Here is a 144,179-nt window from a genome sequence, read left to right as displayed (position 1 = left end):
TGTCTACGTTTTCAGGATCTTCAAGAAACCTTAAAAAAATTAAATAATCAACCTCAGATCCTTGCTGAAAAGTTTTCGGTGATCTCTAAAGTGGGAGTGGAGAATATGAGGTGCCTGAAACATGTTCTTCCCATGTTAATCCCCATAGGAAATGTTAGGAAGTGATATAGAAAAAGCAGCTAAACAAAATTACACCAAATTTAGCAGAAACTTAGATCTGTTCTCAGAAAGCGTGCTTTTCATTATTTGGTGTAAATAGACTCAGACATTTTTGACAAATTATAGTGATATCTGGACAGCTAGTCCAACAATAATGCAGTACTGCAAACATAAAAAAATAAAGGACTCTGATTGTCCAAGAGGGTTTTTTTCCCGTCTGCCTCTTTTGCCTCTTCAGTCCAGTACTGGTCCAATGGGACCATGCCATCTTATTAGCTGGCCGCAACATGAAGAGAAATGTTGCACCTGCCATTACAGGATCCGGGTCTCGGACCCTATATAAGTAGGCAGAGTAGGGGGACATCTGAGGTACACCAAGAGGGGCACCCTGTAAGGGCCAAAATAAAAATCAGTGGTGCAGCAGACTCCTGTAGGAGCCCCTATATCACAATACCGCACATGCTACACAAACTGTAGCTTGCATTGTCTCACAATACTATGGGTTGATGCTTGTTGGGGGTCCCGCAGCAATACCACAATAACAGAAAAAAAAACTTTGTGGGAGGTTGGCTTACCTGTGGCCGGTTGTGCGCAGGCACCAACTACTTTCTTCTTGCAAAGATTTTCAGGGGCAGTTAATGAACTGTCCCAGCCTTTCATACTCTGCTCGTCTGCAGATACAAACTTATCTCAGCCCATACAATATACCATAGTGCGCTAGTACAGGGGCTTGTAGTCATGACTCAAGGCAGTAGCAGCATCAAGAGGAGCAGTGTCACCATCCTGGACCCTGGGTAAGAGAGCTGGGGGTGTTAAAGCTCCTTCTCCTTCATCACTTCATCATGCGTTCGCTCTGTAGCGATTAGTAGCTGCTTGCTGTTTTAAGACTACATACCAGAGGTTCCAAAAGAGTACTTCTTTGAAGTTCCTCTGGAGAATTCTTGATGACTCATTGCAATCAGCAATCAGCATACAGTCGTGGTCATCTGGCTGGAATCTCCCTCTAACGTACATGGGTCAAAGTCGTGTTTTTATTATAAAACATCTGACGTTCCAAGAAAGGATCCCCACGTAAGAGTGTGTATGTTTCTGTGAATATTGGAGACAAAGCGTACCACTTTTGCCGGCAACCTATCTTACTGCAGCCTTGAGAAAAGCACAGAGGGAGAGAAATGTCTTGTTTAAGAACGCAGTGCTGACCTAGGCGAAGAACAGCTAGATATAAAAAATAAAACAAGACCACAAATGTGGCTAATGTTAAAATAATAACACGAAGCTGAATAAAATATATCTAGGTGAAAGTGCACAGCGGCAGGCCTAGTTTGCTAAAATAACGTGTATAAAACTATAGCTAAAACGGCTACACAACATATCCATGATTAGCCAATCCTAAAACTACACAATCCACTCAGGCCAAATGTGTGTTTAAATCATCAATTGTGAGATAAATATTATCAACATAAGGCACCGTTTCTGCGTCAAGTTCTTATAAAATTGATGCTTCACAGACGCAAACAGACCAGGACTGTTCTTTTACCCCTGAGCTAGCCTACAGAATCAACCTGGACTGTTCTTATACCCCTGAGTTAGGCTACAGAATCCTCAGAGAAACATTGTGAGTCAGTTTTCTGTTTGACATACTCTTCCTGTCTGCAGTCACCTTGTCCCTCTCTCTGTGACTTTCTGTCTGAAGAGTTCAGAAAGGAGCGAAAACATATATCAAAATACTGATACCTATTAGGCTGTTTAATTGTATTGTTTAAGCTGCTTAATTGTCATGTTTTTCAGTGGACTCCTGTTGCGGACATCCACACCATGTTTTATCGTTATTTTTATTGCAGTGCCCTTTGGAAGACTCGAGTGGCTGCTTGGTGGTATCTGTGTCAGATTTTGTTTTAAGCTGAGGCTTACCAGGCCTGGGTCCCAAATTATCACAAACTATAAATGTATAGGTCTCAGAAATAATTTTAGGTTGCTTTCATTCCTGATCTGCAGCAGGAACCAATGCAAGCTACTGGAGTATTGCCAAAGATGCTGCCTCCACTCTAATATTATTCAAAATCATTGAGGACACTGTGGTAAAACTGACAATTAATTTCATCCCCAAATCCAGGGCAGGAGCCGCTTCATGGTCATCATGAATTTGCTTAAGCACTTAAAGCAAAACAGCAATTGATGTGGTACCAGGTGTAATGGTATATAAGACAGTACCCCATATAGCGCAATTTTCAAGTGGGGGAACCATGCAAAGTAGAAGACACATACTGAGAATTCAAAATGTATCTTGGGGTCCCATTTAGGGAATCTTTGCTTCAAGCTGGTTTGTTTTTGTGCAATCCAAAACAGAATTTCCTCCTGTTTTGTAGGTACTTTACCGATAGTGGCATTAGCAGTAACCGGACAGACAGCAGACACCGCTAACTGTGGATGCCCAGTTTGAAGAGCCCTTGCTGGGGCAGTAGTTATTGTACACAGAACAAACTGCAAAAGACATCTATATAGTCTAACTAAGTGGCTTAGAAGAGTAAGCGTGTCAACTTGTTTTAATGCTGCTGCATTTGCATATGGTGCATAGCCTGCCAATGCTGGCTAGGTTGCTCCGTCATTGCTGAGAGGAACCAGTCTTGCAAGGTGAACTGTATGTGGGAGGGCACCTTGGAACCAATTTTGATGTTCCTGATATGTTAATGCTATCTCTAAGTATTCATAAGGTCTCTAAGCAGCTGGAGCTGGAACTGCAGCTGCAATGTATGTGTGAAATGGCAGTGTATTGGCATGGACTGCAGGAAAATTAACCCAGGAATAAAAAAAATTACATTTATAAGCTTTATGTGCCTTAGCCACAAAGGTAACATTTCCGCCATCATTGGCAAGTCCATCTGCAGATAAATGGGCAGTTACTGCCTGTCTACAATTACCAGGAATATTCACTGGTTGTGCCGTATTTAATTAATGGAATTCAAAGAAAGGAAACACTATAGTGAGTTGATTCTTTTAAAACGTTCAGGGTTAAACAATTTACAGATATAAATCAGTGCTTCCTATTAAGCAGAGGAGGATGAATCCTTTTCACTACGAATGTCTCCGTGAAGAGGTGAAAAAGGAGCCTTGATCACACAGAAGAAAAACTACTCAGAAGACCCATGAAATGAGTACCTGACCTAAAACATTGGTGGTGCCATGTTATACGGTTTCCACGAATGTAGTAGGATTGTGTACATGACAACAAAAACTTCAAATATATAGAGACTTAGGGCCTGGTTTAGATCCTGACAGTAATACCTCCATCCCACCCCAGCGGAGGACCCAAGTACTTTGTCAGGTCGATAGAGTTTTGACTGCCGTATTTAGATGTATTGTGGCTGAGCCACTGACCACCCCAATGGAGTACTCTTCCTAGCCGTCATGCCAACGGGCTCCTGCAGCCCATATTTAAATGTTGCAGCTCTGCAGGTGGTGTCGTGGTGGCAGATTGCTAATGGAGGGAGCCCATTGCGGGAGCCAATGCGCAGTGTACAATGGCCATGGAATAGAGGTAAGTTACACACACACACTGTACCTTAGTCATATGTGTCCACCTACACAACACACTACACAGCACACTACATACACACTATTATCCCTTGCCATTGCACCACAAGACAACATGTACATGCATCAAACACACATTGCCATACATCTATGAGACAACATACACACACTATTGATACTAAACACACATACAACACAGCCACAACAACCAACACAACTACACACTCATTTACACACTCACCCATAAGCCTAGGGTTGTGTTTCCTCCATGGTCCAGTGGCAGCAGTGACAGCAGGACTTCTCCATTTGTGTCCAGTTGAAAACAGCAGTGTAATTGGGAAAAAGGTAGGTTTTTACTTCATTTCTGCTCCAACTTGCCAACTCAGGTATGGAGGTAACACCACTACAGTTGGCTTGGCGGAAGGCCCATTGTAATCTCCTGTGCAGAAAAGGTGTCTAGAGTCCCTCCACCAGCCACTGTATCTGGTGGTGCCATCGACTGGGTTGGAGATTTCTGGTATAGTCAGCAGGACGGGCGGTCTTTCACCTATGGGACCACCAACATCTAAATCAGGTGGGCGGACACCAAGGCAGCAAATGAGTTTTCAAATGGAAAACCAACACCAGACTGTTACGACCAAGATCTAAATCAGGTCCAAGTCTACAGGTATCATCAGTAAATGTTGGTCTGTTTTGGCCATCTCACAATACCACATCTAAACCTCTAACCTGACCAGGATAATTGATGCTCTTGGTAACCTCAAACATGAACACTCTGATTTCATGGAATTCGTAGAAACAGATCTAAAGAACGATACTAAAATGCATTTTTAAAACATTTATTGAAATGATCACAATCTTGCAAGCTGTGATTATTAGAAAGATGAGACACGTTACTGGCATCAGCATTATTAGAATGGTGAACAATATAAACAATTCAAACATGTCAATTGTTACTGATGTTACCTCACTCCTATCTGTTTCTTATATTATACTAAAGAGAGCATAGTGGGAGTACCGTCTGCCAGATCAGTTGAGATAGTCTAACCCCCCCATACCTTGGTCTTAGGAGTCAGGAAGCAGGTCTAGTGTACAGGCTATCTTCCTTTGCAGGGTGAAGGTCGGAGTCAGCGGAGCTGCATCTCAGTCGCAGCTCACAGACGTTTGAGAATAATCCGGCCTGAAGTGCTCTTCTCAACAAGTGTGGCCATTAGAAAAAAATGTGAAGCTAAAAATGAAATGTAAAATGGAGACTAAAGTCCTCATTTGGGTATTGGGGGAGGGGTTACTCTGTCACAAAGATGACAGATATCCCGTCTACCAGGATCTAAATCTCATTATATCCTATTGGATTTATATTTCTAAATCAGGCCCTAGCGCGGGCCCCACAGCAGTGTGTAACAGAAGTATGTGTCATTGAACCCAGGTAGTGTTTAAGTGTCATTGCGTAAAAATACAGTACCATCATAAATACAAATTTTAACAGATCATTGACCATAAATAGATATAAATAGAAAAGATGATTGCAACTCAGATTATGTTGTAATAGGCAAATACTCTCTGCTCCGAACTGAATAACTCTACAATGCCTGAGGTGGACTCCAACTAAATAAAAAAAATATGGAGTCCAAAAATAACAAGCAGTGCTCATATTTGTGCCTTCAAGTAAAAAGGGCAACGCTTATACAGAGTGTTCTGATGCTAACCATTGCATGACAGAGGGTTGTGAACAAATGAAAAACAAATATTAAAGAACAGGAATAATGTATGTATACTAATTGGTAATTTTACCTATATGTTCATTTTAACAAAGCTATTCAGAATAAGGACATCTGATAGTCAAATAAAAACACTGCCTGCAGGAAATTTTAAATTTCCAAAATAGTGCATGAAACAAAACATCAAGTAGCGAAAGAGTTTATTTGCAGTGGTGCGAGAAACTCAAAACTCCATGCAAAATATTCCAATTTGAAGGGAGGGTCCGAACATTTGATTATACTTTGTTTTGAAGAATCTGAATAAATAACAATGTATTAGGCAGGTGAGAGCCATTGGCAATTCTGAGCATATGAATATCTGTGACAATCAAAATAGAAAGATATTTGGTACATGGCAACCGTCAAATCCAGTACAATGAGTTAATGTTGCATTTTCACACTGTAGTATACATTTTTGCTTTGTTAAAATCATCCCTAAAATGTCATTGTAACAAAACTAAAAACCTTTCATCCATTCATACCTGAGTGATGCTCTCACACACTCAAAATGCAAATGAGACTTTTCAGCAGTAGATTTGCATAAAGAATAAAACGTGCATCCTATTGATGTTATAAAAGGGCTTACACCGAATAACCATGGTTGAAGTTATGCAAGTGCAAAAGTGCACTAATTATAATCAAAACATGAAAACGTTGCAATCATTTTCTTGCAGTTCCTGAGCAGCAGTTTAAACAAAGTGAGCAAGTTTCAGTGTGTTTGTGTGTTGGAAACTTACACTGCCTCAGCCTATCAAAATTGAGAAAACCCTAGACAGATTTGCATCCCATATCACTCCAGTGCTCACAGATTACCACTCTTCAAATGAGTTAGACTTGGCATCCTAGGTGTGGTCTCCCATAACTTTTTGCTTCTGTTTCCCAGGTTGGTGATGTGTGCTGGACTCTGTCTTTGCTGTTTGTGATATATTGGGCACTTTATCACTGCTATCCAGTGCCAAAGTGCAAGTGCTCTTATGTAAAATGTATGGGTAACTGGCTTTCCATGATTGGCATATTTAATTTACTAGTAAGTCCCTCGAACAGTGCATTAGAGGTGCCCAGGGCCTGTAAATCAAATGCTACAAGTGGGCCTGCAGCACTGGTTGTGCCACCCACATGAGTAGCCCTCTAAACATGGCTCAGACCTGCCACTGCAGTGTCTGTGTGTGCAATTTTAAACTGCCAATTCGACTTGGCAAGTGTACCCACTTGCCAGGCCTAAACCTTCCCTTTTCTTACATTTAAGGCACCCCTAAGGTAGGCCCGAGGTAGCCCATGGGCAGAGTGCAGTGTATGTTTAGGGTAGGACATATACTAATGTGTTTTATATGTCCTGGCAGTGAAATACTGCCACATTTGATTTTCACTGTGCAAGGCTTATCTATCGCATAGGTTAACATGGGCGCTTCCCTTAAATATTATTAAAGTTCACATTCCCTTTGGGAGCAGATAGAAATGTGGAGTTTGGGGTCTCTGAACTCACAATTTTAAAATACATCTTTTAGTAACGTTTGTTTTTAGATTGCATGTTTGAAAATGCCACTTTTAGAAAGTAGGCATTTTCTTGCTTAAACCGTTCTGTGAATTTGCCTGTTTGTGGATTCCCTGTCTGGGTCAGTTTGACAGTTGGACTGTTTGCACCTCTCCTCTAGACAGTGACACAAAGGGAGCTGGGATATAGACTGCATATCCTGATGAGCAATCTGTGTTGGGAGGGAGGCAAGGAGTGGTCAATCACACCTGAAAGGACTGTGCCTGCCCTCACACAATGCAGTCTCGAACCCCCTGGTGCGTATCTGGGGCCTGGCCTGGGCAAGACAGGATCTTACAAACAAGAGAGACTTTCCTTTAAAGTTTGCCTACTTCAAAGGCAGAAAGGAGTATAAGTAGTGGACCCAAAACCACTGAAGATTAGATCCCTTCTGCATTTAAGAGGAACCTCTGCCAAGGGGAAGAGCTGAAGAGCTGAGGAAAAATGTTGCTCCTGCCTATGACTGTGCTTTGGTGGGCTATGCAGTTGCTGCTTCTGCCTGTGAAGGGGGGTCGAAGACTGGAAATTGTAGTGCATTCCTGCTTGAGAAGAAATCTCCAAGGGTTTTAATTGAGCTTGCCTCCTGTGGTTGAAGTCTCAGGGCCATAAAGGACTTCCCCTGCAAGCACCTGGACTCTCTGCTGAGACTCCTGCCCTGCCAAGTGGTGCCCTATCCAGTCTCTGGGCCCTTGAAAGGTGAAGCTGGCAGACAAGAACTGAAAATCCATGCACAGACGATGTGCCGGAAAATTTCTGCGCACCTCCCACAACGCGGCTGATAAACGCCGTGCCGCCGGCTTCGCGGCTGAAATTCATGCTCCACCTGCATTGCGGCTGGGAGATTGATGCAACGCAGCTGGAGAAACGACACGCAACACCCACTTAAGGAGGCTGATGACAACGCAAACGCCATGCAGTGCGGTTTTCTTATACCGTGCGACCGGATTTTCCACACATCATCCCTGGGCGTCGAAGTCAACCCGATCTTGAGCGGATCCGAGAGGCCCTGTCTGGAAATCGACGGACCGCTCTCTTGCAAGGGAGAAAAATGACGCATAGCCGACCCGACCAGAAAAAGAAACTAAGCACGGCCTCACTTGCGAGTAAGGAATTGATGCATCGCTGACTTTTCCAACGCAGGCTCACTCGTGCACCTCTATTTTTGACATTAACCAGGTACTTTGTGTAACAACAGCATTCTCACTGTTTTCTAAAGATTAAGACTCTTATTCTTTTGAAAATTAATATCTTGACTTGTGTATGTTGGATTTTGTTGTTTTGGTCTTCTTTTCTTTAGATAAATAGTACCTATTTTTCTAAACCTGTGTTGTGTCATTTTGTAGTGTTTTCACTGTATTACTGTGTGTGTTGGTACACATACTTTACACATTGCTTCTGAAGTTAAGCCTGCCTGCTTATGCCAAGCTACCAAGGGGGTGAGCGGGGATTAACTGAGGGTGATTCTCCTTTACCCTGACTAGAGTGCTGGTCCTTGTTTGGACAGGGGGTAACCTGACTGCCAACCAAAGACCCAATTTCTAACAAGATGTAGCACCTTTAAGTTTCATAAAAAATAAAAGGTGGACACCATTAATTGTCCAAAATGATTTGCACTAATTAACCAAGGTTGAAACTACAAAAGTGCAAAGGTACATTAGTTGTGATGAAAAAAATCTATACATTCTGTGACTTTCCTTGTAGTCTTTTCCAGGCACCAAGCTTAACAGAGTTAGTAAATGTATTTGTGGGGAACTTGGAATGCCCATAAAACTTGTGAAAACCTTTAGAGAGGCATCTCAGTTAGACTATTGATCCCATTCCACGCCTGACCCCTGGCTGAAAGGGAGTCGCACAGAGATAAAAAATCCTACAAAACCAAGTAGACAACTCATTTTTTAAAGCGAAAAAACGACCATATTGGAATTACCTGTGACTGCTAGGAAGCATCAGAGGAAATATGGAATGTAGATCCTACTTCAGCCTTTACAAAGGGAACTTATTGCACCAAAATAAATACAAAAAATAAATTTTAAAGCAGAGAATGACAATAAAAGTTTAGAAGAAAGTTCATTAAAAGAGCATCAATGGAAACAAGCATTTCCAGTGTCAAAGGAAGGTAGGAAAATACCACTGCTCGGTCTCTACAACTTTAAAAGAGCCCATTGATCCGAAAACGATGGCACAAACCAAGGCTTAAAATAACACTCCCCATTACAACGCCTGGATGCCCTCACAGGTGACAAGCAGCGCTTTACAAATCCACCTTACATTATATTACATTAGATGTTGGATTGATGTGATCTCGCCTAGACCTTTGCTAATAAGATCATAGAATCAACATTCTAGAGGCAGGTAGAGAAATATAAAATACAAGAGGGGGCCCCAGAAAGTTAAAAAAGTGTAATTTCATTCATGGAGATGAAAGTGGCTTAGTGATTTCAAACCTCTTAGTCCTGCTAGTATCTTTTAGCTAGAGGCCTTCCTGGCTCACCCTACCTTGCCCCCGCATTATCTCAAAACTTGAACAGATACATAGCTGGTATTTTTCTCTGAGAAAGGCCCCAACCAGTGGTGGCCCCTCAACATTGCAAACAGTTTCAGCATCATGACTGGGTCAGACTCTGGTGCATGCACATTCGAAACCTTTTCAAACTGGTTGGCCCTGTGTGCCTCTCTACAGGACAGTCCTGCTAGGGCACTAGGTCAGAACTGCTCTTCAGTACTTGGAAACACAAAGAATCAGCACCAAGTGACTGCTGCAGGACCACCAGGATGCTGAAGTGGAGCATCATCTAAGTGAGAATGGTGTCAGATGTTGCATATCGGATAACTCATTCAACTACACATTCCTCTCTTTGAGTTAAGCACCCACTCCAGAGACCTCTCTGTGACCTACATGCCACTCATACTCCTTTACATTCCTCTCAGTTCATTAGCCACCTGCTCAGGAGATCTCTATGTGACCTACATACCTCATGGCTTAACTGTACCTGTTCCGAGAGTGATGAAGGTTGGTACTAGTCTGCCCGCTGGATCTGTGGGAACGGAAGATTGCTCGCTGCGGTCTGCATGGGAGGGAAGCTTGCTTGGCGACCGTGCTGAACCAGTTCTCTACCAGGGTCAATAGCTGCTGTACCTGTCCTCTGAAGGAGGGAAACTTGCACTGTCTCTACCCAAGGGTAGCTTTCCTATGAAGATTGGGGGGTTTCCACTGCTGTTGCTCCCATCTTAGGACAAGCAAGTGATATACTGAATGCACTTACATAACACACCCTGCAAATCATTTGCTGCTTCACCATATTTGATCTGAGATACCTGTTTTCCTGCGGAAGGGGCTTGATCTCATTGGGACAATATGCACGTGCCTAAACACCACGATGGAAAGAGAACCAGGGTCAGTTGCTCCCCCGTCCTATTTTTTTCATCTTGTGGTAGGGACACACCTTGAAGACATTTTTAGTCCACCCACACAGAATTTTAATAATGGTCTGACAGTTTAACAAAGAAGAACATAAATGTCCACATAATGACCTAACCTCACCCAACCCTGGGCAAGCCATACCTACTAGGCTGTCCAACCCGTGAACAGCGGTACTCTTGGAAGCCTCCCAGTGCGTAACATGGAACCCACTGACAAAGCATAGCGCGCTACACAGGTGAGGGTTCAGCATCTTACGTGAGTACATTAATTTATTGTAATTCCAGGAGAGGTTTGGCAGTGTCTCCCGGGAGTGATGTACTTCATGTGTGTGTGTGTTTGTTTACAGAGTGCAGTAGGCTTTTAGCTCCTCTCACACCCTCTGTAGTGAGCACCTGTATTGTACCTGTTCTGGGGGTGTGAAAGGACTGTGTGATGTTCCCCCTTCTCCGTGACCTTTCTTTTACTTATTTTCACCTTTATTGCGTTGCGAAGCTTTCATGTATGATGCAAGTGGGTGGACCCTTGCAACAAGTCAGCAAAATTACTTTTGGTTTTATGGGTGATAAAGGCAATTTTTGAAATGGAGTAAATTTTAAAACATCACTTGCAAGTGATTGCAAGTCAGGTTTAACTTCGGGCAAGTCTGTCATTCTAGCCAATAGTACTTTGCATACTGAGGTGTTGAGCTTGCAATGAAAGTGTTAAAAGCCAGGAACGGGTGACGATTGAAGATTTATGCAAAATAAAATTTAGTTCCTGACCTTCTGCCTTTTTTCAAGCAGGCAATCAGGTATTATCTGTTCATGCGAATTCAGATTTTGCCTGTCAAACGCAAGATTTCACTGCTAATGGGCTGACTACAGGAGCAGCTTTCAGGGATGGAGGGCGGATGCATGACTTCTCCGACAGGGGGAGGTGGCAGGTAAACCTCAGACCAACATCCGAAAATAACATTCAAGAAAATATAAGTCATTCTGTGGGAAGCTTATATGACATTATGAAGGGGACATATGATCTCCCTGGCCTCGGCCAGTCATGGCCGTAGATGGTCTGTGATGCAGGGTGTTGAGGCACAATTAACAGACCTTGAAAGACAACAAACTGGCCAACCATCTGATGAGTTGTTAGATACTTTGGACCTGAAACAACAGGAATATCACACACAGGCCACAGTAGCTACTCAGAGATGACTATGTGAGGATGGACTGCGATGCGGCCCCAAATAATTACCAGTGGCTGAGATGAATTCAAGCATTCCATCCATCACTTTTTTGTATAGTTTTTTTTATATGAGGTGGACAACAAGATGCACAAATTGTTGATATGGTTGGAGAGAAAGGAGCAACAAATGTCAGCCTTCGTACACCTACATGTGAAATGGTTACAGGAAATGAAAACCTGGCAAGGGGCTTTGGTGAACAACTTATAGTTCTCTATGCCTCCTTTTAGCAAAAAGAATCTGCCACATGTGGGTGAACAGGAAAGGGCAGCACTCGGTGCTGATTTCTCGATTACTGAAATAGAAAAGCTATACAGACTTTGGAGTCAGGGAAAACTCTGGGACCCAATGGTCCACAGATTGAGATGTACAATAGCCTATCTGGAAGGCTCTCAGACTACCTCCTAAACATGTAATCGGGCATACTGAACAGGTTCACTGTGGGATGCTCTACGACATGGCACAATTATTGCCTTTCAGAAGGCCAATAAGCCCCCTGAGGACTGCTCTTCATAAAGGCCTATCTCCTTATTGAGTGAACAAACAAAGATACTTGCCGATGAGCTGATGCTTTGGCTCTCGTGGGTGATTGGCTCACTTGGACCAGTCTGTTTTCACGCCTAGGTTGAAACTGAGGGGACCATTCACATGGCACACACTGAGGCACTGGAGGAGCAGATGGCTATAGTGTCACTGAGCACTTCTAATGCATTCGAGTCACTAGCGTGGAGCAATGTGTTCCAGGTTTTGGAGGAGATTAATTTCAGGTCCAAATACTTAGGATGGATGATGCTACTGTATCAAGAGCCCACTTCCTGCATAGGAGTTACACTGGCCTACTTTAAATCGTTTCCCATGGGATGGTGAACAAGAAACAGTTGTCCTCAGCCCCCAAAGATTTTAGCTCTGGTGATGGAACTATTTGCCTGCTGGGTGAGGGAGGATGCTGTGGTGATAGGTCTGCGATAGGACTTGGGGAGGGAGGAAAGAATCTTGATGGCCTTTTCTAAATTGCAGATTTAGAACTCTCACTTGACAAGCTTGTTCAGATGGTCAAGATTTCTGAGACGTATAGTGGGTTTTGTATTAATTGAGTCAAATCAGTGATCTACCCACTCTGAATATGGACCCATAGCGGGCTGATAGTGGAGAATATACCGATTGAAACCTGGGAATTTTGATACCTGGGCATATCCATTAGGGACCGCAAAATGTTTCTCCTGCCAAACACCCCAGGCTTTAAACATTAGATGCAAGGTTTAGTGAAAGGTACCTGTGAAAACAGTGCTGTCACCATGCGTATGGGATGTTGGTGAAAACATGACACAAGACTTTCCACATACCAACAAAATTTATAGCTGCAAGGTGTCACATTGATATGTACCTTGAGCTACTCCTGGCTTCTTACCCAACTACACTTTACTGCTGGGCTTTTTGAGGCCATATTTAAAATTTTAACAGATGCGTGAACAAAAGTCAGGATTTTTTAAAGTGACACATTTGCCATCAGACAATTGGCAGCTATGAATGTCCACAGAACAGCAGCATCACCTTCGCATATCCAAGCAAATAGCAAAGACTTTTCATGCTTAAAACTGTCTAATGTATGTGCATTGGAGATAATGCCAATGTCAAAACACTACATACCTTGCATTACTTCTTCTTTAAGTTAAATATGTGCTTTGTTGTGTTGTCATGTTGTTATGTTATGCGATGTATTTTATGTTATGTTCTGCTGGCATGAGGAATGCACTAGAACACAGGAGGGTATCCTGACACTGAAAAGGTCTGAGTCTAGGCACACCTAGGTCTAGTGGAGATCCTTGAAAAGCCAGGTATTCAGGTTCTTGCGGAATGCAAGGCGTGAAAAGGCTCTTATATGTGGCAGCAGGTTGTTCCCTGTTCTAGGAGCAATGTAGGAGATGTTTGAACCATCAATCTGTTTTTCTGGATATGTGGGATTTGCACAAGTAGGAGTCCCAAAGAGCAGAGGTGTCTGGAAGATTTGTGAAAGTAGATGCAATTTTTGAGGTATGTTAGGCCACTGTTATGTAGTGCCTTGAAAGTGTGGGTGAGGACTCTAGTTTGTGCTCATTTGTGAATGGGGAGCCAGTGGAACTCTTTCAGGTGTGGTGTGATGTGATGTGTGGTGTGATGTGTTGTGAGTACACCGTAGGAGGTTGTGAGTGATTCTGGCCACCTAGTTCGGAATAGTTGTAAGCCTTCTGGTGAGTTTATTGTTGATTCCAGCATATAGGGTGTTTTCATAGTCCAGCTTGCTTGTAACAGTTTTCCAGATGCTGACAGGAAGCCATTTGGAAAATGTTCTTCAGCATCTTCAGCATATGGAAGCATGAGGCGGTGATGGCATTGGTTTGGTTGGTCATGTTCAGTTTGCTGTTGATGATGATCCTGAGGCTCTTGGTGTGGGTGTCGTTCCTAGCTCTGTTGGTCACGAGATGAAACCCCATGGTGATGTGCTCTTTCCAAAGATCACAATTTTGGTCTTGTCCGTGTTCAACTTTAGACAGTTGGTATTAATCTAATAGGTGATTTTAGTCATGCAGGCATTGAACTTCATCCGGGTACTGGGCGTGTTGTCTGTGAGGGAGAGAATGAGTTGCATGGCAGTAGCATAGCAGAGGATGGTGATGTGTGGAAGGGATAATGCTGGCTAGAGGGATCATGTAGGCATTGAAGGGGGTCAGTCTCAGGTAGGATCCTTGTGGAACTGTGCAGATGAGGTTGTGAGCAACTGAGATGTACGGTGCAAGGCTGACTGACTAGGTGTTGGATGAGGATGGGGTGGGAAACTATGCCAAATTGTCTATTTTGGGGGTTAGGCAGCCGCATATACACTGATAATCAGTGATTTCAAACGGTTTGAAAAACATTGAGAAAACACCACCAAAATCCACAAAAAAATAAACACTGAAAACAGGACAGCCTAAACTTGGCCAACAGTATTATTGACATTTGGCAGGTTCTGATCATTTCTACACTTCTTATGTGGCTTCCTAAAACTAATTATAGGTTAATTGCAGGAACTATTTAGTATCTCTTTTAAGATGTCCTGCTCCAGCATGGCTCAATTATGGGTGTAAAACCTCTTGGGAGACATTGTAACGGGGCATCGAGGGATACTCTGTATTTTACTTGATTTCTGTTCTTACAGTTTCTCCATCTTTGATCACGCCAATATCTTTGCCTGAAAAATCTCAGACTTCCTACTTCACAGAGTCCTGCAAATTGGGTACTATGTTCTCCCTTGTCAAACTGGGAAAAGTGTGATATAGCTGAGATCTTAATGGTGTCCTTCATGTCACAAAAGTCATCAATATGTGACAGTTTATGCCTTATGTTAATCAACATACTAATGGTTTGAATGTAGAAATTGCACTGACACGTTTTATTAATGTGCATTCATTATAATGCAGAGTTGAACATAGGTGGTATTTGAATTAAATCAAATGTTAAAAAGCTTAAACTGATATTAAAATGTAATCTAGACTTTAGACTAATAGAATAAATTGAAACTATATTGAATTTCTAATGATTAATGATTTAAATACATGCTCAAAAATAGAAGAAATGTAGTTCTCCATTACACCTATTGGAATGTGTTAACAGAATCCTTTGCCTGCTTAAAATGAATGTAACATGCATATTATGGAAGCATTAGTAATGATGAACTTATAAGGTTGCATATTAAATGTGTTTTATTGAAATGTATTAATTAAATATATTGCTGTAATTCTCTTGCGTTTGCCTAAGTGGGGTCTTCTAAGCTTGTATTTTGTGACTGTGTAGGAAATGCTGATTCATTTGTTCATAACGTGAGCTTTGTTTCAAATTTCAATCCCATGAGAAGACTAGCTTTTGGTAATAGGTCCTATTTACACATAGAGAGAAAGTGTATATGTGTCCTTGATATTGGAACATCCTGTGTAAATTGGGTAACAAAATATACAGTTGTTTCAAACCTGTTTGGAGTCACATAGTTGGAAGATGTTCCCATGACAGAGCTAGAGAGATTCCTTAGAGTAACTTCCTGTAGTTGTGTGATCGATTCTTACTAGATGATGCCCCTTCAATGTAATATGGACTGCTTTCCAGAGTGAATCAAATTGCTTTTGGAACATTGATCTTCTGACATGCTAATGCTTTCCCTTTTTACCTATCTTCTGCCCACTTTAGTTTGAAATTTTCTGCCTGAGTTTTCTTTTTCCACATTTTTTTAATCCTTTTTTCCTTTTTGTCTTTTGCATGCATGTGTTCCGCCCCACACGTTAATCCTTAATTCGGCCATGCTAGGGTTTCCCTTTTCCTCAGCTGAAACTATATTTGAATGACTTTGAAACTGATTGATGCTTGCAAAGCCTGAGCAACACTTACTTTCTATATCTCAATTGATTCTGTTAATGTTATGTGTATTTGTTACTAAATGCTTAGTCTTATTAATGTTAGTCTGACTAAACTTATTCCGTCACCTTGGGCAACCTTTGGTGATACTGTACCTTTATAAGTTCGTCCTGAGAATAATTTACATGACCTTGAGCTTGAGTTGGTAATAAATCTCCTTAACTTTATTCCTGAATAGAGTTTTCCTTGCATGGCCAAATGGGTCATACTGTATAAATGTATTGATCTGTATTAAAAATTTGTTGTATGATTCTACCACACCCGATAGCTGGGTCCAAAGGTCTGTCGGCAGCAATCAGCATTGATTCCTGCGAGGGATGAAAATGCTCCAGCAAGTCACAAGGCTGAATCTGTGTGCTCACCTCAAAGTATACATCCTCAGTGTGTGTGAAGCACAACACCATCTGATGTGCAGTAGATCATGCAATTAAGTTTGCAGAGTTGAACGCTGCCCAATAGATTGAGGAGACTCGAATCATATATCACAAACGGATGGTCCTCTTCAGAAGGACCTCTCTTCACAGAGGCTGTAGCTCAAGGGAGTAGCCAGAAGAATGCATCATCCCCCACTCTGAACTGCAGGGCTGCTACTGAGTGAGTGAAATGTGTGTTCTCCATCGTTTGAACAAAGTGACCGAGGAACTCTTCCTCCAAGGAAAGTTCCTTTTCTTTCCTTCTTCCTTTCTCTTTCCTTCTTATCATTTTCCTTCCTTCCTTTCCATATTGCTTTTACTCCTCACAACCTACTTTCCCTCCTGCTTTCTTTTTATTCTTCTTTTTTATCTTTCCTGCTTTGAATTATTTTTTATCCCTCCTTTCGTATGCACACTCCATTTGCCCATCATTTACATTTTCTATGAGCTTTCATCATTCCTCCTTCTCGCTGTCAGCATGTTTTGTTCAATTTGCACCATTGTGCCCCCACCTACAACTGTGTCATGTTGTACTCTTTATTTGCTTCAGATTCTGCCTTGTGACCTTAGGAGTCACAGTTCAAATTTAGGAAGAATCATAAAATCCAAATTAATCTGTCAATCTGACACTCCACTCACGACGGCATAACTGGTGCTTGACTGCACCCTTGCTTCAGCCGAAACTTGATTTACAATCTATTTATTGGTAATACCTGCAACTTGGACTTGCTTTTCTGAAGGGGCGAGGTTTTGGACCGCTACACTTCCTACAGTAGAGCGGGTAGCTTCAGTGTTCACCAGAAACAACACGGGGCATCCATTTATCTCTCCATCCACATATGGGCCACTCTGATCTACCTCAAGGACTGTGCCAAGCACTCAAAATGTCTCCCTTCTTAAGCACAGTCATCGTGAGTGATCAGAAAGAGGATCTCTAAAACTGTTGAAGACTAGGAACTGTTGCAAACTGTTAGAGATCGTCAAAGTGTGTTGCTGGACTCTGGGGTTTGGATTTCCATTAAGCCTTGGGCCATTCATATTTTGCTGCATTAGAGAGGCTTGTGGAAGTATTAGCAATTTGAGGTATTTGCATTTTCACATTTTGCATCAGCATCACATTCATATTTGACATCTGACCGTCAATTTGCATCCGATTAGACTTCAACCTACTTTTACGCCTCTTGTGGCCCACCTTATTACAATAACAACATGGAAAGGTCTTCTTCAACACAACTATGTCCATCTCTGAATTTGGGGCAACTGGCATTCCTCATTCCTTGCGGGAAACCACTCTTATCCTGCATCACTGACCACCAGCTTGATATTCAACTACCTGCAGTCCAACACTATAGACTGAATAAAATTGTCATATAAGGGACATTCTAAAATTCTTTATGTGCTAACTTTGTTTGAGCCAAGGCTAATTTTTCTTTGATCTTCATCTGTCTATCGGTGCATTACTTTGCATGCTGCAGGATTACATCTAGAGGCTGCGACTGCAACAAATTACATTCTGCTGAATACCCAAGCTAATTTCTGGGAGCAATCCAAGAACAAACTGTGACACAAGATTAATGAGGTTTCCTCTTTCGGATTTTAGAAGCCACAATACTGCTGGAAAACCTGCATTAACTGATCATGATATGTGTGCACAGACTCTTTAGGCTGTCAGGAGGTTCTTGATATTTTCAAACATTAAACCTCTTTCTGCAGATTTGCTTTCAAAATTGCAATCGCCTGGTTATATTTTTCCACAACAATGGAATAAGGGGCATTTATTTGAGCAACACTTGGCAGTTCATCAGTCTGCCACTGCACTGATACCTTGCACTCAGCCCATAACTCACTGGGGAAAATAGTATTGAAGAAAATGTTCAAATCCTCCTAAAGCAACCCACCAACGATTAGGATTTTCTCTCACTTTTGGAAATTGATTTGGAAATGTGAAAAGATCAGGACCCCAATGCACATCTTCATGTCCATCCACACGGACCTCTCTCTATGGGTAAGCTTTGACATCTGTGTTACTTTGGACAACTTCCCCATCTAGTCCTCCTGCATTTTCTTTATTTTTCTTTGTCTTCTACTGATAGAGCGTTCCGTACTACTAATTTACCTGTATTTTGGACGCTCTTTAGGCCGATGAATCTTTTGGCTAAGTGAGACTCTCTTCACCCGAGATCAATCAATTTAATCTAATCAATAATCAATAACGAACATAAGCAATACCCTGATCAACATAACACTTAACAATTAATCCAGAATACATTTCGGCGAACCCTGACCTTTCAGTCAGGAATAACCACACCAGTTTATTCAAAGTTAATGAATTTATTTCCCTATATTAACAAAGCTAGCACAATATAGATGTGTCTTAACATCAAATGATAAACGTAAATGAACATTAATAGCTGTCCATAACGGCGGAAAAGATGCAATCTATGCAGCATTTGAATAACAAGGCATTCGATAATAGCAATGCAAATCACTAAAACTATAATCTGCAATGAGCTAATTGCATACATTTAGTCAGCATAACAAGGTCTCAAATTGCATCGTGCAACAAAAGGAATCCTCATCTAACCTCAAATCAACATCGGCATGTGGGACTTCATGCAAAAACAATTTAGCAACATTAATTTAGAAAAACTCATAGCTAGGGATCTTATCAAAAATCAGCAGTTGGTTACCTAAAAGAACACAATGCAATTGTACAATTTCCTTTCATATTTACCAATTTCAATCAGCATTCAAGGAAGTCTTCGTCTCACAGGTACCGTTTCTCGATCAGCAAGGGACGGGGCAAAGGGGCAGGGGTGGACGGGGCAATTGCCTCACGGCGGCAAAATAAAACTACTACTTCATGCAAAGGGATCAAAGTTAAAGTCTCTAGGGCAAGAATCATTTAAAGTCTCTTTCTCTCGATTAGAGAAAGCATCAAAGTCTCCTTCAAAATGGCGTCGCAGCAAGGTGGGCCATAATAGCTGCAAAGTCTACAAAATGGCGGGTATCGGGCTGGTAATGGCTACTTTCTTCTCGTGCACCTGGTTTAAATAGACAACAGTTCAAATCCAGTAGGGTCTTCCATTGGAGGGTTCATAGGTTGGCTTCAAATTGTCCAATCAAAAACAACAGTTCTCAAGCTTTTACTTAAGCATACATTATCCTTGGAGACGGGTACGCAAGTTGCAACATTTTATACCAATTAACTCACTTTCAGAGCTTCCATTGTCCGCACCTGCAGATTGACCTTGGAGCAAATAGAAAAATGCCAGGCTGGCATGAAACCTTAAGATAAGCATGTGAACGATCTCAGTGGAAAAGTACAGCTTCAAGCAAAAATACACGTTTATTAGCACATTGGAAAAATACGAGCATCTAAACCGTGAGACCAGGCAACTAGGCCGAAGCCTGCACTAAAGTTATGCTAAGCTAAAACATTTCAAACAAGCAAATCATAGCACACGTTTACGATTATGTCGGATTAGTGCACTTCTAATACATCACGTTATATAAAGCACACTTATAAATGTTGGCAAACTACTCTGAGGGCACATTTTGTCCCCGTACAATCTTTATTAGTTCGGTTAAAGTCACACATGATTATTTCACACTACGTTTATGCGCTAATAAATGTAAAACCTTCATTTCTGCGTCATCAATCCCTCCTCTGATGACTACTTGTCATCACACAAACTATTGCCACAAATTTTATTCCATTAAAATTCTGTCAGTTCTCTTTTCCTTTTAGTTCCCCTAGTTTTCGCTTTATATTCTTCTGCCATTCTTTTCATCATTTTCTCTTCCTTCCTTCTTTTAATTCTTTCCATTATCATTATTATTCCCCTTTTTACTCCCCAAATTCCAAAAATACAAATCAGTACTATTAATATTCCCTGTATTATTTTTAGTAATATTCCATTCCAAATTCCCCCAATCCAATTTCCCATTGAAGCAAGTCCTTTTCCAACCTTCTCCCACACTCCTGGTTCTTTCAATTCCTTCAAATCTGCACTCTCTTTTGTTAGATTAGCAAGCATAGTTTTAATTTTCACACTGTTGTCGGGAATATACGTGCAACAGTGGCGCGCACCAAGCATTTTGCAAACGCCGCCATCCTTTGCTAAAAGAATGTCTAAGGCAAGCCTGTTTTGAAGAGTCATAGCTCTTTCCGCTGCAAGTTCAGCATCTATCAGGATTATAGCACCTGAAAACTTTGTCAACATGTTATCCACTATAGTAGACAACTTTCTTATTTTGATGGAATTCAACACAACTCCCCATGAAGGAATCATGGCTCCAAATATATCTCCCACCACAGCAGCTGCGGTCTCTCTTTTCTGGATACGATGGGATCCAGATGTCTTTTGAATCATCGATAGGTCATCCAGTTGATAAACTTTTGGGAACACTATACCCAAATAACATCTCCCCCACCATCCCTTTGGAAGACGATAATAGGCATTATACCCACAAATGTAATATACACCTAGAATGACAGGGTCAAGTCCGTTCATCATGAATGTCCATTTGGCCTTAAAGATAAACGTATGTTTACACTCACTCGCTCCTACAAAAATGTTATCATAATAAGATTCACCTCGATATATACAAAATTTCCCTACATGCCAAGCATCTAAAGCTATTCTCCCTTGTGTTTTTATTGCGGCAAAATCATAATGATCTACTGAAGTCCTCTTACTTAGCTCTTTTTCTAATTTCGCATTCATTTGTGCCCTTCTATCATCTGTGCGATCTAAAAAGCTTATTTCTACTGCAGAGAGCGAGCAGGTAAGATTTTCCCTATGAGCGTGAGCCGTTTCAAAAGGTTGCATTGGCTCGAAAAATTCCCTCATTATTTTAGCATCCCAATCTTTAGCAATCTGGCTTAGCTGCGCTATTATAGGAACATATGCAAAGGTAACATCATAATTTGAGTAAAAATACTGTATGTTGGTTTGACCATAAAATCTAGAAGTTACTATACTACATGTAATCCCGTATGTAAGAGGCATGTGGTGATAAGTCACCCCTTCCTTTACTGATGTCGGTATCTGGGTACACACATAACAATCTTTCGCATCCATAGTCTCAACATATTCTGTTAGCAAGCGATAGAAAACATTATACGAAAGCTCCTTCTTATCATGCAAGTGTCTCTCATCTAATTCTAGTCTTTTCAATGCGGTTAGTTCAGTGACAGTAACAGGAGCAAAAGTGGAAGCATCAATTTTCTCATTCTCACCCTTACCATGCATTGCAAGCACTATTGCCATTATTATTAGTACACATGCAATTATCCAGCCTATACACGCATATTTACAATATTTCACTCTACTGTTTTGTGTAGCCATGATCTGTATAGAATCAGAGAGCTAGAAGCACCTATAAAAGAAACTATTTAGCAATTCAGTTACAAAGCTGTACGAGCGCAATGTTCACACAGTTTTCTTCAAGAGGCCAGTCACTTATCGGTTAGCAGCATTTGCCTCAATTCGGCAATAACTCAGTCTTTTATCAGTTCAGCAAGTGTCTCATCCGGTTTAGCAATGTCTCAGCTGGCTGTATCACGTTAGATTTGTAGCAAGCAATGTCATTTATCACCCTTTCAATCAACAGTGTCCATAAAACTTTTCTTTTCTATTGGTATCTCTTCTTCTTCGTTCTCGAGGCTTAGAGATACAAATTCGTCAGTCCAATCGTCATTGACTACATATGCCCATTCTGGACCGGAATATCTCCTGTTTGGTATCCTTTTCCTTTTCAATTTTGCTTCTCTTTTCGATTCTGCCTCACTGGTACTTTCCTCTTTGGCCAAGTCTTTTCCTCCACTTGAGGATGGTACCACGACAGACACTTCCTTTCTTTTCTCTTTCACTTTTGGCCTTTCTCCGTCGTTCAAATTTTCTCTAGTTCTTAGTTTTATTGGTGATATACTTAGTCTCCTCTTTGCACCGTGTCCATTTGATGGACCTGCGATCTTTTCTGTGGAAGTTGGAACAGTTTCGTTCTGTTCTGCCTTATCCCCTCCTTCTGGGGAATCAATCACTTTCTCTTTTTCTTTTTCTGTATCGTCTGCTTCTGGGAAAGCCCTCCTCTGATCAGGCTCTCCTGCCTTTTCACCTCTTTCGAGCCCTTCGTCACCGTTACTTTCGTCAGGCTCTTTATCACTTTCAGCTGCTTCAGGTTCTTTGTCACCTTCAGCTGCTTCAGGCTCTTTGCTACCCTCAGCTGCTTCAGGTTCTTTGTCACCTTCAGCTGCTTCGTCGCTGTCTGAGGTTTCTCCTTGGTCTTCCCCAAGTGAGTCGGTTGCTTCGTCCTCAGAGAATATTTCTCTCTCTTCTGTTCCTGCCTGTTCGCTTTCAGTTCGGTTTTGCTCTGTCTCAGCGCTCAGCACTGTTTTATCAGGCACTGGCAGTTTCAGCACTTCAACTTCCTCATCTGTGGGACACAACACTTTCTTTGTGTGACTGGCGTGAATCCAGTTGGGAACTCCTGCACACTTCACAGCGGTAGTTGTCGTCAGGATCACTTGGAAAGGGCCTTTCCAACGGGGTTCCAGACACGACTTCCTCACGTGCTTCTTTATCACGACCCAGTCACCTGCTTTCAGTGTGTGTCCTGGACCTTGGATCGGTGGCAAGGTGGTTGCTTCCACCTGGTGAGAGAAAGAGCGAACCACGTCAGCCAGACCTTTGCAGTAGTCTAACACCATATCATCTGTAATATTCAAAAGCGCGTTTGCGGGAACTGCAGGAAGTCTCATGGCCCTGCCCATGAGAATTTCGTGCGGGGACAATCCAGTCTTTCTGTCAGGGGTGTTTCTCATTGACATTAACACCAAAGGCAATGCGTCAGGCCATTTCAAATTTGTCGATGCACATATTTTCGCCATTCTTGATTTCAGTGTACCATTCATCTGCTCCACCAGTCCTGATGCTTCTGGGCGATAGCTACAATGCAGTTTTTGCTCAATGTTCAGCGCTGCGCAAAGTAACTTTATCACCTCGTTATTGAAGTGACTTCCTCTATCTGATTCTAAAGAGATCGGGAATCCGAAACGTGGTATTAACTCCCTCAGCAATAGCTTTGCAACTGTAAGGCTGTCATTTCTACGTGTGGGGTATGCTTCAATCCAGTGACTAAAAATGCACACAATCACCAACACATACTTCAGACCTCCATGCACAGGCATCTCAATGAAGTCCATCTGCATCCTACTAAACGGGCCACTCGCCCTACCAATGTGGCTCGCGTTCACAACCGTTCCCTTCCCTGGGTTCATCTGCTGGCAAGTGACACATCGATGGCAAACTGCTTCTGCAGCTTGACGGAATCTGGGGTTAAACCAATCAGTTTTGAACAATCTTATCATGGCATCTCTCCCTAGGTGAGCCTGCCCATGATAGAACCGCGCAAGCTGTGATAAGAGACCATTTGGCAAAAAAAAATTCCCTCATTTGAAACCCATAACTCATCTGGTCTCTTTATACATTGTGATTTAATCCAGGAATCTCTTTCATCCTCGCTGACGTTATTCTGTAATGCTTTTAGTTCATCTATTGTATCTACGACCTTCAAGGCAAATGCTTCAGCTGGTTCGAGTTCTGGTTCACTTATCGAATTCCATTCATCTCTGAGTAATATACAGTTCAAGGCACAAAATCTTGCGACTTGATCCGCATATGCATTTCCCAGAGAAACATAGTCCTGTCCTTTTGTATGAGCACTACACTTTACCACTGCAACTTCAGCTGGCATCTGAATGGCGTGTAACAATTCCCTTATTCTCTCCCCGTTTTTCACTGGGGATCCTGAAGAAGTCAGGAAACCTCTCTGTGACCATAGTTGGCCAAAGTCGTGCACAATTCCAAACCCGTACTGACTATCAGTGTAAATGGTGACTTTCATCAATGTAGACAATTGGCATGCTCTTGTAAGGGCTACAAGTTCTGCTACTTGTGCGGAATAGACTCCTTGGAGCCAGGATGCTTCCAAGACACCTGTCACAGTACATACAGCATATCCTGCTTTCAAAATTCCCATCCCATCTCTTAGACATGAACCATCAACAAAAACAATTTGGTCATTTTCATCAAGCTTAGTATCCTTAATGTCAGGTCGAGGTTTTGTGCAGAATTCAGTCACCTGAAGGCAGTCATGCTCGACGTCTTCAGCGTTCTCAATTTCAGCATTTTCACCAGGAAGCAAGGTTGCTGGATTCAACTTAGTGCACCTTTTCAGCTGCACGTTCGGTGAGCCCAGAATTACCGTTTCATACCTTGTGAGTCTTGCTCCAGTCATGTGTTGCGTTCGGGAGCGGGTCAAAAGTATCTCAACTGAGTGAGGGACCATGACTGTTACTGGGTGTCCCATCACTATTCCTTCACTCTGAGTGAGGCTGATACCAACTGCTGCTACGGCGCGCAAACACCCTGGAAGTGCTGCTGCGACCGGATCCAAAGTAGCCGAAAAATACGCTACTGGTCTGTTTATGCCACCATGGGCTTGAGTCAAGACAGACAAAGAACATGCATCACGTTCATGACAAAACAATGTGAAAGGCTTTGTGTAATCAGGCATACCTAAAGCTGGAGCCCTGCACATGCATTCTTTCAATTCAATGAAAGCATCCATCTCATCTCCTTTCAGCTCAATTTGATCCAAGGCATCCTTCTGGGTCAGTTTCAGTAAAGGCTTTGCTAGAGTTGAGAAGTTGGGAATCCACTGGCGACAGTAGCTCACCATTCCCAAAAACTTCCTCACCTCCCTCCTCGTCTTCGGTGGACTCATTTGAAGTACACTTGTTATTCTTTCCTTCATTATTCTTCGTGACCCTTTCTCTATCTGGTGACCCAAGTATTTCACTTTCTTCTGACAGAACTGCAATTTTGAAGGAGACACCTTGTGTCCATTCCTTCCCAAATGGTTCAACAGAGCAATGGTGTCGGCTGTGCAGCCACTTTCTGTCTTTGATGCAATCAGTAAGTCATCGATGTACTGTACTAGAGTTGACTCGAATGGCAATTCTAACGCTTCCAAGTCTTTCTTTAGAATCTGATTGAATATTGACGGTGACTCAGAAAACCCTTGAGGAATTCGACACCAACTGTAAACTCTGTCTAAGAATTTGAAACAAAAGAGAAATTGGCTGTCCTCATGAAGAGGCACCGAAAAGAATGCTTGTGACAAGTCGATGACTGAGAACCACTCAGCATCGCAAGGGACTTGAAACATTATCACAGCTGGATTTGGTACGACTGGGCAACATTTAATTATGATGTCGTTTATTTTCCTCAAGTCCTGTACAATTCGGACCTTTCCACTCGGCTTTATTAGTCCCATGATTGGTGAATTACATGGACTGCTTAACACTTCTTTCAGTACTCCCTGCTTTACAAATTCGTCAATGAGTTGGGCAACTTTCATGAGGGTGTCTTGTGCCATGTGGTATTGTGGGGTCTGGGGAAAGCTTGCATTGGCCTTTACGGTCACTTTCACTGGTTCCACTCCTTTCATCAATCCCACCTCTTTCCCTGTCATATCCCACACTTCCTTTCCGACTGTTTCTCGTAATTCAGCTGGAATATCTTCTACAGTTATCATCGGGAAAAGGCAAATCAGAGGATACTCTTCATCGACAGTTTCCATCTCATCCCCCTCTACACTGTCCTCTTCTTCCCCATCACTGCTCGTCTGAATTTTAATTCCCTCGTTCGAACACATAATTGAACATCCCAATTTGCACAATAGGTCTCTCCCTAACAGTGCTATCGGGCTTGAGTCACATACCACAAATTTATGTAACCCTTGATAGTTACCAATGCTGACTGGTACTGGATCTGTGATTGGGTTTGTCAGGTGCCTGTTTGCTACTCCCACCACTTGAACTGTTCTCCCTGAGAGTGGCAAATTCGGTACTTCAATGCTCTTAACAGTTGAACGTGTGGCTCCTGTGTCAACCAAGAATGAGACACGGTGACCCATTACTCTTCCCTCCACGTACGGACCCTTTTGATCAACTTCCAAGGATGCTGCAAGCACACAATCTCCCTCCTCTCCTGAACTTTCACTCTCCCATACATTGTTTATTCCACTCTCACGGTGCCATTTGTATTCATTACCTGACCCGAGACCTGTGGAGGAACCATCACTTGCTGCTGACTCATTGGTGCCAAAGGTATTTGCATTTGCTGATTAGGTACCATGGGAAACTGCTGTTGCATTGGCTGCATTTGCGTCATCTGCATACGGGGCATCTGCATCTGCTGCGGTTGCATAGGTTGTAATCCCTGCAACTGATTTATAGTCTGAAAATTTGGGTTTGGACCTCTCATTTTCGGTCCCCTCATTGTCTGAAATGCATTGACATCATTGTTTTGCTGACCAACACCTGCACCTTCCTGCACCACCATCGGGCACTCGCGTTTCCAATGTCCGACAATTCCGCACACGTGACACGGCATCACCTTTTTCAATGCCTGCACACCATTCGGAGTCACAACAGTGTTCAAGTCCGGACCATTATTCCCAAAACCTCCTCTGCCTCTGCCTCTCGCCTGTGGCTGAAACATCATATTTCCCTGCAACTGCGGCTGCGGTTGCGGTACCTGCTGTTGGAACCCTTGCAACCCTTGCAAACCTTGCAGACCTATCTGAGCTGCTTTAAGTTGCATCATCATCACTTTCTCCTTCAACCTTTTCTGTTTCACTTCAATTTTGTCGCTACAGTATTTCGTATAATTCAACACCTCATCAATCGGTTTCGATTGCCAACAAATCAAATGCGACTTTATCATCTGACTTATCTCTGGTCTCAGCCCTTCCACAAATCTAAACACAAAATGAAGCATGTCCTTCGCCTCTATTGTTTCCGTGCCACTGTAGTTCTTGAACGCCTTCAACAACCTCTCATAGTAACTATGAATCGACTCTTTAGCCTCTTGGGCAGTTCGATCAATCTTCTGCCAATCCACATTTTTCGCGGCAACCTTCGTCTTCAAATGCTCAATCACCTTATAATACAAGCTCATCACCATAGGTGATGGTGCACCCGTATCCCTGTCTCTCTCCGGTTCACTTGTCGGCCAACCTACAGCTCTTTTGCAATCCTCCCACAAATCTGCAGGAACCACAATCTCAAAGAGAGTGTTCAGGTCTTCCCAAAGGCATTTCGCAAGTTTCACAAACCTATCAGTCTGTTGATACCATTCAATCGGTTTCTCTCTCAGTTTGGGAAAATCATCCGTAAAAGACTGAATGTCGCTTCTGTGCCACGGTACATGTATTAATTTTCCCCCTGCTGTCTCCCTCATTGGTAACATGGTTACTGCATCACTACTCTGTGGTCTTTTCTCGTTGAGCTCTGGGGCACTGTCCCTCCTCTTTTCCTTTCTCTTTACCCATCTGCTCTCCCATTTGTCTAAGCACCTCCACACTTGTGCACTCTGCAGCAATTCTCTAAGGTGCGCCTTCATGCCTGCTGACCTCATGTGTTCAAAGTCTGTGGTCCCGAAATCCAATCTATAGCTCCTGCTCAAGTGTTTTGTCTTGTCTATATCAACCCCATTTTTGTCAGCTATTTCTTGCAAGCTTCTATGTACCTTGTTCACTTCTCTCGTAATCCTGGGACATAGATACCTCAGCTCTTCTTCCGAGTAGGACTCTAACCTATTCACACCCATAGTCCCTTCCACCAATTCTTGTGCTTCCATGTTCAACCTGACCCTATTCAGATAGTCTTCTCCCTTCCCACTGGCTGAGCTTTGTGTGGAATTCAGACTGTTGAACCACTGTGTCAGCTGTTGCGCCTTCAACCCCATCAGTGTAGCATTCACATCTACTGCCATTGATGGTTGCGGCAACTTTTCAGTGTTCGATGATAGCGGTATCATCAGTGGGGGACTCGACCTCACCAGTGTTGACTGAGCACATATGGGACTAAACTCCATCAAGGACCCAGATCCAGTTGGCAGAGCCGCTATCGGAGTTATCTCTGGAGTGTTTTGTATGCACCTCCTTTCCATCCCACTCTGCACCATTGGTCCTTGACTGCTCATACCTGAGTTAGGCTGAATGTACAAAGGTACCGGTGGACCTACAGTAATGGGTAGGGATATCGCATCTGCGTTCTGTCCATTCCCCATGTTCTGAGACTTGTTCATTCCCACACTATGGGTCATCATTGCCGGCATGCCCGTCTGACTCCCCGTCATCTGAGCATGTGCGTTTCCCCCCTGCATCTGCTTTTGAGGCATCAAAAATTGGGTTGATTCAGCTTGTGCCAATGTTGAGTTGCGACCATTCTGTCCTCCCATTACGGTTGGATCTAGAATCATTCCCGTACTGTTGTCACTGCTGTAGTACCTTGGGACCTGCGGCTGATAATTTTCTGCTTGTTTCAATGTGGGCACATCTGGATATATTCTCCTAACCTGCGGTATCTGCGGGGTGAACAGTAAACTCGGGTCCTTAGATCCCGATGATGCTCCTGAACTCTGAGTTTCATTATTCTGCATCGGTGCCGGAGGGGCAGAACTGGTACTTGGACCTTGTCCACTCTCTGCATAAGGTGGTGGACGGTCGTTCAGCAATTGCATGATTAACTCCTCATCCTCTAACTCCTCTTCTCTCCTCAACTTTTCCTCGTCCTCTCTATCTTTGGAACACCTCCTGTTTGTCTTGCAGGTAGCTTTCTTACCTGTCTCCTCCTCTTCCTTAGTAATTGCGGGAAACAATTTTATCCCCTGCAACGCATCTGACCTCCACACCTTCTGTGCATTGTCCCACCTAGCGTCCGCTAGTGTCTTCTCTACCTTCCTTATCCTGGTCTCGAACTTATTTTGCTGTTGCTGTCTAGCCATCAGTTCCCAAATTGCTAGAGCCTCAAACTGTGCTGGCCTTGGAGGTACCTTCATGTCGTACATCGCGAATCTCAAATTCTCTAGGATCCTTATATTGAATGTCCCATGGATCGGGAACGCTACGCTCCCATGTTTCTCTGTCAGCTTGTGCCATTGCTTTAGCCAAAGGCACGGAGCTACCCCTTTTTCCTCCATTACAATGTAAGCTGGTGTACCTTCGGGTGGCGTCTCCTCTCCTACGCTCGCTTTAATGTAAGACTCCCCCTTCATCGCACTCTTTAATGCTTTAAAAAATTTCATTTTCTCGTCTTTTATTTCACAAAGTTTGTAATCAATAGGTGACTTTAATTCCCGGAATACTCTTCGCTTGCCTTTCCCCTTCCAATCGAGCCCCACGGACTGCGTCCAATCCGTGCGCGACCCTTCTTTGCAACCACCCTATCCCAGCGCGGCTCCTAGTGACGTCACACTCACACACACTGCGGCTGACAAAGCCTCGCGGTTTGTCCTCCTTCACTCAGCTCCTCTCGTAACAACTTCTGGCATGTATCGCGAGCTACCAAAAAAAAAATAATAATAATAAAACAGATCTGTCGGTTTACTACAGGAAGGGTACCACAATCGCTTCAGGACCTTAGGGATTTTTCACTAGCCTCGGCAGTTATTCCATCTTTCTCGGTCCCCACGTTCGCAAGCAAATCTGACCCGCAGACTGCTCTCAACTTGTCAGTGATCTATTCTAGTGCACTTAGAATTTTGTCAAAGCCCGAAGTCGAAGTTTTCTTTCACTCCCTTAACACACGTACCGACTCGTTGACCACGCCCGATCAACCTACTAAACCGACCAGACCACAACATAAAATAAGTGTCTCATACACTTTTCAACATACTCCGGAGTCTCTTGACCTCGCAGGGCCCGTCTCAACAACAACAACCACGTGGACCTTTTTATGCACGAAGCGCCACACGCACATGAAGTTCGACGACTTCCCTACTCTCACACTTGGACTCGCACCTCCGCTATCTCTATGAAGTTCGACGACTTCCCTACTTCTACACTCGGAGTCGCACCTCCGCTATGCTCTAAAATCCTCGCAACCTCTTCACACAATCTGCGGCAATAAGCTGTGCAAGCGCAAAACCCTAACTTCACTCATACCATCACTAGTACCGCCAACGCTGATCTCACACCTCCATTCTCTTCATTCGCAAGCTCCGAGATCCCGGGAAAGTCGCGGTGGACCTAGCCCATCATCATTTTCTCAATCTGTTTTGCCCAAGAAAAGTCTAATTCAACTTCTCGAGTGGGATCTCAAAAGTCGAAACCGTTAATTCAACACCATGTATGTCTCGAGTAGGGTCCCAAAAGTCTAAACCGTTAATTCAACACCAATGTATGTCTCGAGTGGGGTCCCATAAGTCTAAACCGTCCTCTGCTACCATCTACTGATAGAGCGTTCCGTACTACTAATTTACCTGTATTTTGGACGCTCTTTAGGCCGATGAATCTTTTGGCTAAGTGAGACTCTCTTCACCCGAGATCAATCAATTTAATCTAATCAATAATCAATAACGAACATAAGCAATACCCTGATCAACATAACACTTAACAATTAATCCAGAATACATTTCGGCGAACCCTGACCTTTCAGTCAGGAATAACCACACCAGTTTATTCAAAGTTAATGAATTTATTTCCCTATATTAACAAAGCTAGCACAATATAGATGTGTCTTAACATCAAATGATAAACGTAAATGAACATTAATAGCTGTCCATAACGGCGGAAAAGATGCAATCTATGCAGCATTTGAATAACAAGGCATTCGATAATAGCAATGCAAATCACTAAAACTATAATCTGCAATGAGCTAATTGCATACATTTAGTCAGCATAACAAGGTCTCAAATTGCATCGTGCAACAAAAGGAATCCTCATCTAACCTCAAATCAACATCGGCATGTGGGACTTCATGCAAAAACAATTTAGCAACATTAATTTAGAAAAACTCATAGCTAGGGATCTTATCAAAAATCAGCAGTTGGTTACCTAAAAGAACACAAAGCAATTGTACAATTTCCTTTCATATTTACCAATTTCAATCAGCATTCAAGGAAGTCTTCGTCTCACAGGTACCGTTTCTCGATCAGCATGGGACGGGGCAAAGGGGCAAGGTGGACGGGGCAATTGCCTCACGGCGGCAAAATAAAACTACTACTTCATGCAAAGGGATCAAAGTTAAAGTCTCTAGGGCAAGAATCATTTAAAGTCTCTTTCTCTCGATTAGAGAAAGCATCAAAGTCTCCTTCAAAATGGCGTCGCAGCAAGGTGGGCCATAATAGCTGCAAAGTCTACAAAATGGCGGGTATCGGGCTGGTAATGGCTACTTTCTTCTCGTGCACCTGGTTTAAATAGACAACAGTTCAAATCCAGTAGGGTCTTCCATTGGAGGGTTCATAGGTTGGCTTCAAATTGTCCAATCAAAAACAACAGTTCTCAAGCTTTTACTTAAGCATACATTATCCTTGGAGACGGGTACGCAAGTTGCAACATTTTATACCAATTAACTCACTTTCAGAGCTTCCATTGTCCGCACCTGCAGATTGACCTTGGAGCAAATAGAAAAATGCCAGGCTGGCACGAAACCTTAAGATAAGCATGTGAACGATCTCAGTGGAAAAGTACAGCTTCAAGCAAAAATACACGTTTATTAGCACATTGGAAAAATACGAGCATCTAAACCGTGAGACCAGGCAACTAGGCCGAAGCCTGCACTAAAGTTATGCTAAGCTAAAACATTTCAAACAAGCAAATCATAGCACACGTTTACGATTATGTCGGATTAGTGCACTTCTAATACATCACGTTATATAAAGCACGCTTATAAATGTTGGCAAACTACTCTGAGGGCACATTTTGTCCCCGTACAATCTTTATTAGTTCGGTTAAAGTCACACATGATTATTTCACACTACGTTTATGCGCTAATAAATGTAAAACCTTCATTTCTGCGTCATCACTACTTCTGAGCCCATCAATTTTTAACAGATTGAGTATCACTCCACTTCTGAATACTACCCGCTAACTCCTTGAGCTGTATTGTTTAGGGGTTTAAATGTTCTGACAAGTTTACTCACTTATGAACACCCTAAAATTGTTCTTCAAATTCTGACTTTTCGACAAATCAACCTCAAACTCAGTGGTACATACCATTTAGATTCGGTATTAGGAAGGGATGCCCTGAATACGCACCTTCCTAATACCGAATCGCGAAACCAAAATTGCGATTCGGTAACAAGTTACCGAATCACAGTTTGGGCCTTGTACATCCCAAAATAATTTTCTAGTTGCAAACGGGCAGATTCTGCAAATCACCCCGTTTGCAACTATAAAAAAGCTTTGTACATGTGGCCCTTAGTACTTGTGTGAGTTATACAGGGGTCAGATAGTGTCATATGAAACTTAGCACCTGTGTGCAGCTTTGCAGGGCTCAAAGGGTGCCATATGAAACTTAGCACCTGTGTGCAGCTGTGCAGGGATCAGTGGGTGTCATTGAAGATTAGCAGCTGCATGCAGCTGTCCAAGGGCCAGAAGGTGCCATGTGAAGCTTAGCGCCAGTGTGCAGCCATACAGGGCCAGTGGGTGCCATGTGAAGCTCAGCACCAGTGAGCAGCTGAGCTGTGCAGGGGTCAGAGGGGGGCAAGTGAAGATCAGCACCTGTGTGCAACTGTGCAGGAGTCAGAGGGAGCTATGTGAGGCTTAGCACCTGTGTGCAGCCTTGCAGGGGTCAGACGGAGCTATGTGAGACTTAGCACCTGTGTGCAGCTGTGCAAAAGTCAGAGGGAGCTATGTGAGCCTTAGCACCTGTGTACAGCTTTGCAGGGGTCAGAGGGAGCTATATGAGGCTTAGCACCTGTGTGTAGCTGTGCAAAAGTCAGAGGGAGCTATGTGAGGCTTAGCACCTGTGTACAGCTTTGCAGGGGTCAGAGGGAACTATGTGAAGCCTAACACCTGTGTGCAGCTGTGCAGGACCAGAGGGTTCCATGTGAAGCTTAGCACCTGTGTGCAGCTGTGCAGAGGCCAGGGGGTGCCATGTGAAGCTTAGCTCCCATGTGCAGCTGTGCAGGGGTCAGGGGGTGCCATGTGCAGCTTAGGGCCTGTATGAAGCTGTTCAGGGCCAGTGGTTTCATGCGAAGCTTAGCCACCGTAAAAAGCTGTGCAGGGGGGCAGAGGGTGCTATGTGAAGCCTGGCACCTGGGTGCAGCTGTGCAGGACCAGAGGGTGGCATGTGAAGCTTAGCACCTTTGTACTGCTATGCAGGTGTCAGAGGGTGCCATGTGAAGCTTAGCACCTGTGTGCAGCTGTGCAGGGGTCAGAGGGTGCTAAGTGAAGCTTAGCACCTGTGTGCAGCTCTGCAGGACCAGAGGGTGACATGTGAAGCTTAGCACCTGTGTGCAGCTGTGCAGGGGTCAGAGGGTGCCTGTGAAGCTTAGCATCTGTGTGCAGCTGTGCAGGGGTCAGAGGGTGCCATGTGAAGCCTGGCACCTGGGTGCAGCTGTGCAGGGGTCAGAGGGTGCCATGTGAAGCCTGGCACCTGGGTGCAGCTGTGCATGGGTCAGTGGGTGCCATTTGCAGCTTAGGGGCTGTATGAAGCTGTTCAGGGCCAGTGGATTCATGCGAAGCTTAGCCGCCGTATAAAGCTGTGCAGGGGTCAGAGGGTGCTAAGTGAAGCTTAGCACCTGTGTGCAGCTCTGCAGGACCAGAGGGTGACATGTGAAGCTTAGCACCTGTGTGCAGCTGTGCAGGGGTCAGAGGGTGCCTGTGAAGCTTAGCACTTGTGTGCAGCTGTGCAGGGGTCAGAGGGTGCCATGTGAAGCTTAACACCTGTGTGCAGCTGTGCAGGGGTCAGAGGGTGTCATGTGAAGCTTAGCACCTGTGTGCAGCTGTGCAGGGGTCAGAGGGTGTCATGCGAAGCTTGCCACCCATGTGCAGCTGTGCAGGTGTCAGAGGGTGCCATGTGAAGCCTAGCACCCATGTGCAGCTGTGCAGGGGTCAGAGGGTGCCATGTGAAGCCTGGCACCTGTGTGCAGCTGTGCAGGGATCAGAGGGTTCCTGTGAAGCTTAGCACCTGTGTGCAGCTGTGCAGGGGTCAGAGGGTGTCATGTGAAGCTTAGCACCTGTGTGCAGCTGTGCAGGGGTCAGAGGGTGTCATGTGAAGCTTAGCACCTGTGTGCAGCTCTGCAGGACCAGAGGGTGACATGTGAAGCTTAGCACCTGTGTGCAGCTGTGCAGGGGTCAGAGGGTGCCTGTGAAGCTTAGCATTTGTGTGCAGCTGTGCAGGGGTCAGAGGGTGCCATGTGAAGCTTAACACCTGTGTGCAGCTGTGCAGGGGTCAGAGGGTGTCATGTGAAGCTTAGCACCTGTGTGCAGATGTGCAGGGGTCAGAGGGTGTCATGCGAAGCTTGCCACCCATGTGCAGCTGTGCAGGTGTCAGAGGGTGCCATGTGAAGCCTAGCACCCATGTGCAGCTGTGCAGGGGTCAGTGGGTGCCATGTGAAGTCTAGCACCCATGTGCAGCGTTGCAGAGGTCAGTGGGTGCCATGTGAAGTCTAGCACCTGAGTACCAGGTGCAAATAAATGTATATTGCCACAGCCTCAGAGCAGACTCTACTGGAGACCACAGCCCGTGGGCTGAGCCGCTGGAGACCGGTCTGTCCTCCATGAAAGCAGCAGAGCACACAGAAGGGGGCGCAGGAGCGCCGGGGTGGAGTCGGTAGGGTGGCCACTTGACTGCATTTTGCTGCCACAGCCGGTAAATTGTTTCTCATGGACGGTGTCAGTGATCAGTCACTTAATCTGAGTACATTGTCACATAGATAAAAATAATCCGTTTTTAGAGATGTTTCGACTGCTCGCTTTGCCGCACAGGTCAGCGCTGGCAAGTGACACGAATCAAGGAACAGATTCCATCACGGTGCAGGGAAACCTGAAACCTCTCTTTAGGGGAACAAATAGGCAGTCAGTGCAGGTCGGGAGAATCCTGGCACGGCTGGCTCAGCCTTCCATCCTTCTGGGGTAGATAAATCAATTACCATCAAAGTTGATGATATTAAGATCTGTGAAGTTCAGCACAGCCTTTTCTCCCCCAGGGGGCCTGGGATCTAGCGGTTTATATGAGAGCTCTGGCCTGATGTACTCTGCATCCGGGACATGAAACGTCACATGTACGTGCACCGTACCCAGTACTTACACCTGGAGAAACCTTTGTGCTCTGAGCCCTTGTCCATAAGGCAGCAATCCAAGCGGATAAACAACCCTTGAAGGAAGATTGATCTATCAGCTCCGTTCTACTCTAATATGTGCCCTAAAATAGGTCTGCGAAATTAGTGAAGTTGGCTTTTTATAAATAACTGCAGTTTTTCCAACTTTCTCATTACAATGTGAAAGGTGCCTGTGGAAAAAAGATCCAGAAATCAGCAAATTGCCCCAACAAAACCAACAGTGAATTTGGAAAGAATACTTTGTGTAGGGAAAATATACTGCAAAAAAATGTTTGGGGAAATATCGTGTGCTGATGAACTTATGTGAAGACAAATCTACCGCAAACCTTTTCGGGCGAAATTATAATTTATCACGCAACTATCCTAAAATGTTGTTGGTCAATCTAAAATCTCTAACACTTGCATTCCTTAAACATTAAAATCGTGGGAGTAAAGGGCTAGAGCTGTCACTTAAGGGATATGATCTAGTGGCCAAGTTACCGAGTCTGGGGCCAGATGTATCAAACAGTTTTGCGATCGCAAAAATGCATTTTGGTATGTATCAAGTCCAATTTGTGATTCAGTAACTTGTTGGATTTGTGACTACATACCGATTTGGTATTAGGAAGGGGCGTGTCAAGGGTGTCCCTTCCTAATACCGAATCGCAGAGGTATGTATGATTGTTTTGTGACCGTGATTGCGGTCGCAAAACAATCACAGTTACCACCAATTTCAAATTGGTGGTAACCCATTTGCAAAGGGGAAGGGGTCCCAAAAAGACCCCTTCCCTTTTGTGAATTGGGGCGAAAAGATTTTTTAAGAGCAGGCAGTGGTACATCTGTCCCTGGAATCTTAAAACCTGGGTTCTAATTACCACTTTGACACCTGACTAAAATCAAACTGTGCACAGCAAATCACTGTGGGCCAGATGTATCAATCATACATACCTCTGCGATTCGGTATTAGGAAGGGACGCCCTTGACATGCCCCTTTCTAATACCTAATCGGTATGTAACAAGTTATCGAATCGCAAATTAGACTTGATACATACCAAAATACATTTTTGCGATCGCAAACGGTCCCTTTATTTCCCTGTACTCCAGATTGTGAACATCTGAAATGTTCAAAAAAACTGTACAGTAGCTGTCCTAATTCCATGTTCACATCACGGAGTCTTTGGTGTTATTTCAAATAGATCCCATGACGCGAGTGCTTAGAAATCCTGTGCCAAAACGAGGCACGTGTGTGAAAGCGGTTATTTTAGGAACAAAACGTTGCTAGTAATAGAATGAGATGCGGTCTAATGGATGACCGTGTTTACCTAAACTTGGACTCTCCATATGATTTCATTGTGTGATCTTGGACACATTAGCTTCTTAGGTTGTACCTATGCTTACGTACAAAATTGAAACTAAGGTGGGTTTACAACACCTTTAAATGCCCGGATTTTACACTGTGGACATCTAGCCACAGGTGCACTATGGGCCCATGATACTGACATCTTAAAGTGAGAAACCCTGCAAACTGTATTTCCACGTATGCATGAGGCCAGCTTCAAAGCGCTGTATAAAGGCGGGAGTAAGAAGGAAGAGCACAGAGGGGTACTGGAGGGGATGCAGGCGCTGGAATGATGCCCCATCCAGACAGGTTGACATAGATGAGGTGTGGCTTGAAGAGGATCGTCTTTGGTCCCTGCCTGAAAAGAAGACGCGAGGCGCCTTGCCAGACCAGGGGAGAGGATCTCAGCTGAAGAGAGGGCAGCTAAAGGCTTCTAGGCTCCCATCCTACAATTTTTACACAAACCCGTGGAGGTGGCTCCTGTAGGTTACGTAACATGGAATACATTTAATTTTCCTTCTCAGATATAGTTGTTGTACGAACCTCCAGCCACAGACTTCCGGTTGAGTCCGAAAATGCATTTAGGAAAACATCTGTGTGTCCCAGGAAAAAATATCTCAGTGGCTCCCCCAGTGTTTGCTAAAGAGTTGAGTTGCACAAGGTGAGGGCGAGCACACATGTAAACTCTAATGCAGACATTTTTGTAATTGGTTACTTGTCGAAAAGTGTTGATACTACAGCGGACAGGTGCGGGGCGAGCTCGAGGGGTGAAGGAAACCACCTTCGAAAGTATCAACGTACAAAACGCGACTTCCACAGAAGTAGGATTCTGAAATATTCTTGCCTCGGGTGCCAGCTGTGCTCACGTCAAAGATCAGAGATGGGAACTTCCGGTTCGCAGGATTTAACCGGAGCAAGAAACCATGGGTGTTACGAGTTAAAATACTCAGGTGTTACTCATGACAATTTGGGATCATTAGACATCGTGTTTGATGGTTTACTCAGGATGACTCTTTAATTTACATTAGGGAGTGACCATTAAGATCAAGATGAACATATGAAACAGTATTTACAAATCACTCAATTGATCAGGAGGACTAATAACGCTTAAAAAAATGTATGATTGACGGAAGGCGGCGTGCTCCAGAGAAGCTGGTGTGAATTGTACAAGGCAGGGATAAGCTTTGACAATGTGTGATTCTGGAAGACAGTACCTGCTGAAGATGTAAATTAGGCATGGGCGAAATTTCAAATATGCCAGCGTATTTGCGTAACTTCGAGAGATTCGTGCCATGCTACATTATGCCACTTCGCGTAATTACGCACCATTCGCAGTACAGTTTACTGTTATTGCAGCGCTCTTGTTTAAATGCAACCTACGCCATGAATTGACACGAGGAAGCATTTCGAGCTAAAATTTAGAGCGAAATGAAGGATTTGTATTTCGGGTAATTTCATGAAAATTTTGGGTAATGTCACAAATGCAAATTACACAAATTTCTCACAATCTTGAAGTAAGTATGCATGCCAGTGATAAAATTTCTATTACAGGACCCCCCACCCCCACTCGGGAGAATGAAACTATGTATCCTTAGAAATCCGCTAACAGTGAAACACAATAAGTGATGTACAAAGTTACAAAGTGCCTAGACTCACAACTTCACCACTCTTTAAAATGTCTTGCCTGTTTGTCTGGTTGCCTGCAATGAGCAGGTGGGGGTGTCAAATTTTGGGTATTTTGTCCCTTCCAGGATAAGCAACGGGGGGGGGGTGCTACGCCCCACTAATAAATGTATTTTGTGAGATAAATAGTTGGATACAGGTGCTTTCAGTCGGGTATGACGAGGTGTCTTTTGGATTTTACCAGGATTTTTTTACACACACAGACAAAAACACACACACGCTCTCTCCCTCTGTTTGGAAGGACTTTGAAAATCTTGGTTATTTCAGAAAAAAAATCCACTGACTCTCACTTAGTACACTCCCCCATCTGCATTCCTCTCCCTTTTCGCTACCCCTTAAGCACCTCTCATGCGCCTCGCTTATTGTATAATGTATTTAAACATCAGGTGCCAGCGTGATTGTCAGGAAATCTGAAGCTAATACCCCCCAATCACACTGACCAAGCTACGTCCCTGTGCCCGGCATGACACCATGATCTGCCTGGCAGGGTAGCTTTCTCGGCTTTCAGCCCAGGATGAGCAGCTAAGAGGTGCCTGTGCAGCAGGCATTTGTTTACTGCATGTCTGGTGGGGGGGAGAAGCAACACTATGCAGAGGTGGGGGGTCTCTTCCTGCACAACCCATTTCCAGAACCCAGTTTCGCTTTTAGAGGTGCTGATAGAAACAAGCATTTGTAATGCAACGGGTCTCGCGTTTGCTCGAGTTAGAGCTATTCACGTTTTAAACTCCTAACTGGACTTTTCTTGCCACATAAACTGAAAAGTTAAACAGTTTCACATAAGCGAGCCCATGGCCACCATGAAGCAAGACGGAGACACACAAAAGGAAACAGAAGTTTGCTCGCAGTGAAAAGTATCTGCAAAAGTGCAATTATCCATGTAACCGGCAAAAGTGCAATTTGCCATGTAACAGGGTTGATGTCATGCAAAGAGCTCGACTACTGCTTAGCGAGATCACGCTGCCTGCGAAATAAAGAGAAAAAGTAGTCTAGAAACCATACGGAAAACATGGAGCCTCGTATGTTTTCAGTAGTTGGCCGGTGCGCTCGAGGAGGGCTAAACACCAGAAAAGGCATGACGTGGGCATGCCTTTCACTAATGATCACAATAATAATCAAGCGAATTGTAAAAGGCAAGCCCACTACCCAACCAAACTGATGGGCGTGGTTAAAAGTCCACAGAGAGATTACACCAGGGACAGAGCGAGAGCCTAAAAATGGGCACCTACCTATAGATTAGCAGCCTTAAAGGAATGAATGACAACCATGCTGGTGACCTGTCTGGGAGTATGTCCTTGATGTTTATTTCTTAGAATCAGCCTGATTCAACTGCTCATAAATCGTCGCAGTAGTGCACAGAAGCACAGAGAGAGTATGGTTTACCCAAACATTTTGGTAAAGTAGGCTACCCGACACTGCAATGCGGTACCACTTTCTGGAAAGGATATGACTTTACTACCATATTACAGTCTGAAGAGTTTTTGTCAATGTCAGTGGAAATACATTGAATTTGGTGTTCTCTACCTCCCTAGAAACCTGAGGTGTTAGCCAGGTTAGTTTTTCTTGTTATCATACACCTAATAGGAGCTTTTAGGGTAATCCTAAAGTCTCCCAAGCTTAGCCAAAAATTAGAGCAGGAGAATAAGTTAAAAAAGTAATTGCCCAAGAACACACAATGTGGCTAAATAGGTAGGCCACGAGTTAAAACTATCTCTCTGTTTTCCCGAGTTTTCAACTACCCCACAAGTCCACAGTTGAGGTGGCAGTGATTCTGATGGCAAGGCAAAGAGACTAACCTTCCCATGAAAATATCACCCCATGATCAAGAGAACAACTACAGTACATTAGGCCATCGCTATTAGACGTGTAGTACGTAGATAACTTACTGGAAATTGCTCTAAGAGTACAGGTGTTGTGTGTGCAGACCTATTGGTAAGAAAGCTGTGTCTGGTGAACTGAGGTACAATTATTTAGCTGCACTTCCACTAAAAAATGTGACAGGAGTTTTCCAGTGGTTAGAGGGTATTGGCCATGCGCTCTACCTAGCCAGGGGGCCCTAATGCACCAATTACAATAATCCATGTATTTGATAGCTTTGCCCCTGGCTTTGCTTAGGCCTAAGCATTTGCTAGGATTATTAATGAGAATTTAAGGGTGCATCTGGTGAATAATGTCACAATAGGTCTCAAAACACAAGCAGACATCAAAGAAACATTCTAGAACCCCTACTGTTGGTGATTGTTAGTGATGGGAGACTGGGTAAGGAGTAGTGTTCTGATGAATGGTGTCACAGTAGGTCTCAAAACTCAAGCAGATATCAAAGCAACATTCTGGAACCCCTACTGTTGGTGATTGTTAGTGATGCAAGACTGGTTAAGGAGTAGTGCTCTAATGAATGATGTCACAATAGGTCTCAAAACACAAGGGGCATCAAACAAAGCAACATTCTAGAACACCTTTCGCTGGTGCTTAGTAGTGATGCAAGACTGGGTAAGGAAAAGTGTTCTGATGAATGATGTCACAATAGGTCTCAAAACCCAAGCAAACATCATCAAAGAAACATTCTAAAATGCCTACTGTTGGTGATTGTTAGTGAAGTGACACTGGGTAAGGTGTAGCGTTCTGATGAATGATGTCACAGTAGGTCTCAAAACCCAAGCAGACATCAAACAAAGCAACATTATAGAACCCTTACTGTTGGCGATTGTGAGTGACGAGAGACTGGGTAAGGAGAAGTGTTCCGCTGAATGATGTCACAGTAGGTCTCAAAAGCCAAGCAGACATCAAAGAAACATTCTAGAATCCCTACTGTTGGTGATTGTTAGTAACCGGAGACTGGGTAAGGAGTAGCGTTCTGATGAATGATGTCAAAGTAAGTCTCAAAACTCAAGCAGATATCAAACAAAGCAACCCTTACTGTTGGTGATTTTTAGTGATGCAAGACTGGTTAAGTAGTAGTGCTCTAATGAATGATGAAACAATAGGTCTCAAAACACAAGCAGGCATCAAACAAAGCAACAGTCTAGAACCCCTTTCATTGATGATTGTTAGTGACGCGAGACTCGGTAAGGAGAAGTGCTCCGATGAGTGATGTCACAGTAAGTCTCAAAACCCAGGCAGACATCAAACAAAAAAACATTCTACAACCCCTATTGTGGTGATTGTTAGTGACTAAAGACTGGGTAAGGACAAGTGTTCTGATGAATGATGTCACAGTACATTTGAAAACCCAAGCAGACATCAAACAATGAAACATTCTAGAATGCTTTTTGTTAGTGATTGTTACAACGCGGGACTCAGTAAAGACAATTGTGTTTTTCTTTAAGCTGGAATGGCCCTTTAAATGGCAGGATCAAGGATGGGCATTTTGCATTTAACCTTCCTGACATTGGGTGCGAATGTCAGCAATGCACAATGAAGTGGACCTGGCACGAAAGCCAAACTGGCAATGCCCACTGTAAACAAGCCGACAGTGAACATTACTGCCAAGCCATCATTGACGTTACAGTCAAGGGGGCATGGATAGCTGAACAGTGCGCGCATTATTGTGATGTGTTGGACTCTGCTCCAGCCCTACTGGCTGTAATCTCTGAACTACCCCTAGTCTAGGGGCAGGCAGATGATTTCACTTCTTACCTTGCCATATGCAAATCTATTCAAGGAGCACAATGCCCGTCAATTTCCTAACTTTGTTGTGGCTGACGCTGCCTCAGCCCTTCAGTCCTTCGAATCATGAAAGTGGTTTTTTTGCTTGCATGGATCTTATCTACAGACACCGACCATGTTTCCCTAAAACCAAAGCCCATCTGACGGAAAAATGAAAGGAAACAAACTGTAACGAGCAGCTAAACACACTGGGGTGCCCAAAAAGATATATTTTTTCTTTTTTTTCTCGTTACAATCTTCTGCCATTGCCCTGAGATGACGTGGTCCTCACAGAACCCTGGAGAGATGGGTTAATGACTGAATGAAGACGCAGACAGTCCGCGCTGCCTCCTCGCAGTGCCAGGCCCGGCTGCCCAGCCTCACCTGGCCTAACCTGTTCCTTACGAGTTTTAAGGTGTGAGCTATATGCAAATAGGCGCCTGTTTACCATCCTGCTTGGATTCCCGGGAACCAATCAATATGTGCGGAACTACCGACGGGAAAACCCCCTGCCTGGGCTGCCTCATGCGCCTCGTTTGCTCTCAGAGCAGGTTATTTGAAATTATCCGCCTGAGCCCCGTCTCCACACTCCGGAGGTGGCTGCATCTTTGGTCCTCTAACCGCTGTCCGGGCCTGGGAACTGACTCCGCTGGGGCGACACCCTTGACCCAGCTCCGCGTTTCACCTTCTGGGACCAGCCACTGACGTCCATTTAATGAGGTACGCTTGTATTCTGACATGCCATCTGTGCCCAGTGCCCGTTGTGATGTGGGGCTGCAGGATGCCTCAGTGAGCTAGACGGTGGCCGCTGGGATCCGCAGGTCACAGGTTTCCCCGGCAAGGAGAACCTTTGTCATTTATCCGTCTCCGATTGGTGCGTTGTAACCATTAAACAGGATAGCAGCTGTTAGTGAAACCTCTGACATATGTCACGAAGCGCTATGTATAAACACTGTTCATTGGTAATAATTACAACTATTATTTAAGTTGCTTCGACGCTGTGAGAGGTGCCATATAAAGGCGCGTTATTCAGTAGGGGGGTTATAAGAGCAATGCTTACATATTGTTTGAGGCGCCTAAAAACGGACTTATTGTTCAGTGAGGCTTTAAGGGCCCAGGCGTAGTGGTTGGTGTTAGGTTAAGCCACTAATTTAATGGCCTGCCCCCTACACTTTAAGGGTGCACAAAGCCCTTATTATACGTCGGTCATAACAATAGCACTCATATAGCACCCTCTGACAAGTGCATTGTTTCTCGGCGCTGATAAAGGGCATTATGACAAAGCAACTCACCTCGTCAGAGATGATAAGTTGAGTGCAACGACCCGGATTCAAACCCGGGGCTTTGAAACCACCCACAGACCTCTACAGCAGATGCATTAGTGCACACTGAGGTTTCTCACATGGCTTGTCTCTGTCTGAAGGTAATTTCGAAAGCGCTAAATGTGCTGTGAAATGAATTCTCCTGAACTTCACATTGTGCTTGCAAAAAGCCACTGCTTAGTTGGAACTTTCACCAGCAGATATAGGAGCGATAACACCAACAGCGCTCCCAGCTGCAAGCCTGCACCTTCAAGGCGCTGCGCGTGATAGATATTGGTATCGCAACACAACAACGCTCACTTTTTTTTTATTCGCTTTGGAAGGATATGAGGTTGAGTCGACCCTGCTGAAGTTCAAACTTGTTAACTGCAGATATACGCTGCTATAACAACAGGACCTTAGCCCACTGAGCGATCCCGTCGTCGTCAGACCCTTTTTTCATCACTTTTTTTCACTCTAGATTAGAAGGAAGCACAGACTGGTCCTTAAAGGGAACTATTACACGACCTCGCCCCACAGATTGTACATTCTGCTTAAAGGGATCCGTGGATCTTCAGGCGATCAGCCTGATTTTTCCACTGAGGGTCTCCGATCACAAAGAAACCGGGCATTTTAATTTCATGGTAGCGTGATTCTCTTTGGCACTTCTTCTAGGTGTTCAGTGCACCAGGGGCTAGCGCCACGAAGCAGCAAAGCGCTTTACAGAGAGCATTGTTTCAACAGCAGAAACACCACCTACTGTGCCGGAGGCGTAAAATGTAATAAGGGGCAAATTTTAATCTCTAACTTTACACGCATTTACTCCTTAAAGCGCAGGAGGGGGCAAGGTTCCAGTCACAACCGTTTTGTGTGAATAGTTGTGGCTCACTACTCACTTAACGGTGACTTACTCCGGTGTTTCGAGGAGACAGACACGCACCATGGATAGGGGTGAGCAGGCGTCCCGGATTTGTCGGGACAGTCCCGGTTATCCTGGAGCTGTCTCCAAATGTGGCTCATGTCCCGATTTTCAGAGAGGCTCGACTGAAAACCGAGGGAGGCAAGATTTTGTACGTTCCTTATCAAGACTAGTCCTCAGCTGTTCACAGAAACAATTTAATGTGTGGGTTTAAAAAAAACTGCACTTTATTTCCTATTTCCTCAGTACCCGTCTGTCTTTTTAGGTTGATGCGCGCTGTCATTCTGTGTCCCGCGGAGGATGTCACCTTGTAGTCCTTCTTCTATTTTAGTGAACTGTGCCGGTTTTTGTTTTTTCATATCTGGTCACCCTACTCACGGATAAAGCTCTGGGAAGTCGGCCTAAAGTTATTTACGAAGAACCACGCGGGTTGAGCTCAAGTATCCAAGGTGCGGTTAGAAGCCAGACCTTTAGGCTTCAAGGTCTGCTGTGTGGCCATCACACTAGATCGTCTCCATCACCTTAGCCTTTGACTGGCACCCGTAGCGGTGTGTTTTTTTACTTATTTTTTTGCTATTGATGATGGATTAATATTATGATTTTGGTGTCATGAATCCGTTTAGTTCTCACTGTAGCACATAAAGATTTACATACAAAAATACATACTTTACATGCCAAGGAAATGGCAGGTAAAGATAAAACTCGCTATTTCTCTTAATATGTGCCTTATATGTAATAACTGCTGTCCTTATGGACTGTGTGAGTTTGATGCGATCTTATGTATTTATAGTACCAGTAAAACTTCCATTCGTTACCTCGAAAGATTGTTCTTGATAAAAATGAACATGATTGATTTACCAATATGGAACCAGTGTTTGATTCCTTTTCAAAATATGTGCATGCCAATTTTAAACAAAAAAGCAAACACGTAGAATTCGATTTCCTAATTTATATACTGACGTTTATTTCTGAGCACCCTCACTTTTTGGGAGATAACTACAGACTAGGAAAATAAAGTGCTTTGGACTACGTATATAGCGCAAAGTACAGCTGAAGCTGTCTCAAGGCGCTGGTCTGGACGAAGGTGCCTTAGAGGTTTAGAATAGATTAGTTTTTTTTTTAAACTCTTGTTTGGACAACTTTCCTTCCTATGCAAAAAGAGTCTGGAAAACATTCCAGACACGAACCCCGAGGGTCCCCCGGGGTCTCCCTTCATGATAATCAAACTTGCCCAAGGTCACACAATTTGGGTAGGTGGGGAGGCTAGGATCAGGACACAATTCTCCAGGTTCCACAGTTGATAGTTTAGAATCTGTGGACCTTATTTCCTAACATGTTATTAAGATGCTCCCAAGACTACATTCAGTCAGAGAAATACATTCGATGACTGTTTTATGCAAGGGAAAACCTTGTATGTTTGTAAGGAAATGTTCATGGGGCACATTGTTATGGAATTCAGGAGATCTTGACTACTTGGAACGATAAACTCCTATAGTTTCCCTGGGCCATTATGTATTCTTAAGGACTACCCTGAAAAAAGTATCACACCCTGGGGAGAAATGCTGTCGGTGCCCTGAACAAAGTATCACAGCCTGGGGAGAAGTGCTGTCAGTGCCCTGAACAATGTATCACAGCCTGGGGAGAAGTATCACACCCTGGAGAGAAGTGCTGTCAGTGCCATAAATGAAGTATCACAACCTGGGGAGAAGTGCTATCAGTACCCCAAACAAAGTATCACACCCTGGGGAGAAGTTCTGTCAGTGCCCCTATAAAGTATAACACCCTGGGGAGAAGTGCTGTCAGTGCCCCGAACAAAGTATCACAGCCTGGGAAGAAGTGCTGTCAGTGCCCCGAACAAAGTATCACACCCTGAGGAGAAGTGCTGTCAGTGACCCGAACGAAGTATCACACCCTGGGGAGAAGTGCTGTCAGTGCCCTGCAAAGTATCACACCCTGGTGAGAAGTGCTGTCAGTGCCCTGAACAAACTATCACACCCTGGGGAGAAGTGCTGTCAGTGCCCTGAACAAAGTATCACACCCTGAGGAGAAGTGCTGTCAGTGACCCGAACGAAGTATCACACCCTGGGGAGAAGTGCTGTCAGTGCCCTGAACAAAGTATCACACCCTGAGGAGAAGTGCTGTCAGTGCCCCGAACGAAGTATCACACCCTGGGGAGAAGTGCTGTCAGTGCCCCGAACAAAGTATCACAGCCTGGGGAGAAGTGCTGTCAGTGCCCTGAACAAAGTATCACACCCTGAGGAGAAGTGCTGTCAGTGCCCCGAACGAAGTATCACAGCCTGGGGAGAAGTGCTGTCAGTGCCCCGAACGAAGTATCACAGCCTGGGGAGAAGTGCTGTCAGTGCCCCGATCAAAGTATCACACCCTGAGGAGAAGTGCTGTCAGTGCCCCGAACGAAGTATCACAGCCTGGTAGAAGTGCTGTCAGTGCCCCGAACGAAGTATCACAGCCTGGGGAGAAGTGCTGTCGGTGCCCTGAACAAAGTATCACAGCCTGGGGAGAAGTGCTGTCAGTGCCCCGAACGAAGTATCACACCCTGGGGAGAAGTGCTGTCAGTGCCCCGAACAAAGTATCACAGCCTGGGGAGAAATGCTGTCGGTGCCCTGAACAAAGTATCACAGCCTGGGGAGAAGTGCTGTCAGTGCCCTGAACAAAATATCACAGCCTGGGGAGAAGTATCACACCCTGGAGAGAAGTGCTGTCAGTGCCATAAATGAAGTATCACAGCCTGGGGAGAAGTGCTATCAGTACCCCAAACAAAGTATCACACCCTGGGGAGAAGTTCTGTCAGTGCCCCTATAAAGTATAACACCCTGGGGAGAAGTGCTGTCAGTGCCCCGAACGAAGTATCACAGCCTGGGGAGAAGTGCTGTCAGTGCCCCGATCAAAGTATCACACCCTGAGGAGAAGTGCTGTCAGTGCCCCGAACGAAGTATCACAGCCTGGTAGAAGTGCTGTCAGTGCCCCGAACGAAGTATCACAGCCTGGGGAGAAGTGCTGTCGGTGCCCTGAACAAAGTATCACAGCCTGGGGAGAAGTGCTGTCAGTGCCCCGAACAAAGTATCACAGCCTGGGGAGAAGTGCTGTCAGTGCCCCGAACAAAGTATCACACCCTGGGGAGAAGTGCTGTCAGTGCCCTGAACAAAGTAGCACAGCCTGGGGAGAAGTGCTGTCAGTGCCATAAATGAAGTATCACAGCCGGGGGAGAAGTGCTGTCAGTGCCCTGAATACACTACCACAGCCTGAGGAGAAGTGCTGTCAGTGCCCCGAACAAAGTATCACACCCTGAGGAGAAGTGCTGTCAGTGCCCTGAACAAAGTATCACACCCTGGGGAGAAGTGCTGTCAGTGCCCCGACCAAAGTATCACAAGCCTGAGGAGAAGTGCTGTCAGTGCCCTGAACAAAGTATCACAGCCTGGGGAGAAGTGCTGAGACTTTCCCCTAAATAAAGTATCAGAGCCCCGGTGAGAAGTGCTGAGACTACCCTAAGTAAAGTATCAGAGCCCCGGTGAGATGTGCTGACACTACCCTAAGTAAAGTATCAGAGCCCAGGTGAGAAGTGCTGAGACTACCCTAAGTAAAGTATCAGAGCCCCAGTGAGAAGTGCTGGCACTACCCTAAGTAAAGTAACAGAGCCCTGGTGAGAAGTGCTGGCACTACCCTAAGTAAAGTATCAGAGCCCCGGTGAGAAGTACTGGCACTACCCTAAGTAAAGTATCAGAGCCCTGGTGAGAAGTGCTGAGACTACCCTAAGTAAAGTATCAGAGCCCCGGTGAGAAGTGCTGGCACTACCCTAAGTAAAGTATCAGAGCCCCAGTGAGAAGTGTTGAGACTACCCTAAGTAAAGTATCAGAGCCCCAGTGAGAAGTGTTGAGACTACCCTAAGTAAAGTATCAGAGCCCCGGTGAGAAGTGCTGGCACTACCCTAAGTAAAGTATCAGAGCCCCAGTGAGAAGTGCTGGCACTACCCTAAGTAAAGTATCAGAGCCCCAGTGAGAAGTGCTGAGACTACCCTAAGTAAAGTAACAGAGCCCCAGTGAGAAGTGCTGAGACTACCCTAAGTAAAGTATCAGAGCCCCAGTGAGAAGTGCTGAGACTACCCTAAGTGAAGTAACAGAGCCCTGGTGAGAAGTGCTGGCACTACCCTAAGTAAAGTATCAGAGCCCCGGTGAGAAGTGCTGGCACTACCCTAAGTAAAGTATCAGAGCCCCAGTGAGAAGTGTTGAGACTACCCTAAGTAAAGTATCAGAGCCCCAGTGAGAAGTGTTGAGACTACCCTAAGTAAAGTATCAGAGCCCCGGTGAGAAGTGCTGGCACTACCCTAAGTAAAGTATCACAGCCCCGGTGAGAAGTGCTGACACTACCCTAAGTAAAGTATCAGAGCCCCTGTGAGATGTGCTGAGACTACCCTAAGTAGAGTATCAGAGCCCCGGTGAGAAGTGCTGAGACTACCCTAAGTAAAGTATCAGAGCCCCAGTCAGAAGTGCTGACACTACCCTAAGTAAAGTATCAGCGCCCCTGTGAGAAGTGCTGGCACTACCCTAAGTAAAGTATCAGCGCCCCTGTGAGAAGTGCTGGCACTACCCTAAGTAAAGTATCACAGCCCCGGTGAGATGTGCTGAGACTACACTAAGTAGAGTATCAGAGCCCCTGTGCGAAGTGCTGGCACTACCCTAAGTAAAGTATCAGAGCCCCGGTGAGAAGTGCTGAGACTACCCTAAGTAAAGTATCAGAGCCCCAGTGAGAAGTGCTGACACTACCCTAAGTAAAGTATCAGAGCCCCGGTGAGAAGTGCTGACACTACCCTAAGTAAAGTATCAGAGCCCAGGTGAGAAGTGCTGACACTACCCTAAGTAAAGTATCAGAGCCCCGGTGAGAAGTGCTGGCACTACCCTAAGTAAAGTATCAGAGCCCCAGTGAGAAGTGCTGACACTACCCTAAGTAAAGTATCAGAGCCCCGGTGAGAAGTGCTGGCACTACCCTAAGTAAAGTATCAGAGCCCCGGTGAGAAGTGCTGGCACTACCCTAAATAAAGTATCAGAGCCCCGGTGAGAAGTGCTGAGACTACCCTAAGTAAAGTATCAGAGCCCCTCTGACGATTAACAGGAAAATAAATACATAAACAGCAATAACTTCAATATATGAAAGCATCCTACAGTAACACTGTCCCAAACACTCTAAAGTACAAAATATATAGAATATTATGCTAACCAAAAGAGTAACACATCATTATTTCAAAACATTTTCAAGATGTTTATAAAAGTGGGAATAGTGAAGAGAAGGAAATTGTAAGTGTACACAATTTAAATAAAACGAATTAGTAAATACCAATCATATGCTAAAATATTAACAGTAAAGGATCAATTCTTTTGTGAGATAAAAAATATTGCCTTAAAAGGTCAATGATGCTCCTGATTGTTCCAAAGTTTTTAATCTTTCACGTCCTCATTCTTCCTCCCAACAAGTGCATAAACCCACCAAACTATTTTACTGAGACTGGAATCTGTGACAGTTTCCCCTAGCACTACTCATCTCGCTGTACTATTTATTGATAATGTTTCATTCGCTCTTCATATCCCAGATGTTATATGTCTCCAAACTTCTCTAAATGCTACAGAAACAAAGAAAGGACCACCTCTAGGCCCCAGAACTATGACTAGACCAGACTACTAGCTCGAGAGGAAAGTTGGGGTCAGGCTGAGGACCATGTTGGACACAGGGCGTCCAGTGGCGTGGAGGTCATTTTTCTGATTTGATTACAAATATTTTCTTCTTTGGCTTTATGGAGGGCACATAAGGTGTTGGGACCAGACAGGTATTCTCTAGACAGTGCATATGACAGACTATTGGGTAAGAAGCCATGTCATCGCACACTCACATGGATAGATGGATGTGCAGAATTCAGATGGACTGTGGTGGGAGTTCCAAAGCTTCGCAGCCTGAACAGAGACAGCCCTTCCTCCCAGGCGGTCTATCTTCTAAGCTTTAAGGGGAGAGCTCAGAAGACAATCTCATGTAGCGGGAGAAACTGGCTGGGCACTTAAGTAAATCCAGATGATTAGCAATCAACGATTGTTGTGTGGTCTCCAGTTTTACGGTTTATTTTTAATTTAAATAGGTTAATTGAGATTTATAAGTTAAGAGGCCCATTCCAGTACTGTTCATAGATGACTGATGTATTGCACTCTTTGACTTAATAGAAGTTTCACACTCTCCAAGTAACCCTGAGAAATGATCACTGACTGAAGCCCATAGGCGAACTTATTGTGATGTTGGCAAATGGATGCCATAGATCTAATATTGACATAATAATTATAGTTAGTATAATAGGGAGTTTAGTGGAAAGGTACAACTGATATCTTTACTGTCCCAACTAATAATATAAATAATATAAAAAAAGAAAGCGATCATAGGCTGTTTAAGATTCTCAGGACAGGTCGTAGCTGCAAAGGCACCCCTCTATCTATACATTTCTTTTCACTTCAGATCTCTGCAGGCAAATTACCCGCCTCACCTGTGCATATATCTAATCAATTTCCTGCTCTCTAATTCATTAATGCAAGGCCGCTGTGTTTGCATTGGGTATGTTTAAATTGGTTTAGGGTATGTTTAACTGGCTTGCAGTGCCTACAACAACTCTGTTTTGGTTGCCGCGATAGGGCCTCGTGGAATCTATATTGCACCCCAATGTCATCCCAGACCTTGGAGAGACTTGATTCAGTCATTCTACACAGCTGTGCCTCCATTAGGGAGGTTTAAATTGGTGTAGGGCATGTTTAAATGGGCCCACAGTACCTTCCTGAATTCTGATTTAGATGCTTGATGGGATCTACACCCCAATGTCATCCCATACCTAGGAGAGATTTAATTCAGCCATTCCATGCAGATCTGCCTCCATTAGGGATGTTTACATTGGTGTAGGGCATGTTTAACTGGCTTGCAGTACCTTCAACTAGTCTGCTTTGGTTGCCGCGATAGGGCCTCGTGGGATCTATATTGCACCCCAATGTCACCCCAGACCTTGGAGAGACTTGATTCAGTCATTCCATGCAGCTGTGCCCGCATTAGGGATGTGTAAATTGGTGTAGGGCATGTTTAAATGGGCCCACAGTACCTTCCTGAATTCTGATTTAGATGCTGTCAGAGGGCCTTGATGGGATCTACACCCCAATGTCATCCCAGACCTTGGAGATATGTGATTCCCTTATTTAGGCAGCGTTGCCTGTGTTGGCATTGGCTTCAGGTTGGTGTAAGCGGCCTTTGAGCCCCCCATGAAGTCTGTATCAGTTGGCATGGCTGCCCGAGCCTTGGTAGGAGCTGCCTTGAATCCCTGCCAAGGATGGAGGCAGAGGGATATGCCCAGCTCCCCCTCGCCCTCCCTCGAGTCAGTAAGCACAGCTACATGTTCACAGCAGCACCATGAGGCCTGTTCACAAGAGTACTTTGGAGTACGTGAAGCAGGATGCCTGCATTACTCTCACACATACTCCTTCCTACATGCCTATGTGAATTGACCCCAAAACATCAAAAAGAATATACATACATGATTAGTACACATAGAAAGGACTGTGTCTTTTTTGCACTATTACTAATTGGGAGAGGGGCGTAATAAATGCGCTTGTGAACAGAACACGCCTGTGCCCTACACGCATGGCCCTAAAGCATATCCCTTATAGACCACTCTGCATTTCCATCCATACACTAGTGAACTATAAGTTGGAGCATCCAATCTCTTGTTTTCCGTCAGCACGTAGCAGAGGTGCATTGACACATCACAACACACCTGAAGCCCATCTTGGTCCATGGTGTAGCGCGCTATTCATTCACAGACGTTCTTCAGCGCCTCGAGAGCCGTATGAAACGCTACGAAGAATCATATACATGCAAATACAACACAAAACAACGCAGTTGTGACCACTGCCTTATGTGCAGTACTTCGTTGCTATGTAGTTAGGTTGACGCTTCACTGGTACCCGGTCACACATATGTATCTTTTGTGATAGTAATTCCGGGTTGCATCGGCTGTGTGTATAGATACGCAGAGGTGATTGGTGTTTGGTGAAGGAGGGGGGCCCTAGCCACGTTGTTCCAGCTGGCAGCAGTGGTTACTTGTGGTGTCAAACCATTAATTGAGTTTTAGAAAAAATATTTTTGTTACTTGCAAAACTTTCAGTATAATTTATGTGGTGCCCAGATAGAAACTCTTCCTTATCAAGTCTTCTCCACCAGCAGTGCATTACTTTCTAATGATTGCATGAAACTGATGGTTTCCTTAACTGATATATTGGGGATAATCAACATTTTATTAAAGACAGGAAGGCTAATATTAATGCAACCCACCTTGAACTGCAACCTTAGCAGCACAGGACATAGCCAAGAAGATTTTTGCACCAATCAATGTGTGAAGGTTTCTTGAATTAATACAGCTGCTGCATGGGCCCCGTGCTCCTCTGCTCATCACAGCCACACAGCTCCGGCCTTGAGGCACTAGACCCGACCATCAAAACACAGAAAAAGCACCCATGGGCTCCTACCTGGCAATGGGCATTCATTTAACTGTATTAACGTATTTGTTACCCACTAAATACTTTGCCCATTTCAAGGAGGGCCATGGAGCGTTCAGAGCAGGGTCATAGAGTCCTACTGGGCATCAGGTGCAGTGGTACCGGTCCCAGGGGCCCGTGGGGCCACCTGAATCCTAAGTATTGATGTATTTTATAAAGCAAAGAGCAAGGAGGGGGCTCATTTCTTTCCTTGCACCAGGGCCCATGGCACACTGGCTATGCTACGGACATAGAGGGTATAATAACAGCCTAAGTATCTCTAATAACACTTTATTTAGGGAAGGTATCTCTTTATGGCAAGGACAGAGTCTAGCTGAAGTTACAGACTGCAACTCAGAGTGATGAGCAACATGATCAGGAAGTGCCCAAACTGTCTTTAATTGCAATTTTACGAGAAATAAGATCAGGGTAACCGACCTATTTCGGGAGACAGAGAGAGAAATAAAAATTGATGGATGAAATATTTGAGTTGTAAATGATGGAATGGAATGCAAACCCAAGCAATGTCAGTAACTGGTTACGTCCACGACTTTTATTCTTCTAGTAATTAAAAGTCATGCTAAGTGACGTGAGTAAGCCCTAATGTTGGCCACAGAGCTTGCTGTGTCATCAAAATTTGAGGTGTACTTCACTGACGAGGCCCAATTAAACAGAAACAGGTCAGGCATAGAAGATATACCCACTGAAAGGACCAATACTGCCTGGCGCGTTGACAGATTTGCCACTTTTGGGCTAGAGTGAAGGTTGACTTACATGTGGTTAGTTTCTCTCGCTCTCTCTCTCTCTCTCTCTCTCTCTGTCTCTCTCTCTCTCTCTCTTGTTCTATAATGGCACAATGAGGAAAGATGCATTGGCTATTAAAGTTTAATAATGGTAGGTTGACTTTGTGTGTGATGCCATCAGCTGCCCTAGGAAGAAATTATCAGAACGAATGAACAGCTTAGCTTCAACAACATGGAAGCTGGGGTTAGGGCAGTTGCCCTCAAAGGCAAGTGTTGTGAAAAGAAGTCAGAAGATGGTAACTGGAAAACCTAAAAGGCATAGAAATTAAAATGTTACAAAGTAGATACTTTTGAGAAAGGACCAGAATTTCAGTGTACTTTTGAGAAAGCCTATGCATGCAAATTTCTTTACTTTGTGAAAAAAAAATACAATATGTTATCATGAGAGCAAAGTACTTGAGCATATAATGTTGATTAAGAGCGAGCTTTGAGTCTTTATGACAGGGTAGGGCATCTATACATCATGCACTTCCAGCACAAACAAGCACTTCAATACAATGGGTCTCGGATTAGAACTATTAGCATTGTAAATTCCTAACTGGACCTTTCTTGACACACAAACTGAAAACAAAAAATAACGCAGTTGACATAAGCAAGCGGATTCAAAGCACCGCCGTGAGTGCGGAGAGAGAGACAAAAGGAAAGAGAAGTTCGCTCCCAATCAAAGTTATCAACAAAAGTGCAATTATCTTTGTAACAGAAGCGATGTCCAAGGCAGTAACAAAACTGCCCCAAGGAGGGACAAACGTAAAGCAGTTACCAATGAAAACAAAGGATTTTTGAAAGGCAAGCCCAGGAACGAGTGATAGTGATGGGCGTGTGGTGGGCGTGGTTAAAAGTTCAGATACATGCCAACAAGTCAGAAAAGCAGCACTTGCGCGCTGCTATGCTTGAAATAAAAAGCCATAACATCAAGGAGCAAACACTGGTCCACAGTTAGAAGCTACAAGTCATTTTGCACCTGCAGTCTTACAAAAGAACTACTCCATAACCCATTAACGTGTTGACAACACAAATGGGACAGTGTAAATATTGACAAGATGCCATGACCTCCATGAGCCGCCCATTCAAACAACGGACACACCATATAAGGCAAATGAAAGCCAATGACTGACAGGGAATGATTACGCCAAATATCCTTTTAAACTTCTTATTTTTTTTGTTTGAAGAATTGATCACATGAGGTTCACGGACATAGAGCTGTCTGAAGCCAGACCTAAAAAGAATATTAGAAATTCAACCAGAGCAATGGCACTAGATGAGATTGATCATTCAATCCATCAGTGTCTCTACATGAACCTTGGCTGATCTGGAACTCCATCACGTCACACAAGCAGGTACTAATTGACTTCCATGACGCAGGCACAACGCACAGACATATGCATACAGGAGGCCAATACTATAATGCAGGATATGAAGGAGCATTGCTAAATGTGGTTGGTGCCTCCAAACCATTTCAGTAGAAATATTTTAGGAGGCCTTGGAATAAAGATGAATAGGATGCAGTCAGTGGACTGGTCAAAGGCGACATTCTCCGACCTCCTTCTTGAAGATGATATTGGTTGGACCGAGTGGCCTCCAAAGACAGAAAAGTTCATTTTGATATGGCTCACCCAACAAGCTAGAGTGGGAGAGGAGAAAGGACAAACATGCATTCCGAAGAAGAGCCCAAACTGATCTCTACCGATTTGCACTCCATGGGGTGACATGAGTATGGACGCATTCTAAAACCGCTCCTGCTTTTCTTTGCCTTCATACCCTGGAGCTGCCACTAATGCTTTTTCGGGGTCCCCAGATCCAGAGAGACTGAATTCCTGTAATAGTATGATTCTAGATGCTGAAGACCTCAACGGTGAAGTGGGCACAGACAAAGTTCTGAATTTTCCAATTGGCGAATCGTCTTAATCTTGGGAGGGAGGTGGAAACAATGGACGACTTGTTGATTGTTAGTAAGTTGGAGAACTCCATAGTTTCCGGAAAGATAATGAATGATGATTGTTAGACCTGCCAGCCTTAGGGTGCTTTTCCCACAAATCTTTTTGCCTACTTCCCTCCTGCTTTTCTGAAGTTTGTTTTTGTTGTCTTTAGGACTCTGTTAACGTTACCACTGCTAACCAGTGGTAAGAGCTTGTGCTCACTCCTTAAAACATAACATTGGCCTTCACCTGATTGGAACATTTAATTTACTTATACATTCCTACTACATGGTACAACATGTAATCAGGGCCTGTAAACTAAATGTGGGCCTGCCTCAATTGTTGTGCCACCTACTTAAGTAGCCTTTAAACATGTCTTAGGCCTGCCATTGCAACCTGTGTGCAGTTTTAAACTGCCAATGATAGTAATTAGCAGTGATAAAGTGCACAGGGTCCTAGAAGCCAACAAAACGCATTCAGAAAACAGGAGGGTGAAGCAAAACGTTTGGGATGACCCGGTAGAAGGAACCAAATCCAACAATGACAATCCACTATTTTGTTATTGGTTGGCCAAAAAGAACATCTCAATAGCCCCAAGAAAGAGAAATGCAAGACAGTTAAGGAATTTTCATCCCAGTTCATTGAATGAGATCCAACCTATTTCTTTTATAGGGTATAAAACACGAGCACAATGGCAAAATACAAACTGCGTTGTCAGTTTATTGAAGACTACAAGTACAACTGCATGCCAAGTTTGCTTGTTCTGTCCATTATGACGTGTCCAAATGCCAGTGAGGTAGCTCAGTACTATGTGCATGCTGTGGACACTCAGCTGTGTGCATACTGTGGAGCTCAATATGTAAGTGAAAGGTCATAGTCTTGGCAGAAGTAACTTTAACAGGCTAATAGTTTTAGTACTTTTGAGCTGGGAAATAAAACACCCCTATTAAAAATGGAAAAACAGATCCATGTGTTCAATGCACCTACAACACAGATCTAACAAACCTAGAGCAATGCCTAACCCCTTCTATCACCTTACCCTCATGCAAGGTCTCTCTTAACTGTGATTCTTACCATATTACCTAAAATTACTCTAACCGAAGCACTGGTCTAAGGCTAATTCAATCTCATATTTTAAACCTATCCCTAAATATCATTCTTTCACTTTCTTTAGTTGGAACCCTGTCCATAACTTTAAATCAAACTCTAAAACTTACACTATTTCTAAATCCTCAATCAAATATAACACTTACACTAACACTAATCCAAACCATAATAAAATTATTCTCAATTCCTCACCAACAATTAAATTAGCCCTTTGATCTCAATGCTAATTAAAGACTTGCTTGCACTGATTCTTCTAAACTTTACTTTGCAATTACATTTGGTTGTGGAAGATTTCCTGTAATGTTTGTCTCTGTTCATGATTCTTTTTTATAGCATAATCCCATTCATAATCAGGGTTTTCTTTACCTGTGGCAGAAATCTAGATGGAATCGCAATTTCTACATAGTCCTCTAAGAACACAGGTAAATTTCATCCTTACCTACCGTACTTCTACTTTCATGTCAAGCACTCTTTCTTGTCATTCTTTGACGATCTAGTCTACTCCTGTTGTCTCAAATCCAGTATATCAATGTGAATGACTGCCCTCATCTAATAGCTTTTTGTCGATAAAAGATCCTGTTGTCTGCAGTGTTACAAAATAAAATTCATACCATCTCCTCTTACATTCTCCTCAAACTTCCTTCTTCAAACTCAAATGCTGTCAGAGCTTAACATTCCATTTTATGTTTTCTTTTTGTTGTACGGTCGTCTTCCATTCCTCCTGTTCATGTGCTCTTTCAACAGCCATCTTTTCATTTTCTGAGTCATCTGTTTGTATTCTGTTTGGCCAGTTTTCTTTTCATTTCCTTTGGACTTTGTCCATCATTGTTATTATTCAGTTTTCTTCCAGCTTTAAGTTATTTTCCTCTGTATCGTGTTTTAGGTAGTTCACCACTTTATTGATCACCCTATCCGCCACCATGCACAAGTTACACCGCTCTTTTTCTTCTTGTGTCCTGCAGCCACTCTAGTCACTTTCTACATTTTGTTTCTTCATCTAACTGTACACATACTATGGAACATGCTTTTGTTTCCCCTATGACTTCTGCTTATGTGACTGACTTTAAAACTCCTTAAAACTAAATTACTGTACAAATATACCTTCATTCCTGATATTCAACTAGACAATTTGGTCACATTCCCTAGCAGTTCATATTTGAAAATGTGAACAGTTAAAAGCACCTTTAAAGCTCCTTGGATTGTTGCCCTGAATCAATAGAGTACATAAAAAAGTGAGCTGTTCAGGACCACAGAATGTGGTGAAATAGAGAAGCCAAAGTAGGTCTCCAAACTCTGCTCCATTGTCAGCAGTTTAGCTACTCAACCACATGACCTGGAAGAGCCTTGGCATAAGGACTTGTGTAGCTTACTCAGAGTTTTGACATGATCACATACTGGGCATCATCAAACAACCGGCAACATTGTTAGCATTTAAATCCTTTTTAGCGTACAATGATAATTATTTATTTTCTTAATAGGTAAACTATAAAACATTCTAGCTAATTGTGTAGAAACGTCATATTTATGTTTGAAAACCATTATAATTTAATTTTATAGTTTAATCAGTGATACCTTCTACAACCGTAAATTGGTATTATTAAACTGCTTTGATGGGTGATTAAAACAACAAAGACTCTTGTATATTAATGAAAGGTAAGACAAAAGTACTAAATATAATTGTAAGCGATATGTCCACAAAAACAAATCTTGAAAAGTGTGTAGTGCTCCATTGATGTGTAAGTCTGTAAATTATTGCCAGCTTTCACATAAGAATATTTATTAATAGTTATAAACATCCATGTCTTCCTGTCGTGTCAGTGATGTTTTAGCTCTGCTGTGTTATTTACAAGAGCCTTTATCAGAACTCAAAGAACAATGTCCACTGGTGTGTATTTAGTAAACAGACATCTGCAGCATAGATTATCCCTGACTAAACAAACAAAAGTCAATCTGTGGCAAAATAGAAGAACTGAAGAAAATTGTTTGATTACTGTTACTTTGATTGATTTACTACGCAATGTCTAGTAATAAGTAGAAATGTGATTGATATGTTTACTTACCAGTTGATTTGGATGCCCTGTTTTTATCAGAAAAATATGTTACTGAATGGTGCATTGTGCTTCTAAATAGAAAATATGTTCTCTAAAAAAGATATTTTTGGTGGTATTATAGGTTGATCATATCGCACACTGGTAAGCTTGATTTACAGTAATCAAGAGATTATGGGCCTGATTCACAAAGGTAAACTTAAACCAAAAGTCTAAGTTTAGACCAAAAGTCTAAGTTTAGACCTAAAGTCCAACTGTACTTATAGTAAAGTTATACTTTTGTTCTAAGGTTAGACTTTTGTTCTAAACTTAAACTTTTAGTATAAGTATACATTTGTGAATCAGGCTCATATAATGTATAATTTATACATAATACTTTGGCAAATTTCAAACATGGTCTTAGAATGTGCATCATCCAATAATAAAGGTATTTAAAAATAATTTGGGAAAAGGACACGTTTGTAATACAACAGGGGTTTGATACATTCTTATCATTATTATGCTTTGAACATGCAACATAATGTAGCATAAACAATATGTGCTGAATAATGCAGAGGACATTGAAATGTCATAGAAATATGTGCTGAGAGTACCAAACATGCCTCTGTGGAGGGACTGAAGAATCTGAGGTCAAGATAGGGTTTGGTGGAAAGAGTTTATCCCATCCGGACGGCCATTACATTACATCTGCCATCTCAAGGGACTTCCACCTGCCAAATTTTGAGATGTCCGCTGGCCCCACGGACGTCTCTCTACATTGAAAGCTACCGCAGTCATGGCGATTCCTGTCAATGTAGGAAATGTTTAATGCATGGAGCCGTGATGGCCCACTATTAAACTTTTCAAAGTAAGAGTTTGTTTTTGAAGAATAAAAAAAAAATGGACCTACCCCCTGGGAGATTTTTGCCAGGGTGTGAAGGTCATTTCTTGCTTTTGACCCTGTCCTTCACTGCCATATCCTTTCTGGCACTGTTTTACGGGAAAAAAGGCATTGCTGTAAATCCGACAGACAGTGTAATGCCTTTCCTCCAATGGCCCCTACTCCCTCGGCCTGGCAGAGGTAGTATTCCATCGATGGAGCCAACAGGGGCAACATCGATGGAATACTTTAGGTCCATCCATCTGTAAATGAGGTGGGTGGACCGAGGATTTGGTGAGCACAGTGTTCCATCACGTTTGCAAAGGAGTACTCCACCCGCCAAACTCTAAAATGGGCCTTCTATCGCTCTGGGTGTTAGACATCCAATGTAGAAAACCTCAAATAATTGGTTGAAAGATGCTTTGATACTGATTCATCAGGAAAAGGAGAGCTCATTTGAGGGTAGAGTCTCTTATACAGGGCTTTATAGGAAGCCTGTGGACATAATAAGAGCCATGATATGCTTAGCATCCTGAGATGAATGGATCCTGGGCATAACTAAGAGCTGGCATGCTGAGATCCCTGCAATGCCCAAAGAATTGCCAAAAGCAGTGACACAGCATAATTATAAAACTATACCCTAATCAGAGCCCCACCATAATGAGGGTCTTGCTCTTACCAGATCCCTGGCAGTACTAAACTCCCCATTACAAAATAAACTTGACATAATGCAACCCCTGCCATGACCAAAACCTGATTCAGAGCCCTTGCTTTTTAATTTATACTATGTCATGTCAAGCTGTGTTGTGTTAAATAATTGAGGGCTGCTTCAACCCATAGGGTTTCTAGGCGGTTGTTGCAATATAACACGTATAATGACATGGAGATATCTCTGGCATTGAGAGAAGAAAACCAAGGCTGAAATGTTTTTTGAAAAGTAGGCGAGAAAATTGATCTAACCAGTGCTTGTCAGTGCTTCCTAATGCTAGGTACAAGGACCCTTCTTGGTGTTGTCACAAGATCCAGTTAAGTCTTGGAAGAGAGACAAAGAGAAAGGGAGAAGGAGAGAGAGAGATACCTACGCTGGCTCAAGGGTGGTAGTTTATCCTCTATGAAATGTGTGACATCCCAGAAATCACGGTGTGGACGATTCATGGCGCCTAAAAAGAACATGAGCTGAACTAAGAAGACACATGCAACCCGAGCAATCAAATATCTGAGCTTCTGTAATTGTAAAGGCATGACCAGCGTCCTGGATTGATCTGGGTCACGGCAGAATCAGAGTCCTGCGGCACTGAGACCCCGGTCAATACCATACAAAACTAGGAATGGCTTGGACATTTTCGAAGGCGTGTCCAATGTTGTGAATGTGCTTGAATTGCAGCAACTTCATGTCAATTTTATGTCAAGTGCAGAGATCACTGTTTCAAAGGGGGGGGCAGCATTGGTAGCACCTCTTTGCAGTAGCAGGAAATCATTTCTACTGCTGCCGAGAGAAGTAGTATATCACCACCTGACAACTTTCCCTTGTTCTCTACTCCGAGCCTATGTCACGGGGCAAAGTCTCAATGCTTGGGGCCCGAACCCCCTTCTCAATCTTCGGTGCAAGGCCCCTTGCCTGGCGTAGCAGCCCAAGAAACCTTTTACATTTGGGGATTGTGGAGAAGGTTGAGCCATGACTTCTTGGCTTCTGTTCATGGGACATCATGTGGCAGGAAAGTATCATCCTTGGTGGCCAAGCTCAACAGCTCGGACTCCATCTACCCCTCTTGAAAAAGCGAGGCATGCTTCTCGGGCCCCAGGTATGGTTCTTAATGGCACATACATAAAGTATTTTCTGCATGCATGTGTGCTGTTGCAATATTAAATATTACATAGGTCCTTGTGGTAAAAGAAGAGCAAAATTCCTGGAAGTCGATGTAAAGCAGTGGGGCTGGTCTTCAGCATCGATAGCCCTAGTCACGCACTCTTCGTATGAAATGGGCATCCAAATAAGACAGAAGCTCTTCCACCTCTGTGAGGATGTGCCCTCCACTGTTTCGCAGGAGTACATCTGCTACAAGTAGGAGAGGTCCACTTTGGTTGGGTAAAGGCATGTGGGTAGGTACTCATCCCCTAGAAGACCTATTTCAGCACTGATGCAGCAGTTTTCTTCGGAGATCCATAATCTGTGCCCAAAAGATTTCTAAAAGACATGATCTTGAGTTTGGCCAAGTGTGAGGAACATCATAAATCAGCAGTCCTACGGCTCCGCAAGACTCGTAGTTACCCCGCTCAATTTTGTGTTGGGGTAAGTGACAGGTTGGTCTGGCAGAGCCTTCACTGGTTCTACCTGTATAAACCTCTGGCCAGGATGCTCCTCTGACACAGGAACATCAGGTTACAGCGACTGTCGTCCCATTCTGTTGAGGGAAGGACGTCGTTGGTTTTCCCTGTCTGAGGCCTCCACGACAGGCAGAGAAAATTTAGAATGACCTGTACTTTCAAAGGAGAAAAATCCCTGCAGGTTGGGCCAGTTATTTTTGGTATTGAGAAAAGAAAACTGAAAAGGTAGCTAGGAAGGCTATCTTTATCACACAAAAATTCCCTCAAGGTTCGTGGGGATCCCCCAAAAGAGTGGTTGGGTCTCCATCACCCCGATGCACCAGTAGGCCATCCAAGAGGGTCTAAATGATCCATCCTGACATGATCATGATGGGACCCCCCCCAAATCCCGCGCTTGAATCAAAGCCCTATTTGCTTCCAAAAAGGACCAAATCAAGGAAGCAAATAGTGGCTGTACACAAATAGTACACATGCTGTTGGCACACATGAGAATGAGGAATAACAGGCTATGTTCAAGCACTTCATCACGCTGAGGTGGCAAACTTGGAATGGAGCTCATATTGGGCAGCTTCTGAGTAGTGCACCCTGAGCTAAAGCAAATTGGCTGGTCCACAACTTGAACCTACTTCTGGCAGTGCTATAATAATTGGGTGCCTAAGGGCCTCGTTATAAGACATACTGGCAGGTGTTCCAGCCACCGGTGTGTTGGTGGCAACGCCACAACGCCTGAGGAACTTCAGCCAGGGCTGCCACTTACATACACGGAGCCACCTTTGTGGAGACAAACAGTGATTCAGTGCCTTGCTGCCTTTTGCCTAGGTAAGTGCTATATCAATAACACCTAAATACATGGCAATTTCACTGTGCACACGTGGCATGAAGGAAATGACTCCACTAAACGTGGGTGCCATCAATATAAACCAAAAGGAGGTGCACACACATCAGAACTGGTCGGAAATGTCCTAGATGTGCACTGAAATGTCCTAGATGTGCCAGAAAGGCAGGGCATTCAGTGGGAACCTGCCATGCTTTACATGCCGTTATTCCACGGGCGATGGGTCCCAACAATATTTTCCGCAGCCCTACTGCGGACTCGTGGTCAAGCCAGAAAACACCACAGTCAATTCTTTCAGCCTTCATCTCCATCCTAATAGAGGAAGGGAAGCCAATGATGCTGGAACAGTTCTTCTATCACAAAACAGGGAACGTCCTATTCATGACCGAATCTAAGCAAGGTCTGGGGACTAGGTGCTGCAGGTACACGAGAAACCAGATGTGTGCCAGGTGGTCTTTTATCTCCTGTCCATCTGTGGAGCACTTTCATTCCCTCGGGCAAGGAAATCTACAACCTCTAAGCTCAAAGAAACAATAGGACCGCCTGTTTCATGGACAGTCATCCCCCCTCCCTCGCCCACACCACTGTGCCTGTTCACTTCCAAGCTGGCCTAGGAGGATTGCAATGTACAGTCAGCTGGGACCAGGCCGGATGCAGTCCCACACTGGTATACCTTGAAAGGCATTATCACCAGGGCACACATGCCCACTGTTCAAAGGTCGCTTGCCAGCTGCCACCAACCTTCTGGCACCGTCACAGGGCTCCTTTGTTCTGCAGGTGGCAGGCGCACCTTATCCACACTGGCAGACCTTTAATACTGGCAGGCTAGGGAGCGCCTCTCAGATCCACCTTTCCACACCACTGTAATCCGGCCTCACTTTTTCTTTGCCAAAACCCATAGATGCTGGGGACAGAGACATCCACAAACGTCACAATATGTGCCATCGAAATCCAGAACTAAGACATACATTGGGACATATTTATCAAGGCTTTGCACAGATGCACACCTACAAAAAGTGATGCAAACTGACGCAAAAGCCTTGCTAAACTATTTACTTTTCACCACAAAACTTTTTTTTTGCCTGGAAAGTTGTTTAAAAATAACACAAACAGCAATTTGTGCTATTCTATTTTGTGTTACTTTGCTTCAAAGGGGAGTTCTAAAGGTGGTACACTGGATTTCCCATGCTACCACTCATGCTATTTGACACAAAACTGTATCTACTAGCATTTGTAGACATTACTTTGGGCCACAAAAATGCATCTTTGAGATATGCGCAAAGAAGAAGATTTTTTTTCTCTTAACTTTTCAAACTTTGCATGTGTACTGCAGAGTACACCACAAATATAAAGTTGGAAAAGCGTTAAAGTATGTCTGGACATTTATTTTGTACTGGAAGCGTACCCTTTCTGTACACCTCCTATGATAGATATCATACCTACCGCTTTGCACCATGGTGCCAAGGTGTGTGCGTGGTGCTAGGCAGCCTGAAAGTGCTCTGAGCTTGGGAAGAGACCAGAAGCGCTGTATCCTAGTAGATTTGGTGCAGTCCTCCTCTCTCCTTTCATGCAAAGAAGCACAGTATCTCTGGATGCTGGTCTGCAGCCGCGTCCCGTCCTTTAGGGCGGAGGGGCCACGCCCTCCCACCTTTAGCCCTTTAAGAAGAGTGTCTGTCAGACTGAGCAAAGACATGCGCGATTTGCGCAGACTCCTGGCTCCCTGAGCTGAACTTTTCTGGGCTGAAGAGGTCACAGCTCCTATGGGCGTGACCTCCTCGGCTCAGCAAAGGTGCCTCGAGGCCCTCCCCCTCGGTGACGAGGAAAGCGTCACCGATTGGCTTCGACCTGGGCACTTCAGGTTAAGCCCTGAAGCGCCCAGGGGAGTGTCAATCAGTGACACCTCGTCACAGAGTGGGGTAGGGTCAGAACTCTCACTGACCCCATCTCACTCTATGACGAAGTTGGGACTGCTGCTTTCCCTCATTGGCTGACCTAAGGTCAGCCAGAGAGGGAAGGCAGCAGTCCCAACCCTCCTGGGACCTTTGAGGTGAAGGTAAGTGTGTGTGTGTTTTTTAAATGAAAGTTTGGTGCATGCGTGTACGTTTGAATGTTGATGAGTGTTGTGAATGGACGTGCGTGCGTGTGTGAATGAATGAGTGTGAGTGTGCTTCCCGCCCACCCCTTCCCTCCTAAAATTACCGCCGCCACTGCTGCTCTGTATTACAAGACATATTAGTAAATCTGTCCCTTTACTTACTGCAAGAGCTGTACAAGTGCAATTCCTTTTGACCAGGGGCTACTGCAAAATGTTGTCTGAAGTCTAAAATAGGGATTAAAAATATTAAAGCATAATTTACAGGAGGGACGTAAAAGAAAGTCTGCCAAAGAATAGTGGCTTTCGCGTCCTTATCTTCGGTGATATACCTCTCCCACTGGATGCACCCTGGGTGGCAGGCTGCCACCAGTCGAGACACCTCAGGGTCCACTGAGGTCCACAGTTGCCACTAAATATAGAATGACTGGTCATTCACCATGTCTGGCAGAAATAATTCCATGAAAGACCACCATGAAAATGGTAGTGGACAAGCAGGGACATGTAAGTAGAATGCCCTTAACAAGCAAGGAGATATACTCCCTACAGTGTTTTGGAAGAGGCTATTGTGTGAGCCATGACAGAGTACCCTTACTTTGGGACTTCATCCCTAGTGCCCAGCTATGCTGGAACTGGTGGACATGTTTTGAATTTTCCAGCACATTGTTTCCATGGGCTCCTCCCACTGCAGATGCAGCCACTTTGGTGCCACCACTAGCAGATGCATCCACTTTGGTTGGGACACATCTGCTGGCATGGTAGCCAAGTCTTAATATTGAGGATCTTCTACTGCCATCTGGACAGTACTTAATTTGAGCCGGTGGTCTCTGGCATGGGGCATCAGCACTTATTTTTGAAGGCCGGCATTTATTTTTCTACCTCAAGCATTTACTGCGAGCAAAAGACATGTGGGAAAGACGGCGGAAGAGAAAAACGAAAAAGCATATCAAAGGGTAAAGCAGAAAGCTGTAAGAGTGAGCTGAAGGGGCAGGGAGTGGCTGTAAATGAATTAAAGAGGCCCGAGATGGCTCTAGGATTACACTGCCTCAGTATTCTGTGCTCGCGCATTTAATTGCAGCAGCCGCGTGTTTCAGAGGAGAGCTTTGGACACCGGCACGTTTTTATTTACAAATTAAGCACTGCATCTGGAGGCTGCAAGGCCATCCACATGCTGGATGAAAAATTCACAGTGCAAAACTATAAAGCACGCCCTCGGCTTCAACAGTCTTAAATGTAAACACCAGTCACATTTTTATTAAAAAGAGTTACATACTCTGCTCACTAGCCCTGTATGGTCCCACCTCAACCTCGATGCACACGTTAAAAGCCTCTCTGCACCTTCAAAAAATAGCATGAAGAGGCTCTACTTGTCTTTCTTTTCAAGCAATAAGTATGTCTTTGCAGGGTTTAAAAAAGAAAAGACAGAAGCATCAAGTAGGACAATGCCAGCCAAGGAACACGTGCTCAAGTTAAGATAAAACATCCTAAAAGACAACAGTATTGCAGTGGTATATGTTTAGTTCTTCTGTTTATTTGTTTCTTTAAATGGTAAAAGTTGAGCCAGCCAACACGTGTTTCGTCACAGTGTGTGTTCACCGTTGACTTCATCAGGGCTAGAAAAATAACATGACTATATCATAAGAACATTTATTGTTCTTTAATTGCCATTGTCAGTTGTATTGCCACCATCAGTACTTGAAAGTTGGAGTGCTGGCAACTTGTTTACTGTGCATTAGTGGACTCCATCCCTGACCTGGGACTCCTGGGCATGGCTGCTTACATCATCTGCTGAGCACCCAGGCGAACTGTGAGATGTTATGAGTTTTACACAAAGAACGCTGTTATTAAGAATTTGGATGTAGACGTGCTACAACATTTCTCTTGCCACTTCAAAACTGGTGCACATCCTAAAAGAAGGTATGAGTGGAGACACCCAGTCTATGTTCCAGGATTGGAATGCCAATGCCCCCTGGCACGCCTGCCTGGTTTAAAGTCCAGTTAACACATTTTGTACTGAATTCGGCTGATGCATGTGGGATTTTCAAGATTTGACTGCTTTTCTACCAAGGCAAAAAAACAAATGGAAATATGCCTGTTAATTTAAGTTATTAACTAAAACCAATACACACCATCAGACACCAACAACCATCTCCTGCAGGCTTTCTCCTAAAAGTGGTGTAGATTTTGGACTTTTCTGAGATTCAAAAAGACTCCAAATAGCATGAAATATTTAACAGTTGTAGATTACCACGAGTATTCCAATTTTTTAAATGTACTTATTTGGATTTTCCACAATTTGGTATTTCCAGAAATGCAAATTTGCACATGAAACTTTTTTCTCTACATGCACAATATTTTTCCCTCTGAAGAAATGTATTCTCCTGGACACATTTTCTAGGAACTTACCGTCTCTTTGACAAAAGTCGTTTTACAAGCGTGTCTAAGACGTGAAAGTCTTCTCCATTTTGCATGCAAAAGCTTCCTTTCTCCATCCCTAAATTTACAATCATGGTAAATTTGCATCGTAGGGAATTATCCGTTGACATAAATATACTTTATGTTTTGAAAGTTCCATTCATCCATCTTGATTCTGTGAAACATAGTTGGTAAACTCAGATCATAGAATAGGTTCCCTTTTCACCTCGGTCAGCGGGCTTCATGTCCTACAGGCACTCCGCCTCGATTTGCGGATGCCAGGGCAGTGTTGTCTTAAGGAATTCGGTGGCCCCAGGCAAAAAATATTTTGAGGGCCCCTGTTGGGAACAACTTTATATTTTCTTACCCGTTTTGTGCTACTTCAAGCCCCATGAAGGCAAACAACATTGAATCATATGTTAAAGGCTGAGATAGTGAAACAAACATGTAAAATAGAGAAAAATTGTACTTTTCCAGAGACCCCTTTGGAAGGTGGGGGCCCACTCTGCCCATGCCTTAAAATGCCTCAAGGTATCAGGTGGTTCCCAGACAAGCTGTCTCGCTCAACCCTTGATATCCCGGGTCTTCGCCGTCTTGAAGCAGAAACAGAATTTGCAAACGGATCTACAAGCCTATAGGCCAGTGGTTCCCAACCTTTTGACTTCTGTGGACCCCCACTTTATCATTACTGGAACCCGGGGACCCCCATTGAATCATTATTAGAATCCAGGGACCCCCTCCATTGACTGCTGGGACCTAATCTGTTAAAATTGCTTAATTTTCTAAGCAGTCACGGACCCCCTAAGGAGGCTTCGCCGACCCACGGGGGTCCCCGGACCAGAGGTTGGGAACCACTGCTATAGGCCATATTTTCCACTGCTTGACTTTGTCTTGGCCTCTGGACATGTCAGAGCGAGTCACAAGGTGTCAATCCTGTGATATCACTGTATATGAAAGAGTGCATGATGTCTCTTCCACTAGCCCTGGCAAGCAAGTAGCCTCATACCCTTCCCTCTGTGGATTCACACAGCTATTTCTATAAAAATTGGATGTGTTAAAACATATATCAATCTGTATTGAGACATCACCCATGAATGCCTGCTTCACAAAACCAGCTGATTTATACGGCAGTAGTCTTCCCCCTGAGATGCAGAAGGTGTATTGAACAGCTTGCAAGAGATAATTAAGGCATTATATGGGAAAGGCCAGTTTCAAGATGGCTGCGATGTTTACTGTTGGTTGGGAACTGGAGTTTGATACAAGTCCATTTTCTATTTCAGTTATTGAAGGTTATTTTCATACCTGCAAATGGGGTTGCCACCTTTCCAAAAGAAAAATACCGGCCACTTGTTGCTTTAAGAGTCTGCAAAGGCCCGGTAATGATAATAAACAAGAATTAAAAAAAAATCTTAAATATTTATTTATAAACTTACTTTTCTACTTTTGTTTCCTTTAATTATTCGGCGGGATGATTAATGCAGCTCTAGAACACATTTAAAAATGCTTTCTGTTTTTATTTGATGATTGAAGTATGTACAGATAAAAGCTAAATATACCGGCTTATGGTAATGCTGCCTTTTTTTGTACTGGCGGTACATTAAAATATTGGTGGTTATAGCTAGAAAACCGGTCAGGTGGTAACCCTACATGCAAATCATATATTGATCTGGATAAAGATCAATGAGTCTTAAACATTGAGAAAAGCCATTCGCAGTATACCGCGACTGTGAAACTAACAGAAGAGTTGTCAACTGAACACGTATAGCAAGCCATGCCTTTGATTTTTCAGCCAACACCAGCAAAGATGCTGGCACGTGTAGTTCTAGTTTTGCAGGATTAAGCATTATATAACAACTCCTCCCACTCCTGGTGCTGTTGAAAGTCACCTTCCGGACATGAGGCCAGTTAACAGCTATCTATACACTATATTAACATCCTCTCCTGTTGACCACTATGCTTTTATTGTATCGCTGAGCGTACTCTCTGAAGAACTGAGTTTTGTAAGTTGATAAGGACTGCTGGCGGTGTCTTGTTTGCCCATTTCCCTATGGGATGTGACAGTATGACCTCTACATAAAATTCCGATGCAGACCCGCCAACTCACACGGTGCCGCCGTGTGACACACAATATCGGCTTCCATCATTCCGTCACTCGATGAGGAGTCAAAATCACACGCTGGCAGGGAAACCAAGTTGAAACCCATTGTACCAGTGGTTTTCAGCTTGTTTTTCGAGGCTTTCAACTGCTGAAGTCCATTAATGGGTGTGTAATCAGCACAGGACATCAGCAACAGACTCAGTAAGCTTTTGTTTTTTTTTGTTTTTTTTAGAGTAGGCGTGGGGCCAGGGTGGGGGCAAAAGTGTCTTTTAGGTACCTCTCAGCACGAGGCCCAACCTGTCCCAAGGCCCCGCCCCCTCCTCACACAGTGAGATTTTTGTTGAAGTTGGGAGGTTGGGCGGTTGGGCGGTTGCTACTACCAAATAAGTATTAGAAATGCTTGATGGTTACAGTGTCACAAACAAAACTCAGCCAGATCTAACAACACAAGCAAACAGACGCACCTTTTCACTAGTCACCTGGGGAGTGCCATTCACCACCTGGAAGATAGCTTTCTAGGTGCTGTCTGCAGGCTCGACACCAGAGGGACATTTTCACAAGATGTCCCAGCAGTCAATATGTGCCTGACGGTGGACAATCAATGGTTTTTCAGGAAGTGTTTCGAGGACAAGGTAACCTGGTGATTGGACAAATATAGATGAGCACAGAACTATTGTGACCCACTTTCAATCAAAGCATCTTCTCCTACAGGTCTAGACTAGCCACCATCAATGTCTTCAAGCATCTCCTGGGCATCTCATATCCAACCTCTCCTGTCCTTGACAGGTGTCTGTGCACATGACATCGTGAATGGCCACAATGAGCACTCTCTCTCTGGATACTACAGTTACTGACCTTCATCCAGAGTTGTTAGCAACAGTTTTACTGAAGAGGCTAAACACAGAGGGGCTTGTTTACAAGAAATGACCCATCGCTGTGTTGCGGCAGCGATGCATCAAAAATACTTCCGATGCACAGGAATCTGTAACGACACCATGGAAGCGCCATATTTACAATATGGGGCACCGTGGGGCAAGGACCCAAGGTGCAACAGAAATTCTGATGCATCTGTGGGAACTTTGCAGTAATAAATCAGCCCCAAAAGTGGCACATCACTGACGTTGGCCTCGGAACTGATGCAACTTCAGAGATACATCAAAATTTAGAGGGGCTGCGTCAGTTTTAACTGACACAAGTAGCCTGTGTCAGGACCAATGTGATAAACTGTAAAATGGTGGAATAGCACCTGGTACAATCTCACATTGGTCCTGGATGTAGTGTAAGCAGTATGGTTATGTGTCATATAACAGCGGGCATCATCTAATTATGTATATGTGGAGACCTGAGAATGTATGACATGGTGAGTGAGAGTGTTATGTGAGTGAATACACGTATATGGTGTAAGGTAATGTTCAAATACATGTATTACCTGCATTATGTGTGTACTTATCTGTTGTCCTTTGGAGTACGCAGACCTGGACTTGGGAACTCTTTCCACCATGAAGAAGTGACAATCCTGGCCTGTCCCTTACAAACAATACACAATGTCACATTGCGGTGCTGCAGTGAATGATGAAATGATAGGTGACATGCTCCCAGCGTGGTTTACTGCTAACGTGTAGGCAGTGTCTACTGGCCATGACCAACTCTGACTTGCATAAGGTTGATCCCTGTCTAGAGTGTCATAACGGGCAAAAATTATGGACTAGTTTACTTATCTGCCAGGGTGCCAGTGTTTTGCAAGTATTCGATCAAGCACTGCTGTGGATCTATCTACTACTACATCATACATGCCCAGTAGTATAGCAAGGATGCCATGGGCCCTGGTGCAAGCACGGTAATTGGCCCATTTGACCATTGTTAGGGGTAGTAAAATTCAGCAATTATCAGGGTTCAATGGCCTCTCAGGCCTCTGGGCCTTGGTGACAGTGCACCTGCAACACCAGTGGTAACCTATACCCCTGCCCGAAAGGGTAAGTCTGCCCCCCCCCCCACCTAAAAGCACTGTTCCCAAAAGACTCATTGTCCATAGTCACATGTTTGGTACCCATTGTTTCAATCTAACTTTACCACAGCTGTGCTGAAGGTTCAGTGACACCAGTTAGGAAACCTGCAAAGTTCAAGTTGAAAGTTCAGGTTTAGGACTTTGGCTTGACATCTCCTGGTTACCTTTAGACCTCCAAAGCCTCATGCAAATGAGGAAATACCCCTTGGGATTGCATCAGCGCTACATGGGCACCAGCATGACCTGTATCACAGAAGCAGCCATCCAAAGGTCTGCTGCGTTATAAATTGTGCCGAGAGAAATTCCCAGGTGAAAATATTACAAATGGGGAGCTGTTCCTTTACCCAGATTTTCCAGCTGCGGGAGCACAGGACCCAATATTTCTGGCTGGAAAACCCAGGAGACAAAATGGGTGCAGTGCAGTCTGGCCCAGGTCACCATCCCCTGCCTGATACTCTGTCATGTCAGGGGAAGCATGTAATGCTCCCTGTGCCAAGCAACATCCTCCTCTTCCCTACCAGAATTCTCCACCTCCTCCATCCACGCCCCACCCATCACCAACATCCTCATACATATTTACCAGCTGCTCAGCGCAGGTGGTAAAGGTGTGCGTTAAGACAAACGGAAATAGGAATTCCATGCAGAATTCTGTCTGCTAAATCTGGGTCCACAGAGGTAGTCTGAACTGAACTTGTAATTTATCCAGTAATATGTGGAAATATTAATCAATATACCAGACAGTGTTGTAAATTCCAGCCTACCGGAATTTTCACACATATTTTCTGATCACTCATAACTGGGGCCTAAAAAAACGTAACCTGGTAAGTAAGACAAAAACTTTCTACTATTTAGGCGTAAGATAAGACAGGGCACATCCCTCTCTTATATTGAGTATGCAAGAAATCCTCAACAGAAGGACTAATTCAAAGCAGAGAGCACACCTGAGGAGTAGTTCTGCAGGTGAGATAGTGGAATGATCTGAAGTGATGGAGTGCTTGTCCACCAAACCCTAACTCAAGTCGTGATTTAGAGCCAGGCACAGAGGTCTAGGTGGACGATATGCCCATACTTTTTTAATTTAACCAAAATAGTTTGCCTCCTTTTTGTTGAAAGACAACTGTCCTGGACGGTTCATTCCGGCAGCTAAGATGCCTGAGGTGAAGTGGAAGGGAGAGCATCTCCTGTACTGTGAAACCAAGGGAGGTACAGAGAGATAAACCATAAGCAAGCCTTCTTGCCAGGGTGCCTGTTGCATGAAAGAAATGTAACTCTAAGCAGTTGGTTAATCTGTGACTGTAAAGGGTGCTTGGAAGCAGTATTGGCTTTAATTAATGGAGTCACCTGAAGCTTCATGATGACAAAGACTTAGGCCGACTGCCCCATTATGACCCTGGCTGATCCACCACGGTCATACCGCCGACACCGCCAGGCTGCAGCTATCCTGCAGCCTGGCGGTTCCAGCGGTCGTAAGCCGCCAGGGCATTACGAGTCCCCATGCACCAGCCTCTCCATGGTGGTAAAGACCGCCATGGAAAGGCTGACAGAAAGGGGGCATCGGGGGGCGCCTGAGGCCCCTGCACTGCCCATGCAGTTGGCATGGGCAGTGCAGGGGCCCCCATGCACAGCCCCATTGTGAAATGTGCGACGGGTGCTGCTGCACCCGACGTACCTCAACATTGCCGCTGGCTTGATTATGAGCTGGCATCAATGTTGTGGTATGTTTTCCGCTGGGCCAGCGGGTGGAAACGCTGTTTTCGTCCACTGGCCCAGCGGAAAACTCCTAATGGTGCTGCAATCATACCGCCAGCACTGGCGGTATGATGGCGCCCGCGGCTTCGGCAATCTTTCAATGGCAGTGTACGTTATAAAAAATGTTTTTACTAGCTACAGCCAGAATATTACTAAAATCGATATTTTGGAAGTACATTTTTTGTCTTAAACTTAAATGTTTTTGCACATTTTGTTGCATCCTATTTTATGCTGTAATAGTGTATTTCACACTGATTAGTTTAACATGCATTTATCTTTCATTTAAGGTGTGTGTTATTTTATATGCAGTCTCCTGACGGTGAAAGGCAAACAAAATATAGAATATCTTGTTCTTTTTTAGCCACGCCTTTGATTGGACCTCCATGTTGACTGATCCCGACCCCTTGGCACTCAGGATCACCGGGCCGGATGTACAAAGGCCTTTTGCATTTCTTAACAGGCTGAATCGAAATTTGGCCCGTTAAGAAATGCAAAACAGCCTTTTTTATGTACAAAGGCCTTTAGGGGATCGCAAAATGCATGGTAGAAATCACATTTTACAATTCCCTAATTAAGAAATCTCAAATAGGGATTTCCCATTTGTGATTTCTTGCACATATACAAATCATTTCCAAAATGGAAAATGAGCATTTAGGAAATGCATTTACCACCGACTTCAAGTCGGTGGTAACCATCTGCAATTGAAAAAAAGCACCCGAAAATGTTTTTTTTTTAGAGTGATTTACATGTGCACCACTTTTATTCGGTGTGCAGCAAGGGGGGGCCTTAGGCTGAACGTCACCCTTGCTTTACCATTTCCTAATTTGTGATTTCCTAATTAGGAAATGCTGAACCATTCAAATCTGGCCTTCAGGCCCATGAGAATGAATGGTTTGATGTTCCCTAAATAGCGATTTCCTAATAGCAATTCCTACACTGTAGGAGTCACTATTAGGGAATCATTATTTTTATACATATAATTTTGCATTTCCTAAATAGCAATTTCTAAGGAGTCGCTATTTAGGAAATGCAAAATAAGTATTTCGTACATCTGGCCCACAGTTCCCAAACTTTTTAATGCACTTCGACCACTGGTTTATATCCCTTCTGCCTTATTACAAGTGCATTAAGGTATTACTTTAAGACATAATACACGTGTAATAAGAGGTCGCGATATCTGTCACGTTCGTGACAGAGTACCTGTCTGCCAAACTTTAAATCAGGCCCTTAAACAAAGATATAGAAAAAATAGCCAATAAATATGTTGGGTCTTGAAAGAGTAATTAACAGCAGGTTCGTTTTCGCAATCACTCGAACCAGAATGAATGGAAAATTACCGTGTAATAAAACATCGTCTGTATCAGATATCAGCCTTCCCTCCCCCGCCTGCATTGTGCGGTTTCAACATCCCATAAATATGTCAGAATAAAACTGAAACCCAAGCTCTGGCGTCGTTTGCATGAAAAGAAGAGTTCACCTGTCGCGGGGCACGCAGGCCAAACCAGTTGGGGCACATGCCACTCTCTGCCCTGCTCTGTTTATATTCCAGCCAATCAGAGCCAAGCCCGCGCCAACAGGTGAACGAAACCGCCGCCGCTGCCAACCCAAGCTGAGGGGGGAGTCGAGTACCCGTGGGGTGATAACCAGGGCCCGTGCCAAGCGCCCAAGCCTTGGCTCCGGGCACGTGGGCTCCGCCTTGATACCTTGTTCCGTGGGCCTGTCACCCTGCGCACAAATGGGCCTTTGTTCTGAAGGCGCAAAATGGCGACCCCTGATAACCACTCATTGACTGGCACACATGGGCCTCTGTTGGATGCAAAAACGTGGAGGCCTATTGATGACTAGAGGAAGCGTTGTCAAGGAACTCCAGCGAACTTTCTGAATTAAAAAAGCGCCCAGAGGCCCGCATGCGACCCTCCTAACCTTGCACAGCACCATCCTGAAGTTATGTTTTTGGAGGGCCTCCTATCTATGATAATGAAGAAAAAGGATAGGAAGTGAAATAAAACAATTGGCTAGGATCACATAGTTTGGTAAAGTGGGGAAGCCGGGATTAAGCTCTGGTTTTCTGGTTTCTCACTGTGCAATTCCACTACTAGATGCAAATGCTTCACTTCCCCTGCACCCATCTTTACCACCAAACCCCCAGCTGTGATTGTATAATTTCTAATGTTATACCGGGGTTTGAGGGATCTGGTTATGACACTGCTCTTATGACAGTGCTCTGATGATACCCAGGCTCTGATCATGTTAAGGCAGCCTTCCCATCCCCCTACTCCCTTCTGAGCCACAGAACACAAAAGTGTCCCACCCCTTTCCCTACTGCTGTCGTTAAGCAGTGACAATTCCTTAGTAGAGATGGTCTCCTTAGAACATGGGTACTCACAAACATTTCCTCGGGGGCCACAAAGAACTCTCTGTGGCTTGCCCGAGGGCCGCACCTAAACCAGAAAGGAAGGGGTCGGGTGATAAAAGGTGGGAGTGGGGGGATGCGAAGCAGATGCAGACAACAAACTGAGCCTTTGCGTTACTTCTGCCTGCCACCAATGCGCTATTATCATGCACCAAGAATTAAAGTCAAAGCATAAACTTCTCATGTGAAGCAGGAGAGGAAAAGAGAGACTCGTCTGATGGCTGAATGCAAAATGTGAAACCAGAAAACCTGGTATCTGTCCTGGCTTCCAACTTGACCAAATTGTGTGATCCTAGGCAATTAATTAATTTTACTTTGCCTCATTTTTATTCATTGTCACATGAGAGTCCTTGAAATAGAGGAGTTCAGGGTGTGTGCTGTACAATACCTTCTCTTGTGGTTTATTTAATAAACAATAATGTTGTTCCAGTTAGATAACAACCAAGACTATGCACAAGGTGAACCTGACAAATGACTCTTCTTTTACTAATGCCATTGATTTCCGAATGTGGACAGGATGATTGTTTCCAAGATCATGTTTGAAAAATATCACTGCTAATAAATGTCTCTCAATACAGGGACATAACCTGATATACAAAGGAAAAACGCTCATGCATGTTCATAAAGCACACTTTTTTGAAGTTTGCAGAGAAGTTTATCATGTCTCTACATGTTTAGTGCAAGATGTCTTTAAAACTAAAGGTGTTCCCAAAGATAAGTTGGCTAGGACACCATGTTTGCTTCTTTCCTGTTACTTTAGTTAACCTGTAAATAAATTATGTGCATTTCACGGTTTTCTGAATGTTCCTGCTTTGTCATGTTTAGAGCAGCCCAGTGCTGCCATTAACCAGGGGGCCACAATTAGAGGTCAAGAGGGCCCCATGCGGTCCCCGGGCCGTACTTTGAGTATCCCTGCCTTAGAAGCTTTCCGGGTACAAGATGGTGTCTGGAGCTTGTAAGATACCGACACCAAGATGTCCAGCGCATCTCCTCCTGCTTTCTAAGCAAATAATTCACATCTGGGCTGCTGCCCCCCGCGTCACAAGTGTATGCTAGCTATGTAACACTAAACATTCACCCAAAATGTGGGTAATCGTATATTTGATTTCTATGATCCTTGAGTGATACATCTTTGCACATACCATACAGTTTTCCCATTTGCACGGGCCACTGGAATAATACGGCTTGGTGGGGGGGACAATTATGTGACAGGGTTGAGTAAATTGTACGGCACAAAAAGCTAAATTATATGCCGTGATGCTGCACATTTGACACATTTTATGATAGTATTACTTCATTATTTTGTAATTTTTACACTTAACACTGTCTGGGCATTGGCCGCACCTCATTTGTTCTAGTTTCACACGCAAATATAGAGGTAAGCAACAAGGAAGGCGACCAGTCAAGCTTTGGAAAGGGCCTTTTAATGTGCAACAACATGTGTTAATTCACTGTTTAGTAACTTTTGAACCGTTTGAGCTAGAATCAATTGTTTTTGTTAAAATCGGCAAATTACGCAGCAGATGGTGGACTATGTGGAAAATGTGATAAATACATAATTATGCAAAAAATGCTGGACAATCTCAGAACTCCAGTGGCCCTGCATGTTGATCATGGGCTGGACAAAGGGTTAAGAGCCTTCCCATGCCTCTTACCCATGCCTTGTATGTATGTATGTGTATGTGTTGACCTTAGCTCAGTGCTTAATTTGTGCTTATTGATTCTGGTGCTGAGCACCCCCACTTATTTCTGAGGTTCGGCACTTTTACTTCTGCTTCAAGCATTTACTGCGACACATATCGGAAAGACGGAGGAAGAGAAAAACGAAAGAGCGTCACAAAGGGAGAAAGCAGAAAACTGACAGAGTGAGCTGAAGTGGTAGGGAGTGGCTGTAAATGGATTGAAGAGGCCTCAGATGGCTTCAGGATTACACTGCCTTAGTATTCTGTGCTCTCACATTAAAATGCAGCAGACGCGCGTTTAAGAGGAGGGCTTTGGGCAGCGGCACGTTTTTATTTACAAATTAAGCACTGCCCTAGCTAGAGAGCAACGGAGGGTGAACAGGAGGCGTGGCCTCTGCAAAGATCACAGGCGACTCAATATATAGCCTACATAAACAACTTAAAGATTTGGAGTGCTCCTTTCAGTGCCCCTTTCAGGTTTATGCTCAGTAATGTGGGTAGCGTGGGATAAACCCATCTTGCTATTTCACCACATATGAGAGACAGTTGTTTCCTTTTCAGCTTGTTCGCATTCACTTAGCATCAAATCCACGCCTAGCGCGCATGCATGTTTCTAGGAACTATGGTATACTTTGCACAGGTGAAATAACAGCAATAATCCGAGCACTATTTCACCACTTGTGTAAAACAGAATAAAACAAACTCTTTGTCTACAGTCCATATTGCAGAAAGATACTTGGACAAGGGAAGAATTGGACTAAACAAATTGTGAGAAAATAACGAAACATATAAACACATCTGACACATTGTTTACAATTCATTTTATGTTTGTAATTTTGAGATTTTGAGTAAGAAGTCTTAGTCCATAACAAAATAATAGAACTTCCTACACTAATTAACCTACTTCAAAAGGAACACAACGATTTTGATAAAAACAGTCATGGCCCTCACATTTAAATGGTGAAACACTTTTTTTCCCCTCTGTGCTCTAAAATACAAAACAAGGACATTTGTTTCACAAAAGTGAGTGCATTACTCATTACACAAAAAAACAAAAATGGTGCAAATGGACCTGCCATATGTTTTCCACCATCACGATTATACTGGGAAAGTGGTCACAGGTTCAAATACAGTTCTGGTCCAAAGAAAACCCACCACCCAAATGAAGGTGGAGAACATACCTACAGGTCCCTTGGTACGTTCAAGGGAGTCTGTAGAGAGACTAGAACTGGTCCCAAGAGCCATCGCCTCATTGCATGACTTTGGGCTTAAAGGTCACAGAATTGCCCCTTCCGGCACTCTAGTGGCTAAGTGCTTCTTCGGGTTCAGGGAGCATCAACGACATAGGCGGAGGTTAGACGGCTCATGTGAAGTTCAATCTGCTTTCTCCTGCCTTCCTCAGGCCACTGTAGCTTTACTCAGGGCAGAATTCCTCCTGCAAGGTTATCCTACAAACTTCTCTCCCAGCTACCAGGCAGGCTCCTTTCCACAGAAAACCCATAGCTCTTCTCCATAAAAGTAGTTGCAGATATCCTCAGGAGATGTCCCCCTATCTCTAGGAGACTGTCTGTCAGCAACACTAGGTTTGGATGGTAGATGTTTTCCTGACACTCTGCATCACTGGTCAGTGAATCCTGTAACCATTTATGCCTGGGTCCATCTTTATCTAATACTACTTTTCCAGACATGGTCTTCTGCTCTGATTCGATGCGGTCACCTTACTTTGTGTCTCGCACCTCTCAAGATCAAACAAAGTCTTCAGGAGGAGGTTCAGAAGAAGAGGGCTATCTCTAAGGAGAGCACCCAAAATACAAACAGCAAGAGGAGTGTTGGCCTCAAGCCTGAGGAGGAATGGCACCTTGGGGATGAACAGAAGGCAGGCCAGCCCTAAATGTTCGTGCTGTCCTACAATAGAAACAAATGTCCTACCTCCCAATGCTCTCCATCTACACTGATGGAGACACTGCAAGAATGGGCATAAAGAAGGACCCCACAAAATGGTCATTTTGCATTTCCAGAGGGATCTGTCTCCATCCTCACATACGTCAGTCTGTTGTTTCACAAAAGGCTGAGGAATTCTAGTAATACACAATGTGAGTATAGCTGCCTGCCTCCAATCTTCATCTTGTATTGCATGTAATCAGTGACAATCCAAAATGGATTCACTTGACAAATATTTACACAGTCCACACACTCCACTGGCTCACACTGCAATCCATCTATTATCACACACAAGTACTAGCCGTGCATACAGAATGTAACAAAAAGATCCAGATAAAAACTTGGAGCTTCTGAGATGAGGCCAACACACCACTTGCCAGAACAGGAGACAGGAAAAGGCCTGCACTGCATCTATGATTCAGAAATAAGTTGCCAACACTGCCAAGCTCCTGTCAGCAGGCAAAAGGATGGTAGTCCCGTGTCCAGAGAAGGCATTGTTGCTGTGCCTTTGCAACCCAACTCTGTACCATTCGGTAGACCCGAGCCTCAGTGCACACACATGTTTGTCGCACACAAGGTGCCACAAAAATATAATCATACCGTAGAGTCACAAAGGTGGTTTACCCAGAGATGCACTATTGTCAAACTGTGCATTAGATATTCCCGCCCCAACAATGTACCCTTCATAGGAAGAAGTAGTGTTCACATTCCAACTGTTTTTGAAGGTATCATATTTCCAGGGCCTGGAATGTAAATGCCACTAGTAGACTGCATCACCTATTGTTCCATCCACTACAGCAGCAATGCAAACATGGTTCCAGGCAAACTCTGGGTAGCCCTACAGCTGCAGTATAACCCTGCAGCTCTACCTATCGAAATAGTCATTTTTTGACAGTTGAAAACCTTCCTTTTAAATATTAGTAAATCACCCCTATGTACACCTTTTAGCCTACAAGGTAGGGTAGAAGGTATATAAATGTGTGACATGTAGGAAATTAATATTACCATGTCTCTAAGGATGAAAAGGCCCAAAAAGCTATTTTCACCTTGGCAGGCCTAGCTGTCCTATGTAGAAGACAAGAATGCAGATTAAAATACTGCAAAATGCTAACTCGGGAAATGGACCAGCTAGAAAAGTTCTGAAATAACTATATTGAATACTGAATTAAAAATCCAATGGAATGGTGAAGTCAGATTTTTAATAAATGTTAAGGGAAAGGAACTTTCAGAAAGTTAACCTTTACCTGCCGGAACTGTCATAAGACTAATTAACATAAGCCTCTGCCAGCTCCCAGCCAATGATCAGCCTTCAATCTGTGTGGAAACTGTATGAAATGCTTCCCAGAAGCAAAAAAAAGGCTGACCTGAACGGGCAAAGATGACTCCTCTGATCTTTAAAGAATATGCAGGGTGGGGGCTGTGTTCCTCCTTTTGACAGCATAGTTTCAAATCATGCTTGACTGATCTGCTGGGTTCACATATAAGACTTGGGCTGTGCTTGTAAGGAAGAGAACGGAATGATGAGACAGTACTGGTAAATCCACTGTCTGGGTGGTGAAGGACCCTGATTTTATTCCTACCAGACTTCTGTCTCTGGGTTGTTGTGGGTGCTTTACCTGCTCCAAACTGGATTTTAGTGTTAGATGTGGAAAGTCACTAGGAATATTATAATACAGTCCCCCACATGCACCACAGCTCTCGAGCCAAAATATAATGTGGCTGAACACTTTCACTGTCTTGAAAATGGCCTGACACATGGTAATTTGGGGCTGTGTGCAGCCAGGCAGACAGGAACTACTGATAAAGTGGGTAGAGTTTGCTCCGGAAACATTTACCCCATTTATTAGGCAGGGGCGATGAGTCACCCCATTCACACGCTAATGGCAAGAATAAACAGGGATCCTCCAGGCACCATGTTAGAACACTTTCTAGACCTGCAGAAGATCTGGAGCAGTCTAGGTCTGCTCTCTGTAATCTGAGAAGAGACTTCAAGGACTGGAATTGCTTCCTCGTGTACCCAGGACAAAGAGGTGGACTCCAAGTGTCATTTGGCTGAGGTATTTAGTTACAAGAAGACAACAAGCTGCAAGACGCCTTTGCCTAAAAGTACCTTGCTGCCCAGTGGGGACTGGGCCTGGCTTTGACCCTGCTATTGGCCTTCGTCTGACAAGCTCTGAGTCTCTAAGTGCCTCCTTTGAGGTCTTGGAGGGCTTAGAAGTGTACTGCTGTGGTGGATTGGGACTTGAAAAACTAGGGGTTTAATTTATACTTTGGCGAACAGAGTATGTGTTGTTGCATTGACAGAGTAATTTACGCTTGCCATGGTGAGGGTACTGCACCCGCCAAATTCAGAGATGTTCTCCAGCCTAGCAGACATCTCTGGCATTTCCAGGAACCGCTGTCACAGTGGTTCCCATAAATGCATTAAAGTTTGAGGGACGCCTCTGTCAAAAGGAGGGAGCTGTACATGAAACGTTCAACATTTTTTTTAAAAGGACCGTGTCTGCTACAGTCCTGAGCCCTCTTCACTCACAAGCTAAATAGCCTATTAGGTGAGAGATATCACAAGAGGTCTAAAAACATGAGCTAAACAACCATTCTAGAATGTCTGTTGATGATTGTTAGTGATACAGGACTTGGCAAAGAGACAATTTGTTTCTCTACATTGGGTGGCTCCTTTAAAGTAAGGGTGCAGGACCAATGGTGCATTGGGGCTGTGTGGCTGGGGGTGGAGACTTGCTGAGTGACCTGGAAGCCTTGCTGGGCTGGGTGAAACCTTCCGGCCATGGGGCAGGAAGTCACTGCAGGGATGAGCTGCAACTGCTATGCAACACAAGCGCCCCCATTGCCTTGAGTAGCCCAGTGAGGCAGCAGGAACTTTTTTCCTCTAACACAAAGGATCTCTAAAGGTGTTTCATTTGTTTTACCTTTGCCAACTTTACATCTCATGAAGGTAAAAAACAAGTGAAGCTGCAAGTCAGGGCACTTTGTAACATCCATCTTCCTTAGAATATACAATCTACTCATACTTGCCATATGGGATTTCCGAAGCAGGGACAGAGCTGGGCGAATGTGTTGCTTTACACCATGTGGGATGTATCAGTTGTTTGTTATTGCCTCTGGGTTACCATATACTATATCTTGCTTTCCTCTCTAAATCCTGTAAGGAATTTATCACACAGAAGTGGCCGTCCTTATGGGAAAAGGGGGCCCACAGCCCCCCCCCCCACCTTTTTCCAAACGTGAAGAGTGTCTGTCAGGCTGGACATTTTGAAAGTGAGGGGCTGCGCAAATAAAGTCTGTAGGCATTGGCAGCAAAGAAGTGCTGAATGCTATGAAAAGAACCCTAGGTAACTCCCCAGAGCACATTTCATTCCATTATGGTTTAGCTCATCTGTGCCATTACAGACCTTGATGAAATACTCTAAAAGGACAGTTCGAACTAGGCCACGTCCTCTCTAGACGTGAACACATGGAATCTCTTGTTGTGTTGTAGGTTTGTTGACCTCATCAGTAAGGTGCAACTTGAGTTTGCAAATTCTGTTGCTAGGTGGCACCTCAAAATAATCCAGGCCAAAGGTGGATAAAGATGCTTGTTTCAGTAGACTTACCTTACTGCCCCTGTGCAACCCAAGAGTCAATGTGTAGTAGAGGTGGGTGATCTTCTGTCGTTGGCCCACTCAGCTGCCCACTACAGCATCAAAGTGGCAGGAAGAGACAAGACAGTAACATGTCTCTTCTGCTCAAAGTGTCCCCTTTTTCCTTTTTTTTTTATTTTTTATTTTTAATAAGACAGCAAGTCGGCATAATAAGTAGTTCATCTTGAAAAGAAAATCAGGCAAAAAAGACAAAAAATTGAAAAGTATATGGCAAAAAAATCAACAATGATACAGAGAATAGGATGTGTGATTGGCATAAAACGCATCAAGATGTGAGGAAAAAATAACAATTCGTTATTACCCTGCCTGTTTTGACAGCTGTGTAATTACTCTGTTTTGTGAATTTCGTATAATTTCTGATTTCTTTCTGCTCATGCCATTTGCTTAATTTGTAAATAAAAACGTGCTGGTGCCCAAAGCCCTCCTCTTAAACATGCAGCTGCTGCAATTAAATGTGGGTACACAGAATACTGAGGAGGTGTAATCCTGAAGCCATCTAGGGCCTCTTCAATCCATTTACAACCACTCCCTGTCCCTTCAGCTCACTCTTGCAGCTTTCTGCTTTCTCCCTTTGTGACGCTTTTTCGTTTTTCCCTTCCTCCATCTTTCCCATATGTGTCTTTTGCTCGCAGCAAATGCTTGAGGCAGAAGAATAAGCCCCGGCCCTCAAAAATAAGTGCCGGTGCTCAGCACCGGAAACAACAAGCACAAATTAGGCACTGGCTCGCAGGACGTCTGGTTAGCGCAACCTTTCCAAAGGTGGCCCTATGCTGCAGACATTGGTCTTTGGATGTTACTGTTGAACAAAGAGAAAGACAGAAAAGTAAGAGCCGCCATCTTGTTGTACTCCTACAGCTGACGCGGCTCGGTACCATCTCTGTGACCACTTTCTGTCAGGAGGAGGAAGTGGTCAGAGCTGGTGTTGGGCGTCGTGCTGTGTTAAGCTAACCTGCAGAAGACTGCATGCAGTGCTCCCAGACTGTAACATACCTGGTGGAATCCAGACAGACACTTTAAGGTGAGAAATACAAATGTGTCTGCATTAGTGGGAGTTTGTCAGATGCATTTAGGAATGTCCATATAACAATGTATTTGTGGTTGTCTATAGTAATAGGCACCTCATTCTCTGTAATGTAGGTCTGATGTTTACACTATGATGTACAGAGAATAAAGGGATCGGATGAACTAATTGGATGATGTGCATTCATTATTCAAACAGATTGTCATGCTCAGAAAACAAAGACTGATTGAATGCTGAAAAGGAAGACAGACCGAGGGAGTGATTAACTGCCATTGATTGATGTGTTCTGGCCACCAGGCAGTAAGTATGGGACTTTCTTCCATGAGTAATAGGGAAATGAACCACTGCTGTTTGTGCAACCAAAAGTACCAAACCTTCTAATTTCAACACCTGCATGATGACATAATTTCTGGCACAGGACTAATGGAGGAACTGGTCTTTTTGTGTGGAATAAACTATCAGAGTCAGAGAACTGTTTGAATTATACACTACAGCAAAGTGTAAAAATGCAGCCAAATGAAACATTTCCGAGCTATAGTGAAGGAATGTTTAAATTCTATTAAGGACACGGAGGCAAGGACTGCTCACTTCTTTCTTCACTTTAATATTATAGCAGTCACATTTAATTAAAAAATAAAACATGACCAGAACTACAACTGCCATCAAGCAATGGGGAATAAGTTACCCATAACAACAGTCAACCAATCACACCAAGAGTGCATGTCCATATATATTCAAGACGTCATTTCCTGTTCCTCTTTTTCACTGCAACGTCAGTTGTCATTCTTCTTTTTTATCTTGTCATGTTTTCTCACTATTTATGTAATTATATTGATTACTGGTGATAAACTATATATTGGTCAATAAACGTGGTAGGCTTTGGTCCAAAAGCTTCCAATTATCCCCGATCGCAGGTTTATTTGTGGGCGCCGACAGCAGACCCGTTGGGCCCGATGAGACCTGCTGGGGAAGCCCTGAGCACTCCTGCATAGACTCACAGTGCATTGGGGAGCTCCCTGAGGCAGGTTTCCCCTGTGGACCACCCAGACACTCCCTCCAACCCTCTCTCTACACCGCATGTCAAGCGGTTGACTTTTCTGGCCATCTGAGTAGGTCCTAGCTTCTGGCAGGCCATGGATGCCACCTAGTCACCTAAAAATATTATTGCAGACTTCATTTCGATAACCAGCTAGGGGGCTGCCCTTATATATACTGTGTTGGGGCATTTTAACCATACAGTGGTATTTTTTGCTAGTGTGCTGTCTGTATGTAAAGTTTGGAACCCTTCAGGGTTCATAAGTATTCTCAATACCTCGACAGGGAGGAGGAATGGCCACCTGAAGGGCGCCGATTTCCTGTGGAGGTGAACAAGTTCCTCTTCCAGGCTATCTCTAAGGCACTTTACCCACTCCCAGACCAGATCAGTAAAATTGAGGACCAGATTTCCAGGGTCTTGGAGAGCAAGAGGCCGGTGGCGGGGCCTAGTGGACTGACATCAGCCATTACTACAAAGACCCACAAGCGTAATTCTTTTTTGGCTCTATGGTTCCTTTGTGAGTTTACATGGGGGGGGCTCACTGAGCGCTCCGGTGGAACACCTAAAAAATTGGGCAATTTTTGCACGTAAGGGGTCCCTCAGGTACCCCTCCATCTGTCCTTTGGGGTCAGGATGCATGTATCCTGACCACTTATGTCAGTTCGATGCAAGAAAGAAAATGGTTGCCGCAACTTTCCTCCCAGGTTGCAGCCAGCCAATCAGGGCCCTGATTTTCCCACAGATCCTTCACGAGTGGATCAGCGAAAGGTCCGTGTCCCTAGATAACTATATTTCTTTTTCCTTTAATAACTCAAAAAAAACTGAAACCTTTTACACCAAATAAGAAACAAGCATTTGCAATGCAACGGGTCTCGCATTTCTCCGAGTTAGAGCTACTAGCAGTTGTAAATTCCCAACCAGACTTTTCTTGCCTCATTAAATGGAAAAAAAGAGCGCGATCGCGCTGCTACAGTTCACTCGTAGAGAAACCTATTGGCAAAAGTGCAATTATCTAGGTAACCGGCAAAAGTGCAATTAACTATGTACCAGGGTCGATGTCATGCAAAGCGCTTGACTTCTGCCAAGCGAGATCGAGCTGCGAAAAAAGAGAGAAAGTAGTCCACAAACCGGACGGAAAACAGCGAGCCTCGTATGTTTTCAGTACTTGGTCGCTGCGCTCAAGGAGTGCTAACCACCAGAAAAGGTATGACGTATGCATGCCTTCCACTAATGAAAGCAAGCAGATTTTAAAAGGCAAGCCCACGAACCAATGAAAGACACTGACATGACATGGGCGGGGCTCGAGCTCTTTTCTAACTACTACAGAGTCTCGCATGCGATATGCATGCGCAAGCGCATGCTAGCGCAGGCTCGACTCTAAAAAGGGCTCCCTCTGGACAGAGACCTAACTTTCTGCCAAATTTGGTGTAATTCCGTCCAGCAGTTTGGGCTGTAGTCCTGTCTAAAATCCCTATGGGAAATCACATGGGAAAAACACATTTTAGGACCCCCATTTTTCTCAGCACCTGCTTCACAAATCAGCCTGAAAATCTCCACAAAGCAGCTATAGGTGTGTATATGTAAAACCTACTTAGCACCTAGTTTCCATAGAAAAAGCTTTTTTTGACTTGCATATATCTTTGGCGCTGTTTAAAGAATCTTCATTACATTTTCTTAATTTGCCCTCTAGTGTCTTGTTGTGCATGAAATATTTCAGGGTGATCCGTCAAGCGGGGGCTAGGAAAAAGGGGAGGGGGGTCAAGGAAAGTGTGTTTCCCATGAAAATTCCCATAGACTCTTTAGACATGCTTGCAGCCCGAAACGCTGGACGGAATTATACCAAATGTGGCAAAAAGGTAGCTTTTAGTCCGCAGAATAGGCTTTTGTAATTTGGTGTAAATCCGTAGTTGTTTTCATGATATTAATGGGAAAAGAAATGTGTATATCTAGGGCCGCTGATCCAGGGAGATCTCCTGCTGAGATCTGATTGGCTACCAACACTTCAAACAAGAAGTGTTGGCAGCCAATTTGGGACTCAACTTCAAGCACTACTGGGTGTCCTGGGTGGGGTCAGGGCACCTAGGATGACATAGCCATGCCCTGGGGGATGGGGTCTCCGGGGCAAAAATCAGCCTAGGGGTGGGGGACCGCTTGGCCCCCTCCCATTTCAAAGAATAAAATTGGACCCCGGGTGGGGTCTGTGTGCTCCCCCAAATGTTTTTAGCAGGTAGTTCCGGGAAGATAGTGGTTCCTGGAACCCGGGGGGTCCGCGCGCCACCCCCTTATATTTATTCAATCTAGCCATGGGGATGTAGTGGTCCCTGGTGCCCCGGGGTTCCACATCAATCAATCATCAATCAATCAATCAGTGTTTATAAAGCGCAGCCTCTCACCCGCAAGGGTCTCAAGGCACTGGGGGGGTGTAGCGTCCACCAGTGAGGTGGTTCTTAAAAAAGCCATATTCAGCTCCTTCGTGAAGTTGAGGAGGGGGGTGGTTAGTCTGATGTGGAGTGGAAGGGCGTTCCAGGCGGTAGCTGCAAAGTAGGGAAAGGAGCATCCCCCTGTTCTGCTTTCCTGATGCGGGGTACTTCGGCGAGAGAGAGCTGGGCTGGGCTGAGCGTAGGGCCCTGTGGGGTGCATGGAAGTTGAGTCGCCTGTTCAGGTAGGCTGGTCCGGTGTTTTGGAGGGCTTTGTGTGCATGGGTGAGGATCTTGAAGGTGATTCTTTTCTCTATGGGTAGCCAGTGTAATGTGTGCAGGTGTTGCGAGATGTGGCAGTGTCGAGGCAGGTTCAGTACCAGTCTGGCGGCGGCGTTCCGGATGTTCTGTAGTTTGCGGGTGAGTTTCTTGTTGATTCTGGCATAGAGTGTATTGCCGTAGTCCAGTCTGCTGGTGATGAGGGCGCGTTTGACTGTCTTTCGGTGTTCGAGGGGGATCCATTTGAAAGTCTTGTATAGGAGGCGTGGGGTGCGGAAGCAGGTGGAAGTGACTGAGTTGATTTGGTGGTTCATGTTGAGTTTGGAGTCCAGGATGATTCAGAGGTTGCGGGCTTGGTTTGTGGGGTGGGCAGGTTTCTGAGGGTAGGTGGCCACCAGGAGTCATCCCACGCGTCGGGTTGGGGGCCCATGATGAGTACTTTTGTCTTGTTTGCGTTGAGTTGAAGGCAGCTGTTTCTCATCCAGTTGGCGACTGCTTCCATGCCTATGCGGAAGTTGTGTCTGGCTGTGTTGGGTTCGTTGGATAGGGAGAGGATGAGTTGGGTGTTGTCGGCGTAGGAGAGGATGTTGATTCCGTAGCTTCTGACGATGGCGGCCAGCGGGGCTGAGTGGGGCCAGTAGGGCAGAGGGAGGATCCCTGGGGAACTCCGCAAGTGGTAGGTGTGGAGTCTGCGAGGAAGGGGGTGGGTCTCACTCGTTGAGTTCTGCCGGAGAGGAGGGATTGGATCCAGTGGAGGGCCTTGTCTCTGATGCTGGCTTTGTAAAGTCTGCGTATCAGGGTGTGGTGGGAGACTGTGTCGAAGGCCGCCAAGAGGTCTAGCAGGATGAGTGCCGCTGTCTCTCCCTTGTCCAGCAGGGCGCGGATGTCGTCTGTTGCGGCCAGGAGGGCCATTTTGATGCTATGGTTTTTCCTGAATCCGGACTGGGAGATGTCGAGGATGTTGTGGTCTTCGATAAATGTGGCGAGTTGGCTGTTGACTGCTTTTTCGATTACTTTTGCAGGAAATGGGAGTAGGGAGATGGGCCTGACGTTTTTGAGGTCGATGGGGTATGCTGAGGGTTTCTTGAGGAAGGGGTTGATCTCAGTGTGTTTCCAGTCGTCGGGGAAGGAGGCGGAAGCTAGGGAGCGGTTGATGGTGAGGCGGAGCTTGGGGGCGATGGTGTCCGCTGCTCTGTTAAACATGTGGTGGGGGCATTGGTCCGTGGGGGCGCCAGAGTGTATGGACTTCATAGTTTTTTGTGTGTCTTTGGTGGTGAGGGGGGTCAGTTGGTGATTGTTGGTGTCGGGTTTTGGTGGAGGGGGTTCTACGCGTAGGTTGCCCTCGCTGAAGCTGTCATAGATGGTCTTGATTTTGTGGTTGATGTAGGTGCTGAGTCTGTCGCAGAGGTCTTGTGAGGGAGGGATGTCCGTTATTTTGCTGTTGGGTTGGATGAACTCCTTGATGATGCTGAAGAGTTCCTTACTGTTGTGTGCGTGTGAGGAGATTATTCCTTTGTATAGCTTTCTTTCTGGTGCTCCTTATGAGTTGGTGGTGTGTGTTGGTGGCAGCTCTGAAGTTGCTTTGGGCTTCTGTGGATTTGGTGTTTCTCCAGATTTTCTCGAGGCGATGACAAGTGCGTCTGGATTCTCAGAGTTCTAAGGTGAACCTTCTGGCTTTCTTGGCGTGGGTGCTGTTGTTCTTTTTGAGGGGAGCTATGGTGTTGCGCAGTTGGCGATCCATTTGTGAAAGGTGTGTGCTGCGGTGTTCTGATCGTCATTGTGTGCGATGCTGGGGGCGGAGTTAGCTAGGGTGACGGTAAGCTGGTCGTCGTGATTTTTGTCCAGCTTCTAAATGATGGTTGGTGCTGGGGTCTGATGACGGTGGGTGTGGTGAGGGTGAAATGGATGCATCGATGGTCTGTCCATGAGAGTTTGGAGGTGTGACTGAAAGTAATGGAGGTTCCTGTTGTGAAGATGGGGTCGAGGGTGTGTCCTGATGAGTGCATTGGTTCCGTCATGATCTGTCGAAGCCCTATGTTGTGGAGGTTGTCTAGGAGGGATGTGGTGTTGGGGTCTTGAAGGTTGTCGAGGTGGAAGTTGAGGTCTCCCAGCAGGGTGTAGTTAGTGGCTGCGATGGCTTGTGCGGCGATGCAGTCAGTGATGGAGTCTGTATGGTGTGCGGGGTCCAGGTTGGAGGTAGAATAGGGTTCCCCTGAGGATGGATGTCGGACTGGTCTGTGGTTTGAAGTGAAGGTGTTCCATCAGGCTTGTGGAGTCTTCGGAGTCTTCGGAGTGTGTACTCAGACACAGGACCTGTGGACTATGGCGATTCCCCCCGCCCGCCCCCAGGGTAGCTGGGGAAGTCTTTCCGGGTGATCTTGTATCCTTGGGGAATGGTGATGGTGATGGCGATGGCAATGTCCGGGCCTGAGGTGGTGTTGGTCCAGGTCTCGGTGAGGAAAGCGACGTCCGAGTTGGTGCTGTCAAGGAGGTCCGAGATTTCGGTAGTGTGTTTATGGTGGGAGTGGATGTTGAGAATGCACTTCAGAGTTTTCGGAGTCGGTGTGTTGTTGCGAATGGGTTGTGCTGGGTCCAAGGTCTTCGTGGAGGTGTAGGTTTGGTGGCAGCACATGGGTCCCCAAAATATTTGTCGTCGGTAGCCCTGGGGAGGTGGCGGTCCTCAGGGCTTGGGGGGGGCGTGCAGCCCCCTCTTATGTTTATTTAATGTAGCCCCGGAGAGGTGATGTTCCTCGGGCCTGGAGAGGGCCACATGGCACCCTTAAATATTTTTTTAATGTTGTCCCATAGAGTTGGTGATCCCAGGGACCTGGGGGTGTCTGTCTGCCCCCCTACCTTAATTGTGTAGGCCCAGGGAGGTGGTAGTCTCTGGGGCCTGGGTGGGGGTCCGTGTGCCCCCCCATATATTTTTTTATTGTTGTCCCAGGGAGGTGGTGGTAAATTCACTGAAAAAAAAAACAAAGGTTGCAGGGACTTTATAGTTAGGAAATAGAATTTTTTTTAAACATAGAAATTCACTTAAAAAACAAAGGTTACAGGGCTGTTATAGTTAGGCTCACATTCAAATGTACAAGACCATAGATATTCAGCTGTTATAGTTAGAGTTGTTTCAAGTAACTATAACTCTTGCCCTAAAGTAACTACAACTCGCGCCCTTGCCATGCACTGCTAATTGCCCAAGATATTACTGCACTCATGACATCTTTTATAACACCATTGATAACGTCACTGTAACATTTACAGTAAAATTATTGATGAAGAAACTTTGCATGGCGGAGTGTGAGATTTAGTTACCTTCGGGCACGGGTTATAGTTAATTGAAATAACTCTAACTATAAAGGATGACTTTCTATGGTTTTGTACGCCTAAAATGTGAGCCTAACTATAATGTCCCTGTAACATTTGTTTTTTTTAAAGTGAATATATATATATATATATATATGTATAATTAATACATATTAAATAACTATTAATATTGATATTATTATTACTCCTAATAATCAAAATATAATTAGTATAATATGTAATTACAAATGGAGCTACAAATAATCTGTTTGTTGCACAGCGGAGGTTCCTTAGCTGGCGGATGGAACTGTGGCTTTCCTTCCAACTCCAGAAGGTCTGACTCTATGAATTACTTCTAAGCACACTTGGACCCTTGGAACACTCATCTCCACAGCACACGACGTCGACGGATACTTCTCCTGAAGTGCACACTTGTGTGCAGAATTTAAACTAGCGAATCACATCTACAGGAATTGCAAGATGTGGTGAAATGTTTGACAGGTGAGGGCGTCTGTAGAGAAAAGCCCTTGACTTCAACTGCGGTCCAGATCTCCCACAGAAGCATTTCACTTATACGGGTGGGAACATTCCAGGATGCTTGGAGTCAATAGGCATTCCTCGGTTGAGTGCCACCTCAAGGACCCACGCTCCATGGCAGCAAACGTGTTTCTTCAAGATTGTAGCAACAGCACAAACCAACTCACATACAGGCGCAACACTCCCCAAAGAACCCAAAGATTGAACATATAGTGTATCTTACAGATCAAGTCACAGAATAGATTACCGCCTCCAAACCCATGTGCCAAGCTTACCCGCTGCACACCAAGCAGAACATGGAGCTCCCACCAGCACCTTCTCCTCAAATTCACTGCCTGCGACTTTTTGCATGTGAGATCTACAAGGACATCAAACTCTGAAAGCAGTTGCTTCAGTGTTAAAGTTCTTCTCAATATTGTCCTCAAGCAATCCGGAGTAATTTAGCAGGTATACCGCGAGGACTTTATAAATCATAAAGCTGGCATAACTAGAGCTTGTGCGAAAATATTATTCAACAAATAAAGTTATAATCTCATCGCCTTTAATGCATGAACAATTCTTAAAAGTTGTTATGAAACTATCATCACATTAAAGATGATGAAATGCACTCAGGAGCATTCCCATTCCAAAATGGCGGACACTGTAAGGACCAATTGACTCAGTACACTTTGGGGGTCATTCTGACCCTGACGGGCGGCGGAGGCCGCCCGCCAGAGTTCCCCCCTCCGAAATACCGCTCCGCGGTCGAAAGACCGCGGAGGGTATTCTAAGTTTTTCCCTGGGCTGGCGAGCGGTCGCCAAAAGACCGCCTGCCAGCCCAGGGAAAAACTCCCTTCCCACGAGGATCCCGGCTCGTAATCGAGCCGGCGGAGTGGGAAGGTGCGACGGGTGCTGTTGCACCCGTCGCGTATTTCACTGTCTGCCAAGCAGACAGTGAAATACTCGTAGGGGCCCTCTTACGGGGGCCCCTGCAGTGCCCATGCCAGAGGCATGGGCACTGCAGGGGCCCTGAGGGGCCCCGCGACCACCCCTACCGCCATCCGGTTCCCGGCGGGCGGACCGCCGGGAACTGGATGGCGGTAGGGGGGGTCGGAATCTCCTCGGCGGCGCAGCTAGCTGCGCCGCCTTGGAGGATTCAATAGGGCAGCGGTACACTGGCGGGAGACCGCCAGTGTTGCCGGTCTGACCGCGGCTTTACCGCCGCGGTCAGAATGCCCTGCGGGGCACCGCCGGCCTGTCGGCGGTGCTCCCGCCGACCCTAGCCCCGGCAGTCTACGACCGCCGGGGTCAGAATGACCCCCTTTGTCTGTTGCTGTGGTAACTACCGCCGTCTAAGGAAGTGTGGTAGTCTGAAGCTGTGCGACTCTCTGCCATGATCTGTCCGTAGCTGTGTCGCAAGGGACATTGGGGTGTGCTGGTAAAACCAGGAGTCTGGTCCGGTTTGGCCCATGACATAACTAATCCACGCCATCAGCTGCCATCCCATAGATGGGCTCCAATGCCTCGTGGGCTCCAAAACAGAAAGCGAAATTACCCCAGAAGTCATTCATGAGAATTAAAGCACAGAACGGCTGTAACGTGAATAGAACTTGGCAACAAGCAAACCCGGTGGAGGGCTGAGACATTCCCTTTTTCTCTGTTTATTATGTATAGAGTCCGAGGTGTGAATCTCAGCTACCGTACCCACTTAAATTGTGCAATCCTAGTCAATGCCCTGTGGTTCATTTCTATTGTCTGCCATCATTCCAAGAGTTCACACAGGTAGTTAAGTTTAAAGTGGGATACAAGAACATTTATCAATACATTTCATAGTTTTACAACCAGTGCCATGGGCCGGGCTCGTCCGATGTGAGGGGAGTGACTGACACCCAGAGACCTTGTTGTGCATCAATATAGGTGCCAAAAGGCCGGCCCACAATGCAACATGGGCTAGTTTAAAACTTAAGTAGTATTGGTGCCAAGGAGCGTCTCTGCATTAGCACAAACCTGAGCTGGGAGACAATTATGGAAGACCAGAATAGTCAATCTCTCCTCGCCCTGTAGGTGACGTGGGTAACTGAGGTCATCAGGTTGGGGTCAGCATAACTAAATTTAAAAGACGGAAACTGGCAAACATAAGAGGGAAACTTTTGAAAATGTTATGGAAAAATCATACTTACATTTCTTTCTACTGTAGGAATGTTTCCCATTAACATATGTAGTTTACTTTAAAATTAAAGAACCCCCATGAATATTCTTTGGTGTATGTATATAGAAGAGCCTTTTGAACATCACTGCTGTTGTGAAATGGCGGCAAAATCGATTTCCAAAGTGAGGTTTAGCATTATGGTCAGTCGTTCATTTCCATCAATATGTGGGCCATTCAGGAAAGACACACTCCTCTTCAAACCGTAAATTAAAATACACAATAAGTAACTTATTGTTCGTAGTTCATTTACATGCTTGCGCCACGAGCCACGATAGTAGTCGGTATAATAATTTAAACATTCAAGAAAATATTTACAGAGCCCGGCTGTCATGTGTGAGATTTTCGGGCAGCCTGAGCCAAGATCCCGGCGCGGGTGCACAGGCCGTCGTTAATGTAATAATGGTGAACTCCAGGAAGCGTCACCTGTGATGCCCGCTCCTGGCACGGCTCAGCACACACTGTCCTGTACCTGGAAGGGCTCCGCGCGGTCACCGGAGGTGAAAACCAGGTGTAGTGTGCGAGGAAAGCCGGCAGCGAAATGTAAACCGACTGTAGAGCCAGCAAGCCAAAGAAACGTCGAGACATATCTGAGAGCCCTTGTCACCGCCACATAGCGTATTTTTTTTACGCTAAGGCGGCGCTAGAATGGCATTTTCCCTGTGCCGTATTTACAAAGTGGTGCAATGCATGCATTGTAATCCCTGGTGCCACATTAAGGCCCATATTTATACTTTTTTAGTGCTGCTTTTGCGTCATTTTTTGATGCAAAAGCGGCGCAAACTTACAAAATACAATTGTATTTTGTAGGTTTGTGCCGTTTTTGCGTCAAAAGGTGGCGTAAATGCGGCGCTAAAAAAGTATAAATATGAGCCTAAGTCTGCACCAGACATAAAGGCCCAGATTTATGGTGCCTAGCGCTATTCCAACGCCACATTAGGTTCATTTTTTACTCTAATGTGGCCTCGGAAGGACAAAAACGCCGCGTCATATTTACAAAGTGATGCAATGCTTGCATTGTGCCACTTTGTAACCCCTTGCACCACATTATGCCTGCGCCACGCATAATGTATGCAAGGGGATGTTATGGCGCTAGAGGGGCTGTAAAAATGGCGCAAAGGAATCTAAGAGATTCCTTTGCGCCATTTTTATCAGTATTTTTTAATGTCTGCTAAGTGCAGGCATTAAAAAGAGACTCCCGTTGTGTTCAATGGGCCTCTGGGTGCTTCACAGGATTAGCGTCAACATTTTTGACACTAATCCTGCAAAGCGCCGGACTAGAGTAAAAAATTATGACACTAGACCCCCTCACTACCACAATGTTGCACAGTATTTTAAATACGGCGCACACATGCTGGCATTAGGGGGTTGCTAAGGGGCGAAAGAAAAGTGGCACTGTACTAGGTGTAGCGCCACTTTTCATAAATCTGGGCCAAAGTATACAAGGGGGAGGAGGGTGTTCCGGCGCTAGGAGGCCCGTAAAAATGGCACAGTAGAATTTAACAGATTTCACTATGTCATTTTTGGCATCATTTTTAACGCCTGCTCAGAGCAGGAGTTAAAACGATGCTCCCATAGTAACCTATGGGTCTCCTTGAGCTTTGACGCTAGTGTAGCAAAGCGCCACAATAGCATAACATTTTTTGACACTATTGTGCTAACAACCTCCATGGTGCACTGTATTATAAATATGGCGCAACCATGGTGTCGATAGGTGCCGGTAAAGGGGGGGGGGGGGGCAGAAAAAGTGGCGCATCAGCTCTGATTGGCCACTGCCATCTTGATTGCGCGTTTACCACCGGGACTGTGTAAGATGAACCCCTTGGTGTTTACTTGTTGACACGGGCACCCGCTGACTTGTGAGATGCTTAGCATTCCACCTATAGGGCCCGATGTACAGTGTGCGTGCAAACAACTCCCGGACACAAATCACACTTTACAGCAGATACCAGGTGACCTATTTATGGCCAATTAGGCACCAGGGCTAATAACAGGGAATAACGTCCCTACATGGTACCAGCCCTGTTTCAATGGACTTTAAAAAAATAAAAGTTTTACTCTCTCTCTCACTGTTGATCCCCTGATAAAGTTAGTGTGAAGAGATTACTCAAAGTACCTTAGTTTCTAGCCAGGAGTAGCAAAAAGAACTCCCCTGTGAAACTGATTTCTGCTGCTAAATGTCACTTCCGGTTACTTTGATACCTACCGTCAAATGGTGGCAGCACAGATGTCAGTCTCATGCCAGTCCGTTCCAGGGGTGGCCTGCAGCACCAGGCCAGAGTGCCCCTTCTGAGGGTAGGGCGCCCATCTCTGCAGAACCCTGCTTCCAAGAGCTTGAAAGAAACCATTCAAGCCGCCGGGAACGGTGCAAGGATTTTCGGCGTTGTAGACAAAAGTGGATTTTGCAGTTGGAGCGCTCCCCATCCACCAGTATAAACGCTTTTTTTCACTTTCTTGTAATGTGTCGCCACTTAGTAGTGGTCGGTAAGGATGCTGTCTCACTTTATTATATGTGAGAACTGCCCCCCAGAGGGCTTTTACTAGTAGTCATGTGTGATGTAAATTTAAATTTGCAATTGTATAGCGCACTACTCACCCGTTAGGGTCTCAAGGCGCTGTACTCATACCGCTATGGAACCCCTCCTGGCTTTACCCTGTGAGGTGCCCACTCCTGGGCACCCCCAGGGTGAAGCCAGGCATCCAAGCGCTGTTGGGGCCGTTGTGGAGATTAAGCAAGCTATTGCCCAGAGTTGCAGAGTGGGACCCATTAATTAGATTAGGCACCGAGGCGAGAATTATCTGGTCCAAGGGAATTGAGCCCAAGACCTGCCAAAGCGGGACTTGAACCCTGGTCTTGAGCCAGATCTCTGCTTCAGGGTCTGCCGCTCTAACCATTGTGCCACACCTCAGCATCAGGTGTGAACATATCGCACATTTGAAAAAGTCAGGTTCCGTGGCCAGTCGTGCTAATTCGGTGGCCACAGCACTGAAATGTTCCAGCTCTCCTGCCTGTTTAATGCGCCGAACCAGGCGGTCTTGGCCGCTTAAGAAATCCCACAAAGGCGCACTTCTGCTCACTTGGGTCATTTTATCAAGGTCGTAGTGGTAATGGAAAGTTACATCATGTGTCCTTTAACGCAGCGATGACATGGTGCGAGGTGATCTCACTTGACCTTTGCCCTATATGTTCACACAATAATTAATTGCTTCCAACAGTTTTGCGCGACTCATTGGTGAAGACAAACACACATCTTATTACATACCAAAGTCTAATGAGGCTGGCAGACTTGTTCACGTACTTAGGGGCATATTTATACTCTGTTTGCGCCGTTTGTGCGTCATTTTTTTTAATGCAAAACGGCGCAAACTTAACTTCATATTTACATTTTGACAATAGGCTCGTCTACCGTCAAAATATTGAAGTTAACGTCATTTTTTGGATGCGTGAACCCACCTTGCGTCAATGAAATGCAAGGTAGGCATTCCCATCCAAAAAATGATGCTAAGCCCTTAGCGCCATATTTATCCCCCCTGGCCAAAAAATGGCACACGGGTGGGAGGCGGGCCTAAATACTGGCACTGAGCCTGCTTAGCGCCATCATTTAACGCCTGGGTCAGACCAGGCTTTAGGGGACCTGTGGACCCATTGCTGTGGTTAAACACCATGGAATGGGTCCACAGGTCCCCTCCCCAATCCCCAGGAACACCCCCACCAGAGGGACACCGGAGGATGGGGGACCCCATCCGAGGTAAGTCCAGGTAAGTATTTTATTCTTTTTTTTTGCCATCGGGGGTCCTAACTTGGGGCCCCCTGAATGGCACAGGGTGCAATGGCCATGTCCGCGGGACACTTGTCCCCTGTGCTGGCCACTGGGGTAGTGGGCATGACTCCTGTCTTTCCTAGGACAGGAGTCATGTTTTTGGTGGTTGTGCGCCAGGAAATGGTGCTAGTCTGGTTAGAGGCATTTTTTTGCCTCTAACAATGCTAGCGTCATTTTCTGACGCACATCCCCCTCTTTCACTACCGCTACCCCCACCCAGCTAGCGTCTTTTTCTAAGACGCTATCCCAAGTTTAGCTCTGGCTTGTGCCATTCAATAAATGCGGCGCCCGGCTGGCTTTGTTAAATTACGCAACCTGGCCCTAAACTTTTTTGACGCAAAACTGCGCTGCCTCAGGTTTACATTTCCTTGTAAATCTGGGGAAAGTTCAAAAGCAATGGGTCCTGCGTGGGTACGCCCACAGCAACACCCATTGCATGCCCCTTTGCCGCAAAAACTGTTTCGGGGCGGCCCATATTTACAAGGTGGCGTTAAACCACGAAAATTGGCTTAACGCTGCCTTGTAAATAAGGAGCAGGGCATGCTCCGATGGTGCAAGGGGCTTGTAAATGAGACCCTTAAAGTCATTCTGACAAGGGATGGAGTGTTCACTGGAGTCTTTCTAGTGGTAAGTGCTAATATTTCACCTCTCGTTTGATCCCCTGGAAAGAGGAGCGTTCATGTGTGCTTCACAGTAGAGAGCTGCAGTATGGAGCGCCTAGAAGACAAAAGGACAGAAACAAGCGCTAGCACAGGGCAGCTTGAGGTGACGAGGATATTAGGGTCCGGGTGGAGTGTACCCGGATAGGGTGGCAGAGAGGCAGCTAGCTAGCTGAAGCACCATTCATTTCAGAAGCATTAATGTGGCCCTAGTTCTGATTGAAAGCCAGCTATCCTGATGCCAATATGGTGAGGTAGGAATATGCCCAGGCAGATGATAGATGGTTCTGGTGGGGACCTTAGGACTTTATAAAGTGGGACGGAAATTGTGTGGAAAGCACCAATAAACCTTTACAGTAGTCAAGGCTGGTAGGTACTAGAACTTATAAGTATTTTGGCTGCGTTGCACGAGATACGTGTGTTGTTCCGGTGCTTGAAATGAAAATATATAAGTGCAGGTACTCCTTGTCCCAGAGTACCCGTCTGTGGATGAGAAGTGCTGGTACTCTCCCATTAAAAGCACTGGAGCTGCGCTGAGAAGTGCCGGTACTATCACTTTCAAATTAAAAAAGTGCAGGTACTGAGTACCTAATAGTAACTGCTCATTTAAAGCACAGCTGTCAGAGAATGAATCTGTTTCTAGAGCCCAGGACTGAAGCCTCTCTACGGCCATCATCAGGGCAAACCACTACTGCAGCCTGGACTTAAAATCAGCAGTGCCTGGGAGAACTGGCATCAAAGGTGTCAGAGAATGCAGTCATCACTAGAGCCTAAAACTGAAACCATCACTCGTGCCCGGAAGTGCAGCCATCACTGATCCCTATGATTGCCTCAGACACTACATCATGGGAGTGCATCCATCACTGGTGCCTAAGAGTGCCACCGTCACTAATGCATGAGAGTGCAGCTATCACTGGTGCCTAAAAAGTGCCATAGTCACTAGTGCATGTGAGTGCAGCCACAACCGGTGCCTAAAAAGTGCCAATGTCACTAGTGCGTGTGAGTGCAGCCATCAGTGGTGCCTAAGAGTGCCACCGTCACTAATGCATGGGAGTGCAGCCATCACTGGTGCCTAAGAGTGCCACAGTCACTACAGCATGAGAGTGCATCCATCACTGGTGCCTAAGAGTGCCACCGTCACTAATGCATGAGAGTGTAGCCATCACTGGTGCCTAAGAGTGCCACCGTCACTAATGCATGAGAGTGTAGCCATCACTGGTGCCTAAGAGTGCCACCGTCACTAATGCATGAGAGTGTAGCCATCACTGGTGCCTAAGAGTGCCACTGTCACTACAACATGGGAGTGCAGCCGTCACTGGGGCCTAAGAGTGCCTCTGTCACTAATGCATGAGAGTGCAGCTATCACTGGTGCCTAAGAGGGCCACTGTCACTACAACATGGGAGTGCAGCCGTCACTGGGGCCTAAAAGGTGCCATAGTTGTTAGTGCATGTGAGTGCAGCTATCACTGGTGCCTAAGAGTGCCACAGTCACTAATGCATGAGAGTTCAGCCACCACTCGGGCCTAAGATTGCCTTTGTCACTACAGCATGAGAGTGCAGCCACCACTAGTGACTCGGAGCGCCCCGTCACCAATGGAAAGATGGAGGCACCGCCCATGAAGAGGCACTTTGAAACAAAAGGCAGACAAGAGGGCTTTCCCAACGCTGGATTTTTGGATTATAAAATATTGCTTTTCCGAATTTACTGTCAAAATGAGCGCATGAACATTATGATGATGTAATTATGAAGGTCATTGGCCTCATTCGCTGTGCGCCATTTTGTATTTCACTCTATATGACTAAAAGTCTATGGCTTTGATGTATTTTATTGGACTAAACAAAACGGTTACGTTAGGTTGTTACATTGCATTATCTTTGGACACCCAGTTCATCAGATGGCAGTAACAAGCCAACTTAGAGGTTAAACAGCCAACTTAGAAACCGATAATTTATTTTAAAAAATGTGATTTGTTGGGCGTCTGCAACACAGCTATACATCATTAATACATTTGAATGGTGCATGGTAGCTTCGTTGTCCACAGGACAGCTGAGTCACATTGTCAATGAAACATAAAACACATTGTACCCATTAAACGCCACTCATGAAATGGTGAACATTCAGATTAATTCTATGTCATACCTGATTTAAAGCACAGTAAAGAGGATTTGGAAAAGCCAATAGGCCTGGCTTTTCTTATGAAAATGCTTCTTCCTTGGTTTCACGTGTGGTTGTGTGGGTGGGTAAGTGGATAAATGCATGAAGGAGTCGATGGTTGGATTTACTGTGGTCAGAACGAGCTGCAGCAGAACGAGAGGTCTAGAGAACAGCAAGAAGTTTAGGAGAAATGCCGGAAACACAAATGCCTTAACAACGCAGTCAGAACAACGACTGTGTTATTTCCACGCATGCCTTTACTATGATTTTTTGTTGTAAAAGCATGCTTAGTAAAGGCATGTGTGGGAACGGCATGCGTGGTTCTATCATGCCACCCCCCCACCTGCCCTACGGCCCAAAAGTACCCACCCCTAGTACTTAAACTACACCGACCCCACCACCTGCCCTAAAAGCAAAACTACCCGACCCCCCCCAACCCTGCCCCTAAAACAAAACTATCCCGACCTCACACCCACCCTAAAAACAAAACTAGCCTGACCCCCCCCCACTGGCCCTAAAAACAAAACTACCCTGACTCCCCACCCACTTCTAAAAACAAAACTACCCTGTCCCCCCCACCCAGCCCCTAAAAACAAAACTGCCAGACCCCCCCACCCGCCCCTAAAAACTGAACTACCCCGACACCCCCACCCACCCTGGCCCTAAAACCTTCCCCGACCCCCCACCCTCCCTATAAACAACGACCCCCCCACCAGCCTTAAAAACTAAACTATCCCTACCCCCCACCTTGCCCCTAAAACAAAACGACCCAATCCCCCCACCTGCCCCTAAAAACAAAACTACAGCCCCTAAAAACAAAACTACCCTGACCCCCCTAAAAACAAAGCTACTGCACCTGCCCGTAAAAACTGAACTACCTCGACACCCCCACCCACCCTGAGCCCTAAAACCTTCCCCGAACCCCCCACCCTCCCTTAAAACAACCGTCCTCCGCCACCCTAAAAACAAAACTACCCCACCCCTCCACCCCACCCCAAAAACAAAACTACCCCAACCCCCCACCCTCCTATAAAAACAAAACTACCCCAACCCCCATCCGCCCCTAAAAACTGAACTACCCCCCATCACTCTGAGCCCTAAAACCTTCCCCAACCCCCTACCCTCCTTAAAAACAACCGACCCCCCACCTGTCCTAAAAACAAAACTACCCTGACCCCCACACCCGCCCTAAAAACTAAATTACCCCCTGCCCGCCCCTAAATAAAATAGCATAACCTCCCCACCCCAAGCCCTTAATCCACTCCCACCCCCAAAAACTACCCTCCAACCCTGCCGCAGCCCCACTTCCCTAACCACGCCCTCTCTCGATCCACCCTAAAAAAAAACACCCAAACAACCCCCTGTCCCCAATAAAAAATAGCAAAACCCCTGCATCCCCACCCCAAGCCCTTTATCCATCCCCCAGACCTAAAAACTATCCCCAAACCTGCGCGACCACCCACCCTAAGCCCTTCCCTTAAACCAAACCCCAAACACCCCCGCTCCTAAAAAAAAAGTAGCCCAACCCCCACCCCAAGCCCTTTATCCACCCCACCCCTAAAAACGACCCATCAACCCCACTTACCTGACTGTGTCCTCTCCCGATCCACTCTGTCTTTTTCTCTGCCTTAACCGTGCATATGCGTAGTTCAGCACATGCGTGGTTAAGGCAGAGAAAAAGCCATGCGTTGTTCTGACAAGCGTGGTTACGCTTGCGTGGAAACATCTGCGCTGTTCCCAACGCGTTGTTCACTGAAGGCTGCTGCAGAATGAGAGATGTGGGGGGAACTGGGGCTGCTGCAGAATGAGAGCTACAGGAGGAACTGAGGGCTGCTGCAGAAAAAGAGATGCAGGAGTGACTGAGGGCTGATTCAGAATAAGAGATGCAGGAGGAACTGAGGGCTACTGCAGAATAAGTGATGCAGGAGGAACTGAGGGTTGTTGTGGAATAAGAGATGCAGGATAAACTGAGGGCTGCTACAGAATAAGAGACATAGGAGGAACTGAGGGAGGGCTGCAGAATAAGAGATGCGCTGAGGTAAAACACAGACCCCTCGAGTGGATGCATTAGCCCACTGAGCCACCACAGCCTCTATGGTTAGAATAGCTACGGGCTGATCCTGCACGGTCCTCTGACGACACCCATGGCCACACAGATGTAATAGCTCATGCACACATGTGTGATAAAGTGTTATCCTAAGCAGTTTGTTGGTGGAAAATTCCATCTCTTGAGGTTCCACTTTTGCTTGCTATATGTACTCACAGTTGGCCCTAAGGCACTCTCTAGACCTTGTGGTTATCCAAGAAAGGTGCTTCATTTAATAAGGCACTGCAGAGCCTTCACCTTGCTCCATAAAAGTCCTGTTAGAAAAGTTAGATGTTGTCATCCATCCTGTAACATTACACAAAGGGAGAGTATGTGGGAGCGGGGAAGACACACACCGTACTCGACTCCCCAAACACAATACTAAATCACAAAAGAGAGTCCGGGGTTCTTGTAACTATAAGTAGATCGATAGTGTGCCAATTGTGACACTAGACCAATCTTATACCTCGACTAAAGGTAAACTGTAGGTGGATTATGGAGTGGTATAAGGTCTGTAGGGGGGGATTTCCTTTACGGACTAGGTGGTCTCACACACTATATAGTGTCATGCTTCATCATATGACCACCTAGCCCCACCCAGGTAGGACAGTACCACCTGGGCGGACTCGACCTCACTGTTAAAAGAACAGGAGGGAGTGCGTAAATTAATTTGATTTCTTTTTTCTTTTTTCTTTTTTTCTTTTTCTTTTTTCTTTTTCCTTTTTCTTTTTTCTTTTTCCTTTTTCTTTTTTCTTTTTTTTCTTTTTTCTTTTCTTTTTTCTTTTTCCTTTTTCTTTTTTCTTTTTCCTTTTTCTTTTTTCTTTGTTCTCCATCCTCCCCCTCTGCCCCCCCCTTTTCTTGTCCTTTTTTCCTCTCTTTTTTCCCCTTTTCCCCACTCCAGTGACCTCCTTCTTTGTCTTCACCCTTTCCTTGGTTACTACCATCCATTTTTGGACTACCCTCTTTCTAGTTTTCATCTTTTGTTCTTCCCTTCTGCTCTTTTTCCTCTAACCCTAGAGTCTGACTATAAGGGGACGCTCCCTCTCCAGGATACCAGAGGCTACTAGCCTCGAGTATTAGGGTAGGGAATTGTCTGCCCTTACCTATCGTTCGCCTTGCATAGCTAGCATTGATGCGACTGTTATTCATAATTGCAACCAGTACTCCTGTGTTCTGCATGAATTTTGTCACGTGTGTTGTGGTTTGCTGTGGATTACCTTCTCACCGTCAAGTTTGGTCTGTTTTATTCTTTTTATTCTATTTACTGTAGGTCCTCCCCAGGTATTCCCTTGGTTAAGGTAGGCCCTTCCTCACCCCTTTTTCCACTGTGATTATTTCTGCAGCGCTTAAGAAGCATATGCAACAGGGATCCAACGACCTGATGAATGCCCAGAGACCCTCCATAGCTCAATTATAAGGGCAGAAACATGTCGGCTACTTCTTTTAGATAGGTGACCTTGTGAGTCATTGTTCTCACACTGGTTCCCCATTTCTTTTAATCACACCACACAGAACCTTCTATTAAACTCACCCCGGTATCTGAGTAGGTGTTTTTATTTCCATAGCATAGCTGGATCCCCTTTTTCCAGAAATCAAATTAATTTACGCACTCCCTCCTGTTCTTTTAACAGTGAGGTCGAGTCCGCCCAGGTGGTACTGTCCTACCTGGGTGGGGTTAGGTGGTCATATGATGAAGCATGACACTATATAGTGTGTGAGACCACCTAGTCCGTAAAGGAAATCCCCCCTACAGACCTTATACCACTCCATAATCCACCTACAGTTTACCTTTAGTCGAGGTATAAGATTGGTCTAGTGTCACAATTGGCACACTATCGATCTACTTATAGTTACAAGAACCCCGTACTCTCTTTTGTGATTTAGTCATCCATCCTGTATCAATACTAAAGCCAAACATGTCTTCACGTTCCTTTCACTGAAGTTCTTGACTATCACTTTGGCAGTGTACCTTGCTGCCTGGCATACCTTGCTGTCTTTGTGAGCAGACTTCATACTGGAGATAATAATATAGTGGCTTGCAGAGCTCATAAGAAATGATCATAAGAAATGATCATAATGTGGGAGCATGACCATATAGGTCCATGGCCAATGGGGAAGCAGGGCCTCACTGGACAACCAAAGCAGCCCTGGCAAAAATGCTCAAACCAGCCCGCTCCCTTTGTCTTCTTGTGCTCTCCTTTGATCCATTCATTCTCTCTCTCTCCTCTCTTCTCCGTCTCTGATCGCTTTCTCTCTACCTTCCCCTCACTCCCTCTCCCTTTGTTGATGCATCCCTGCCTTCCGAAATCAAACCCAGAGAGCTAGGGAGAGTAGTAATGGTACCGTTAGCGGCCCTGGGCCTTCACAACCAACCTCCGATGGCTCCAGCCCACCGGGGAAATGCCCAGTGGAATAAACGGCCTGTCCGGCCCTGGGAGAAGGTGATGGGGAGGCTTTCAGCCATCCTGAAAGAGTCTAGTCTCTGACAGAGAAGAAAGAGCTAGTACATTTGGATATCTCTGGCTCCCCCAGAGACCAGCTACCAGTCGCACACTGTCAGATGGGACTGCCGGGCCTCCACCCGATGGCACGGTTTCCTCAGCTATTGAAGAGGTCTCAAGTTGTCCCATGTCATGCATCAGTAGTTTATTCTGCCTTGTTTTTATTGAGTATTCTGAGTTTTGTTGTTTTCCATCTACTATGGAGGGAACAAAACAAGAAGCACCATAACAAAGAGAATAAAATCATGTCCAAATTAGGGGTGGGTGAAAAGTTTCGTTTCGACTGCAGAGTTTGACCACTAGTGTTCCGCTTGGAGTTATGACAAACCTCCGCCAACCAGAGTCTTTTCTCGTGCACAGTTCAACAAAGTTAAGTTGGCCAGTGAGTATTTACATCTCCTAGTGCGATTTATCAACATGGACGGTCGTGGCGGTTTGCAGGTATTCGTGTTGAGAAAGCTGCTGCTCGAGTAGAAAAGAAAGAAGCAGCAGAAAAAAGTAGTGCCCTCTGGCATGCTACGTAGTGCACTTTGAGCTGATTTTACAGCGCAGAACAAGCTCCCAGCACCAAAAATCAGCTCAAGCAGCGTAGCGTGCCCAAGTTCCGTATTCTCGTGGACCTCCGCAGAATCTCACTGAGTTCTTATGTAACTCTGCGGAATTCGGTGGAGTAAACCTCTGTGACTTCTGCCCAGGCCTAGTCCAAATTAGCGAGACGTGCCACACGTGGAACAACGGATGTGCTCTGTTATTGAAAAATCTACAAAGTATTAGTTTATATAAATTATTTATTCCACATTCAGAGTAGTTGTACCTCACAGTTGCCAGTCTTTGCTGTACTGTGCCTATGATGACTCGCTCTGGGTAGCTGGTGGTTCTCTAGCAGTGCCTTTTCTATTCACAAGTTCCCTGAAGAACCACAAAGCCAGAGTTTGTGCCTAAGAGTAGTGAATGCTGTTCAGATGTACATACAGGTTGGCGAACTGTCCCTTGTCTAGGGGTAGTTGAAAATATCCCACCCTATCCTTTGCCTTGGTTTGCCTGAGCTAGAGTCCAAGGGTCATCAGTGGGATTCTGTCCTACACAGTAGTCCCTGTGTCCAAAAGTAGTCAATACTTTTCTGCCCTGCACATTGTTTAGCAGGGGGATGTGTGCATGGGTAGTCAATGGGACTTTGCCATGTATTCTAGGTCGGCAACAGGTCTGTGTGCAAGGTTAGTCGACACTGTCCTACCCTACACATTGGTTGCGGGGATGGTTTGTGTTCAAGCATAGTTCATGCTATTCTTCCCTACACTGCTTAGAGGGAGGGATGTCCAGGAGTAATCAATGCTGTTCAGACTCATACTGAGTTCTTTGCTTTGTTCTGTCGCGGGTTTGGGATCTTTCCAGGTTTCTACCTCCAGGATTACTCGACTGAGAACTATCATTTTTCATCGATACCATAAGCAATTGTTCCCTTCTGTACCAGTGCCAGGCTTCTGCACCCGGTGTTATGCAAACCAAAATTTGAAATGGAAATACGTGCAACAGACAATGTTTCTGGTGTAAAAGATGAGAGACCAGCACTGTTTCTTCCCCTGGTCTCACTGCACTTCTTACTCCCTCTGTATTTTACTAACACACTTTCCTTCAATTGATTGGAGACTGCACTGCTATAGAACAGTAGTCTTTAGAACACTGACCAAGTGGTTGTTACATCCTTTTCTTTTACAGAACATGATTTTGCAAGGAAGCAACATTATGAATATTAACTCAAGCAGCAATCCGCTGGGCCATCAGTCTTCCTGGTCTCATGGATATCCCCCGTGTGATGGTAGGTTTGGCCAATTTAGCTATCAATCTCTTCATATGTCCATCCGTTTGTCGAGGTGCCTTTGTATCTGTTGAACTATCCAGAGTTTAATGGATAGCAGCAACTTAAATTGAGTAGAAGACCGGTAGTATTAAGGGTTACTTCTCTCTCTGTTTGTCTGTATGTCTGTCTATCCAGCATACCAGCACCATACATGGGACATGGATGTGGTGACTGCCAATGGGTGCATTTGTGAAACCAGCAAAGCATCGTCCATGGAGCAACGTCACCTGGGTATCACACGCTGAGATCTCGCTCGTCTAGTTAAATTCTTTGGCATCTCGCTTGTCTAGTTAAATTCTTTGTCGACTTAGGGCCTGATTTACAGTTTGACTGAGGGGTTAATCCGTCACAACCAAAATGGATAGCCCGTCTGCCAACATATAAGTCCCATAGGATATAATGAGATTCATATTTCAGCGGATGGGATGTCCGTCACCATAGCAGGCATCCTGTCTGCCTTATTACAACTGCATCATATCTTGTGGCACTCATAATAAGGTGGACGGGAGCCCGTCCACCAGACTCTAAATTTGGAATTGAAGCATCTAACCAGAATGTTTTTATTTGGTCTAACTTCTCGCGATCAATGGACAGCATAGGTGGAAACACATTGGTAGCACTCATTATGTAAATTGCTTCTATACTGAGGAAAAAGAAAAAAAATTACAAAATTAGATGGCATGTCTTTTTATAAACTACAGTTGTTATTAAGGCTTATCACTGTTTTCGGTATTCATAAATTTTTCTCTACCCTTCATTGAAGCCTTTAATGCTTGTCTGCATTTAGTATTAATCTGCCTATATATCTTATTCTCTTTCTATCCAGTTTAATGTTTTAATCGTTATCTCTTATCTCTATTCTATTGTGTTCCTTCAATACATTTTACTTTCTTTCCATCAATTATGATATATTTTAATCTTTATATTTATTTGTTAATGATCTAGCTGTACATTTCTGTTCGTTAGTATGCATCTTTATGTCAGTTTAATGGTGGCATCTGGATTTTTCTATCTATTCCACAATATTCCTGTCGCCGGAAGCTAAAAAAGGAATGGCTCCTGAAACGCACACCCAACAGCCTCACAGCCCACAAGGACGCCACCCGCAAGCACCACCAACTCATCAGACAAGCCAAACGATCCCATTTCAAAGTTTGCCTGGACAACAACGCACATGACAGCAAGGAGCTCTTCAGCATCGTGAAAGAACTCTCCAACCCCAGCGCCAACGTCAATGACATCCCTCCATCCCAAGAACTCTGCAACACACTGTCCACCTTTTTCCACCGGAAGATCACCGCCATCCACGTCAGCTTCAATGCCATCCCCACGCCAGACCCCACCCCCAAACACCCCACCTGCACAAACCACCTGACGTCCTGGACCAACGTCAACGACACAGAGACACGCAAGATCATGAACTCCATCCACTCAGGATCTCCGTCAGACCCCTGCCCCCACCACGTATACAACAAAGCCAGCTCCACCATCGCCCTCCAACTACGGAAGGTCATCAACATCTCCTTCGAAACAGCGACATTCCCGGAAAGATGGAAACACGCCGAAATCCACGCCCTCCTCAAGAAGCCAAAAGCAGACCCCAACGACCTCAAGAACTTCCGACCCATCTCCCTGCTCCTTTACCAGCGAAGGTGATTGAAAAAATCGTCAACACACAACTAATCAGCCACCTCGAACACAACGACATCCTGGACCCCTCCCAGTCCGGCTTCAGACGAAACCACAGCACTGAGATCGCCCTTCTCGCCGCCACAGACGACATCAGACGCAAAACGGACAATGGCAAAACATCAGCCCTCATCCTCCTGGACCTATCTGCCGCCTTCGACACAGTCTGCCACCGCACCCTGAAATCACGCCTCCAAGAAATCGGAATTCAAGGAAAAGCCCTCGACTGGATCATCTCATTCCTCTCTGGCAGAACCCAGAGAGTCCGCCTCCCTCCCTTCCGCTCCGAAGCCACCGACATCATCTGCGGCGTCCCCCAAGGCTCATCCGTCAGCCCGACGCTGTTCAACATTTACATGGCCCCCCTCGCACAAGTGGCCCGACAACACAACCTCAACATTCTCACCAACGCCGATGACACCCAGCTCATCCTTTCACTCACCAAAGACCAGCGCACCGCCAAAAACCAACCTCCACAAGGGAATGAAATCCATCGCCGAATGGATGAGAAGCAGCCGTCTGAAACTGAACTCGGACAAGACAGAGGTCCTCATCCTCGGACCCACCCCCTCCGCCTGGGACAACTCCTGGTGGCCTACCGCACTAAGAACCCCACCGACACCGACTGACCACGCTCGCAACCTGGGCTTCATCCTCGACTCCTCCCTCACCCTGTCTAAACAGGTCAACGCAGTTTCCTCCTCCTGCTACAACACACTCCGCATGCTCCGCAGAGTCTACAAGTGGATCCCGACAGCAACCAGAAGAACAGTGACACAGGCCCTCGTCAGCAGCAGGCTGGACCACGGCAACGCACTCTACACAGGCATCCCAGCAAAAGACCTACGACGCCTCCAACGCATCCAAAACGCCTCGCCCAGCTGATCCTCAACGTACCCCACCACAGCCACATCTCCCACCACCTGAGAAACTTTCACTGGCTCCCCGTGGACAAAAGGATCACTTTCAAGCTTCTTACCCACGCTCACAAAGCGCTCCACGACACCGGACCTGCCTACCTGAACAACAGACTCAGCTTCTACACCCCCACCCGTCAGCTCCACTCAGCAAACCTCGCCCTCGCCGTAATTTCCCGCATCCAACGAAAGACCTCCAGCGGCAGATCCTTCTCCTACATCGCCGCCAAGACCTGGAACACGCTCCCTACCAACCTGCGACAGACCCAAGACCTACTCACCTTCAGAAGACTCCTCAAGACCTGGCTCTTCGACCAGTAACAGTACCCCCCTCGCCCCCCAGCGCCTTGAAACCCTCACGGGTACGTAGCGTGCTTTATAAATTCAATGATTGATTGATTGATTGATTGAACTTGCCTGTACTGAGTCAACTGTACAACCCAATTCACCTCCTTGTAATAATTAAGCCCCCCCTCCTGAAAATGTTTTGACTCAAGTGCAGTGGTCATTCCGAAGCAAGGGAAAGCAATATGCAGTGCATGACAAGCTTATCTGTTATTCACTAAATACAATACAGCTTGCAAAGACCATATCTGCCAACTCTACCGATTCAGGAGAAAGACTACCGATTTCAAGGCTAGTCTCCCAATTCCTGAGTGTAAAAACCTGATTCCTCTGATGGCTTCAGCTGACAGGGCCTGATCTTGTTTAACTTGGAGAATGAATTGCCAGTATCCTGCTCCTGCAGGCCAGTGCACAGCACTTGCGTCACACTCTCTCTGTATGTACTGCCAGTATCCTCTTCCTGCAGGCCAGTGCGCAGCACTTGCATCAGGCTCTCTGTATGCACTGCCAGTAACCTGCTCCTGCAGGCCAGTGCACATCACTTGCACCACGCTCTCTGTATGCACTCCTGTGACCTGCTCCTGCAGGCCAGTGCACAGCACTTGCATCACGCTCTCTGTATGCACTGCCAGTAACCTGCTCCTGCAGGCCAGTGCACATCACTTGCATCACGCTCTCTGTATGCACTCCTGTGACCTCCTCCTGCAGGCCAGTGCACAGCACTTACATCACGCTCTATCTGTGTGCACTGCCAGTAACCTGCTCCTGCAGGCCAGTGCACAGCACTTGCATCACGCTCTCTGTATGCACTCCTGTAACCTGCTCCTGCAGGCCAGTGCGCAACACTTGCATCACACTGTCTGTATGCACTCCTGTGACCTGCTCCTACAGGCCAGTGCACAGCACTTGCATCACGCTCTCTGTATGCACTGCCAGTGACCTCCTCCTGCAGGCCAGTGCACAGCACTTACATCACGCTCTATCTGTGTGCACTGCCAGTAACCTGCTCCTGCAGGCCAGTGTACAGCACTTGCATCACGCTCTCTGTATGCACTCCTGTGACCTGCTCCTACAGGCCAGTGCACAGCGCTTGCATCATGCTCTCTGTATGCACTGCCAGTAACCTGCTCCTGCAGGCCAGTGCACAACACTTGCATCAAGCTCTCTGTATGCACTGCCAGTGACCTGCTCCTGCAGGCCGGTGCAGAGCACTTGTATCACGCTCTCTGTATGCACTGCCAGTGACCTGCTCCTGCAGGCCGGTGCAGAGCACTTGTATCATGCTCTCTATGCACTGCCAGTAACCTGCTCCTGCAGGCCAGTGCGCAACACTTGCATCTTGCTCTCCGTATGAACTGCCAGTAATCCTCTCCTGCAGGCCAGTGCACAGCACTTGCATCACGCTCTCTGTATGCACTGCCAGTGACCTGCTCCTGCAGGCCGGTGCAGAGCACTTGTATCACGCTCTCTATGCACTGCCAGTAACCTTCTCCTGCAGGCCACTGCGCATCACTTGCATCACTCTCTCTGTCTGCCATAGCGCTTTCTCTGTGCTCCTGACAGGTAAGGAAAACACTGTACATTTGCGTATCTAATATCCAATCCTGCAGCAGCAGACTTGTAAATCTCATACATAACAGTAACCCGATTCAGGCCCCAATGGAAGCAAGTCAATGGGGGAAGTACATTCTCCATAATTTGTTTCTAGAAATCTCCTACTTTTTTCTTATAAAATGTTGTCATGTATGAAAGACTGTTGATAAAATGTAAAAACCAGATGTCTCCTTCTGCCCCATTCCTCCTTGAGTATGTTTCTGAATTTTTAGAGATAGTACTTTCTCGAGATAGTAGTTTCTACTCCTTTGATCACGCCCAGGGTTGGATTGGAATCACAATTAGGCCTGGGCACTCCCACAAAAAGTAGTCCATACTCCTGAATCATTATTTTTGTTTTTTTATATATAGAGTGAACTCGGCCTGAAGGCATTACAGCAGTTTACTAGAACATCAGTTACTTACACAAGATCAAATTCATTTTTTATTTTATGTAGGGGGATTAAGGGCCAGATGTAGCAAAGGGTTTGCGAGTTGCAAACGTCGAAAAACGCCGTTTGCGAGGCGCAAAAGCCCCTCTGCTATGCAGAAATGCATTTTGCAAGTCGGATCCGACTCGCAAAATGCATTTCCGACTCGCAAATAGGAAGGGGTGTTCCCTTCCTATTTGCGACTCGCAATGCTATTCAATTTCGCGGTCGCAAATGAAATCGCAGTTACCATCCACTTGAAGTGGATGGTAACCCAGTCGCAAACGGGAAGGGGTCCCCATGGGACCCCTTCCCCTTTGTGAATGGAAACAAAAATAATTTTTCAGAGCAGGCAGTGGTCCTATGGACCACTGCCTGCTCTGAAAAATACCGAAACAAAAGGTTTCGTTTTTTTTTCTAAGTGCAGCTCGTTTTCCTTTAAGGAAAACGGGCTGCAGATAGAACAAAAAAAAACTGCTTTATTAAAAAGCAGTCACGGACATGGTGGTCTGCTGTCTCCAGCAGGCCACCATCCCCGTGAGTGCCCAGACTCGCAAGGGGGTCGCAAACTGCAACCCACCTCATTAATATTAATGAGGTGGGTCTTTACGACCCCATTGCGAGTTGCAGAAGGTGTCTGAGACACCTTTCTGCATAGCAAATTGAGACTTGCAATTTGCGAGTCGCACAGACTCGCAAATTGCAAGTCGCAATTTGCTTTTTTGCTACATCTGGCCCTAAGTGATTTGCCCAGCATCACAGGATGTCAAGCTGATGCAGGAACTCAAATCTACTTCCCCAGTTGCAACATTGGTAGCTCTGACCAGAACACTTCATCCTATGTTTTTTTTCTCAAGGAAAGTTTGCCTAATAGTGAGGTCTATGCAAACCCCTCCACAAGGTCTAAAAGACACTGTGACCGAGGTGCCAACACCTGGCCCCTAGTGGTGCCACTTCTCTTACTTGCCTCGTCCCCAGCCCACTAAAGCCTCAGGGTGATGAACTGTCAGGGGAGGGCTCAAGAATATCACAGGACTAATGCTCCAGGGTGGCTTAGGTGAGAATGGCCCCCCATGCGAGGCCCCTGCATCTGCCCACCCTCCCCATGCACAACGCGGTCTGAAAGTGCCCATGGGAGATGTCACAGATTCTGGGCTGGGTGAGCCGCTCGAGGCACGATGCCCAAGGTGAAAATGCCCTAAGCAGAGCAGAGCAGAGCAACACTGGGCCCCCAGCCTCAGTTTGACATCATGGCAGGGGAGTGCCCATTATGCTGACACCACATCACAGTAGTCTGGCAGAGACTGGTGAAAACAGTATTGGCCTGTTAAACATCCTAGTGGAGGGGGTTACTCTGTCGCAAACGTGAACGATATCCTGTCCGCGGTATTACCATCCAATTATAGCCTATGGGGCTATAATTACCCCGTCCCCTCCACCCAAAGGTTAAAAATCAGGCCCTAAGTCTCAGTGGGCCGTTTTATAGAGCCCCCCAAAAAACTGGCCCTTCAGGCACCTGCCCATCGTCTAATGCCCGATTGCCCGCCCTCTCAGTCCGACCCTGATCAACCCCTTTAGATTGCATGCAGCATTGGGGCAGTGAATGAATTGATTAATCTTCCTGTCTAACTCTCCCTGGGAGTAGCTAGAGGCGACATAGTAGTTTGCTAAAGATCACTCAGTTTGGTCAGATTAGAACACCAGAATTTAAACCTTGGGGGTTCTGGTGTATAAACAGGGAGATTAGCAAGTAGGCCTCATCAGCCATTAAATGTAAAAGGCTCAATGCTGCAACAGAAACATTTCTTCAGCTACCAATATCCTCAAAGGAAAAGAATAATATTGTGTTAATGGATGATATTAATTTGCATATGCTGCTCGAGGTATAAAGTTTGAAATTCTGAAAGTAAATAATGTTATGATTACCTTACTCAAAGATACTTATTATACTGACATCAGAAGAATGAAAGGTTGAAACAAGGTCAAACTACTTTTATGCATATTACACACATGTCTCTGAATCAGGCATTAGTTAACTGTGGTATCCTATTGGTTCGGGATGATATAAGGAGTGCACTCAATTTGCATAGACCCAGAAGTCCCAGACTAGAACCAAAATATGATGAAAGCCTCTCTGTCCCTTTCCAGTTTCGACAAGTTTCTTTGGTGCCAGTCAGTGGCACGAGCTGCACCCTCAGTACTGGACAAAGTTCCAGGTGTGGGAGTGGCTCCAGCACCTCCTGGACACCAACCAGATGGACGGCAGCTGCATCCCCTTCCAGGAGTTCGACATCTGCGGCGAGCGGCTGTGCAGCATGACGTTACAAGACTTCACCCAGGCAGCCGGGTCCGCAGGGCAACTCCTCTACAACAGCATCCAGAGCCTGAAGTGGCATGGTAAGGATACCCGCCGGGCTGCGCACGCGCCTACCACATCTGATAGGTGTGGTCTGAAATTCATAAGACCCTTCATCATGGGGGGTTATTGTCCAAGAAAACTATATATATATATATATATATATAACCTACTGGCAGTAGCTCTAGTGAGGACCTGGTTTCTATGGAAAAAGCATTTTTTTACTTGCCTATATCTTTGGGGCTAGTTTACGAATCTTCCCGAAATTTATAAATATATATATATATATATATATATATATATATATATATATATATATATACATATATATATTTAAATACACACACACACACACATGTATGTACTAAAATAGATACTGCAACATATATTTAAAGGGATATTTCAACAGTAATTGAAATGTTATTTTATTGGAACTTTTTTTTTCTTTTTAACAAAGAATTTGTGAATATTGAACAGACCTTTTTTGTATCATACTTTCAGTTAATTAGCAGAAGTGGATCCCCCATTACATTTATTCTGGAATAATTAACAGTGCACCTAATTCCAGCCCACTTGCTTGCTAAAAGGAATTGTTTCCATTTATTTAACTGGTATACTTTCAAATACCAATTCTTAAGTGAATATTTTATTTCTACATATTCAAAGACTTTTGTTTTGCAACAACACAATAACTATACAGGTACTAATTGCAAATCTATGTTCTTAAATAATTTTCATGTAAATTATGTATGCAAATTACTTTTCCAAATAAAAAAACACAAAATCCCATACATCCGCTACTGAGACACCGATAAGCTGAGGTTGTTCTCCTGAATATCAAGCCCAAGAACATCGAGATACAAAAATATCTTGGAAAGAATATCAAAAGGTAACTGAACAATAGAGAGGAATAGATTTAGCATTCGTAACTCCACATCTAGGTACCTTGAAGACCTATATAAATATCTTCAAGTTATGTATATGTGAAGCTAGCTACAGAAAATTAGAAAATTTATATTTACTTATTTTTCGATATTTTGACTTTAAATTTTGTGTGCTTCGATATTCTGAATTCGATATTCAGGGGGGCACACCGAGCTGAGAATAAGGGGGAGGATCTTAAGTCAACAGCCACATGCAACACAGACATAAAATGGCAGTACTCTGGCCCTGTGGTGTATTGCACTCCCCCATTCCAGTCAAAGCCTCCTGCAGCGTGGAACTGGCTTGAATAGGTTTACCAGGCCTAAACAAATATACACTTGCTAGGTTTTGTTGAAGCATGTGTGTGCTCTGAAAAAGTTTCAAGAGTTCCAGCTTCACATAAGAAGTACAGTAATATTTTGTGAATTCCAAGAAGGTCTGTAATCTGCTCCAAGAGAAGGACTGATCCCAAAGGAGCACACCTCTGGCTTTTTTATTTTAAATCAGACACAGGGACAAGCGTTTTGAAAAAGATTTTACTGTTGATGCTCTTAAACCTATTCTGGATTGGACATTCGTGGGGATTGGCTGATGGTGTAACTTAATGAATTGAACCCAGTTTTCTATTCCTCCAGGTCAGTGTGGCAGTCAGATGCTGCAGACGCTGAATGCTGTTGTTAAATCTGAACACACAGGTAAGCACTGGCCCAGGCGATGTCCAATGACGTAACACAAATTGATGCCCCCCCACAGAACATGATAGTGGGCCCCAAGTGTCCCATATGTCCTACAATATTCATTGGGCTTGGGCTGAATGGGGCCCAATGGAGGGTAGAAGGCCCTGAGAAGAGTTGTGGGCCCGCCACACCGCAGGGGGAACCGGGGTCTGCGTTACCAGCCCGATGATGCCCAGGGCACGCAGGGCCTAATTTGAGCGGATGGTGGCAGGTGGGACCAACTAGCACTCATTTTTGGAGCCCAGGACTTACCTTTCAAAACCAGAGAGAAAGACGGCAATTGGGGGAAGAAGGAGGGAGAGAAAGATGGAAAAACAGTGATAAAGCGAGAAAGCAGAGATGAAACAGAACCTGTAAGAATGAGTTTAAGGGGCAGGGACTGAATGGTGGTGGATGTGCTGGAATCAAGACTAGACAACCTTGGTATTCAGCAACACTGACATTCAGCAGCACCGGAGGCAGCTTCTGAGAACAACTTTGGGTGCCAGCACTTATTCTTTTACAAATTACGTACCGAGGCCCGTATTTATACTTTTTTAGCGCCGCTAAGGCGTCATTTTTTACGCAAAAGAAGCGCAAACTTACAAAATCCAATTATATTTTGTACGTTTGCGCCGCTTTTGGGTCAAAAAATGACGCAAATGCAGCGCTAAAAAAGCATAAATATGGGCCTGAATTGGCACGCCAACCCCTGCTGACATTAGTACAGTTCTTGTAGAGCTGGGTAGACTATGTACCCCTGGCACAAAATCCCTAGCAGCATTCTTACAGGACTACTACTGCACTTCTAGGTGACATATACTCAGTGCTTACTTTAAGCTATAAGGACATTTTGTAGGCCAGAAAAGCAAACCCCAATAAAACATAGGAGCCGGAGAGTGAAATTTGACTACCAGTCATGGTGTCTAAAAAAATATCCTGTTGTGATTTGTTATTTTACCCAGGAGCTGAGCTTTAGGGAGATGAATGCCTTTGTGCATCCTCACCTTGTCTTTTGCAACTCTGTATACTAGTGTCTTCCTGTAAAAACATTTGCAATCATTGCAGTACATTGCGAAATCTGGTTTTACAGTGTTCCGGATGTAAGAAAGTTTAATCCCATTTTGGGTTGGATGAAGTAATTGCACTCCCCACCCGGAGGGTGACCTTTAAAACAGCCCACAAGGTGCACACCTTTGTTTTTCGTTTGCTTACCTTCATTTCTGGGCTGGAAATTTAGCAAGCAGTAAGTGTTGCTTCAGAGCAAATATACTCTCTTCCTTTCTTCTTGTCTGTTGCAAAAATGGCAGAGAGGAACAAGATGAGAAGAGGGGAGGGGCGAGGAGACGAGAAGAGAAGAGGGGCAAGGAGGGGAGAGAAGAAGAAAAGAGAAGAAAAGAAAAGAAAAGAAAAGAGGGGTGAGCAGAAGGGAAGTGAAGGGATTATTTTTCTTGACTGTTTCCTTCCATTGTCTGTACCCTGAGGTGGCTCCTATACATCTTTTTTTTGTCTACATCCAATTTTTATTCTTGGACTCAAAAATTGAAGACAGGAGGATAATGCTCAACACTCACCTAACAATAGACTGCCTTTCAATATCTTGCAATTAATTTACTCTCAAGATTTTAATCCCAAACGTTTGTGGAATTTTAAGATTCTGCATCTGAGAACCGGCTCATTGATTCATAGTGTTTACCACAGAAAAGGGAAAACCAAAGGCAAGCAAAACACTGTTAATTCAATTGTGCAAACAACAAATGAAAGTATAGTTTCTGAAGCCAGTAGAGACACACCCTCAGTACAAGTGACATTCTTGTCATTGTATGGGAATTAGACATTATCTCGAAGATTTGCTGCCTAGAACAAAATGCTCAAATCTAGACTTCTGGCTCCTATAACCGAGCTTTACACCTGATTCCAGACAAAGAGTTTTCATGCATGTCCTCGGTGCTACCTTTTCCTCTCATCAGAGGAGGCCTGACAAGTGTAGTAGCACTGTAAAGTTTCTCATGATGGATAATCTGTATTTTTTTGTATATTAAAGTTTAATGCCCTAGGCAGATGTGCTATGTGAAATGAAACTATAGTCTATGGATGATAATGCAGATTTTGTTGACGTGTTACTTCTGGTGGAACACAGTTGCTGTTAGATGATTAGATGAAATGACCTTTCCACATGTGCAAACAACAATGCATGCAGGCAACACAGGAAATGCCAAAGGACATTGGCATCCTCTACTTGGCAACTTACCAAAATTAGTTTCTCCACATACAACAATTAACAATTTCTGTCCTGGATGTATAACCTGGAACACTCGTTAACGAGGGGGGCTGAAATTACTATTGGTACTTAACTTAGAGAAGATTATAAAAGACATAGGGGGTTATTACAACTTTTCCAGGAGGTGTTAATCCGTCCCAAAAGTGACGGTAAAGTGACGGATATACCACCAGCCGTATTACGAGTCCAGTATATCCTATGGAACTCGTAATAGGGCTGGTGGTATATCCGTCACATTACCGTCACCATTGTGATGGAGTAACCCCTCGGGCAATATGTAAATCAGGCCCATACTCCTCAAATGGACCACAAACAATATCTATTTGCAATAGCTAGCAGGCCTAGATAGATATTTCCCTACTTGAAACATGTATTGCAGCCGTGTTTGAAAATTTTGGGATCCTTAAGAAGGTGCGCGGTATTCCATTCCCAGCACTGAAACACGTGTCAACCATATTTATTACTTGTTCGATGCCATCAACAGCAGGTTTCTGATTATATTGCTTCATACCCCATACAGAAAACAAATGTCCTCAAATTGTGTATCCATCTATGACAAGTTGTTGTCTATTTTTTGTATTTCAAAAACTTTGATAATAGAAATTTGTCTCTGAAAATGCATTCTTTTCGAATGTTTGGACTGGCTGTAGTAATGTTAAGATTGATGATGCAAATGTTGTATGTTAAGACTGACACATTTTTGCAAGTTTAAAAAATAAAAGTAATGAATTAAGTGAATATTTAGTGTCTGGCCATTTTGTTTTGATCATAGGTTTTTAGTTTTGTCCCTACTGCATTGGATTTGTAAATATAAAGGTATTGTTAGTTTATGATTGGAGGCACCCCGTAACTTTCATGGGTATTTTAATATCCACCTTCTTTGAATGAGGGAGGATTCCTCAGTGTAGGTTCTGAGGTTCCTACAGGTGGTATGTAGAGGTCTTCCACTGCTGGATGACGTTTTGTCACTTGAACGTATTAGTTCATAGGTTCCTCTTAGTGGTGATAAATGTCCTCCGTCTCTCGGTGGTGTGGAGATTCTTAGAATAGGAGATGGGCGGAGGCTTTTGTAGGTAGTGTTTGATGGTCTTTTTTGTGAGTGGTGATGGATGTCTTTGAATTAAGTGATAGGATTCCTCTTGTTATATTTCCATACTAGTGATGTTCAATGGGCGCCCTTTGCTGAGTGATGCTTGGTTTCTTACAACATGGGGGGTTTAGATTTCTGCTAGTGGTCTCAGAGATCCTCTGTCTCTAAGAGATGTTTGTTTCCTAGGAAATCGAGGATCTTGCAGCTCCTCCTAGCGCAGTTCCCTGAATGGCGTAAGGAATTGTCCATTTCTAAAAGGGATTTGCTTCCTAAGAATAAGAGGATCCTGAGGTTCTTCCTAGTGTCTAAACCACCAACTCTGAATGTTGTTGAACTTTGAAGTTCCTTATCGTGATACATAATGGTGTGCCATCTCACATTTTCTTAGAAGATGGAGTTAAACTTTCACCTGGTGATATCGGGAAGTTCTGTCTCTGAATGGAGCTTTCTGTCTTAGAAACAGAGGGTTTTGCAGGTTGTCCTATTGGCCTTTGCAGGTCACTGTCCTTTTGATATACTTCTTGTGTGAGATCCTTCTTGATGTAGCGGTAGTTCTGTTCCTTTCTTGTGGCTAGAAGAGGATTGTTTGATATCACATGGAAGAAGTATGAGAAGAATTAGACGGCAAATGTGTTTCTGTATATTCTAGCTTCTCAGGAAGATCGTATTGGTCAGACTAGGTGGGTGTCATCATGGCTTATTAAAATCCATTTTCTAAGCTATGCTTAGATTCTGCCATTTGTTATATTTCATTTGGTATGAATGTTTTTCATCATTGTTTTTTTTCTTCTGATTTATTTAAGAGCCTTCACTGATGACATCATGGAATGAGGAGAGATTTTTATTTGATGGAAGCTATGATGGTATGTTACCATTTAATCCTGTCTTTCATTCAGAATATTTTTCTGTGATTTGTGATGCTGAGCGCCTTGCAGGCATGGAACTTTGGTGACATTGTTATATGACAAGATTCTGTGTTTCAACACAGTGACCAACAGCTCATCCCAACCTTATCTCATTCGCCAATAAATGCAATTGCTTTGTGCTACCACCTCCACCATGGCCTGTAGACTATCTTCAATGACTGCAAGAAGCACCACCTTGTTGAGAAATAACTTGTGCCTTACCACTGAATTACCACTGAATTAATTATCTCAGTGTTATTCACTTGATCACCTATGGCGGTGAGTAGGCTTATCTGAAATATCATCTTTTTGATATTTTCCCCCCAGAAATGTATGAGAGCAAAACCCATTGTCGAGAAGAGATCACCATGGCCAGTGCGAGCCACCATCCGATAGGTAAGACTCATCTCCTTCATCAATTGTTCCTATGAATTTGTAAACATGGAGCTCTTCGGTTAAAATAATTCCTTACATACAAAGCTGTAAAAAATATTCCCTGCACACAATACAATAGAACAACACTGTACTCAGGATCAAATTGATGGAGACAGAACCAGTAAAATGCTTCAACATGAGAAGGAAATGTGGTGCATTAGAGACTGTCAGGAACTAACCTGTGTCAACATAGATGAGAGCCAGAGATACAAAAACCTGAGGCATCAAAGAGAAATTGAAACACCGTGGCTTCAGCCCTTTCTTGAAAAGGATATGGCTGGATCTTCTCCATATCCAGCTTGGGGTTTCATTCCAAAAGTGAGTTCTATCCACTGGGTGGGCCCTGCCAGCCACTGCTGCTGTAGGCAGCCGAGGAACTGAAAGTAATCTGGCTCAAGTGGAGCACTGATTGAATGAGGGCAGATAGTAGCGTTGCTCCGACCGAGATCTTTTGGCCTCAACCCTTAACAGGTCTGAGGAATACGGTTCCACTTCAAAGTCCATTCTGCATGCTTATAACAGCCACTGCAATGTGATGAGCACTGCTGAAACATGATGTTGAAGGGCAATGTTAGCTATGTCATAGTCTACTAAATACAAAAGGTTTTTTCCAGTGGAACATTTTGAAAGTACCATGGAAATGAAGTAAGCTACAATAAGACACTGACCAGGACTTTTTGTGTAAAATGGACTGAATTGTGTTAGAAGAAAAACAACTTTATTGTCATAGGCTGTGTGCAGTTTATGTCATTGCCTCTCCTAATACCCCTTCTCATCAGTCTACCCGAAGCACAGGAAAGAGCCACAGGCTATAGGACATCAGAGCTGCACTCAAACTTTTCATGTTTCTTATCTTTATCTATGATTATTCAACACTGCTGATCTCAGTCCTGTGACCTATTCTTTTTGTGGGTTCAGCCTACCTTATCCATCTAATGATACTATGATTTTCTAAAGACTTATTTTAATTTCATTCATTTTTATTTTACTTGTAAGCTAATATCTTATTCCTTATTGTCACATTTAAAGAATACACTACCTTGGAAGTGAATTATTATATTCATGAAAGTTTAATTTAAATATATCACATGGCTACAAGTTAATATTTTCCTTTCTTCTCCAATCACTTAACACTAAGAATGTTTTATATTTTCTTTTCATTTACACTGTAAAGCGCTGCAACACCATTGTGCCTAGTTCAAACTATATAACACTACAGAATGAATGATTACATCTCGCTCCATGTGGTTCTGGATTTTAGAAAAGTGATTACTATTCATGCCTTCACTGCTCCTGCAGGGAGGCTGTTTAATTTTAATTTGCCTTTCGGTGAATACATTTTCTAGGGTTACTACAATACAGTCTCAAATTGTGATTTGTGTGTACGTTTGTGGACAATTTTGAGGACTTTGACATTGTGCTCTGTGTCACAGACTTTTAAAACTTTGGACACATGGCTTGTTATTCAGCTTGTATTCATTGTGCTGAAAAATGTAAGACCTGCAATGTGAAAAACAAGTTATTATTGCTTGAAATCTCAACCTAATATTCTAGGGGTATACTTTTGTGGAAAGGCGCAGTTCCTTGTCTATGTTTAGTCCATTCAGCGATAGCAATTTCTCCATAACATCCAATTTGCCTCTTTTTCTACAATGTAGACAGTTTTAAATTAGGCCTGGGTGAAATTTAATTACGCCAGAGTAATTTAATTAATTTCAGTACTTACTACTGAGATGCAAAATTACAGAAATTTTGCGATTTTGCCAGCTTGAGTAAATAAGAGTAATGTGGGGCGAAAATCCCCTAAAGTCCCCAGCAGAAGCATAAGAACAACAAACTAAGGGAGAGCGAGTGCCTCTTGGCTTGTGCTGTTCGTCTGCTGTAGCATTTGGTGCTATTTTCTTAGCGCAAAATGCTCCTCTGTCCCATTTTGGAGCCAAGGGTGTATTTTGCACTAAGTAAAAAACTATAAATGCTGGATTATGCTTCTCACATAATTATGTGTAATTTCAAGTCATTTTGCTAATTCTACTGCAAAGAAATATGCCAGTTACACGCACCCCTAAATGTTTAACATTCTTCTCATCTGCCCATCAGTTCTATGCTATTATCATTACTTTCACAGTACATCTAGCAGACTGGACTTATTTATTGTGTTAGTTCCTTCTTTTAGCATCACAGATTAACAGAAAGCACATAGCGCTGCTAGTCAGTGGTGGGTACCGGTGAATTCTCCATGTCCTGTTGTCTCACAGGCATATCCTTATTACTGAAAGGGCTCTTTGTGCAGTTTGTGGTTCTGTTGTTAATGTATAACCTGCCATGCAAAGCTCTGTTACGTCTTGCCTTTACTTTGTGGTGCTTTAGAGGTTAAATGTATAATAAGTTATAACATGTAGTTACATAACACTTGAAGAATAACACTATTTCAAACCAGGAAGTCTGATCTCTCTTTTTCAAATGTTGCACAGATTTGGATACGAAAAAGCAGCAAGATAGTCCCCAGAAACTGGGCTCCAAAAAGCACAGTAAGTAATCGATCGATGCTGTGCTGGGCGAGAACAATATGCTCTATGTCTATGTAATTAAGGACAGAGTGCACGGTTGTGAGCAAAGGGGGGGAATAGCAAATGATGCATTGATAACAGTGAATATCTGTGTGTGAGGCTTCGGAAGATTCTGAAGTAAACAAAGAGAAAATATAGCAAAAGCCTTTGGCTATCACCTTGTCTTACTCATGTGCAGTCAAGATTGAGTGAAGGGAGGTCCTGGCCAAAGCCATAAACCCATGAACCTGTCAGGTGGACTCACCTGAGAGCAAACAGATGTCCTAACACAGGTACAGGCCAATGCTGTATCAGTTTGGAATGAGGGACACTGGAGGCCAGAGCTAATGCTACGCAGTGCACAGATGTCTCAGCATCAAGTTGGTTGGTAGTCAGCTGTGGGCAAAGGAAGGCTGCAGAGAGGTCCATCTGAACTTCAATGTCTCAGTATCAGGCTCAGAGGTCTGATGAAAGCAAAGCAAGGCCAAAGAAAAGCAACCCAGACAGCAGATGTCTCAGCATCAGATTCAGGCCTGAGTGGGGGGGGGGTTTCAGAGCAAATGTAACCTGGGTCATAGATCAAGATATATCACACTCAGAAGCTAAGGAGAGGTCACCAAAAAGGTCATCAATATTATGGATCGTTCAGCATCAGATTTAGATGTGAGCAATCGGAAGTCAAAGCAAAGATCACGTAGGCCATACATGTGTTAATATCTTTGAAATAAGAACTGTCCGAGTAGGATGTGGGCAAAGAGTAAAGGATAAGCAGGCATGTGTTGCCTCCGTGTCAGGCTCAGATGATGTATAGTGAACTCAAAAAATGCCTAATGTAAGGGGAGGTGGGCATGTGGTCCTTGGTGTCAGATGGAGTCAGACGTACTCTGGTGGACTGTGTCAATGCCAGTACCAACGGAAACAAAGAAACAATTGCCATTGTGACGGATTCCAGCTCACCAGCGGTCACCTCCAACTCAATCACCCTCTCGCAGCACCTCTACACCAATTTCTCTCAATTCTTCAGTAACGAAATCACCACCATTTACAACAGCTTCCTGCAGCTGGACCTGACAGAGATTGCCAAACGCTTCCTAATCTTATCCAAAGAATCACTGCTAACCACATGCAACGTTATCACCCCAGAAGCACCCTCCACAACTATGAAGTCCATGCACTCTAGGGATTCATTGAACCCCTGCCCCCACCACACCTACACCAGAGGACTACACCCCATCAGCCCCATGCTCACACTCACTCTTAATGCCTCCACCTCTTCCGAGGCCTTCCCTAATGCTTGGAAACATGCAACTGTCCTTCCATCATGGATGAAACTCTCAGTGGATGCTTCAAACCCCACCAACTACAGACCGGTCTCCCTGCTACTAATCCCGGCCAAGGTCTTAGATAAAATCATCAGCAGGCACCTCCCAAAATACCTTGACAACAACCAACTCCTTGACACCTTTCAGTCTGGTTTCAGACAGAACCAAAGCACAGAAACTTCCCTCATAACTGCCACAGAGGAGAGCCGCATGAGTGTGGACAGAGAAGCCATGGCAAACCTCATCCTCTATGATTTTTCTGCAGCATTTGACACAGTCTCCCACCCCATCCTCATTCAATGCCTACACAACATTGGAATTGAGGGGCATGCACTCCAATGGATCTGCTCCTTCCTGACTGGAAGGACCCTGTCAGTTACCCTGGCACCATCCACCTCGGACACCCACAACCTCATCTACAGAGTTCCTCAAGGATCCTTCCTGAGCCTGACTCTCTTCATTGTATACATAATCCCTCTAGTCAGCCTCATCCTACCTCATGACATCAACGTCCTCTCCTATGCCAAGGACAGACAGCTCATTCTCTTCCTCATGGAGAAGATGCCCAGAACCTGGATAAAGTTCAATGCCTGCATGACTGAATTTGCCCACTGAATGAAGACTAAGGGGGTTATTCCAACTTTGGAGGAGGTGTTAATCCGTCCTAAAAGTGACGGTAAAGTGACAGATATACCACCAGCCGTATTACGAGTCCATTATATCCTATGGAACTCGTAATACGGCTGGTGGTATATCTGTCACTTTTAGGACGGATTAACACCTCCTCCAAAGTTGGAATAACCCCCTAACTGTCTGAAACTGAACACCGACAAGACCGAATACATGATGTTTGGGAAGAGCACATCACCATGGGATTCCACCTAATGGCCAAAAGACCCCCACACCAAGAACCTCAGGATCATCATCAACTCAACATAATAGCCCAAGTCAATGCCATCAACGCCTCAAGACGTTGAGAAAGATTTTTTAATTACCCCTAATCAGCACCCAGAAGTCCATCACACACACCCTTGTCACAAGCAAGCTGGACTATAGGAACTATGCCGGGATCAACAACAAATGAACCTGAAGACTACATACCATTCACAATCACTCTCAACCTCCATGCTGCTCACATCACAACACAACAGCACTGGCTCCCCATTCACACACTAGCACAATTCAAGGCACTACATAACACTGGCTCAGCATCCCGTGGAGTGCGCTCAACAAGTCCGCATAACATAACCTGGTACCTCAGCATCAGACAGGTTGAGTCAGGTGGCCTCAAAGAGATGCCTAATGTAAATAGTAGGTGGGCGTGTGGTTCTCAGTGTCAGTTTCAGATGGAGCAGAATAGAATGACATCAAAGAGACACCTAATGTAACTGGCAAGTGGGCACTTGATGCCTCAGTATTCAGAGTAAGATGGAGTCAGGTGACGTCAAAGAGAGGCCACTATAAAAGGCAGGAAGGCACTCCATGCCTGAGCATGTGAGTAAGACTGAGTCATATGACCGCAAAGGAATCCACATCAAAAGGCATTGAAACCACTGGTCTATCCATATCAGGAACAGGTGGAATCACCTGTGGCCAAAAGAAACCCACATCATGCAGCAAAGGGATACAACGCAGTCAAGGTAAAAAGGCGCGAAAAAGCACAACAGAGTAATTGGGAAAGAAGCATGCACGTGTCTGAACGATCTGAGCAGAACCCTATGTTTATTGTACAAAGAAAGTGTGTTTTAACAGCTAAACAATGTGAAGTTGACTTGAATGTGCATTTAGGCAAGTGTTTTTTTATGGAAAATCACTGGCTGTAGGTGGGCTTCAGAGGGTCTCGGTGGGCTACCAGGACCTAGGAAAAGATGCATTTATGAGGAAAGTCTAGGCTCTCAAAACACCCTGCGTGATGAACCGCCAGCTTCATGCCATTCATGCATTGTAGTCTGTCCATTCCTGTCCCTTTTCCTTTCTTTTGTCTTCTCTCCATCTATAGCTTATTTTCTCACTCTAATCCATCTTTTTTCCTTCTGTTCTTATATTTTAGTAATGTTTGGTATTGATGAATGTATTGCAAACAGCATTTGATTCTTACTTTGAATTTATGCTGGACCTGCATGTCGTTGGATTTGCCGATATTTCTTTTTTGCTACTTAATTTATGCCAATAAAATTATTGATACACAATAAAAGAATGTGGATAATTGGACATAGTGCCTGGAAAGAGGTGGCCTAGCCCACTGCAGCAAAAAAGAAAGAGAAACCGAATGTGCTGTCACTCCGTTGCTGCTGTGGTTTTGTGTTGTATTAATGTGCTGTGTTATGGTATATTGTATTGTGCTGTTGCGTTGAGTTCTTATTTTGTATTGTCTTGAGGTACTTTGTTGTACTTTATTGTGTTTTTCTTTTCAGTTTATCATGGTGTATAGAGTAGTGTAAGGGGTTAATAGGCACATGTTCATCCCCCTTGTTGGCAGTCTTACAACCTCTATCATGCAAGTAGAGGTGTCTCCACCAAACTTTGTGGAGAATCATTTCAGTGGAGTCTCCATCAATGTGTCTCTGTTATGGCCGAATTTCCACTGTCAAAAATGGGCAGTGAAACTGCACCCAAAGTAGGAGAACAAGGCCATTTTCCACAAAGTACTCCCCCAAGTTTTCTAAGTGGGGTATCCCAGAATCCTCGAAAAACTACGCTGTCTTTTCCTGAAGGATGGCCACCAACTCTGCCGGACTTGGTGGCACTTCGGTAAACTTATATTTGGCAACTCTGGACCTTGGTAGAGTCAAAGGAATAGCCAGAGGACTCTCCCTGGAGCCATGGACGCCACCTGTGAGTCACAAAAGAGAGCGGTAAAGCCCGTGGATGTCAGTAGTGGCTGGAGTCGGGGCAAAGTGGTGGGACGAGGGAGGGCACAAAACAAAAAAGACACACAAAAAAAAACGTACCTGCCGCATCGCCACCAGTTCGCCCCTCTTGTGGGTCTCTCGCTGAAGGCACAGGCTCCCAGCCAGCCCTGTGGCTAATCCTAACGCTGCTCTCATGCTGCTTGCTGGCAGCATGAGAGCAGCATCAGGACTGGCCTGAGCACTCTTGATTTGCGCTCCCAGGCAGACTGGGAGCCTGTATCTGCTCTTTCCAGTCTGGCAACACAGTGCCAGGTTGGAGACAGCTCAGTGTGCACGTGTGATTGGCCATCCTGAGACACAGTGCCAGGTTGGAGACAGCTCAGTGTGCACGTGTGATTGGCCATCCTGAGACACAGTGCCAGGTTGGAGACAGCTCAGTGTGCACGTGTGATTGGCCATCCTGAGACGGCCGGCCAAAGATACATGCGCACTGAGGGCAGTGCACCTACCACTCCCCCGGTGCCTGTCATCTCTATGGCCCCGCCCCCGAAAAATAAAACCATAATACACATAGTTTATTATCGTTTTATTTTTCAAGCGTGCAGCTGCTGCTGCTGGCGAGATGGCAACGTTAATCCGCCATTGCGGAGGAGCCGCAGCTGCTGTTACCACCCTCTTCTAAATCAGCTATTAGCCAATTGACTTTTAAAGGAGCAACTGACCATGCACACATCACCTGAGCGATAGTGCAAGAGGGTCCCTTGCAGACTTTGGCAATGCTTTACAGATACAACTGAGTATGCTCGTGAGCTTGCTATGGCCTCCCTGAATGTGGAATCTTATTTATAAGACCAGCACCATACTTGCTCTTTGTTACATTGGGCATTTAGGTGAAGGGATGGGGGGGCATAGACTTGTGGTTAAGCATCCTTTGCCCTGGAAGAAGCCTCTTAGACTGTCGAGTTATGCCATTTGTCATAATGTAATACGTTATTGTGTTTTATGATTATTTTAGCATGTTATTCAGTTATATTGTGTGATATCCTTTTGTTGCATTATTGTATAGTGCTAGTGTGGATGAGCTGCATTTTATAGTGCGGCTATGTTGTCTGTTGTGTTACTGTTTTTGTATTGTGTGAAGGAATGTTATGCAAGTGATGCTTCTCACAGTGTAACATCTTCAGCAGGTCGCTTTGGTGTTCTTCAGGATGAGGCTGAGTTGTGCTCAATTATGGTTACTGTGTGTGAAATTGAAGTTGATACATTACCACTGGCTTCTGATGGATCCAGTTGCTTGCAGATGGGTGTTTGAATGTTGCTTTCCACCCGAATCGTTCATCTTCAGAATTCAAGTTACATGACACATGAAAGTAGGAGAAACCATGCATGAATTGATGCAGAAACACTGATTGTCACTTGTAATTCCATATTAACATGTCTTCAGGGGCACTGGCCTCTCTTTAAAACGACTCATGCTTGTAGTACGAAATATTCTTGGCTAAAAAGGTGCCCAGAGGCAATGGCCCCCCATAGTCTAATGTCCAAAAACCTCAATAATAAAAAAGTATCTAACAGAAATCACTCGTAACTGGTCAGTTGCATTTTTTATTTTTCCACCACGGTGTAATGAAGGTATGGTGAAACTTTTTGAAGGAAGTTGATTTAAAAATGAAACTTACATTTCAGGTGATTAGGGGCCATATGTATGAAACTTCCAATTTGCATTTCCTAAATAGCGAATCCTAAGAAATCGCTATTTGGGAAATGGAAAATGGAATGTACAAAATTGAGATTTCCCTAAAAGCGATTCCTACAGAGTGGGAATCGCTATTAGGAAATCCCTATTTAGGAAATGCAAAAGCACTCGTTCCTATGGGCCTAAGGCCTGTAGCTACGAATGGTTTTGCATTTCTAAATTTGTGATTTCTTAATAGGGAATCTTAAATTGTGAAATACAAAACCAAGGGTGCCTATGGGTCTAAGGTCTGCCTTAAATCCCCCCCAAAAAAGTAGTGGACGCTCAAGTGCTCAAATGATCTAGGATCGAGTGCGCGCTTTATGAAGGAAAACGCTGTTTTGCATTTCTTAATGGGCCAAAATTGCGATTCAGCCTATTAAGAAATGCAAAAGGCTTTTGAACGTATCAGCCTATGTCCCTTTCATGTTGAGACACTTTAATTTTGTGAGGCTCGAATTAGCCATGTTTTTTTAGAGCAGTGTTGGGGTTGGAGACAGTGTTGGCCCTTTGGCCTGGGTGGTTGGTGGTCTCATCCCAGTGTGACCAGTGTAGATTACCCTATAATTTAGGTTTAGTTCTTGCCTGAATAAACAATCATAGCTTTGTCTTGAGCGCAGGGTGTAGGATGTCCCGATGTCCCAAATCTTCTAGAAGTTGGACTGGGTGATGTATTGGAAGATGAAGCTTGATTCATGTTTTGAAATACCTATACCTTCTTCCAGACCCCAGAGGAACTCACCTGTGGGAGTTCATTCGAGACATTCTTCTGATGCCAGAGAAGAACCCAGGACTTATAAAGTGGGAGGACCGGTCGGAGGGTGTCTTCAGGTTCTTAAAGTCAGAAGCGGTGGCCCAACTTTGGGGAAAGAAGAAGAACAACAGTAGCATGACCTACGAGAAGCTGAGCCGAGCCATGAGGTAACAGCTGGACCAGCATAGAACCACCTCATATCAAAATGATAATGTTTTTTTAATTCCTTAATCCAATTGGAGTAGCTTCGGCCTGTTCCAGCCTATATCAAAAATATTTAGTGGCACGTGGTTGCTATGATACCCTCACGGGTGATAGTGTGCTAGAAGAATACTCATAACACAGAGGTGCAGATTTACAAAACTTACACACAATGTAGCACTCAAAAATGCTGTGCTATTTTGCGTGAAAGGACGAGAGAAGAATAGTGCCATATGTACGGAGATATGGCACGCACCTCCCTTCTCCCCAGCTCTGGTGCACAATCAGGCCGCGGAGCGCAATGCTCACACATTTGCACCATAGTGCAAGGGTGCCTGCATGAGCCTAGCATAAGTTGTGTACCGGAAGGTTATCCTTCCAGCACAAAATAGTTTACTTAGACGATCTTTAAAGCGTTTCCCACATTGGATGTGTGCTGTACAGTGCAGCACACATGCAAAGTGGGAAGCGTTAGGAGAAGTAAAAGCATTTCTCCTTTCTAACGCCTGCTTCAAAGCAGCGTTATTTTTTCGTGGAAATCTTGTCTACTAATTTTAGTAGATAGGGTTTTGTTTAAAAATGCATGGGTGGTTGCATGGAAATGGCCATGTACCACCCGCGGAATGCCCCCTTGACGCTAGGTAACCAAAGCAATGCAAAGTGCTGCCTTGCTTTTCTTTTTGGGAACTTTCCAGGGCAAAACAAGTTTTGAGCTGGAAAGTGAATAACAAAAAAAAAATTGCGCTTGTTTGCGTCACTTTTGTGAAGCAAATACAGAGCAAAATGTGTGTAAATCTGGGCCATGGTGTGTTTAGGTGTATGATAAAAATGTATATGATAGATACTTTGGAAGGCAATGGGGCATATTTACAAACCTCTACCTAGCGCCACCTTGCGCCGTCCTAGCATAATTTTTTTAAATGCTAAGGCAGTGTTAAAGTGGCCTTTCTCCTGCGCCGTATTTACAAAGTGGTGCAATGCTTGCATTGCGCCACTTTGTAAACCCTTGCACCACATTATGCCTGCGCCAGGGATAATGTATGCAAGAAGGGCATTCCGACAGAAGGAGGCCCGAAAAAATTAAGCAGTGAAATTAACAACATTTCACTGCGTCAATTTGTCTGTCATTTTTTACGCCTGCTCACAGCAGGCGTTAAAATGCCGCACCCATTTAAATCAATGGGCCTCCTTGTGCTTTGCTGCACTAGCGTCAACATTTTTGGCGGTAGTGCAGCAAAGCGCCAGAATAGGGTAAAAAATGTTGACGCTGTTGTCCTAAGAACCGCCATGGTGCGCTATTTGTAAAAATCATACTCCTATCTTAAGTGTATGTCACAAACTACTGTCAGAACATATACTCTAGGAAGGTCCATCCTTTTGAAGTTCAAAGGGAATTATCAAATATATCAGCATAGTAAGCATAGCCCAGCTCTGTAATGGGAATGCTACTTTTGAAGGGCTTGGTGTTAGAGGTAGGTTCTTCTAGAAATGATGAATGTTGCCTCAATTAAATAACAGATGACGCTTCCGCACACATTTGTTTTAACCCATGGTAGACTATTTCAGATAGACCTCTCAACTTCTCTCTCCTTAATTTGATCCCTGTGGCTGTAGGAAATTCAATGAAAGGTTTCAATGATGTGGGGCGAATACTCCACTTGGAACTCATATAATGACCACACATGCAATATACTTTTCCTCATTGTATATCTCTAAAACTGGCTTCTTCAACATCAGATGTTTTGGCGTGTCTGGTATTGTGCATTCAGCTTCTTTCCTATTGTTTGTTGGAATTCAAGCGGTTCCAATTTCAGATCCAATAGCTACCCCTCTGTTCAATGCCGAGGTCTCGTCTACTGTTGTCAAAGACCTACTGTAGACATTACAATGCAGAGAGTGGGCTTTAGATTTGCCCCTCTCTTATGGTTAGATGATTTTCTTCTGTATCTCATTTTCTTGCTCATGGTTTGATCTTTTTCCACCATTCTCTTATGTTTGTCCCGCACAGGAACATTTCCCTCACGCTGTGTTTTGTTCGGATGGCATGTATCTGTTCTGGATCCCCGCTTCTTTATTAGATACTACTCCCCCTCTCTTGTTTGCCCTTTGTGCTCTGAGCACCGCCATCCCCTGTAACAACCAGATGCCATCTTAAAGTGTTTAAGAAAATCCATTCAAAATGGTCATCATGGATCGACAAGCATGTGCAGCCATCCTGAATGGTTTTTTATGGCATCCAACGGCAGCCATGATATTTGGTGATTCCATTGGAAATAGGCGTTAAACGAAGTCAAAACATACCTTTTTAGAAGGCAAGAGTGAACTGAAGTCTCAGCCGTGTTGAATGACTAATGTTCTTGATTTCCGGTTCCATAAAGTTTGACCAAACAACTTTTTTTCACTTAAATGGAATTCAGTTGCTGTTCTCTAATATATTTTACACTTGAGGAAAAAAGACAGATGGCTTCCCATGAATTTCTCCAAACACACTTGGAGGAAATCCATGTTATGGTGGAAACATTACTTGCCAGTCACACCTACTTTAGGTTCCCCTCACCCTTTCCTCCTCCACACAAGCAAACAGAAGAAATCTGCACCAGTATTTTTATAAGGTTGAATTGTGAAGCCAACCTAGGGCAAATTATATGGTAGGGAATTACAGCAAATATTACTAAAATTGTGGTGAGTAAGAATGAACAGAAAGTAAACAATACACAAATAGACAACATATTGTCCTATATAACTCCCCTTCATCTCAGCCTTTGCTAATGAAAAATGTAAATAAGAAGTCTGCCTTTGTCAGGGAGGTAATCTATTTGCATACATGTTTGGCTTGGGCTCACTCATCGAGGCCTGTTAACCCCAAACTTGCCTGTATGACCTGATTTTCAGTCATTGGCCTTAACTCTAGCAAGCTCTGTGGTTGAAAGATACACCTCTTTGTCTGAGAGTCAAAAACTCTAATACTCAAAGGGAAAGTTACATATGTATGTAATGTGTAAACTTGTGTAAACACCTACTAGTAGCATTACACGTTTTTGATATTCACCATTTCCGAGTGTAAATTGACTACAAGCTGCAGACATAAGTCTCCACCCCCCTCCAATCAGGGACTGGAATGTGCTAGAAGAAGATTTATAAGTGTAAGTTACAACTAGGTCCCTGCCACTAGAGTGGAGCTCTTCTTGTGCTAACGTACAGAGAAACATAATAAAGTGTATTCATTCTTAAAAATATGAAAATGTTTATTGTAAAATATAAATGTAAATTAAATTAAAATAAATATTACTATCCTGGAACTAACAAAATAAATGTTACAGGACATTTACGCATAAAATGCTTACTAAATAATAAACTAATTAAAATATACATCAGTTGAATTTATAATTAATATTTAAAAATCCTGGCTATTATTTTCATATTCCATTATTAGTTACTAAATTATATTAAAACGTATGTAATCAATGATAATTTATTTTTTATTAATTGCTTTTCATTATTTTTAATTTAGGAAATAAAATACAATTTTAATATTTCTTTTATATTGAATATAACTATTAACACTTAAAAAATATATAAGTAATTTAAAATGCAAAATCATTTATTTTATTTTATTTGATATGAGGTATTTTTTTAAGTCCCTGTGAGTGTTGCAGTGACTGAGTGGCCATGTGTGGTCCTGGACTTACTCTGAGGCTGGGCTTTAGTACCGTTACAAATGTTTGAAATCCTTTTTGGTTGCAGTAGCTTTAGAAGTGCAGATTGTGACTAGCAAAATGCTTATATGTGTGGGTGTTTGTATTTGCATATCTATCCCTAAACCCCTTCCTAAGCCCCTCTTTAATCCCCCTTGGTCCCCTTCTATTTAGTTGTGAACATTCTTCACTTTCCAGCCACTTATCCAGGATCTCTCCACCTTTACTACTAAATACCTGTACACCTGCATGTGTGAAGACCTCTGCAACCCGGGCGGGGAACTACAGATAGAAAAGATAGGAGATGCGAAGTCTCCATGCCTTTGCTTATGAATAGTATTCAATTGCTCCCATCAGAAAAGCAACCTCATGAGCTATGATTTAGTGTACAAAGAAAGTCCTGGGAATTCTTACCTACAGTTGTCCATTTAGGAAACTGCTAGGCCTACCTTCATCATGTGAACACATCATCTAAAAGCCCACTATCAAAGTATGTGAAACCACACCAGTCTCTAGCATTCTCCCTGACTAAGGATTCATGAGCACAGTATCAACATCAGTCGGCTTCTTCCACCTCTAAAGAGCCTCTTCTCACTCACGCAAAATGAAGTTGGTACAACAAACACAGCTATATATTCCTGCATTTGATCACTGTCCTTTGCAATATTTTTTTAACATTGAATGTAATCCATACTAATCAATTATTTTGTCACATAATTCAGTACTAAATTCTGTCCAGCAAACTCTGTACTATATCACAATACCAGGAAGGTGCCTTAATTGCACTTAATAAATTAATCTGATAACTTGCTCCTCTGCTGTATAGTTTGATATGAGGTAATGAATGTGTTGGGATGTTTAGTACACCAGTTTAGATTTTAGATTATTATATTAGAAATTGTCATAGAGATTTGGTCTTTCAGATAACTCGTAAAAACAAAGTAATAATTTGGGAATTCCAGGTTAAATTTATTACGTAAATGGTTGTTTTAGGGTGCTGTAGCATTTGCATGCTTAGTCTCTCATGTGATGATGTACACATTAATAAACATGGTGGAAATATTACCTGTAACTAACTCACCTTAATCTTTATTTTGAATTCTAAATGCAAGTATATTTGGAGAATGACTATCAATAAAGGTCACATGAACATTTAATTTAGAAGAGATTAGTAGCTAATCCCTCCTATCCATCACCTTTTATATGTTTCTGAGCTGGATTGGTAAACACCCCATAATTATATATGGAAGTAGTAGTTTGGTGCCAGACTTCTTATAAATTAATTATTTGGTATTTACTCAGACGTTCTGTAACATATTGTGATAGTAGTATTTGGGAACGCCTGTAATGTTCTAAGAAAGGAAGCTAGTTCTTTGATGAGCGTAAATGCGGACCTAAGACACCTTAATTGTCTGTATCAACATCAGAAGCAATGATCATGTCTGGGATCCTGTATGGGATTGTGGCTCTTCCCACTACCAAATGGCCTGTGATTCTTCTCATGGCTGACGGAGAAGCCAATCAAAATTTGGTTGGATTCTAGCAGAGTTTCTGATTCCATTTATTCCATAACACGGGAATGGCTGGAGGTCCTATCACTGGAGGTGTGGCCTCAACATTTCCAAATTTTAACCCAACATATTCTGTGAGCTATTTAATGACAAATGCAGAATGTGTTCAAAATGTACTTACATTTTATGTCAGTGTGTCTTAAAGCTTATGCCGATATGTAAAAGGTCTCAATACTGCAGGCGTGATCCAGAACCTTGATCCTGTGAATTCTCCGATCATCTTGGGTCAAATGGAAAAGCCATGCAAAAGTTGGTTGAATTGGAATTTATGGTTTCAAATCTCCCATATGAAGATCCATGTTTAAACATGACTGTTGAGTTGACCATCATAACAAAAGAAATAGTTTTTTTTTGCTGTAAAAATCTGTTAACTTGTAATCTCTCATTTCTCTTCATACAGGTACTACTACAAACGGGAAATACTGGAACGTGTGGATGGGCGAAGATTAGTCTACAAATTTGGGAAGAACGCTCGCGGATGGAAAGAAAATGAGAACTAAGGATTTTGAGACAACCAGAGCATCAGCATGAAATATTTCAGAGACAATGTTCTGTTATTTAAGTAGGAAAAGTCTATCTACAAGGAAGGGACGGCGGTACACTCTACTTGATGCTAAACTTATGTTGTCATGCTAAGTATGTCCTATATGGGGAAAAACCGTACACAGTTTTCTGTGAATTATGATGATGTAAATTTTTAATGTTTGCTTTTATTTTCGGTGTTCCTTCTTATGGAAGCGGGAAACCGATACTGAGATTTGGCATGATGATGTGATCGGCGCGAAGAAATTGACTCAGCAAGGTCATTTTGTTTTGTAAGCAAACAGATTTAGAGCAGTGCATTGTTGATATTTTTGTACATAAAATACTTTTCGGTAATATGTTGTTTTGTATATAAAGAACATAAAAACAGTTCAGCCAAAGGCTACGGGGAAACTGGATTGTGTTTAAAATACATGTGTGACCATGAATTATAAAAATGAAGACTTGTATTAAATTATATGATGATATTCTACTGAAGTTCAGATTTATTGTAGTTTGTTTTCTCAATGAAAAGTAGTAGTTTAATTTTATATGTATTATTTTGTCAATTCTTTCAACAAATGCAGAATTTGTCCAGACCCACTTGTTTATTCCACCATGCAGAAAGTCCCAGCCTGTTCCACATTATAGTATCTTCCTGTTTTCTTCTGTATGGTGCATTTATTTACCTACATGAATTTCCCTTTTCATAGTGCTCAAATTTTATATGAACCAACTTTTGTCTGAGTTACCAATTGAAGGGGCTTTTCAAAGGGTAGTCATAACATCACACAGCAAATAATTCTGGGAAGGAAGGGAAGTCACTGAAAGCACAAGAAAACTACATAATGATTTGGGCTGTGTATTCAGAAGGGTGCCATAGAACATAGCACTGTTAAAAGACACTATAACTGGAAGCCAATCAATAAATCAGGATTTAGAAAGTGTGGCAAATCACCCATAGGGTCTCAAGGTGCTGGAAATCTCACACTGCTCATTACCCACTACAGTCTCATTTCTGAGCTGCTTCGGTGGCCCTACGGTGAAACCTAAGTTGCTAGGCAAGGAGAATGTTTGGTGGTAGAAAGCTAAATTTAAGCTGCTTTTTCTGTACAAATCGAGAGACTTCCACCTTAATCGGACCTGTTGGCATGGAGGTTATAATCTGTTTATATACCTTGCTTTGTGCCAGCCTTAGGAAAGACAGCCTGAGTGAGGCACTGGATTTTAAGAGCTCTGCCGTTATAAGCGAATAATAATGCAAAAAATTAAATCATGAATAACATTTCTCAAGCTAGAATACCAAAATAGACAGAAATCTAGTTTTTTTTTCAATATGAGAAGTTTCTGGGCAGAACTCTACTAGATCGAATGTTACTTGCACAGGGTACAATCTACCTGACTTAGGGCCTGATTACTGGTTTGGTGGTCCTAGTACCGCCAAACTCGTGGTGGCGGTTGTACAGCTGTACTCCTGGCGGTCCGACCGCCAGATTATGATCCTGGCTGTCGGACTGCCAGGAGACCGCTAGCACCGCCAGGATCATAGATCCTGATGGGTTGGCGGATGTCGAAGTCATGGTCAGCCACGGCGGTGCCCACGGCAGCACCGCCGTGCTGATCACGACTTCATTTTCCACCAGCCTTTTCATGGCCCGGTCCCTGTCATGAAAAGGCTGGTGGAAAGCCAGTGCTGTGGGCCACAGGGGGGCCCCTGCACTGCGCATGACCATGTCGTGGACAATGCAGAGGCCCCACTGTCAGCACCCTCGGAATGCCCCGTTTCTGCTATGCAGACAGTGTGCATTCCGAGGGTGCTGGTGTGTGAAAGCATTGGCCTCGGCTCCCTATAGGAGCCGAGGCCAATGCCGCTGCACTGTTTCCACTGAGCTGACCAGCGTTGCTGCCAGTCAGCTGGGTGAAAACCTCGTAATACGACGGGGGTGAGGCCGCCGCCTTGACAACATCCTCATCCCCGCCATATTGACGGTCCCGCAGAGATCGTAATCCCTTTTGTTAGTCAGTTTGTGACTTGCTTAAGGGTGGCACATGAGTGGCTGATGAATGAATGAATTAATAATTTGTGTTTGCTCTATTTACCAGTTCGGGTCTGTCTCAGGGCTCTCAACATCTCTAGAGGACACTACCCTGATGTGGGACAACTCAAAGAACGCGCTATCCATAAGTGGTATGATTCAGTCCAAAGCCTGAGATGGACTGTTTTGAACAAGATCATCCCTACCAACAAGAAGTTTCTCCACCCAGCCAACTTACTCCTAAACCTGGAGACCTAGATAAAATGGAGATCATGCAGAGAGTGTGGTTGTCATAAGTTCAGACAGCTTTGACGTTAACAAATGGCACACAGCATGAAAGGAAGCTGATTTGCTAATGGGCATGGGACATCCTCACCTGCTCATTCTGTCCTACATCTAAAAATGTGCTGAGCTGTCACTCCTCCTTTAAGGGACTGATTCTCTTCTGACATCGAATACCTTTCAGGAGCTGAGGGGGTTCGTGTGAACCTGAATGCTCTAAGAGCATATTTACAAGCCCCTTGTGCCGTTGATGTGCCACTTTTTTGGACTCACAAGTGGCGCAGAGGGCAGACCCATATCTACGAGACCACGCAAAGCCACTTTGCATGGCTTTTCATGGTCTCGTAGATATGGTGTAAAGCAATGCAGCACAAGTCACTGTGTTGCCTTACACTGCATTAGGGGGGCATTCCAAGGGCGTTGAGGTGGGCAACACCCATGGGTTTTGACATATATGCCCATATTTACAAAGATGAGTAAATCTGGAAGTGCGTCAAAACTGTATGACTCCCTGGAGAGGCGTAACAAGGAGAAATACCTTTATTTTTCCTCGTTTTTTTCCTCTTTCTATGTGTTCTGCATTCTGCAGACTGGTGTCCCTTCCTGTGCAAAAACAATCCTGTCTGCGACACAGGCACCCTTGAACCACGGTGCAAAGGTGCCTGTGTCAACGCTAGGTAGCACACTGTGCACCAGAGCAGGGGGAGAGGACAGAAATGCACTGTATCTTGTAGATACTGCACATTTGTGCCCTTTCCCTGTGGCCACAGGGCTTGTAAATAAGTCCCTCAGTAATTCTGGATTTTCTTCAGCATAGCTGTTGGTGGCCCATTGCACACAAAGCCAAGTGAATGTGGAGTCCTGCCCCACAATCTAGCTGCTCCAGACCTCACAGGTAATCATGGCAGACAGGAGGGTCTGCTCTGCTTCTTGCGAAAAATGTGTAAACAATATTAAAGAAGGCACCGGATTAATGGGAACTACATAGAGATGTCTTGTTCACATGAACAAAACGTTTTTGTGGATATAGGAGTTTCTATAGAGACAACAGTTTGAAATAATTCATAGAATTCTATATGTAGGCCACAGGTTTGCAGCTCTTTATTAGCTTGGTATATGCTTTTCTGCACTACAGCTGTATGGCCAAAGTGTGTGAATGTGGTTGCAGGGAGTTGTGTGACTGCAGCAGATGCAGTGTCTGGCAAAGCAGAAGGCACCGTTATCAGAGCTGACACAGCTACATACATAATACATACATAAATATCGAGGTACAAAAATTCTGCCAGACTCCTAGACTCCTAGAAAGGAGAGATGATGAGAGTGGAGGTGGCTGATTCCAGGATAAAGGATTAAGGGCCAGATGTCGCAAACGCGTGTTTGCTATGCAGAAATGCATTTTGCGAGTCGGAACCGACTCGCAAAATGCATTTCCGAGTTGCAAATAGGAAGGGGTGTTCCCTTCCTATTTGCGAGTCGCAGTGGTATGCAATTCCATTTGTGACCGCGTACGCGGTCGCAAATGGAGTCGCAGTTACCATCCACTTGAAGTGGATGGTAACCCACTCGCAAACGGGAAGGGGTCCCCATGGGACCCCTTCCCCTTTGTGATTGTACCCAAAATTATTTTTTCAGGGCAGGCAGTGGTCCAAGGGACCACTGCCTGCCCTGAAAAAATCCGAAACTAAAGGTTTCGGGTTTTTTTTCTAAGTGCAGCTCGGAAAAAACTTTTCACTTGGAAAAAAAAAAATGCTTTATTTAAAAGCAGTCACGGACATGGAGGTCTGCTGTTCCCAGCAGGCCTCCATCCCCGTGAGTGCCCAGAGTCGCTATGGGGGCGCAAATTGCGACCCACCTCATTAATATTAATGAGGTGGGTCTTTGCGACCCCATAGCGACTCGCAGAAGGTGTCTGAGACACCTTTCTGCATATGGTTTTGTGACTCGGAAATTGCGAGTCGCTCGGAGTCGCAATTACCGAGTCGCAAAACCTAATTTTGCTACATCTGGCCCCAGTTCTGCTGTTTTCTGATTGGTTGCCCCCACATGTGCGAGAACGTATGCAGTGAATAGAACTTTGCAGTTTGTTGAGAACTGATCTCTCAGGAGTGGCAGTCATCATCCATGTGCGGGGGACCCTGATTGCCCCAGGGCGTTCACCAAGAGGAAGGTCCATTCTCTAAGGGACCGTAGGGCTGGACGTCAAGGCACTAGGCATCATTGAGCAGCAACAGGAAGCCAATCTTACATCAACCCATCTTCGAGAGCCGCGCCAAGAGGTAGAGGATGGAGAGGAGGTGTTTGCCATGGACACAGTGATTGCTTGTTGGTGAAGTGCGGCGAGTCACCTCTAAACCTGCCAACCCCATGGGAAACTACAAGACGCTGGGTAGGACCCTAATTCTCCACAGCAGATGGGGAAAGGGACCTGCTGCAGCGATTGCCACTGGTATCCACTGGTCTCACACTTCCAGATTAGAATATAAGTCCTAACCTATCAATAGGGTGAACCCTAGACAGGTACAGGGGGATTTACTTGGCACCTGGCCACACAATGTAGTTCCTTGCCTTTTGTTGAGCCACACTGCATCATAGATATAAGACGCTTCTGGATGTGCCGTGTTTAGGAAGGACATGCTCCCTCTGTTTGTGGTGGAGAGCAGTGCTAGAAAGTAAGGGGAACCCCCCAAAGCCTGGTTCCTCCAACTGTTTCTGAGGAAGCATGCTGAATTTGTCCTGTTGTCATTTCCAGACACCTGGGATATAATTAAGCAGTGCCTGCACACCGTCTGCATTCCATCTGGAGCAGCAACCTGCAAGGGGGCTTTCTTATGTTCACTTCCAGCTGGACCCAAAACAAAGGACTAGTATAACGGGCCATCAGCCCTCGTTTTGTTCAAGTATCATCCTGACTGGGAGCCATCTGGAGCCTAGCACTTAGATACCAACACAATGCAAGGAAACAAAGGCACTTGTTATCAGTTTTCAAGTACTTGGGAGAAACGGTTGATATAAATGACATCTACGTTTTTTATTTAATTCATTTATAGCACTACTCCTCACATTGTAGAGTGTCAGAGCGCTTTGCATCACAAAGAGGCACAATAAATCATACGTGTGTAAATCAATGGATAGGAATAAGACAATGAGGGTTATAAGGTGTAAGTATCATATATCATCCATGCTTGTAGACATTATGATCCTCATAACAAGCCTGGCAGTCTTCAGACCACCAGGGTCGCGTGGCAGTCTGACTGCACCAAAGCGGTAGTCCGACCGCTCTGGCGGTGGTCTGACTGCCACATTATGACCGTGGGGGTCATGCCGCACTGGGACCGCCAGCACTGCCAATTCTCCTCCACAGGAGGGACTGGCGGTCCCGGCGGTCCTAACCTGTTAGGGCAGCGCTGCAATCAGCGCTGCCCTGGGGATTACAACCCCTCTCTCTGCCAGCTTTTACATGGCGGTAGCACTGCCATGTAAAGGCTGGTGGAGACGGGGTGCAGGGTGCTCCAGGGGGGCCCGTGCACTTGGCATGGGCAGTGCAAGGGCCCCCCTGGCCAGACCCGTCGTGATGTTCACTGTACGCTTTGCAGACAGAGAACATCGCGACGGGTGCTGGTGCACTCTACGCACTACAGCATTGCCGACGGCTCTATCACGAGCCAGCATCAATGTTGTAGGCTGTTCCCCGCTGGGACAGCGGACAGAAACACCGTTGCTGCCTGCTGTCCCGGGGGGAACTCTTAATGGGGCCCGTGGGACTTCCGAAGTCATAATTAGGCCCGTAATGTTAAGAGTGAGTTGTCGGAAGAAGCACAAAGCCAGGATACAAAACGTAACGCAATGGTTGTGCTGTTTGTACTAACAAGACCTCAATGCTTCCTAAAGTAAACCTTCTTTGCAATCTTAGAACAATGACAGATTGAGAAAAAAGCAATAAAGATCTTAACCCATAGCTTTCAGTTTGCATGCAGCCCATCGATGTCATTAAGTACATCACTGCGATATACTAGGCTTGTGACTTATGAAGTGGAGGAAACAAAATGATCTGTGGGTCAAAAGCCCACAGAATTATAAAAATAAAATACAAATCTGTAATCTGCATGTTACACAATGTCCTTTGCAGCAGGCACATTAACCGTCTATGCTACTTATGAGTCAATCTGTGACTGGACATAACAGAGAACTCTTACAGAATTGTTTTAACCACTAGACTTATGTCGCCACTATTGTAATCCCCGCAAAATTGCTGGCCAGATAATGAGTTCTTCAGCACCCTGTAAGATATTTTTAGAAAAAATGCAGCACCTTTGTGGCCAATTAAGTGATCCAGAACAGATTTACTATCACCAATGTTCTTGTTGCCAATTTCTTTGCAGCAGATTTGCAGTGGTGGCTGCTGCCAATCAAGGGTAGCGGGGAGCAGGGGCGGGGGAGGACTGACAGTGGGGGATGGGTGGGTTAAAAATTATTTTTTTAAACTTACCTTTCTGATGTTCCCGCTTCCGGCTGCCTCCATGACGCTCCTCTCTTCCCGGCACTGGGGCACAAAGCACAGGCTCCCAATCCAGATGCTGCTCTCATGCTAAAGCAAGCATGAGAGCAGTGCCGGAAATGGCCTGAGTGAGCTGGTTTGACACTCGCTCAGGCACAGGGAGCCTGTGCCATTTTTCCAACCTGGCTCTGTAAATCAGCTAGGTTGGAGAAATGTTAGTGTGCTTGTCAGTTTGGCAGGCCTAAGACGGCCAGCCAAACTAACATGCCCACTTTCAAGTGCCCACCACTCCTCTTCCCTGCTATGGCCCTGCCCCACCCTAGGCTCCCATGACTCGGTCAGGCAGTGACAAATAATTATTTGTCACTGCCTGACTGGGCAGGGGAGCAACGCTCCTCCCTTATTACGGAGGAATCGTCCCTGCAGATTTGCAAAAAAATATATCTATAAGTTGAGTGTCAGACTCTGATTTTCAAGCCGTCCCTTGTGAGTCTACCCCCTTTTCTCTGCCACACCTTGACCCCAAATTTATGAGTTACCGTAGTAATTTGTTTCCAATTCCAGCAATGGTAAAGAGGCGCTTTATTACCTCACTAGAGAGAAATGGAGAGCATGAATTTTGTGTGCGTGTTTGGTGTGTGTGTGCAAATAGAGAGAGTGGTGTGTGTGTATGTGTGTGTAAATAGAGAGTGTGGTGTTCGTGTGTATGTGTGTGTGTGCTGGGGGCTCTATTAGAGCTGGGGAGAGTGAGAGAGGTACAGTATGAATGTTTATTTGTTCTCAGCCACCCAGAGAGCATAGGTACGTTGTCCCGCCTGTCTTTAAGGGCAGAGGGACCACGCCCTGCACCTTTTAGACAGAAAGAGAGTCTGTAGGCTGAGCAAAGGTCAGCCTGACAGACACTCATTATTTTCAGGTCAGGCAGCCAGGAGCGAGACATGCGCTAAATGCACAGACTCCTGGCTGCCTGAGCTGAAGTTTGCTGGGCTGAGGAGGTCACAGCCCCTGTGGGCGTGTCTCCTAAGCTCAGCAAAGGTCCTTGAGGCTCTCCCCCTCCTGACGAGCGAGAGCTCCGTAGTGCCAGGGTCTATCACTGACGTCTCATCACACAGTGGGTGGGGTCAGCAGTCTCTACGACCCCATCCTACTCTGTGGCGAGGTCAGTCCCAACCATCCTGAAAACCACTGAGGCTTCTCTTCCAGAGAGCTACAGCAGTTACTGACTGTTTGGTGCATGCACGTGTGTATGAATGTATGTGTATTTGTGAGTGAGTGTTGTGAATGAGTGTGTGCGCGCAAGAATGCATGTGAATACACAGGTGTAAGTGAGAATTTCTACTAACCGGCCGCCACTGCCCTACGACGCCACATGTATTGTGTAAAACCACTCCTTGTCACCCAGCCAGCCCTCTGTGTGTGACTGTTTATTGAGGGAGGCTCGACTGGAGGGTTTCCTGTACATCCGGGTTTTTTGGAGGCGCTATGATTGTTCCATAGGCGTTGTGTCCATATAGTCCATGACATATACTCAGACCAGGGTGTTCGCCTGTCTTGTGCACGCCGGCAACAACTACCCCCACACGCGTAAGAGTGCCACCAAAGGGCAGGCACTGGCATCTAAATACATTAATTGTGTTACTGGTACATTTTGTATTTTAT

At 44.6% G+C, this 144,179-nt stretch overlaps 1 protein-coding gene across 1 annotated transcript; it reads left to right on the top strand.

Annotated features, from left to right (window-relative positions):
• Positions 1-42,780: 42,780 nt before the first annotated feature.
• EHF (ETS homologous factor) lies at positions 42,781-136,205 on the top strand. The gene is made up of 10 exons (XM_069221845.1): positions 42,781-42,961; positions 84,189-84,290; positions 106,686-106,785; positions 113,951-114,199; positions 115,718-115,777; positions 119,973-120,032; positions 120,402-120,470; positions 122,981-123,037; positions 129,690-129,885; positions 135,586-136,205. Exons 2-10 carry the CDS (start codon positions 84,270-84,272, stop codon positions 135,683-135,685), a joined length of 912 nt encoding a protein of 303 aa, XP_069077946.1. The 5' UTR covers positions 42,781-42,961; positions 84,189-84,269; the 3' UTR covers positions 135,686-136,205.
• Positions 136,206-144,179: the final 7,974 nt, after the last annotated feature.

This window comes from Pleurodeles waltl, chromosome 3_1, assembly GCF_031143425.1.
Source record: "Pleurodeles waltl isolate 20211129_DDA chromosome 3_1, aPleWal1.hap1.20221129, whole genome shotgun sequence".
Classification (NCBI taxonomy): Eukaryota; Metazoa; Chordata; class Amphibia; order Caudata; family Salamandridae; genus Pleurodeles; species Pleurodeles waltl.
This window is presented reverse-complemented; position numbering and strand designations above follow the sequence as displayed.

What these genes read in the sequence shown, in the direction of transcription:
- EHF (XM_069221845.1), top strand. Translation starts at nt 84,270, where the DNA reads ATGTGTTCTGGCCACCAGGCA. An exon ending in TGGATATCCCCCGTGTGATG is followed by an intron (nt 106,786 to 113,950) that starts GTAGGTTTGGCC and finishes GTCCCTTTCCAG; the next exon opens with TTTCGACAAGTTTCTTTGGT. An exon ending in ATTTGATGGAAGCTATGATG is followed by an intron (nt 120,033 to 120,401) that starts GTATGTTACCAT and finishes TTTTCCCCCCAG; the next exon opens with AAATGTATGAGAGCAAAACC.